This window comes from Cynocephalus volans, chromosome 5 (genome assembly GCF_027409185.1).
Source record: "Cynocephalus volans isolate mCynVol1 chromosome 5, mCynVol1.pri, whole genome shotgun sequence".
NCBI lineage: Eukaryota > Metazoa > Chordata > Mammalia > Dermoptera > Cynocephalidae > Cynocephalus > Cynocephalus volans.
In genome coordinates this window covers 141,204,410-141,348,588 of record NC_084464.1, presented here as the reverse complement: position 1 = coordinate 141,348,588, position 144,179 = coordinate 141,204,410, and positions in this window count along the sequence as shown.

Sequence of the window (144,179 nt, the reverse complement as noted above, 5' to 3'; positions counted from 1 at the left end):
GAATTTGTGTTCATGCATTTTTTTTCTTTAATCTAAAAATAAGAAAATCTTAGTGAAACCAAATATTTAGTGATAAATGTCATGTGTATAAATGTCTCTACAAAGAATAACATAAGATTTTTTTATATTTGTGTCTTTTGTGAATGTCAGTGTAGAGAATATCACATTTAACAAAAAATAGGTAAACAATAATTATTATTTTAGAAAACGCATTTAACATCGTTTGCTAGGAAACATTTATTTTTATTAATATGCTAGTATTAGTATGTTTAAAGAAGATGAAGAAAGAAGAGAAGAAGGAAAAGAAGAGAAAAAGGAAAATAAAATATTGTAGAAACCTTATCAGACAATGTGATAGAAATATTTTATCTTATCATCTATGTTTCAGACTGCATTGTGGATGCTCCAAGTGGCCGCCCTCCTCGGATAAACAAGGACAAGGGCCTCTACCACTGGGGGAGGTCCCCACGAGCCAGCCAACCAAACCTGGGAGGTCATACAATCCGCTACAGAACCGACGTGGATTGGATCTGCTATTTCTACAACAAGGAGGGCTATGTGCCACCCTCAAAGAAGAGTGTTGCTTCTACGCCAACCACTCTGGAGTGGTCAAAGATTCCCTAGCTAAGCTTAGAGAAGGGCTAGAAAAGAGTAAAAAAAGAGCGAGAAGTCAACAGTAATTGGTTCCAAGGCTGGCTTTCAAGTTCCCCATGGCTCACCACCCTCCTGTCCTCCCTGGTGGGCCCCCTAGCCATTTTCCTTGTCTTAGTCATCTTGAGGCCTTATGCCATTCAACAGGTTGTGTCCCTTATAAGGCACAACACCACTTCTCTCATAATGCTCACCCAGGTGGTAGAGGAGGTGGCCCATAATGAAAGCCCTGACAGCCCTTGGGTCAATATGGCCCTTCAAGTAATCAACACCAATCTCTAAGGCTCTGCCCCACCCCTGCTTGGCTGGATAGTCAATGACGGGTAAGACTTCCAGAGGGAAACAACCTAAGACAGGCACAGCCACCAGAGGGAATGGAAGCGAGTCTGGGAAGGTTAGCCGCCTCCAGCTGCCTTATTAAAACAAAAAGGGGGAGATGTCAGGCCTTAAAAACTAACACCACCTTAAGTGACATTACAAGCGGCGCCATTATGCGCCCACAAGGGTGTATTAACGTGGCAGCCTAAGACGGCACCGGGAGGAAGTAGGGTGGGAGTGTCTGCGGGAACCTTGCCTTAGCCCTTATTGGCCAAATACGTGCTTCCATGCTCGTGAACACTGCATGATTGCAATAGCAAGGCACTGAGACAGGATGCATGCCCTTGACCTTTAAGCTGATAGGATTATGTTAAAACCTCCCCTCCCCATCCGCCTGTAAAAGCAAGTGCTTGTGTGATAATAAACGGAACTGCTCGACAGAACCCCCGCCACATCTGAGTGTCTTTTAATGGACTGGTTGGGGCCAGCGGCTGTGCTCACCTCTCTTCATGGCTTTCTTTCCCCGTCTCCTCCCAATGGGGACCAGAGGGAAAGAGGAATCTGGGCCATTCGCTCTCCCACCAAAAGGAACGAGGCTAGGGCTGTTCATGTCAGCTGGTGGCAGACCCGACATGTTAAGAGTAAATACTAAAATCACGTCAGGGTATGTGTGGGCTAATGTCTTTAAAAAACAACACACCAGATAAAATGTGGCATCTCATAGTAAGGATTATACAATGTGACAATTTTTTTTCAAAGTAATAACTTTTCAACAAATTTTTTATCCTACAAAGATGGATTTAGAAGTATTTTTATATTTATTTATTTATTTATGTATGTATGTATGTATGTATGTATGACCGGTAAGGGGATCGCAACCCTTGGCTTGGTGTCGTCTGCACGGCGCTCAGCCAGTGAGTGCACCGGCTATCCCTATATAGGATCTGAACCCGCGGCCTCTGCGCTGGGTGCTGCGCTCCCAGCGCTGCACTCTCCCGAGTGAGCCATGCGGTCAGCCCTAGATGTATTTTTAAATACATGCAATGATGTAGTAGAGAAATCTTTACAAATAAAAAATATAGTAAATACATTTGATGGTTATTTCCACTTTCTTTAAATTTGTGAATAAAGCACATTTTTCCTTTACAGTAAAAGAGTTTATTTCAAGCAACATTTCCATGATTTAGAAAAGCATGAATTAATTTTCTATAATCTCTAGGTTTTTTTATTTTGAAAAATTACACTTATCAGAACTAGAACTTTTGAACCCAGAATCTATATGATTTATACTAGAAAATTATTGAAATAGGTTTTCTTCTTACTGTACAACTTTCTAGGCACTTTAGGAGAGCTTATCCTGAAAAGGACAAAATCATTTATGAATTATTTGCCTTTCATCTGAACTATTCTTATTAGGCCCAGATGAATTTCTAGTTTTGATGAATTATATGTTAAGCTTGAGAGAACAATTTTAGTGTACAGGGAAGTAGCATAGCTTACTACATTAATGCGATCTTGTTTAAATATTTTAGTGAAAATATGCATTGAGTATTTACTGTACGAGAAGCTATAAAATGGAAATGAACATTCATTTAGTACATAACACTTCAAAATTCCTCTTATATACGTATATTAATTGTTACATGCCTCCTGAGAAGTCTTTTTCCCTTGAATGACCTTAACTCTCTTAAGAATAAAATTTTGGTTTTATTGATATTAATGAGAGAAGAGGACGCTGTGAATGGTGCCAGATCTAATGTGATCTTGTAGGTGATTTTATGAGAATAAAATTGAACATACACATAATTACAATAAATTATAACAAAGATATACAGCCAAATGGAAAATAAAATATATAAATTTTAAGTTCTTCATTATTTTTCACACAAGGAACAGTTTAACAAGGAATCAATAAAATATAAGAATACACATATATTTTCCTTAAGGGAAAGAAAGTTATCTGTTCATGGGACAGAGTCAACACTGATTCTTGGTTCATAGATGACCACTCTTCATCGGCTCCTTTTTGACATCTTGCCTTCTGCGGATGCTGTACACAGCTGTGATGTAAGGAACCAGAGAGTAACAGTGATTCTTAGTCAATGTGAATAAAGATGTTTTCTTTAGTAACAAGTAGGAAAAAGAGTAAGATGTCAGTTCTCTCTGAAATGAGAAAAAAATGTCAGTTGAATAATTTCATGGACTTTTTTTGTGTCCAAAAGGTTTCATATCATGCTTTTCTTTATCACTTGAGGAAAACTAAGAGATGGATTAAACCTTGTGAAATTCTGTTTTTGAATAGCTATGTTCCTGTTCATTTGAAACTCCAAATTGGATCATGATCTACATAGATAACTCTAGACTTTTTAAGGCAAGAAAAATTCCTTCACTTATTTCAAAAGATCCCATTATAACCTTGATAAAAGCAGTTCAAGCCCTGAAGCATGAAATTTGATTGCCAACTCATCTACTTTCATTGCTCCCTACATAGTATCATGATAATGTATCCTTGAATTTTAGTGAGAGATTTATTTCCACTACAGATTAAAAAGCAGCCATTCCTTTCAGAAACACATTTGCCACTATCCTTTTAGATTAGTGAGAACTTTGTTAATAGCATTTAATGTTGCTGCATCTGGATACAAGTTTATTTATGCATTTGGAAACTAGGAAAATCACAGTGATACTTTCTGGCATTTGTAAAACTCCACAGAACACGGAGCTATTTGCAGAATTATGTGGCATCCAAAAGACACATGTGAACATCACACTCACGCAACAAAAATGGATCCATTGTATTATGTCCACATCAATAGGTCCATTCCCAATCTCAGAAGTGTAGTCCTGGAGATATAAATTCAAATGTACATGGTTTAAAGACTACCAGTTTGCCTATCACCTTCACTAAAACAAAAACAAAAACAAAAACAAAACATTATTTTTCAAGTATAAGAATAGAAGCCATTATTAATGGTGCACACACTGAGAATATTTACCCTGAATTTGTAACAAAAAAAAAAAAATTGTATTTATCTACAGGAATTAATGGGAAATTTCAAAAATTAGAGTATCTAGCTACTGGAATAAAACTAACAAGCAAACAAAAAGACAAATAAAATCAAGAATACTAAAAATGAAGATTTACAGGCAATGTGATGTTGTATGGAGAAAATTTTATGAACTCATAAAAAGATAATAGCTTTAAAACAATGGTTTTAGCAAGGTTACCATCTTCAAAATCAATGTATAAAAACCACTTGTGTCTCTAATCTCTAGAAATAAAAAGATAAGAAAATAATATTAAATAAAAATAGTTACATTTACAATAGCATCAAAAAGTAGGAAATACATAGGAATAAATCTGACAAAAGATGTGAAAAAACTTAACCCTGCAAACCGCAAAACTGCTGATGCAAATTAAAGAAAAAAAGAAACACAACTTCATGCCATGTACTTGTACATGGATTGGAAGGCTTAATATTACTAAAATATCAATTATTCTCATATTTATCCATAGATTTAGTACTATGTAGTTGCAAAATCACAGAGGATTATTTTGGCAGAAACTGACAAGTTAATTCTAAGTATACTTAGAAACACAAATACGTATATGTTAAAGTAAATTTAGCAAGACTATCTTACACTTCATAATTTTGAATTTACTATTAAGCAATGTTAATAAGTACAGTGTGGTATTTTCATAAATATAGATGAATAGATCAGTGGGACAGAATTAAGCTGACATGTATGGCCAATTGACTTTTGTCAAAGATGACAAGTAATTTAGTGGGGAAAAGATAGACTTTCAACAAGTAATGCTGGAATAGAATATGGTCACAGTGCCACACAGGTACCATTGGACAGATCTGAGAAAGAGAAAACATGAATTAAAAAATGTAAAGCCTATGATAAAGACAGAAGTAATTATTTATAAATTCTACTAATATAAATAGCAAATATAAATTGCTGGTAACCAAATGAAAGAACCTTCCTTGGATCAAAGACTTTTACAAAGTGTTATGTTGTGAAATGTGAAGCTCTTCTTCACACTTCTTTGGTATTTAGAAAGGAATATTGCAAAAAGCAGGTAAGTATAGAGTTAGAGAAATAGAAGTAAATTTTGGTCTTCAATTTAGGCAGAATAATAAAGCATGCTGCAATCAACTGCGAGCTCATTATATAGAAAGTCAACTTATAGCATACATTATGTTATAATCTTACAGCTTCCTCACTAGTTATTTTCAAACAGTAGGCTCAGTGCCTACCATTAAATTATTGAGTACCTAGGGGCATATTTTGTCTACCATGTGTTAGGTTTTTGTAGTTTTGATAGGGATTTTTAAAGTATGCTGATATGGATTGATTTGTGTCCCCCAAGTTTTATGCATTAGAAGCTTGAGCCCCACTGTGATTGTTGGGAAGGTGAGAAATCCTATAATGGTAATTGAAAGGTGGGGTCTTGAAGAGGTGATAAGATTCTGAGGATCATGCCCTAATAAAGGGATTAATAATGGTGGTCATGGGTGTAGTTCTGAGGGCTTTAAAAAGAGAGCTAGTGAGAGTTTCTCTCTCTCTGCTTCCACCACCTGGCAATGTGATACCCTGTGTTGCTGTAAAGCCACCACCAAGGAAGACCCTCACCAAATGTGTTCCCTGGACTTTGGACTCCCCAGCCTCAGAAACTGAAGCAATAAATTTCATTTTCTTATAAATTAGTCAGTTTCAGGTATTTTGTTATAAGCAACAGGAATGGACTAATACATATGTCTAGGGACCTCATTAGCTCCAATAGAAAAAGGCATCTCCTTTTTATTTCTGAGATGGTTTCATAGCATACTCAGAAACTTTATGTATTAATATTATATGCAATGTCTTAGGACAGAGAAAAGGAGGTGTAAAGTACAAGAGAGTGTAATTCTTAATAAAATAGTTTTCCTATCAATATTTTTAAATGACCACTGAGTAGTAGTTCAGCTTCTCCTAAAGTTGTGCTAAAATTCCTACAGAGACTAAGAAAAACATTTTTTAACCCACAAATATATACAAGTAAATATTATAATTTAAGAAAAATTTAAAAAACAAACAACAACAAAAACTTAAGAATGAACATCCACTTCTGGGAAGATTCCTCCTGCTATGCACAGCTAAAATACGTGAACATTATATATAAAACAAACATAAGAAAACTCTGAAAGACGGTGAGAAGAAAACAGACCAACTAGGACTTCAGGACCTGAGGAATGACATAGTGGTGGGCTCCCTGGATTTTCTTTATGCCTTATGCATTCCATAGCAGTTATTGTAGAAATCAGTGACCTAGAAATGTCAAAAGCTGCAGTCCCCCCCCCCCCAAAAAAATTGTTCCAGAAAAGCCTGCTGTCTTTAGTTGAAAGAAAAGGAAAAAAGCAGTCTGACAAACACAGATTGGGCACGAGGGGTGACAAGCAGCTTTGTATCTCATGAATTTTTATTAACCAATAAAAATATGTAAAATAATAATAACAATAATGTTTTGAGCAAGTCATTAAGTGTAGCATCTTTGCAAGAAGTTTTAACTTTTCTGTAAAAAATAATATAAAATAACTACTCTATTCCATATTAACACTGAAAATAACTCTGACAACAGGTCCACAAAATAAGGTCAAGTGGAGAACCTAGACTTCCACCCTCAACAGATTGTAATGAGGTGACTCACTCTGGTTCCAGAGTGGTGTCAAACAAGAGTAGAGATCAAGAACATTTATCGCCACTGGGCAGTAACTAGGAATCTCCCCTGAGAGTGTCAGGAGAGACTAGGTGGGGAGCCTGGACTTCTACCCTCACCTGGAGGTCACCTCACTCTCCTCCATGGGAGGTGTCAAAGGAAGCCCAATGGAGAGTCAGGATTTTCTTCATCCGTTAGCAGCAATGAGCCCACTGTCCACTCCTGCACTGTCAGTGGAGACCACATGGAGGACAATAATGAGGCACCCTTGCTCAAACAGCCAGGATGGTATCAGTGAAGGCCTAGTGAAAAATCACGAACCAATACCCCAAATCCAGCAGTAGCAAGGAGCCCCTTCTCCCTGGAGAAAACTGTCAACAGAAGCCACATGCAAAACCCAGTGGCAATGATGAGGTGGCACTCTTACACTTCCCCAGCTAGAGCAGGGAAAGAAAGGCTACTAAAACACAAGACTGAAGTAAGATCCAGGGTCTCACAACATATTACTCAAAATGTTTAGGTTTCAGTCAAAAATCACTCATTATTCTAAGAACCAAGAAGATTTCAAATTATTAACAGATGCTGATACATAGATAAAACAGATATTAGAATTATCTATAGCAGTCATCATTAAAATACCTTTTTGAACAATTATAAACATGCCTTACATAAGATTAAAAAACAAAAACCTCAACAACGAAATAGGAGATACAGAGAAGAATCAAATGGGAATTATAGGACTGAAAAAAATACAGTAACTTAAATTTGCAAAACAAAAACACTAAGCAGACTCAAAAGCAGAATCTAGAGGACAGAGAGAATCAGTGAATTTGATGGTAGAACAACAGAAATCACACAATCTGCATGACATCATAAGTAAATGTATGAGTAAACAGAGTGGGGTTTCTGAATTATGTTTGGTAGTTGAAGCAAAAACCATGAAAATGTCTGAGGTAGTTCTACATGTATGCAGAGAAAATTTACAAAACAATTCTGTTATAAATGAGGTAGGGTAAAGGCAAGTAAAGTGAGATAAGTTTTCCATACACCACATGGACTGGTAATATATGCAAACAGTAGACTGTGATAAGTCATGCATATATAATGTAACACCTACAGCAATCACCATAAAAGCTATATTAAAAAAAATTTAAACACTACAGGTAATTCAAAACAAATCTATATTATATTCAATTAACCTATAGAAAGTCTTTTTAAAAAATAAATAAATAAAAGAGAAAGCAATGGAATGAAAAACAGAGAAAACAAAGTGAAAACATATACCACTGTAGATTACATTCTGAGCCATAAAGAGATCTTCAACAAATTTAAAAGAACTGAAATCTTGCAGAATTGTTCTTTTACCACAATGAAATTAAACTATAAACCAATAATAGAAAGATTGTCAAAAAGTCACCTAACATTTGAAAAGACTTCTAAATAATACATGGGCAAGAGGAAGTCTCAAAGGAAATAAAAAATACGTTGAACAGAATGAAAATGAAAATATTGTATATCCCAATTTGTGGGGCACATCTATAGTAGTGCCGTGACAAAAAATGTATGGCATTAATGCTTACTTTAGAAAGGAGAAGTCTCAAGAACAATGTTCTAAGTTTCTATCTCAAGAAAGTACAAAAAAAAAAAAAAAAGCAACAATAAACGCAAAGCATGCAGAAAGAATGAAACAATAAAGATAAAAACTGACATCCATAAAAGTGAAACAGATAGAAATAGAGAAAATCAATAAGCAAACAAGCAAATGAAAAAAAGCCCTTGGTTCTTTGTTGTCAAATTCATAGAAAAGGAGATAAGAAAAAAGAAGACAGAAAATACTAATATTACAAATGGAATAGTGGATATCACTACAAATCATGTAGACATCAAAATATAAGCAATTATTAAGATGAATTCTAAAACTGCTTTACAACTGAGATACAATGGAAAACACAAACCATCAGTATGAAATAGTTAATTTGGATATTTTTATAACCGTTAAATAAATTAAATTAAAAATTCAAAACTTTACATAAAAGAAATTTGTACACCCAGGAAAAGAGGGAACTCATCAAACTCATTTATGGAGTTTATTTATATTACAGTGATATCAAAACCAGAGAAGACAGTTTAAGGAAACTAAATACCAATATTTTATAGATACCAGCACAAAAATTTTGATGAAATATAATCAAATAAAATTTATATATATATAAATTTATATATTTACTATATATATTTAATATATTAAATATTTTAATAATAAATAAATAAATTTACTTTTATATATTTACTTCAAAAATTTTATTGAAAAATAGAATTAAAATATATTCCTAATCTTTAAATGAACTTTTTAAAGATCCCTTACATATATATATTGACACCAGTGGAATTTATTCCAGGCATGCAACTCTGGATCACTATTTAAAAATCAAAAAATGTAATATACCATATTAATAGGCTAAAGAAGAATGATCATATAATCTATCATTTAATGCAAAAACCATATTTTGAAAAAAAATCAATACCCATGCATTTAAAAAAATTTAGAGATCTAAGAATGAAGGAGAGTTTGCTCAACTTGATAAAGAGAATTTACACAAAAGCTGAAGCTAACATAATACTTAAAGGCTGAAGAATTAATGCTATCCCCCTGACTGACAGGAAGTAAAGATGTCCTCTCTAACTTGTTATTCAAAATAGTTCTGAAAGTTCTAGTTGGTGCAATAAAAAGGAAAGTAAATAATATATATATTGATCGGAAAAGAAGAAATAAAGCTGTCCCTATTTCCAGATGAGTTAAAAATCTATGTAGAAAGCCTCAAGCAATCTACAAAAAAATTGTCTATAATAAATAAATGAGTTCAGGAAGATCTCAGGATACAAAATCAATATTTAGAAACAATTGTATTTCTATACACTATCAACAAGCATGCAGAAACTGAAATTTAAATTACAATACTATCAACAGTGCTAAAAAAAAGAAAAAATTATTTACACGTCTAGCAAAACACATATAGGGTTTCTATGCTACAAACTACACAATAGCGTCCAAATAAATCAAAGAAGAAGTAAACAAAGAGACATACCACGTTCATGGATTAGAAAATGACACAGTAAAGATGCCAATTCTCTCCAACTTGATATTCAAGTTTGGTGCATTAAAAATAACTAAGTATATCCATATGCACTAACCAGGAAATTGGTAAATAACAATAAAAATGTCATATATATAAGATAATAAAGATGTTTATTTATTTAAAATATATAATTATACATATGTATGATTACTCTATTAGTCAAAAAATATTCACTCCTTAAGGCTTTTGTTTTTTGGGGTTTTGTTTGTTTGTTTGTTTCGGGGTTTTTTGGTGAGTGTTCATGGAAATTTTAGCATAATTTTTGAGAAGCCTGTATTAAGGACTATAATGTGCATGGCCCACCTTGCATTACCTGTGGGAGCTGAACCCACAAGTGCCTGCACCACACAGCTAACCTGGTGGAAGCCCTGTCTTCCACCAGTTATAGATAAGATTACTCTAAAATATATGTGGAAAGGTAAGGGAACTAAAATAGCTTAAACAATAATGAAAAAGAAAAAGGTTCATGGAAAGATTCATATTATCTTATAATTCTATTTTCCACAAACTTTCTGAAGTGCTCACATATAACCAATGCACTTGGATGGGATAGATACAAAAGTAGAGGGGAAAAATAATCAGATTGAATGTTGAGAATTATCTAGTACTTCTCTAGTGAAAATGTTTGTTGTGAAGTTACTGCATTTACACAAATACATAATAGTACACTACATTGTTTGCACTGTTGCATGTCTGGTTTAGCATTTAGTCTGCTGTTTCAGAAGATGACCTTTCTAACACTTCCATGTACTGGCTGCAAAGAAGTTTAAATTTGTCACTAGTTCAGCACCGAAGATATGAAATAGAATCGTAAGATTTTCGTAAACTGTTCTCCAATTTGGAATTATTTCCCTCTTCGAATTTCAAGATTGCATAAAATAGTATATGTTAATAAAAATGTCATCATTAAAAAATATGTACATATACATTTATTTTCCTCTACCTCACTGCAGTGCTATGTAAAAAAATTTTCAGGGCTTAATGCCATATTTCAATTGAATGATTAAAGGGTCATGTTTGAGTACAGAAAACCAGTTAGGGTTACACTAATCAATGAAAATATCAGTGCATTTTGAAGATTATAATTTCAAAATGGAAAAGTTTCCTTGATGGAACATGCAAGATAACTCTAATTTCAGCACATCAGAACACTTAAAAATACTGAGATATTAATGCATCTGTTTGAACTGGAGTCCTAATTCATTGACTGAGTGTGAAGGCGAATGCAATCAATGCTTAGATCCTTACCATAGTCATGGGCGTTGCTGGGAATTCTACCTCCAACTTGGGAAATATATCTAATTAAGGAAAGTTTGCTGTAATGATTTTCCTTAAAATCACAATTAGTGGAGACCTCTAGGGACTATGGTTTCTACTTAGGATCCTCCAATTTGACTATACTGCTATCCAACGTTGAAAAGTAATGAAAGCTCTGTGAAAAAGATGTGTTGTCTGCCCTAATGAATCAGTTCCTACTAGGACTACATTTCCCTTTGTAAATATTTAAATGTTTCTCTACATTTTAAAAGAAGAAGTTTGCAAATATTTCTCTTTATGTATATACTGTGACTTTTTCAATTAAATTTATGACAGATGGCAGCTGTCTTTAATGGCCCATGTGAACATGAATGATTGCCTAGAGGTTCATTTTTATTCAAGAAATTTTGAAAGCCAAGTATACAAACTAATTTTTCATATCACTAGAACAACAGAATACTGGTTCTAACTCATGTTTCTGATAGTAATGTGTATTATATAGTAGTAATTTATAGATGTACAGCAGAACACAAACATTGTGATAATCAGTTTAAAATGACTCCGAATGATCCCTGCCTCCTGGTATTCAAACCCTTTGTAATCTACTCTCTATAAGTGTGAGCTGGACCTACTTCCTGGATAATAACAAATAGAATAAGGTAAAAGAGAGTGGATGTCACTTCTGAGGTTTTGCCATTAAAGACTGTGACTTCTGTCTTGCCAGCCCTCACACTCTGGATTTTCTCAGATTGTCCACAGGGAGGTAGCCCACATGGCAAAGGACTGAGGGCACCCTCCAGCTAATGATCAGTGAGGAAGTGAGGTCCTCTAACAGTCTATAAGGAACTGATACTTACTAACAACTACATAAGTGAGTGAGATTTGAAATCAGATCCTTCTTTGGTTGAGCCTTGAGATGACTGCAGCATTATGCAACACCTTGATTGTAGCCTTGGAGAACTAAGAAAGAGGAGCAAGAAAATTCAGCCTGGCTTTAGGACCCACAGAAACTGTGAGAATTAAATGTTGTTTTAAGCCATTAGGTTTTCGGTTAATTTGCCAGGCAGCAAAAGATAACAAATTCAAACATACATGCCAATAGTGTTTAAAATAGATGACATTGTCCCAGAGAATAATCAATCGTGAAGGTAAAATGGTATCATTGTTATTACCAAAAATTCCTCAGAATTATTAAAGTTCAAACAATGTCTTAGTTCACGCTGGCACTACCATAATAAAATACCACAAACTGGGTGGCTTAAACAACAGACATTATTCTTCTCATGTTTCTGGAAGTTGGAAGTCCAAGATAAAAAGTGCTAGCAGGGTTGCATCCTTGGTGAGAGTCATCTTTCTGGTTTACAGACAGCTGTCTTTCTGCTATGTCCCCCTGTGGAGTAAGGAAAGCTAGCTGGCTCTCTGGTCTCTCCTCATAAGGGCAACAATCCCATTCATGAGGGCCCCACACTCGTGATCTAATTACCTCCCAAAGATTCCACCTCCAAATACCATCACACTGAAATAAGGATTTCAACACATGAATTTTGGGAGAACACAAACATTCATTCTATTACAAGCAGCTTTTCAAATATTAGTGTATAGTTTTTATATAGTTTATATTAGTACCACACCATCTTGGTAACTGTTGCTTAACAGTAATTCTTAAGATAGGGTCATGTAAGTCCTCCAACTTTGTTTCTTTTTTTGGTACTGTGCTGGTTTTTGTCGTGTGTTCTAGGTTCTTTGATCTTACATATAAATTTTAGAATTAGTTGTAAATATCTATGAAATAGATTCCTGAGATTTTTATTGAGATTGTGTTAATTCTCTTGATCAAGTTAGTAAAAATTTATATGTTAACAACATTGAGTCTTCTGATCCATGAACACTGAATATCTCTGCATTCATTAGATTTACTTTGAGTTCCTTTATCTGAGTTTTGTAGTTTTCTGCTTGTCCACCTTATATATATTTTGTTAAATTTATATCTAAGTATTTTCTGGTGGTACTATAAATGGTATTGTGCTTTTAATTTAATTTCAAATTCCAATTCTTAATTGCTGGTATAAAGGAAAACAATTCACCTTGGTATATTAATCTATTTCTATTATTTGGTCAATAATCATGTCATCTGCCAATAAAGGCAGTTTTATTTCTTCCACTCCATCTGTATAACTTCCTTTCCTTTTCATGCCATATTTCACTACCTGGGACCTTCAGTATGATGTTGAGTGCAAGTGGTTAGAGAGGATATTCTTGCCTTTCTCTAAATCTTAGGGGAACAATATAGTTTCTCACCATTAATTATGATGATAGCTCTAGGATTTTGTAGCTGTTCTTTAACAAGTTGAAGAAGTTCCCCTGTATTCCTAGTTTACTGAGAGTTTGTATCACGAATGAGTGTTGAATTTGGTCAAATGCTTTTTCCTCATCTATTGATCTTATCATGTGATTTTTCTTCTCCAGCCTATTGATGTAATAAGTTACATTAATTGATTTTTTTGAATGCTGAACCAGTTTTATACATGGAATAAATCCCACTTGGTTGTATTGTATAATTCTCTTTATGTATGGTTGGATTAAATTTGCAAATATTTTGTTGGGTATTTTTGCACCTATGTTTGTGAGAAATATTGGTTTACAGTTGTCTTTTCTTATGTTTTTAACTCTAGTTTCCTTATAATTCTGGCCTAAAAAAATAAGTTGTGAAGTGTTTCCTCTTTCATATTCTGGAACATATTGTGAAGAATTAATTATTTTTCTTTAATGTTGGTTATGATTCACTAGTGAAACCATATAGACTGATGCTTTCTTTCTTTCTATTTATTATTTATCTATTTATTTATTACTGTGGTTAACGCTTTCTTTGGTAGGCAAGTATTGATTAAATTTCTTTATTACATACAGACCTATTCAGGTTACCTATTTCTCCTGGTATGAGTTTTGGGAGTTTGTATCTTTCAAAGAATTGTCCCATTTCATCTGCCTTATTAATTTTGTGGGCAACAAGCTGTTCAGTGTACTTCTATAGCATTCTTTTAGAATCAATAGGATTAATAGTAATAACCTCTCTTTCATTTCTTCTCAGGCTGTCATTGCAAAATGCCACAGACTGGGTGGTTTAAACAACAACAGACAAAAGTCCTGTAGGATTAGGGACTTACCTTTATGGTCTTATTCAACTTTAATTACTTCCCTGAAGGACTTATCTCCAGATAACAGTAACATTAGCTGTTTGCACTTCAACATATGATTTTGGAGGGAACACATAATTTTTCTTGGTTATCCTTGCTAGAAGTTTATCAATTTTATCAGTCTTTTCAAAGAACCAGCTTTTGGTTTTGTTGATGATGTCTACTAATTTCTAATTTTCAGTGTCACTGATTTCTTATTTTTATTGGTTTCTTCTACTTGCTTTAGACTTAATTTGCTCTTCTTTCTCTAGTTTACTGAGGGATAATTAGATTATTGATTTTAGATCTTTCCTCTTTTCTAATATTTACACTTAATTCTATAAATTTCCCTCCTAGTGCTGCCTTTAATGCATTTTACACGTTTTGATAGGATTATTTTCATTTTCATGTTGTTAAAAATATTTTATAATTTCTATTAAGACTTGTCTTTTGAAACATGTTTTTTTAAGAAGTGTTTTGTCTAATTTCCAAATATTTTAGGATTTTTTTTTTCAGCTATCTTTCCATTATTGATTTCTAGGTTAATTCTATAGTGATCTTAGAATATATGCATATTTTGTATGACTTCTCTCTTAACCCTTAAGGCTGCAGAAAAAAATAACAAAGACTGGATGACTTATAAACAACAAACATTTCTTACTGTTCTGCAGGCTGGGAAGTCTAAGATCAAGGTGCTGGCAGATTCAGTATCTGGTGAGGGCCATTCCTCACAGAGGACTCTTTCTCTCTGCATCCTCATGTGTTGGAAAGGAGAGTAATTCTCTTTTGGGTCCGTTTTATAAGGGCACTAATCTTATTCATGACGGCAGTGCCCTCATGATCTAATAATTTTCCAAATGACCCTCTTCCTGATATGATCACCTTGAGTTTAGGATTTCAACACATGAATTGTCGGGGGACACAAACATTTAGACCATAGTATAACGTCTCTTCTTTTAAGTTCATAGCCCAGAATATGATCTATCTTGGTTACTGCTCAATGTGATCTTAAAAATAATACATATTCTGCTTCTGTTGGATAAATTATGCTGTAAATGCTAGTTAGATTACATTGATTGATAGTGCTATCCAGGTCAGCTATATTCTTACTAATTTTTTCGCCTGCTTGATCTATCAATTGCTGAAATAGAGGTGCTGAAGTTTCAACTGTAAGAGTGGATTTGTCTACTTTTTGTAATTCTGTCAGTTTTTGTCTTATGTATTTGATGCTCTTATTAAGCACACGTACATTTAGTGTTATGTTCTTTTAGAGAATTGACTCCTTATTTATTATATAATTACCCTATTTATCCCTGGTAATCTTCCTTATCTGAAATTAATATACCTGCTGTTGGTGTTTTCTGTTTAGTGTTAGCATCATTCTATCCTCCATCTTCCAGAAGGATGACCATGCAAAGACACAGTGAAAAGAAGGCAATACACAAGTCAAAGAGAGAGGCTGCAGAAGAAACCAGCCCTGGACACACTTTGATCTTGGAAATGTAGGCACCATAAAGCATGAGAAAACAAATTTTTGTGGTTTAAGCCACCCAGTCCTTGATGTTAGTTACGTCAGCCCTAGCAAAGTAATACATATGATATTATTTTAAGTATTACAGACCTCTTTAGGATGTGCATTAAAATTAATGACCAAGTTTTATATTATTAATAATATTCATCTCTGTTTCATAACATTCCTGCTTTCAACCTGTTGTAGTATTATTTTAACCAAATTTTGAACTTTTACATTGTTTTAATTTTAATTTATCCTAGTACAAATCATTTATCACAGCCCAAATAATTTGTAAGTAAAATGTATAATCTATAATTTTTCTATATTGCTTTCTAAAGAGATCTTTCCATAACTTAAATAAAATCCATCTATTGTCTATAATCATTCGGAATTTAAACTGAAACTATCTCCATTTTATAATGTTTGCTGTTTGTTCTGTTTTTTCATATAAGAATAAATATAATCTTTTTTTCTCATGTTTTGTAATTTAAATATTATCTTAGAATTTATTCTATAAATGGATTTTTTTGTCAATCTACATATTAAGGTTTCACTTCAATACATAAAAAAATATTATATTACCATACAATGGTCTCTTTTCAAGAACAGTAATTAATTATCTCTGTGTTAATAGATTGTCTTTCTATCTATTTCTTCCCTGTACTTCACCTTTTTTTTTTTTTTTTTAATTGTCTTTCCTTTATCCTTACCATTTGAGATTTTCACATAACTGATTTAGGCCCCTAATGCCCTTTGAATCTGGTATTTGCTTAATCTTGTTTTTGTAATAATTTTTAAACTTTACCCATCTTATCACTTTCTGTTACCATTTATTCTGCAAATAATCTCATTTGCCTTTTTTTATCCCTTTTCATTGAAGTATGATCTGAATTCTACATATTTCTTATTTTTTGAAACTTATCATTGTATTATTTTTGAAGTGATAGATTTGTTTTGGTCCTCTAAGCCCTTTTCTCATTCTTCTGTCCTGTTATATTTTATAAGGGTCCCTATGAGAATTTTCTCTGTCCTTATATATATTTAATTACATTTGGTGAATTCTTTATTGGGTCCACTAGACAAGCAACATTTTAAATTAGGAGACTCCTTAAAAAGTGGAGCAGGGAGGATTGACAAACCAGAGGCTATTCAAAACAAGGTCATTACATTGTGAAGTGACTATTATTTATGTCACATGAGGAGTTATAAATCTGACAGTTGTGTAGTTGAGAGAAGAAAGAAGATGTTGAAAAGATGTAGCTGTCTAAATATTGGCAGGGCTGTAATTAGGAAAAATAAGATTTTTTTGGATGTAGCAAAGTACAGATTGAAGGTTTTATCTCAATATACATGAAAGTTGTGTTACAAAAAGATCCAGTGTTCGTTGATTTAAATTGCTGAGGAAGTTTTTTCCCTATCATAGGTATTTAAATATAGTCAAAGTGACCTACTGCCAAAGAGACTTTTCTAACAGATTTATAATTTTGGTGGATATTTGACTAGATGGTTTTTCTTTGTATGAGATTGTATGAAAAAGGCAAAAGGAAATATTAAACAAAACTTGATTTTGTAATTTATATGGAATTACTATTGAAAAGAGAGGCTTTTAAAATTTTATTTTCCTTTATTTAAAAACCCACATTTCCAAAATGCTGGAGTTTGATCCTAATGATAGAGTTGATGAATGCAAATTGGATTCTAAAGTAATTATGCTTTCCAGTCCAATAATCATAAACAGCTTTAACAACTTTCCTTGTGCTCTAGATCAAAGTGAACTATATTTAATCAGTTATTTAGAAAAGGCATGCATAAAGAATATATGTAAAGGAAAGTAATGTGTTAAAAACTGAAATTTTATTTATGAGGCTGAAGCAGATATTTTCACATAGGCAAAATGTGTAGCTGTCAGAATATTTATAAAAGTATTACTGTTGGTTTCCTTGCTTTTCAATCATCTCTTTCTAAAATATGATTTTTAAATTACTACCTAAATTTCTAACCAAACGTCATACGTTACCCCCCTCTTTAAATTATAATATTGCTATCAATTTTACAGAATAAGGAGTCTAATGCTTGTTTTAATGACTACTTTATAGTAAGTAAAAATTACACATGTTGATTAATTTTTAATAAAGTACAGTTAAGTTCTGTGTACTGCATTTCCTTCCAATTTAGAAGGTATTCAGATAAGGCCTCTCCCTTGAGGTTTATGAAATACTACTTCTAAATACCTAAGAAAGATTTTCCTTTCAAGCCGTACCATAAGAAGCGTTTTGGCTGTTCTAATGAGTAATAAGAAGCTTCTCTCTTTACTCTCATTTCTACATGTATATGATTTCAAAAATGACTTAGTCGATGCTTTCATGGTTATCCTAACCATGCCTGCTGTAATGAAAGCTGCCCACACAATTTCCACTGATAATTACAAAACTTTGATTAGATTGGATTTGAATTTACATCATTCATTTTTGTGGGTAATTAAAGCTACATTTAAACATATGTATGGTGCTTTCACTTAGCTTTAAACACATGTATATTTGTGTTCATTTTTATTTTGTATTCCTTAAAGAATGAATTTATAGTGATAGTCTAAATGCAAATACAAAATGTGATTCAATTTGATTAGATGTAGTTTTATATATTTTCAAGTAAAACTATTATATGTGTTTTATTTAGTATTAAAGTGAAATTGAAACAAATCATGCAGATAAAGAACATTATAGATTCATTATAGATTTATCTCCAGGCCGCTTATCCATGAGTCTTAATGCTGTATCAGAGAAAACGCTGGCATCTGGAGCATAGTAGACACTTAACAAATACTCTAAATGGATAAACCAGAATGAAGAAAATACACCCCCTGATTGGCAGATTGAATGTCATAAATTCCATATACTAATAATCTGCATTTTTTTAAATAGAAGAGTCTCTTAAGTCCTCAATTACAGCTTACATGTTACTAATGGAAAATTAATTTAGCATATTTAAATTACAAGTGTTAGGATTCTCAGGAGTTCAGGAGGAGCATAACTTAGTAAGGGGGTATGTGGTAAAGGTCTTAAAAGAGAAATCTGTTATATGCAGGCACATAACTATGAGAAATAGAATCTGATATGGTTGATCATAAAATCCTGGCACCATTGGTTGAGAGGAAGAGTGTATGTTAGTGTCCCATATATTTCTAGAGGTCCAGATTGTTTACTAGTTAAGTGCTTAAATTTAAAAAATAATGTTTATTAAGCTGTATGAAAGCTCAGCATACTACGTTTCTGAATATAGAAACGTCTAACATGTTATAAAAATATATCCATGAAAAATAGTTTAAAATATCCGCAAATGGCAAAATATGGTTCCTTTACCTTTGAAAATTTCATGTGAGAACTATCTAATTTTCAACAAGGATAGGCATAGCAGATGTATATATTTTACCAATGGTTAAATATTTTTTATTCTTTCTTCTTTTCCTGGTGTTCAAGAAAAGAGATATCTCTCATAACTGCGTGTTAGTAAGGCAAGTGTTTATAATATAAAGAAGGTGATTTACATTTAGTATTTACCCGTAGTACTTAGGCTACAAACTTATTTTGGCTTTGAGTACTTCCACGAATATTCAGGATTTAAAATGAATTAAATAAATCAGAGATGACCTTTCCAACAAATTTATTCTCTTTTGAAGTCTGGGCACTTGAGCTCTCATCACCTAAACAAATTAGGCTCCTCCCTCCCTCCCCCCCCATGTCACTGAACAACATATCTTTTGTACTCATATTTACAATATATGCCAATTTTCACATTATTTTATATTAATATTTTGACAAATGTATTCTTTCTGACACCTTTGAGTATATTGTACATGCTGTAAAATCCACCCATGTTATGCATAAACATCAATGGTTTTAACGAACGTAGACAGTCATGCACTCTTCACCAAAAACCAGTTTTAGAACATATTACTCCCAAATTTCTTCAGCCTATTTGCAATCACTGCTCCCAGCCCTATTCCCAAACAATTGTAATCTTGCGTGTATTTGCATACGTGTCTACATGCACACTACGTTTTCCCTTCTCTAGAAATTTTACATAAATTTAAACTTACCGCATGCAATCTTTTGTGTCTGGCTGCTTTTACTTAACTTTGTGTTTTTAATGACTCATCCATGTTTTTGTGTGCATTTATATTTAGTTCAGAATTACTTGTGAGTACACATATGCAACCTATTTTACTCATCACCAGCTGAAATACGTTTTATTTGTTCAGTTAGTTTGATTATACATATTTATGGAGTACAAAGTTGGCTGTCAGTATTTGTGTACAGTATGTGATGATCAAATCAATATCATGAGCATGTTCATCATTACAAATTGTAATTATTCTTTGTGTACCTTACGCAGTTACTCCTTAACCCCTCTCCCCCTCCTGTTTCCCTAGTAACTATAGCTCTGTTCTCTCCTTCTGAAAGTTCAATGTTTTATTGTGGGCTGTCTTTCTGGCTTGCCTTTTTTCCCTCTATCTCTCCCTCTTTCTCCTCTCTCTCTTTCTTTCTTTCTTAGCTCCCACTAATGAGTGAGGACATGCAATATTTTTCTTTCTGTGCCTGGCTTATTTCACTTAATATAATTTTCTCCAAGCTCATCCATGTTGCTGTGAATGGCAGAATTTCCATTATTTTATGGCTGAGTGGTATTCCATTGTGTATTTATACCACATTTTCCTTATCCAGTCTTATGTTGATAGACATTTAGGTTGGTTCCATATCTTTGCTACTGTAAATAGAGTTGCAATGAACATAGGAGGACAGGTTATCCCTTCGACATGGTGAATTCCATTGAAACATTTTATTTGTTATAATTTTGGTCTGTTATGAATAATATTGCTATGAACATTCACATATAGGTCTTTATGTGGACATATGTTTTTATAGCTCTTGGATATATGCCTCAGAGAGGAATTGCTATTTTGCTTTAAAGAAACACACACACATACACTTACTACCAAACTATTCTATAACTACCAAGCTATTTTCTGAAGTTTCTGGACCATCTTACGCTTTCGATAGCAATATGTAAGAGGTCCAGCTTTTCCATATGCTCCCTGACACCTTGCAAAATCAGTCCTCTTCGTTTTCGCTCTTTTAGTGGGCATGTAGTGGTGTTACACTGTGGTTTCAATTTCCATTCCCCCAATGACTAATGCTTTTGAGCATCTTTTTTTGTGCTTTTGTGTCCTTTAAACATCTTCTTTGGTTATGTGTGTATTTAAATTGTTTACTTATATATTTATTGGATCGTTCATCTTATTTATTTGTAAAAATGTTTTATATATTTTCAATACAAGTATTTCATGAAATTTATATTTTGAAATCATTTTCTCACAGTCTGTGGCTTTCGTTTTCTTAATGGTACCTTATAAAGATCAAACATTTTAAATTTTGACAAAGCAAAACGTATGAAAATTTACCTTTTATAGTTCCAGGTTTTCTTCTTAAGAAAGCTTTGCCTAACCCCCAAACTCAGAATTTTTCTTTAATTTTTGTTCCAGAAGTTTTATTACTACTTTTATGGCTGTGATTTATTATAAGGAAATTGTTGTTTATATAGTGTAGTAAGAGTTAAGAACCTTTTTTATTCTTTTCATATTTGAAAAACCACTCATTCCACTACTATTCATTGAAAATGTTATACTTTCCCTATTGCATTTCCTTTGCACCTTTGTGGAAAATCAACTGACCATGTCTTTTTGTCAATATCTGAACCTGTACTATGTTCTATTTATCTTGATGTCTCTCCTTACACTAATATCTTACTCTTGTTTGCTATAGAGTCCCAAAGCTTTACAGCATGTTTTGAAATAATGTAGTATAAGTCTTCCAACTTCGTTCTACATTTCAAAACTGTTTTAGCTACTGTAGAAACTTTCATATTTCTATATAAATAAGAAAAGAGGCTTTACAATTTCTGAATAAAATCCAAGAATTTAATAGAGAATATTTTGAATCTATATATCAATTTAGGAAGACTTACCTTCTTAAAAAGATTGAGTATTCCTATAGTTAAAAGGATAAGTTTGACCATTTATTATATCTTCACTTTCTCTTAGCAGTGTTTTATAGCTTTCAGTATATATGCAGGGCACATCTTTCATTACATTTTTTCTAATTAGTTTTATTTCTCTTGCTTTTGTGAGTACAATATTTGTAAAATTTCCTTTTTTGGTCGTTTGGCAATAGTATATACAAACATAACTTATTTTTGAATATTAATTTCTATTCTGTAACTTTGATAAATTCACTTATTAATTTCAGTGGCTCTTTTGTAGATTCCTTAGGGTTTTATTTTTTTAATTTATAAAGTTTTAAAAAATTGACAAAAGACATTGTATATATTTACCACATACAACGTGATGTTTTGAAGTATATACACATTGGCAAATGGTTAAATCTAGCTAATTATCAAATGCATTACCTCACGTAGTTATTATGATGAGAGCACATAAGGCCCACTCTTTTTTCATTTTTCAAGAATACAGTATATTGTCACTAACCATAGTCACCTTGCTGTAAAATAGGTCTCTTGAATCTGTTCTCCTATCTAACTGTAATTATGTGTCCTTTGACCAACAGCTCCACACTTCCCTATCTCCTCAAGCATCCATGCCTCTGGTAACCACTATTCTACTCCCTACTTTCATGAGATCAACTTTTTTAGGTTCCACATATGAGTGAGATCTGTAGTATTTTTCTATCTATGCCTGGATTATTTCACTTAATATAATGTCCTCCAAGTTCATTCACGTTGTCAAAAAAAGGATTTCCTTCTTTGTATGGCAGAATAGCATTCTGCTGTGTATATATACCACATTTGCTTTATCCATTCATTGATAATGAGCACTTACGTTGACTCCATCTCTTTGCTATTGTGAATAGTGCTGCAATAAACATGGGAGTGCAGATATCTCTTTAACATACTAATTTCATTTCATTTGGATATATACCCAGTAGAGGGATTGCTGGATAGTAAGATAATTCTATTTTTAATTTTTTAAGGAACCTCCATAATGTTTTCACGCCATACTAATTTACATTCCCACCAGCAACGTGTTATAAGTGTTCCCTTTTCTCCACATCCTCACCAATTGTTATCATGTATTTTTGGTAACAGCCGTCCTAAAAGGAGTGAGGTAATATCTTATTGTAGTTTTGATTTGCATTTCCCTAATGATGAGCATTTTTTCATATACCTGCTCACCATTAGTATGTCTTCGTTTGAGAAATGCCTACTCAGAGATTTTCCCCATTTTTAAATTGGGTTACTTGTTTTCTTGCCATTGAGTTGTTTGAGTTCCTTGTGTATTTTGAATTTTAACCCCTTATCAGATGTATTCTCTCCCATTCTGTAGGCTGTTTCTTCACTGTGTTTTTTCTTTTGCTGTTCAGAAGCTTTATAGTTTGATGTAATCTCACGTGTGTATTTTTGCTTTTGTTTCTTGTGCTTTTGAGGTCTTATACAAAAATCATGTCCCAGACCAGTGCCATGTAGTTTTTCCCCTGTGTTTTCTTTTAATAGTTTCATAATTTCAGATCTTATACTTAAGCCTTTTTTAAAATTTATTTTTGTATTTAATGAGAAATAAGGGTCTAATTTCACTTTTCTGCATGTGGATATCCAGTTTTCTCAATGCCATTTATTAAAGAGACTGTCCTTTCCCCATTGTGTTTTCTTGGCACCTTTGTTGAAAATCAGCTGGCTGTAAATGCATGGGTTTATTTCGGGCTGTGTATTCTGTTCCATTGTTCAATGTGTCTGTCTTTATGCCAATGCCATACTGTGTCACTTAGGCTTTGTGGTGTATTTTGAATTTAGATAGTGTGGTTTTCTACATAAACCAGCATGCCACCTTTGAATAAAAGCAGTTTTACTTTCTTTTTTGCACTTGCATGTCTTTTATTTCTTTTCCTTGCTTATTTTATTGGCTAGACCCTCCATTCCAATGTGTGTGAGAGAAGATTTTCTCACCTTGTTCTTAATCTTAGATTTTTAGTAGTTGCCCTACAATTCACAATATATGTTTTTAACTTATCATAAACTATTTCAGTTAGTATTAACTTAAGCTGGTTAAAATATAGCAAATATTCATCAGAATAGCTCCATTTCCTTGCCCTCTTCTGCTAGTTTGTGTGTATGCGTGTGTGCACACTTTTTGCTTTAGCCATATGGGCTTTGAGAAATCAGGAAAGAGAATATATGTCAATATCTTATGTATCCTCATATTTATCATTTCTAGCATACTTCATTTCTTCTTGTCCAGCTGAGTTACAATCTACTGCCATTTCACTTCACACTGAAGGGTTTTCTTGAGTATTTTTTGTAGAACAGGTCTAGACATAAATTCCTTGTTTTTTTTTTTTTTTTTTTTTAATTACTTTTTAAGGTCTAGAACTGTCTTTATATTACCTTTATTTTTTGAAAGATAATTTTCTGGATATAGAATTATTGGCTGACAGTTGGTGTTTTGTGTCTGCAAATGCGTGTTTCACTTTCAACTGGTCGTTCCTCTACCTTCTGTTCTTTACTGTTTCTGAAGAGAAATCAGCCATTAACAAATTGTCGTTCTCTGTATGTGTGGTAGCATTTTTCTCCAGCTGCTTGCTGTTTTTAAGATTTCCTCTTTGGTTTTGGCTTTCAGCAGCTTGAATATGGTGTTGCTACATCTAATCCTCTTTGTTTTGATCCTCTGTGGATTTTATTGAGCTTTTAAATTAAATTTTTACCCAAATTTTGGAGCTTTTTGACCATTATTTTTTCCAGTATGTTTTTGTCCTTCTTTCTTTCTTTCTTTCACCCTCTTCACTTTCTGGGACAATTATCCGTATGTGGGAAATCATGATATTGTTCTGCAGTTCTCTGTGGCTCCACTCATTTTGCTTCTAATTTTCATTTTTCTCTGATTTTAGATTAAGTAATTACTACTGATGTATCTTCAAATTCAATGATTCTTTCTTCTGCCATCTCCAAACTGATGTTTAATATATTTATTGAAATTTTCATTTTAATTATTATACACTTCACTTCTAGAATATTATTTCATCATTCTTAGTATTTTTCAATGAGTTTAAAAAATATTTTTCCTTTAATTGTTTAAAAAGATTTAAAATGGCAGGTTTGAAGTAATTGCTCCATCCAACGCATGTGCCCACATAATGAGTTTCTATTGACTGCTTTCTTTTCTTTTTAATCTAGTCTAATACAGGTAATGCTTTCATAACATTTTTTTTTTCCTTTTCTGGTAATTTTTGGTTGAAAACTGATATTTTAGATCATACTTTGTAGCAACTCTTCCTTTTGTTTTATTATTTTAAGGTTATTGGTTTCTTATTTGCCTGGACCTCAATATCAAAAGAAGACCACAGACTTGCTACCAGTCCTACCTGATGAAATAACAGCTCTTCTACAGTAAACACTTTTAAATTTGTGGCTTATTATTTTTTTTTTTAAATTTATTTTCAGTGGTCTGAGAAGTCTTTTTTGAAGAATTTAGTCCAATTTTATGTTTGTTTTCTGCAGAGGAGAATTGCCCAGGCATCATTATGCCACAATTACAAGAAGTAGATCCCTAAATAAAGGTTTTAATCAGCACACTGAAAATATTTTGAAGAGAATGACAATACATTAATAAATAGATCTTCTGGGCTAAAGAAGGTATGATACTCGCAGATATTAAATAATACTGAATTAACAAATCACTAATGATTTTTATGCCTTAGTTATTTTGTACATAATTTTATACCAAAAAGAGCATTTATGGCACTAATTATAGAAATTTGGGTTACCCTCTAAATGGAACTTCAAATTGCTTAATTCTGACTATGAAATCTTTGTTTCAGTAGTTCTCTCCTCAATTATCTAAACTTTTTTTTCCTTTGAACTTATTTTTATAATATGGTAGTATGAAAGAATTTTTTACTTTTCTATAATATTTTATTACAAAACCTCATTATTTTGACATAAGAATATGTCTTTTAATGTACAATTTATCTAGAGAGGTCTTGATTTGTTTTTCCTATCTTTCATGGTTTCTGGAGACAATTTTTCTCCATTTTGTGTTTATAGCCAGAAACATATACGTCATATTTAAATTAATCTAATTTCTTAAGTATTCTAAAGAAGTTTCCACAATTGACCTCAATATTTCATTGCTTGGCAACTCTACAGGGTCAGGAAATTTTATCTAAGATCTTCAATAAATCTCTCAAATGTTAGGTTTATTTCATTTTGCCATAATATCAGTATATATGGTTAGGTGATTTCTATCTTTAAATTAAACAATGTAAAAAATAATTTTGCTTTATTCTGGTAAGAAGTTATTTCTTTAAAATATTTTTTGAAGCTAAAATATTCAAAATATTAAATAGTTTTTCTATAAGTGCTTTTATAATGTTACGTAATGCAAGGGATATTTAAAGGTATATTTTCAAGAGGACACAGTACTTGTGTTAAAATTAAAACTATCTTCGCTTCTCCCAGAAAAGGATCTTTCTGGTGAAAGAATGTGTGTATTGAGCTAATATTGCTCTATGAGAAATAGTTTCTCAGATTCCATGTTTCAGCTGTGATTAGATCACATCCCCAAGGAATTTGACTACATTTTTCTTTCACCAGCTCGCAGAATAGAACAGTTATAATCTCAGCAGAAATCTATGAGACACTAAGAACTTAATCTTAGAGAACTAAAAGCAATCTGGGACCTCAGGGTTATCTAAAGATAAAATCTCAAAGAAAACATTTTGCTTTCACTGTTAAAAAAGCTAGTTATTCATATAACTTCATATTTTGTACATTAACTTTACTTGAAGATTTATTTAAACATTAACTAATAATTCACTTCAAGCTTAGAAATAAAATGAAAATAAGACCTCTCCCCCAAATCCATCTAAACAAGCGATCCATATCTTTTATTCTAACTTGCTATTCCCAAATTGCTAGTGACTGACTAATTTTAATCAATGGGGCCCACCTCTCAACTGATCTTCAAACCTATATATAAACCAGTTTATTAAATATATTGGTCTCAATGTCCTGCAGGAATCACAAGCTCATGATATGAAACACCTCCTTCCTGAATTATTAAAGCCTAAGCTTGCAAACCAATGACCCATTCTCAAATTCTCACTTCTAATTTATTATCTCTATTCAGATAAAGAATTCAGAATGATCTGGCTAAGGCAGAAATATGAGTATTTTTAATAAAATCATGTTGGTCACAATTTCTTAGACATTGTGTGCTCTTTTCTGTTCTCATTCTTTTATGTTGCTAGTTCTATGTTTATGTTCCTTGTGTACTAGAAAATATCTCCTGCTATTCAAGACCCAGTTAAATGTTGCCTTCTCTGAGATACTGAATTATTGCTTTTTGCATTTGCAGGGAAGAGATATTCTTACATTATTGTCAGCAGTGTCTGTTTACGGTAAGCTTATGTGAAGTGCTAAGGGCATCATTTATTTAGCCGTGTAGTCACTCTAAATCTTATTGCTTCCACAATGAAGGTGTATGATTAATGAATTAAATTTATAGTTTTTTATAATCTTAAAAGATTTTTATATATTCTCTTATGTATCAATTTCTGTACATCCCACTCTAGATAAACCCAGGGTAGTTCATATGCTCAAATAAAATTACAGACTAGTACTTTATTCTTAAGTAATATACACTTCAAGGTGCTTACGGGATGAGATATTCACATTTCATCCATTCTCCTACATATTATATTTATATACTCATCCAGTACCTATTTCTTAAATTTCTGCTGGATTTGCTTAAAGGTTGAAGAAAGATGTTTCAAGAGAGAAACACGGAAAATGCCATATGCAAAGAGTATCAAAACACAATAACTGAGCCATGAATCTACGTAGAATAAATATCCTATAACCTGATTTAACTGGCTTGACTGATGTGTTTGTTAGGTTGACCAAGGAAGTATACCAGTATGAGCAATATGAAACGGGGATTTACCATTAGGATGAAATTGCAAACATGGACCTGTTGAATTCTAGGGAAGACTTACACCGCTATGTCTGCTGGTATCAAAGAAATACTTGCACTCCCATATTTATGGCTGTTCTATTTACAGTAGTCAAGAGTTGAAACCAACCTAAATGTCCATCAGTGGATGATTGGATAAGGAAAATGTGGTATTTATTCTCAGTGGAATACTACGCAGTCATAAAAATAGAATGATATTCTGCCATTCACAGCAACATGGATGAACCTAGAGAAAATTATGTTAAGTGAAACAAACCAGGCACAGAAAGAGAAATACCTCCTGTCCTCACTTATCAGTGGGAGCTAAAAAGTAAATAAATAAATATATAAACAGAGAAGAAAAGAAGGAAAGAAACAACAATCACAATAATAAGTTGAACTTTCAAAAGAAAAAAAAGAGAACTGTGGTTATTAGAGGTGGGAAAGGAGCGGGAGGAGGAGGGTTAGCGATAAATTGGTTAAGGATCACAAAGATTGATAACGTTTTTTAGACATGAGTATACTAATTGTCCTGATTTGATCACCACATATTGTATACAGGTATTGATATTCAAATCTGTACCCAACAAATATGTACCCAACATCAATTGTGTTTCAAAAAAATTAAATTAAAAAATTTTTTTTAAAAATGCTGTAAGCCAGTAGAGCTGACAGGCAGGACAAAGTTTGACCTGAAGATGAAGGAAAGCAAAAAGAAAGTGGAATCAGGAGGGTCAAACTGAAGCTATGAACTTATGAAGAATAAGTGGCTCAGTTACATGTGCTGGAGGCAGTTAAGATATAAGTATATGTCCAACCTCAAAAATGCTGGTTTCTGGCAAAAACAAGATAAGTGTTAGCACCTCTTCCCATGGGGCTGTGCGTGTGCTGGATCCATGACTTGGAGAAGCTGAAGCAAGTGGGTTGATGGGAGCTAGAGTAGCTGCGGACTCAAGAAGGTGAGCCAGTGCATGAGAATACTGCAAACATTTGCAGGAAGATAGAATTAAAATATAATACTAATCTTTCCGTGAACTTTTTGGAGATGCCTCATATTGGCCACTTGTGTAAGTTGAAGTGGAGCTCAGAGTGTTCTGGATGAGGACCTTCAACTTGAAGTGACTCATGCTTCTTTCGCATCCTCATACTTGCAAAAATTTCTTCTGTGGCCAACCCCAATCCAGAAGAACAGAGGGAAGGGAATTCATGGAAATGTAGCTTGGGAATAGGCAAATTGACATAATAGAGCCACCTCAACCCGACCCCTTTCTCTAGAACTTAGTTAAAACATAATTAGCTTATATGTGGCATTTCTTAGGGTTGCTATTGTTTGAATTGCTCAGAAAATATTTCAAAACAAGTAGAGCTGTGAAAAGTAGTGTTTTCATACACAGATACATTTGTTTTTGAATTCTAATTCCTCTATTAATCATCTTATATAGTAAGCTAAAAATAAAGAGCCTTTTCCCATATCAAAATTTTAATATTTTTCTTATATATACATTTTTCTGCCTATTAGGAGTGTTATACAATGTTGACATATTGAGCCACTTAATTTTATAAAAATAAGTTCCTGTTCAAAATTGCATGATGGATTCAAATATACCCAGAGTTTAATTAGTGCTTAGTGCCATTTTAAATGTGGCATTAAATTCCATACGTATGTTTTCTAATACCAAACATGCAGAAACCCCAATTGTATTCATGTGGCCAAATCAGGGGAATTACATGTGTTTTTAATAAAGGTATTATATTATTTAAGAATAGAACAAACAGCATAATCTGATAATGACTTTCTTTTACAAATTTCTGGTATAAAATGCAATTTTGCATGAAAAAAAAGTCCAGCTGTGCCATCTTCTGTTCCCATTCTGAGAACCCTTTATTTTGTTATCATTTTAAGTGAATTACTAAGCTTAACTGATTAAGATTGACTTTGTTTTAAAATCAAGTCATGAAATGAAATTAAATATCTCTCAATATTATACATTACTAACAGCCTTTTGAAAACCAAAGAGATCAGTTAATTGGCATATTTATTTGCACTTGGGTATAATAATTAAGATAATTTTCATTTATTAGTACAAGACATTTCATGAGAGTGTGAAATCTACTGATTATCTCAAAAAATAAAATCAAAATCTTCATTCTTACTGTAGCATGAAGAAACAACCACAACGATGATAAAAACAAACTCCAAGTCTGTGTGCTTAATAATACGTCTTTCCCTAAGTTTATTTATTTTATACAGTGAGCTCAAACTGGCCACAAAACACACTCAAGCTCCCCTCTCATTATAAACATATAAAAAATTCAGATGACAATTATTGAAGGTAATAATCTCAATTTCATAATCAATGATTATTTATTTAGTTGAATGTCTGTATGTACATATGTATGTTTTTATATATCATATGTATAAAATATGTTCTTTTTCTTCTACATGGGTAGAAGAGTGATTTAGCAGATTACATCTTCACAGATGACTAAAACAATATCTCTCATTATTCATTCTCTTCTTTTAACTCATTTTAGGCACTTTTCTTCTTGTGAGGTAGAGTCTGTTTCTTCCTCTTGGATTTGGGTCAGTTTATGAATATGCCAAAAGTGATGCTATGTGACTTCCAAAGCTGGGTCATCAAAGACAGAATAGTTTTCCCTTGGTCTGAGAAATCTTTTCTTGAAACTGAGTTACTATTGTGTAAAAGTCTAAGTAAATTCTGGAAGAGTTCACATAGAGAACTCCCATTTTCACCCCTGTGCCTCCAACACACACACACACACACACACACACACACACACACACACACACACACACACACACACACACACACACACACACACACTGGCCTTGGCTGAATTCCCAAGCCATAGCCAGTACCAATCAATTGATTATATGAGTGAGCCAGTTTAAAAGTGGATAATTTGGTCCCCCGTCAAGCTGCCTCAGGTGAAACCATATAGAAAGAGAAAAAACAGTTTCACTAAATCCAATTTAAGATTTGTCAACAAAATAAGTGATTGTTTTGCTTTATGTAATACAAGTAGATCATAAAAGGCAACTGAGTTTCTACCTGGTTCACTTGGAACAATTGCCTTTGGAGTCTTGAGTGCCATATGAGAAATCTAAGGCTACCATCCTGTTGGGATGCTCAGACCACATAGAAAGGCCATGTATAGGTGATAGACAGATTATTAGCTGGTTGACTGTCCCAGTTAAGTGAGATCACCAATGACAATCACCATCAACTACCAGGCACGTGCATAAGAAAATCTCTTGATGAGTCTTGCCCCAGCTGGCCAGTAATTGTCAATCTGTGATTCCTTCCTACGTGAGTCCTTACATACATGGAGCAGAGAGACCACTCCTACTATGCTCATTCTAATTTGGTGCTTCATAGTCTATGAGCATGATAAAATGATTGTTTTAACTCATTAACTTTTGTGGTAATTTGTTACACACACACACACACACACACACACACACACACACACACACACACACAGTCAGAACCGATTGTGGTACCAGGAATGGGATGCTGCCTTTACAAAATCCAAAATATGTTGCAGGGGCATTGGTATTGGTTTGTGACAGAAGCTAGAACTGCATCAAGAAGACCATTAGTGAAAGCATAAAGAGAGTGTATTCAAAAGCTTAAAGAACCAGGAGAGGTTGTAAATGGGGGATTAAAAGAAACTGGAGAAACTCTTATTGAAAACTGGAGGAAAGGTGCCCTTTACATGCAGGGGCAGAAAGTATAAAGCTGACAACCTTAGTAATGTAGAAAATTGGGATACATTAATGAACTTGATGATCTGGCTAAGAAAATTTCTAAGCAAGGTTTTGAGGGTGCAGTCTTTCATTTTCTAGCTGCCAGATATAAAATGAGAGAGAGGAAATTTTAGTGCAAATATAAATGATCCTAAATTTGTTGAGTTTGCAAATAAAGCTCTTTCTCATTATCTTCCTTGGAAGAAGATTTAAAAAGTAAATAAAAAAAAAATAGACATAGGTTATAGATCCACTCCAGGTCACTATCAGAAAAATGTCTCATGGTAAAGACAAAACTAAGGGTGCAAATATAGAACCATTTGCTGTGACCTCAAAAAGTCCTCATAAACCCTTTAACAAACACAAAAGGCCTTCAAAGGACCTTAAAGGTGTGGTCTGTGGCCATCTCTGTTAAAAATAGGTTTCTAGGAATCTTGAAAGGCTTTGTTCCATAGTTAGATTTAAAAGGAGCCCCCAGAGAAGGGTTTTTGTCGATGTGGCTTTTGCTTAATGAATTAGATTATAAACTAATACCAAGAAAGCCTGTGAGCTTTTTAAAAGAGATTACATCATTTTGAATGAAAGCAGGAGAAACAGTATAAAATAAAGGGAACCGTTCACACTTCCTTAATGGATACAGGCAGGAAGTAGGAGAAGAAAACTACTCTGTTGCAAACACAGGCCATTTCTTCCAGAAAAATAACGATGCCTCAAAGTGTAAAACTAAGCCTCAGAGCATAGAGTCTGTGTTGCCTTGAACTCCCAGGCAGAAGGACTGTGTCCTAAATAATGAACTGGTAACACGTGCATGGCTGGATTCTGAAAATTCTATGGGCCAGTAACTATTGAGTATGCTCATTTTGAAAGGGATTGTCTATATCAGCTATTTTTTGCCTGTCCCATCATTGTGGGGTGCCTGTGTGTGTTTTGTGGGGAGGTGCGGATAACTTGATTCTTTAGTTCAGCTGTCGAACTGAGAGAAATTGTATTTAAGTATCTCTACAGAAAGTATGAGACCTGAAGAGCCTCATGTATAGCTGAAACTGACTTACCTGAGGAGATCTTGGACTTTGATGAACTAATGTCATAATAGGATAAGGCTTGGAGATTAGGAGGGAAGACTGCTATATTTTGCATATGGGAGGGAAGTGAATTGTTTTAGTTAGAAAGCAGACAGGCAGATTGTATTTTCCAAAGCTGGTCACAGTAATATCTTCAACAGCATAAGTTCTTTTTCTGTGTGATTTGACACCCCGTCCACTGAGAGTTGGGGTCTATATTCCCTTCTTTGGAATCCAGGCGGGCATGTTATTATGGTAATAATAAAATTGTGGTACGTGGAGAGGCTGTGTGTAGGTGTTCTGGCCAACAGCTGCAGATGAGGCTGTCACCTTTTGCATCGATAAACTTAATTGATTTATATCTATATTAAGATTTATTTATCATTTTATACCCAGTGGACTTATGTTTTTCTCATTTAAAAATGAGATTACATTTTCTTTGGCTGCTTTGAAAGTATTACATATCCATTTTTAATTCTGCAGTTATTCATAACTTATTAAAAAGTTGTGTTCAGATTTCTTTGCAATTTTTCAGTCATTGATTTCCATATTTTTCTCTTGAACCAAACTAGACAGTACTCTAAGATTCTCTTTAGTCCCTCTTACCCTTCTACTTCATAATATTGATATATACTGTGGTTTTAGTCTACAATAATATGGATGTAATTTCTATTTATTTCCATTTTTGTTCTTGCTGGTTTTGGATGACCATAATCTTTATTAAATTGTTCACTCAGCCTTATTTTATATATTTCCTTTAGAATTTTTCTCAATTCCTTTTTATTCCTTCAATAAGATATGCTCCAATAAATATTTTTTGAATGATAAAATTATTTTGTTTTATCAAAACATAATTGATTATAAATATTTATGGAGTACAGTTTATCAGTATTTGTGTGTAATATGTGATAATCAAATCAGGATAATTAGCATATTCATCATTGCAAAACATAATCATTCTTTGTGTCCATAAACCATTTTCTCCCTAGCCTACCTCCCCCTCCCCTTTTCCACCTCTAGTAACCACAGTTGTCTTCTCTCCTTCTGATTGTTCGATGTATTATTGTGATGATCTTTCTTTGTTTCTTGCTTTTTCTTTCCTTTCTTCCTTTCAATTTATTTTTTAGCTCCCACTTATAGGTGAGGACATGTGATATTTCTCTTTCTGTGCCTGGCTTATTTCATTTAACATAATTTTCTCCAAGCTCATCCATGTTGCTGCGAATGGCAGAACTTCATTCTTTTTTATGGCTGGGTATTATTCCATTGTGTATATATACCACATTCTTGAAGTATCTTTAATTACATCTTTATTTTAGTTTGCCATAAAGATAGTAACAACATATTCATAGAGTTTTCTGTGTTTTAAATTTTGAAAATATTGCTCCATTAAATTTTTGCCCTTAATGTTGCTTGTAACTTTAATACTGATTTGATTAGAATTGTTTTTATTGTTTTGGAATATATTAGTTTCACCATTATGTGTCTGGTTTAACTTTTTGAACGATCCTGTCTTTACTCCATGAGACATTCTACTATGAGATATGTCAATGCTATGTCAAATAAGATTGGTGACAGTTAGCATCCTTGTCTTTTTCCTGTTCTTAAAGGAAAAGCTTTCAGTTTTTCCCCGTTCAAGATGATGTTGTTGATTGGTTTGTCATACACAGTTTTTATCATGTTGTGATACTTTCCTTCTATACCTAATTTGTTGAGGGTCTTTATCACAAAGGGAAGCTGAATTTTGTCAAATGCTTTTTTCTGCATCTGTTAAGATAATCATATGGTTTTTGTTTTTACTTTGGTTGATACCGTGTATCACATTTATTGATTTGCATGTTAAACCATATGCAAATTCCTGGGACGAATCTTTCTCATCACCGTTTATAATCTTACTGATGTGCTGTTGTATTCTGTTTGCTAACATCTTGTTGAGGATTTTTGCACCTATGTTCATCAAGGATATTGGCCTGTAGCTTTCCTTTGGTATCAGGGTGATGCTGGCCTCAAGAATGAATTTAGGAGAACGGCCTCTGTTTAAATTTTATGGAATATGTTGAAAAAAATTGGTGTTAATTCTTCTTTAAAGGTCTGGTAGAATTCAACAATGAAGCCATCTGGTCCTGGGATTTTCTTTGTTGAGAGATACTGATTAATGTATTCATCTTGTTGCTTTTTATTGGTCTGTTCAGGTTTTGTATTTCTTCTTGATTCAGTCTTGGTAGTTTGTATGTGTCCAGAAATTTATCCATTTTATCCAGGTTTTCAAATTTGTTGTCATATAGTTGTTCATAGTAGTCTCTAATGGTTCTTTGTATTTCTGTGGTATAGATTGTAATATCGCCTTTTTTGTTTCTGATTTTTGTCATTTGAGTCTTCTCTCTTCTTGTTTGAGTTAGTTTGGCCAATGGCTTGTCTATTTTTTTTATTCTCTCAAAAAACCAACGTTTTGGTTTTTGTATCATTCTTTTGGTCTCTATTTTATTCAGTTCTGCTCTGATCTTAATTATTTCCTTCCATCTACTAGTTTTGGGATTAGATTGTTCTTGTTTTCCTAATTCCTTGAAATTTAATATTTGATTTTTTATTTGAAGTCTTTCTATTCTTTTGATGTAAGCACTTATTGCAATATACTTCATTCTTAGTAGTACTGCTTTTGCTGTATCCCATAGGTTTTGTAGGTTGTGCTTGCATTTTTATTCATCTCAAGTAATTTTTTGATTTTTTGCTTTATTTCTTTTTGTCCCACTTTAGTCATAATTCTCACAAATCATCTGTAATAAAAGTGATTAATATGGATGGTGGCTATTTATTCTTTCACAACAAGGAAATAAAATGGTACAAAATCACTAACATTGAACTTTGGTACTTTATGTCAGATATCCCACTATAATTCAAACTGTTTCTCAAAAGTCACATTCACATGTTATGTAAGTACAAAGTTAAAGGCTTGCCTCAAAGACTTACACATTCGTTTATCTTACAAAACCCCATCATTTGCAGCAAGGGCAAAAGGAAAATAAGATACAATCTTGTTTGGTATGAAATATATTAGATTAAGATTTAGAAATCTTAGATTCTGGCCTTGTTTTAACAATAACTAGCTTTATTTTTCCATACAAACTCTAAAGCCCTGCTGTTCTCATGGTTAAATTATAAAATTGAACCTAATATAATCCCTTAGTTATTTTCAATTTTAAATAATGATCAGTACTCTAGTATCAGATCAATCATGTAAAAGTTGAAAAGAGTTGAACTTGCAACAAGAAAGTAGAAGAACAAATTGCAAATTAATTACTTTTCCTGAAACTTTAAGAGGCTGAGATCATAGGAAAAACAACTAACCTGAATCCTGGAGACAGACAGATCTCTGCAAGAAGAAACAGACCCTACTTGGCACAGATACCATGTAATAACATCCAAACCAGAAAGAAGATCCAGCTGGAAACTTTTACTACATTGCTAAAGGCCAGATGGGAGACACAGACACAGGGGAGTATATACTCTATTGCTATCTTTTCCTCCGGGAATACCACAAGAAGCTCAAAGAATATTTGGGAAAACCATGAGAAGATTTGATTTGGGGTACTTGCCACAGAATGAAAACATCAGCCACTGTCAATTGGCCTGGAATCCATCTATCTTTCCTAGGGCATGAAATATTAAATCTTCAGGGTGAAGGACAACAAAATTGCGACTGAGGGCACTTGTGAAAATCCACTGCAGTGGTGGTTTGGTACAGGAGAAAAACAGAACTTTAACCCTGGGGGAGGGAATGAAATATGTACTAGAGCTACCATTATATCTGGAATAAAGGCAGGAATATTTCTGAAGGCCGTATCCCTAAGACCATGTTCAAAACATTAGAGAACTCTCATCTATTCTTCTCTCCCAAAAGGAGATGACCACCACAGTAAACATTGAGTGCACATGATACTGGAATTAGAATACAGGTGGGATAATGGTAAGAGATTCTCCTTCTGAGGAGCAGCACAAAAAGAAGATGAAAAGTCAAGCAAAAATACTCAAACCCTAGCAATAAAACAGGGATCAAACTTCAAACCAAGACCAATATCTGTCTAGACAAAAGCCTAAAATAAAAGAAATGCTCTCTCTCTCTCTCTCTCTCTCTCTCTCTCTCTCTCTCTCTCTCTCACCTATATGTAGGTTATATAATATACACAGTCTAAAGAGACGAAGCAATGATTAAAGCCATGCTTAGATATGATACAGATTTTGCAGCTATCATTTTAATGTGTTGCTGTATTTTGATTGCTAATATTTGTTGAAGATTTTTGCATCTATGTTCATCAAGGATATTGGCCTGTAATTTTCTTTTTTTGTTGTGTCTTTATCTGGTTTTGGTCTCACAGTTATGCTGACCTCATAGAATGAGTTTGGGAGAGTAGCTTCTGTTTCAGTTTTTTGGAATAGTTTGAGGAGAATTGGTATTAATACCTCTTTAAAAGTTTGATAGAATTCAGCTAAAGCCATCCAGATCTGGACTTTTCTTTGTGTGAAGATTGCTGATTACTGCTTCAGTTTTGTTGCTTGTTATTGGTCTGTTCAGGTTTTCTATATCTGCTTGGTTTGCTCTGGGTAGATTTTATGTGTCTAGAAACTTATCCACATCATCCAGGTTTTCATATTTGTTGTCATATACTTGTTTACAATAGTCTCTAATGATTCTTCATATTTCTGTGATATTGGTGCAATGTCTCCCTTTTCATTTCTGATTTTTGTTATTTGGGTCTTCTCTCTACTTTATTATTATTTTTTGTTGTTGTTAACCTAGCTAATGGTTTGTCTATTTTATTTATCTTCTTGAAGAACCAACTTTCTGTTTTGTTGATCTTTTCTATAGTTTTTTCGGTCTCTATTTAATTTAGTTCTGCTCTAATCTTAATTATTTCTTTCCATCTTCTACCTTTACAATTGGATTGTTGTTGTTTTTCAAGATCTTTGAGCCATAGTGTTAGGTCATTTATTTGAAGTCTTTTCATTCTTTTGATGTAAGCATTTATTGCAATAAATTTGCCGCTAGTACTGCTTTGTATGGCGTGTCTTTATTTTCATTAGTTTCTAGAAATTTTTTGATTTCCTGTTTAATTTCTTCTTGGACCCATCGGTCATTCAGGAACCTATTGTTTAGTTTCCTTGTATTTGTATGGATTCCAGAGTTTTGCTTATTATTAATTACCAGTTTTAGTCTGTTGTGGTCTGAAAAGATTCTTGGAATGATTTCAATTTTTAAAAATTTGCTTAGACTAGATTTGTGACCTAATACATAGTCTATCCTGGAGAATGTTCCATGAGCTGATGAGAAGAAAGTATATTCTTTAGTTATTGAGTGAAATGTTCTGTATATATCTGCTAGGTCCAGTTGGTCTAAGATGTAGATTAAATCCGGTGTCTCTTTGTTGATTTGTTGCCTGGAAGATCTGTCCCATACTGAGCGAGGGGTGTTCATATCACCTACTATTAACGTATTAAGGCCTATTTCTTTCTTTAGGTGTAAGAGTGATTGCTTTACATATCTGGGTACTCCAGCATTGAGTGCATATATATTTATGATTGTTATGTGCTCTAGCTGGATAGATCCTTTTATCATTATATAGTGGCCTTCTTTGTCTCTTTTTGTTTTTTGGTTTAAAGTCTATTTTGTCTGATGTAAGAATAGCTACTTCTGCTCATTTTTGGTTTCCATTTGCATGGTATATCTTTTTCCATCCCTTCACTTTTAGTCCGTGTGTGGGTCTCTATAGGTGAGGAGGGTCTCAGAGAAATGCAAATTAAAGCCACATTGAGATACCACCTCACCCCAGTTAGACTGGTTATAACCAAAAAGACAGTGAATAACAAATGCTGGCAAGGGCGTGGAGAGAAGGGAATGCTCCTGCACTGTTGGTGGGACTGTAAATTAGTAAAACCACTATGGAAAACAGTAGGGAGCTTTCTCAAACAACTAAAGATAGATGTTCCATACGATCCAGCCATCCCACTTCTGGGTATATACCCAGAGGAATGGAAATCATCATGTCAAAGGGATACCTGCACTCCCATGTTCATCACAGATCTGTTTGCAATAGCCAAGACATGGAACCAACCTAAATGTCCATTGATGGATGGTTGGATAAGGGAACTGTGGTATATATACACCATGGAATACTACTCTGTCATAAAAAAGAATGAAATTCTCCCATTTGCAGCATGATGGATGATCTTGGAGTAACTTATGTTGAATGAAATAAGCAAAACACAGAGGGATAAATACTGCATGTACTCACTCATAAGTGGAAGCTAAGAGAGAAAGAAGGAAGGAAAGAAAGACCACAGTGGTGCATTGGACTTGCAGAGAGAGAGAGAGCATACCTATGGATACAAAGTGGAGTGGGGGAAAGGGGCAGGGGAGAGAGGTTGGGGATAATTGGGTGGGGGACACGGGGTACAATTGCAATTTGTGGTAATGGGAATGCTGCCAGTATGGATCTGGCTTTCACATCTAGGGTACAAGGAGGGACGATCAGCTTTGTATCTCATGAATTTATAACCAATTAAAAAAATAATTTGTTACTATCAAAAAGATAACTGTGATTAGTGTGTTAAAGGTAATAATTGAAAGGGTAGGCAACATGAAAGTTCAGATAGATAATTTAGCAGAGAGATGGAAACTACAGGAAATAATTAGATTGAGTTAAATTGAATTAATAGAAATTAAAGATAAACAGATTAAGAAAGATTGAATGGGTTCTATGTGCTCATTGGAAGACTTAAAACAGCCTAGGAAAGAATCAGCCAGTTTGAAAAACATGTCAATAGAAATTTCCAAAGGGAGGGAAAAACTAAATGCAAAGGAAAAACAAATGAAAGGAAGGTAGGACAGAGCATTCAAGACTTGTGGAAAAACATTAATATCATATTATCTAACATAAATCTAGCTGGAACCTTACAAGCAGAAGAAAGAGAGAATAGGGATAAAAATATACTTGAAGACATAATCATCAAGACTGTCCTAAATTAGTGGCACACACCAAACAAAAGATCCAATATTTTCAGAGAGCAAGAAAGAGGATAAATATTAAAACAAAAACTAGGCATATCACATCCAAACTGTGAACATAAAAGAAAGAAAATTTTAAAGACCAACAGAAATTTTTAAAAAGGCACAGTGCTTAGACAGAAACAAGGGTAAAAGTATAGCAAACATATCACCTGAAACCATGTAAACAAAAATTAATGGAGTGATATTTTTAATGTGGTAAAAAAAATCTCATCCATTTTTGGTGGGAAAGAAAACTGGCACAGCCACCTTTTAAATCAAACTGGCAGTTTCCTTTTCTCTTTTTACTTTCTGCTTTTTTTAAAAAAACTTTTTACTTTGAAACAATTATATGTTAAGAAGAAGTTGTAAAGATAAAGAATAATACAGAGAGGTTATATCTACGACCCATTATAAAGTTAAACATAGACTACTACATACAACCAAAAGTCACACCCCTATATACTTCCCAGTGAACTGGAAAGTTATGTTCACACACATCCACAAATTCCCTATACACAAATGCTTATAGCAGCTTGATTTATCATCAGCCCAATAGGAAACAAACAAGATGTCCTTTAACAAGCGAATGGATAACAAAACTCGAGTACATACATATAACAAATGCTACTCAGCCTTAAAAAGGAACACACTATTGATGCAAGCAACTATATGGATGAAACTTAAGTGCATTTTTCCATGTGAAAGAATCTAAAACCAAAGCCTATATATCAGATGATTCTACTTATACGAAATTCTAAAAAAGACAAAACTATATGGATGGAAAACAAATTAGTGGCTGATAGGAACAGGTGGAGGCAAAAGTTTGACTCAAGTTACTACTCAAGAGAATTCTGGGGATATGGACTCTTCTGTATGGCAATTTAGTGGTAGATACATGACTATGATTTTCTAAAACCCAAAGAATTGTACACCAGAAAGAGTGTAGTTTAGGCAAATTATTTTTTAAAATTAATTATGACATTGTGAGAAACCAGGATCAAATGTAAAATATGATAAATGAATCTAACTATATCTCATAGGTATGGCATGATTTCACTGAATAGAGCAAGATCGAAAATACCCAACTTAAGTGATGTTTGCAAATAAGTGTTTTATTGAATACTATGAGGACAAATACGCAATTAATATTGCACAAACACTGTATACTACTTGGTAATTTTTTTCTCAACTCTGAAAATAGTTTATATGTACTATTTATTAAATAAATAAATAGATTATATATAATTGAAGCCAAATTTCTCACTGTCAGGGAAGGAAAAAAAACAATAAGTTATGAAAGAAGGCTAGAATAAATCCTATTGTGCTGGATAACAGTTGAAAATATGAATTCACATTTGTACATGGATATATTTTAATAAACACATATGTTGGACACATATTTTGTATTATACACACAGTAATATGTAAGTAAGATAGATTAATATAAATATGCACAGATAGATACAAAAATAAATTCAGTATAGGTATGTGTATAACTTTGTGTTAATAAACACACATATATTTTCTAAATCTGTCTGCTTAGAGGGCCTAGCATACAGCAAGAACCCCTATGGTCAGATCTTAGTCTCTAAACAATATTTTCAAATAAAAGAAAAAAGCTTTCTGGAGTAATTGCTGATTCTGGGCCTCAGGCAGGAACTCTCTGGCCAGCAAAATAAAAAACAACAATATTAAATTGTGTCACAAAGAGTAAAATAACTATCCATGAGTCCAAACCAACATAAAAAATTGATTAAAGAAAAGAATAAATGAGGTAGACTGGCTAAATCTTACTTACAGGGGAATTTCAAATAATAAACGTAGAACAAGAGAAGGGAAAAATAATCATTAGAAAAGCATACTTATCATTGCTACAAGCAGAATCCACTGATGAATGTTAAATTAGATGACAAAATCTTAAGGAGAAACAGGATAGTTACATAAGATATTTCCCTCATAATATTTATTAATTGCTGTTATATTTTTAACATACATCTATACACTTTTTGTGTATAGAAGATGGAACTTAATTCCCCTTCTTTTGAATGTGTGTTGGATTTAGGAACTAGCTTTTTTTGTATAAAATATAAAAAAGGAAATACGGTATCTTTATAGTGGAGAAATTTGTCAAATAGCATTTTAATTAAGAGATCAAAGTTACCATCATGAGTGATAAGATATTTTATCATGTACCCCTGGCATGATGAGATGAGAAGAAAACTGCACTTCTGTGGAATTTTCCTCCAGAATCCGTAACCTTAGATTAATCATGAAAAGTAGCAGTCAAAGCTGTTAAGATTGTCAAAAACAAAGAAAGTCGGAGAAATAGATTGGGGCAGACTAAGGAGACATGAAGACTAAAGGCAAGTGGTATCCTGGATAAGATCTCGGAAAAGTATAAATACATTAGTAGAAAAAATTTGAAATTTGAACCAATTTTAGTTAATATTATTGTACCAATGTTAATTTCTTTGTTTTGATAAATGTACCATGGTTATATAAGATGTTAACAGTAGGGAAAGCTGTTTTAAATTTGTATGGTAATTCTTCTACTATCATTGCTACTTTTCTGTAAATCTAAAATTATTTAAAAATAAGGCTAAAATGACCACTTTTAGATGGATTACAATATTTGTCATCTTTATATTTCTTTAGGACATAACCCTCTATAGAGGAGAAAATATAGAAAGTGGTTTTGTTCTATGACTTTGTTACTTAAAATCCTGTATGATCAGAGTTCTATGAAGTACAGTGTAAGCTAATGCATTTATTATCTTAGGTCAGCAAATCAAATAAATAAGTCAAAATATTTTGGGTCACAGATTTATCATAATTATAGGATAAAGACTTTATCTAATTCTGAGGGGTAAATTACCTAAATTTTATTTGATGCTTTCTAAAAGGCCTGAAATGTGTAATTGTAGATCAACTTTTAACAGATATGTGTACTTATCAAAAGTCTAAGAATACAGATTTTTTTCTTTGCTTTTATTTTGTTTGAAAACATCTAATCAGTCTTTTCCACATCTAATTAATCAACATGCACAAAATGCTTAAATTAAGAAAAAATGGAAAAGTCACTGGAAATTCAAAGTATGTAAACTAATAAATCAATAAGAAAAAAAAAACCCTCCAAAATGGAAAAAATATATATCTATGAATGTCAGAACACAAGAAAATACAAATGGCCATTAAACATATGCAAAGATGGTCAACTCACTAGTAATCAGGGAATACTAATTTACAATAACAAATTAACAATAGATGTAAAACTCTGACAGTAAATGACGGTAAAAAATCATGCCACTGGAAGTTTTCATGTTTCTTGCAGAACTGTCTTTGGTCAACATCACCTTGAGAAACAATTTGGCAATACTTTGTAAAATTGAAGATGCAGCCATAAAGACAACTCATTGAAACCATGAGTAGGCTTATGCTTTAGAGAAACTTTTACACATGTGCATTAGCATTGTGTAGATGCAGTTAATGTTCTGTGGCATGTCCTTTTAGCCTACCTGAGTTCATCTACTGATCCTTCAAATAGCTACTGACCTGCTTTCAGACTCTACCTTCCATGTTCCTGGGTCCACTTCTTTGGAAACAAATGAGAGAGAAATGATGGATCTAGGAGTAATCAGGAAGTGCCTGTGTTAACACTGCTAAGGGCAAGTCTCAAAAAGAACTCCCAGGCTGTGGCTAAATGCTCCAGCCTCCTTGTACTCAGGTAGATATAACCTAAGACATCTTCTACCTAATCCCCAGTGGGATTGCATTCAAGTTACTCAATGAGTTACTCAAGCTTCTTAAGACATAACATTATTGCCCATTCTTCCTTGCTTGTTTTCCTTTCCTTCTTTCCTCATTTGTGGTACCTATGATCACCTCCAAAATAAATTGTCTGTATCCAAATCCTTGACTCAGTTGGATTTAGCAAGACAAGTACTCAAACTGAATATATTAATGTTCATTGCAACATGGTTAGTAATAGCAAAAATTAGCAAATTGAGGCTATTTTGTTTTGTTATGTTTCATACTATCTTATCAGAATAAATGAATTAGTTTTACATCTACAAGAACTGAGAATTTGTGTCAGTTTAATACTCTGAATTTGGAGAAGCTATTTTTAAATCAAATTTATAATACCTCCTTATCTAGGACTGGGAGTGTCTATTTGGCATAAGTGTAGACCGTACATTCAAATGACTACCATGTAATAGGATTAAATGCATGCTTGGAACTAAAAACAGCTATCAAATTCAAAATGACCATGGTAATATTCATTCCCAGACAACTCCAGCAAACCAAGTAGAAATGAAATATTGTATTTGTTTTGATGAATCGACAATTTAATTTTATTATGCTTTTTATTAGTCTACTCAGACTGTCATAATTAAATATCTTAGCTTAAACACAGAAATTTATTTTCTCACAGTTCTGGAGACTGGATGGACAAGATCAAGGAGCCAGCAAGGTTCGCGTCTGGTGAGAGCTTACACTTTGGGCTGCAGACAACTGGATGACTCCTCATTACATACTCTTGGGATCTTTTCTCACTCTTGGAGAGACAGGGAGAAGAGAGAGATAGAGCTCCAATGTATCTTTTTATATGGACACTTATTCTGTTGGATTAGGGTCACAATTTCATGACCTCATCTAACCTTAATTACTTCTGTAAAGGCCCTTTCTCTAAATATAACCACACTGGAGCTTATGGCTTCAACATACAAATTTGGTGAAGGGAACACAAATGTTTAGTCCATAACATACTCACATTCTATACTCAAGACGTCTTATTAGAATATGTTATAAGGAACTTATCGTTCACTGATTACTTTGGGAACTATATACACAAATACATTTTTTAAATTGTAATTCTTCTAAGACTCCATTACAAAATGTAAACATATCTAGAATAAAAGAATTGGATAAAAACTTTGAGATTTTCCACCATACCCACCCCAAACAACAGCTATCTCTGTGTGTTTCCAGGCAAGTTGCCAAAGTCATACTCTACTCCCTGGCACAGGAAACTGCATTATATTCACTTATATTTAGAAAGTCTTACTAATATTGACACTTACTATTTATTCTTAAAATGTCCACACCTTGGACGTAGACCTGCCATCTGGAAAAGACCAATCATGTGTGTTCTCTGTTACAAGTATCATGTTATTCATCTTCTTGGTAACCTAGCCCCAGAACAACTCAAGTACTCAAACCAAACACTGGGATATGAATGTTGCCTGTCAGTTAGCAGACACTCTTTCTATGTGGTATATATAAACAATGGAATACTAGTTGGCCATAAAGCAGAATAAAATCCTGTCATTCATGGCAACATGGATGAGCCTGGAAGTCATTATGTTAAGTGAAATAAGTCAGGCATAGAAAGATAAATAGTGCATGTTCTCACTCATATGTGGGAGTTAAATAAAGTTGAGATCATAGCAGTAGAGAGTAGAATGGTAGTCACTAGAGTCTGCAAAGAGGTAGGGAGGAGAGGGGGTAATAGGAAGAGATTAGCTAATGGATACAAGCTTACAGTTAGCTAGAAAGGATGAGTCCTAGTGTTCTTTAGCAGTGCTACTTGTCTATATTTAACAATGATTTATTGTGTATTTTCAAATGGCTAGAAGAGAGTTCAAATGTTTGCAACACAAAGAAATGATAGATGTTCACAATGATAGATATGTTAATTATCCTGATTTGAACATCACACATTGTATACATGCTTTAAATATAGATATAACTCTGTACCCCACAAATATACATGATAAAAAATTACAGACTAAAAAAAAATGATACTCTATGATTTCTTCATAAAAATTGTCCGTACAATATAGAAACCCTTTCGCATTCCATGCCATGTGAAACATATTGCCATTTCAAAATTGAAGTAGTTTGTTTGTTGTTGTTTTGGTGAAAGGAAGAGGGGGAGGAAGAAAAAAATCAATCACATGATATTATTCTCCATTTCACTTCTTTATTGTTTATTGATTTATTGCTGCTGCTATATAAAGTAAGTTTGGAGACAAAAAAGTTATCTGGTGGGGAAAATTCAATGAATATCAAATTGAACAGTTGTCCATAAGATACCATTATTGGTATTACTTCACTACTTTTAGGGGTTGAATTCCTGTTGTAGTCAAGTGTCCTTATTCCAGATATTATTGCTATTTTGTCACCTCTAAATTTCCAAGTAATTTCCTATTCCACAGGGATGTAAAGACAGGAAACTACATATCCTGAGCTTTCTTGCCAATGTGGTTCAGTTGTATTCAGCTGGTGAGAGGCAATTTCATGAGTTGTACAAGAGCAGAAGCCATTGATCTCATGTGACAGCTGAAGGTAAATGTGTGGGCTTCAGCAGATGGTAGACATGGGTCTTTGCCCACTGGTTTTAGGAATCCTCCTGAGAATCATTTTCTTAGGTGTGGTAGGCAACTAAAATTGTTAATTGCTTCCTGAAATTCCTTCACTTAAGAATTTCTTGAAAGCAGCCTTTCTGACCTTCATCTACCCACCTCCCAATAGTTGTACTGGCCTCTAGTTCTGTACATTAGACTATTTTAGATGTGAATACTTACAGTGTCTTTGATTTTAGTGATCGAAACTTGACCTATTGAATATTTGGCATTCCTTGGTGCTTCTAATAAATGTTTTACTAATGTTTTATATGGTTATGTGAGAAAACTCCCAGAATTTTTTAATTGATCCTGTTAAATTAACTATGTACCTCTATAATATCCAAAGCTCTCATTGTTTTGTCTCTTTGTTTGAAAAATTCTCCTTTATATGTTTACAACTCTGTGCTAATGGTTTTCATCTTTTCTAATGAGATAAAAGTAATATAATTTCAATACATTTACTTTTATATTGTTTTATCTCTTATTATACATTAGTTTTATTATGTCACAAATGAAATTTGTCAAAACTCGGAAAAAAATTAAAATGAGATAAAAATATATGAAAAGAAAAACTTTAGACAAGTTAAATTTAATATAGTTTAATTGAGCAAAGAATTATTTGCAAATGGGACAGCCCTCAGAACCAACAGAAATTCAGAGAACTCCACCCTGCAAATGTGGTCAGGAAGTATTTATGGACAGAAAATGAAAGTGAGGTACAGAAACAGTTTGATTGGTTACAGCTCAGCATTTGCCTTATTTGGACATGGTCTGATCAATTGTTAGCTTTTGATTGGCTGAAGCTCAGCTGCTGTGATTGGCTGAGATCTAGCTATTTGTTACAAATATACTCCTAAATTATGCTTTCAGTTGGTTTAGTTAGGTTGTAGTTTATGATTATATAAAGACTTAAGGTACTGAGGCAGTCTTGGCCAAATTTAATTTAATTTAACAATTATCACTAATGTTAATCTTGGTAAAGGAAATATTAAGAAAGGATAGGATGGGAGGAATCTTTAGTCTTCCAAAGAAAATGATAAATTCAAAGCTGCATTGCATCGCTGGAGGAGTCACAATGGTTAGTGTTCCCGTCAAAAACTTAAAAAAATAGCTATCCAGTGAACAGGTATATGGTTAAAGTTATCTCTATGGAGGGCGAATATTTAATAAAGGACAACAAATAGTCCAGCTCTTGCTGAAAAAATCCAGGCTTAAAATATTAAATGTTTTTTTTTTAAACAATGTTATTGAATAAGAATTAACTTATATTGAGATTTTACCTTATTCATGTGGAATTAATATTGTCGATGTCACCTAAATTGTGGCAAAGATTAATCAGAGACCCTAAACTTTGAAGGAAGTAAGTTAACTATTTCTCTAGAATTCACTAGCCACAGATCCTAGAAAAACCCTAAACAGTTTTCTAGGCTCATTTTAAAACTGGATCACTCTGGCGGAAATTCTGAAGAGTTTAGGAGAAGCATCCAAAATTTCAATTACTTTTCTCAAACTTTGGAATCCTGCCTGTTAATAATCTCCACGGTCTTTGCTTAGAATTTACCCACAGAATCAACTGACAGGAAACTTCCCATCACCCTCCACCCTCCCAGAAAGACTGTGCCAAAACACTCATCATAAAACACAATGACAAAAATAGATCCAATTGACGACTACGCAGTGACTAAGAAACGGATGTACTGATTTAAGCTATCTTTATTATTTTTTTCTTGTTTTGATAGTGGTGGTAAAAAGAAAGAGAAAGCTACACAATAGCATCTGGGCAAACAGCTTGTACACCAAGTACAGCCCTATGTAATTTAGAATATTTGAGTTCTTATAACATCCCTGAAAAGCGTGACTTTTAATATAAACGCCACAGACATACAGTACAGAGCGTCTAACTATAGTCATGCTGCTAGGCAGAGCTTGCAGCAACAGCAACAATAATAACAGAAAATTCTCTTTGTACAGCTGAATGGTTGCACTAGAATTTTCAGTGTTCAAATGTAATTAGAAAACAGCTGTGAAGGAAAATCAATTGTTCCTGGTAGTCAATGGCTAATTTTCCACAATCAAAATAAAGAATGCAATATGACATGTTTATAATGAGCAAGTAATTGTTTCTCTTTTGTTTATTGTTTTAACATTTTCCCTTTATTTGTGGGAGCTGTCATTTGCTTGCTTCAGGACAGCTTCTCTTAGTCTTTTCTTCTCCCATCCATATTTAAATAACAGCAGTCACCAAGGAGGCTACCTAGTCTAGTTCAGTTCATTCGAGATTGACTTGCTTATGGTGGTGATTTGTGGACTGGCAAGGAAATGTTGTCCTTGCTTTTATTAATTCACAATAAAGCTTCCATAAACTGAATGATTATTAAACACTAGAATTTATTCATGGGATTTAACTTTGATTCATTTTGCAAAGGTCTCGTGTCAAAAAGATACAGTTCCCGGAATTCATTGACCTGCTGCTCAGAGTGTGTCTGTACTGCAAAACAAAACAAAACTGAAACAACCACAAGGCCATTTTTTTGTTTTGGGGGTTTTTTTTGTTTTGTTTTGTTTTGTTTTTTTGTATCCTTCTATCATTAATTAGCATAGACAGGAAGATATTGGTGCAGCAGATGGATAGAAAAGTGAACCTCTATGGTGCACATTTGGAATTTAGATGGATGGAAAATGAACTTAAATGCTGGAATAGGCCAATGAGAGGAAAATTGTTTTATCATGCAAAAGAGGCTGGTTGAGAAACACCAGGAGGAATAACATTCATATGCTGCTTTCAGCTGATAAAAAGAGAGAGAAACAAAAATGCTTATATTATTTAGTGAAATTAACCTCCATATTAAACCTTTTTTACACTTTTTTTCTGTAACATTCTTTGAAAACTAATATGACAGTTTAAAAGAGTGCCATGAATAGTAAATAAAGATTGAATCTCGGTTGCTGTGTGATTTTGGGACTGTCTTAGTCTTAGTTTACCTCTATTGCTTTATGAGAAAGATTGTTAACAAATATGTGAATATGAGCTCTTCTTTTTTCTAATACCTACTACATGAAGTACACTAGGACATTAATTTATATTTGCAAATGATTTAAGTAAAAAAGGAAGGGCATTCTTAAATCTCTGAAAAATGTATGATTAACCACCAGTAACCAATAAGTGATAACTAATTTCATCATGTCCATTATTATCTGCTATTGATAAGTATCTGATAGTATAGGTGAATTTTTTTTTGTTAACCTTTTGTTCCACAATCTGTGTGGTATTTGTTAAATATATCCATTTCTGAGCCATAGAAAATACATTATGGGTTGAAGTAGCAGGTTGTGAGAAGGAAATTCTATATTTTTGTGAAGCAGACTAAATTACTGACTGAACTAAATTTCAAACACTACTGGTCTAATTTAATTTTTTGGTGGCTAATGAATATTACAAATTTTAAACTGAAAAACATTTTTCAGATGGCCAAGGTTCCATGCAGCTTTTGTTATGAATTTTTAGGAAGCACAATCCTCTGTGATTACATATTTATTTATCCACCTTTCTTCTTCACCATGTTAGGTAGAATCCCAATAATTTAATGCTCACCGTTTCCCGTAATGTACCTTATACTTCCACACTCCTTTGCATCTGTATTTTATTGCTCTCAACACAGAATGTCCCCTTTTCCCACTTCTCATTTTTTTCTTAATTGTCTTCCTCAATCACTTCAATTGATTGTCAGGTACATTAGTATATTTTAGTTATATTACCTAAAAACTCTTAATTCCATTGCCTCTTCCTATGGTCACTTCTATTATTTCATCTTCCAATCCAATTTCCATTGGCTTTCTTGCACAATGTCTAAAACTGTACATATGTCATTCTAATCTTAAAAACAAACAAAACAAATGAAAAATCAAATGATCCAACTTTTCTTCTTGAAACACTTTCTTGGCTTCAGGACATCAGTCTTTCTTTGTTTACCATTCCTTCTAAACCTCCTTCGCTTGTTTTTCCTTGTCATATTGAACCTAGATGTGGGAATGTGCCAAGCAAGATCCTTGGCCATCTTTTCTCTCTACTTGTTCTTTAGCTGATTTTCTTCAGTCTCATGACTAATCTTGTGTGAAAAGTGAGGACTTCCAAATTTATGTCTTAATTACCAATCTTTATCCTGAAATTTAGCCTCTTCTATCCAAACACATACTTAATGTTTACTTGAGTATCAGTAAGCTCATTCATGTTACCGTGTCCAAAATTAAACTCTATTTCTTTTTCTAAATATTCTCTAAATCTTTTTTTTAAGAGTTAGTGTCCTTATTGCAATACAGTATTCCAATATATTAATATATCACATTTGTATGCCAATTTCACTATTGGTGTACATGTGGCTTTTTCTGTGTTGGGACTATTGCAAATAGTGCTAGTCTGAACAATTTTACACATCTTTGGTAGGTATATTGCTTTTATCCTAGGTATGTATCTTGAAGCAGAATTGCTGGTTGTGCATAAGATCAGATTTAGTAGATAAAACACACAAAAGATTTCTAAAGTGGTATACAGATCTACACACCCAGTAGCAGTGTATGAGGTCCTCTTGCTTGAGGCATGTCCTGACCGATACACTGTCTATTTTAATTTTGTTATTATGGGTGATTGGTACAGTAGTATGTAGTTGTAAGTTAATTTACACTTTTTTCTTATCAATATTGAAATTAGACATCTTACACATGCCATCGGCCATTTGATGCCTCCCCTTATTTTAAACGTTTGTTTAAGACTTTTGCCCAGTTTCTATAGGAATGCCAATTATTCTGTAGAGTTTTAAAAAAATATTCTGGATGTGAGTCCTCTGTCAGAATTGTGTATTGCAAACATTTTTTCTTATCTGTGACTTATTCTCTTAAAGGGGTAAATAGAATCAAAATTACATTTTTCCTGTATTGCTACTCATATTTGTGGTCTGTTTAACAAATTTTGCCAACTTAAAAGTCAAAATAAGATTCACCTATATTTTTTGGTAACAGCTTTACTGGTTTAACTTCTATATTTAGATCTACTAAACATTTCAAATTAATTTTTTGTGTATGGTTTTAGAGTAGGGCTATATATCAATTTCTTTTCATATGAGTGATTTTTGATTGGAATTTCACTGACTATATAGATCAATGTAAAGACAGTAGAAATATAAACAATGTTAAACTTCAAATCCATGGACATTTTTTCCCCTTTCTTTTATTTATGTTATATGGTTTTGCTCAATAATATTTTGTAATTTCAGTATAGATATCGATTCATCTTTCATTAAATTTAATTCTAAATATGTAATGATCGACAAGGCCATTATTAATTGATTCATTTTTAAATTTTATTTTCTTTTTGTCTATTGCTGGCATATCAATAATTTATGTAAATTTGCCTTTTATCAAACAACTTGTTAAATTCATTTTTTATTATAATAATTTCTAAATACTTAGAAATTTTCACATTTATAATCATATCTGCATGAAATTAGTTTTATTTCTTCATTTCTAACCCTTATGCATTTCACTTATTTTAGTTCCCTTATTGTACTAATAAGGACTTTCAGTACAGTGTTGCCTGGCAATGGTAATAGTAATAATCCTCTTGCCCTCCTGACCTCAAGGATAATGCTTAAAATTTTCATTATTGTTGCCCCTTACCAAAACCTCCCTCCCTCCAATCAACCACAATGTATATCGACAGAATAAAATTTAAATAAAAAAATTCATTATTAAGTTTAATGTTTAAAATGGATTTTCTAGCGTTACATTTGAAAAGAAGTTTTAAAAAAATCCTTCTATTGCCTGATTACTAAAAGATTTAAAATGAATTTGTGTTGCATTTTATAAAACCCTTTTTTGTGTAGTTATTGAGATGATAGCATGACTTTTAAAGTTTATTTTTTAAATGAGAAAACATATTGATTGAATTTCAGTTTTTTATGCAAATCTTGTATTTCTGGAATAAAGCAGCTTGATATTTGCTTTTTTTATAGGTGACCAAATTTGATCGGCTAACGTGTGTTTAGGATTTTTTCATTCATAGGATGATTGGTCTGTGATTTCCCCTTTTTAATAATTTTTGGGGGGATATTTGAGCAACAAATGTATCAATTTTCAAACAATGACTTGAGAAATCCTTTTTTCTTTTCTAATCGTCCGGAAAACTAAGTGGTTTTTGTGGATTACATTCTGTGAAGTTTGAAAGATTCAATTTTTTAATAGATAATATCTCTTCAGATTTTCTAAATCTTTTTTATCAACTGTAAAAAATTATATTTTTCTAGGAATATTCTCACCTCATCTAAATTTTACGATTTTATATAAATATGTTCAGACCTTATTATTTTTCCATGTCTGTTGGATCTACAATCATAAATTCTCTTTCATGTAAGTTATTTGTAATTTGCGCTTTTATTCTTTTTTCTCAATCAGTGTTGTTATGTCTATTGTTTAAAAAAATTATTTAAACTAAATTTAATGGCTTTTAATTTTGTTTGTGTATTTCATCACCCATTGAGAGGTGTGTAGTAAAGTTTGCCAATATGACTATAGGTTTGTCTATTTAACCATTTTGAAGCTATGTTCCTAGGTACATATAAATTTAGAATTGTTTCATTTTCCTGGTGGATTAACCATTATGAGTTGTTATTTTGTATCAATTCCTCACTTAAGGTTAATGTGTTTGAAATTAAAATGGTTTTCGATATATTAGTATTTGTATTATAATTTACCTTTAACTTTTCTGAGCTCAAGTAGAATACCTTTGAACTTAGAATCTCTGACTGATTCAGATTGCTATTAATTAAAAAGACAGAAAATATTCTTCAAACATTTCTGTAAACAATTGTTTTGGGTTTTTTTTTTTTTTTTCTCCAGAAGTAATTATTCAGAAACTAATGGCAAATCTGTCTGGCTAATAGGTTAGAAAACATAAACCAGTAATGTGGAAAGTAAATTAGAAAAGGAGAAAACATTTGAGTTTTACATTTAATATTTGTAATAAGAAGTAAGTAAAGATGTCCTGGCATTGTTGATAATACTAACCTTCAGTTTTGCCTACTTAGTCATGTAAGATGTTCAATAATTTTTTTGGCTCTGTGGATTTGGCATTGGCCCCCTGCAACAGATTTTCCCAAGAATCAGCAAATCTGCTTAGAGAAGAGACAGATGTAAAATGTCAGATCACTTCTTTGTAATTCCATTATCTCTGGAATTTTGATTCCTTAAGTCTGTAAGTCTCATCACTTCTTTTAGATTCTTTTTTTTTCATTTTTTCAGCTTTTTTTGTTGAGAACATCGATCTGGTGCAAGCTATTTCATCATAGTCGAAAGAAGAAGGCTAATCATTAAAAAATATGTCCTATCACATCATTGCCCAAAACACACACACCCAAATCAAACACTCACATCCAAATTAAAGCCAAAGTTATTACTAATCCATAAAGTCCCTATATGATCTTGTGTTCAGATCTAATATTCTAGAACTCACCCCCTACTTCATTCTTCACTGTGTTTCAACTATTTTGATGACTTTTTTTTTTTTTCCTATTCCTCGATATTCCAAGATTAGTACGTACTATTTGTTTGTACTTCCTGGAATGTTTTTACCCCAATATTTGCATGACCCATTCCTTCACTCTGCTTAGGTTTCTGCACTAAGGCCATTTTATGCAAGGCCTGCAACATTACTCCATAACCTTCTGAGGCTGTTTTATTTTTCTTAATAGCCCTTATCTCCACCTGTCATAACAGATATTTATTTGTACTTTTCCAGTGTTTGCCTCCCTCTTTTCAGTAGATTGCATACTCCATGTCCATGAAAACAGAAACCTTGTTAACTTTGGTCACTGCTCAATACACAGGACTTGCAAAATTTCCTGGTAGTATATGCAAGGTATTTAATAAATATTTGTGTATTATGTCAGCCCACACTTTCACCTTAGAGTGCTTTATTTTGCCCGGAAAACTATTCTTTCTTCCTAGCCATAGGTGAATAGATTTTTGAGAAAATCTAGAATCTTTATTTAAAATAAAAATGAAAGGAACAAATACAAAACACACAAGGACAAAAACAACACCCCAAAAACTAACAAGCAAACAAACACACTTTGCTGTAGGTTGTGACAGAAATTCTGGTGTACAGACTGCAATTAAATTGTAAGTTCCTGAACAAAATTGTGTCAGGACATGTGACAAATATCACCTATCACATAAGTAATAATTTAAGCTCTGGAAAAAAAAAAACATTTAAAACAAGACTTATAAGATGAGGCATAAAGCAAGGCTATATAGAAAACAAACACCATTGCATACAGTTATAGGGAAAACAACCAGCACAAGTATGTGATCTATAATAAAATAATGTTATGTAATGCTTAAGAAGATGTCTAAAAATTATATCATGAAGGCATATTTGAATAAATTTTCCCAGCATAGAAGGTAAAAGCCAGTGAGTTAAGAGCTAAGTAGAAGCTGCAGATCCTGGAAGAGTGAATGTAGAGTACTCTCTTAACAAGTCTCTTTAGGAAAGAGAGTATTGACATCATTTTGCTGAGGACTGGAGGGAAGTTCCATGGAGACTTTTTACTTGAGATAATATATAACATGCATTATGGGTTGAATTGTTTCCTTCCAAAATTAAAATGTTGAAGTCTTAATCCCCCAGTACTGTAGAATGTGACCGTATCTGAAAATAAAATAGGTCTTTAAAGAAGTAATTAAGGTTAAAAGAGGCCATCAGGTTGAGTCTTAATCCACTGTGACTAGTGTCCTTTTAAGAAGATGAGATGGAAAGAGAGGAGGGGAGAGAAAAGACCATGTAAAGACATCGAGAGAAGACATCCATCTCTAAGTCAAGGAGAGAGGCCCTCTGAATAAACTGCTGATATCTTGACCTTGGACTTCTACTTTCCAGAACTGACAGGAAATTTAGAAAAGGAAAAGTAGATAATTTAAATACAGCAAACACCATAAAAATGTTAAAAAAAATTATAGCTTTGGATTTTGTTAGAAGAAGGTCAAAGAAAAAAATCCAAGGATCCAAATAATTGGGATGGTATGGACCACTGCATTGGGTCACAATGGTGAAGAACAGAACCTTAATTCTCACAAAAGAGAGAGTCTCCAGCTGGATCAACTGATACGGAAGAAGTACATAGTTGCTCACACATATTCAGGTTAATCAAATCTTTACTTACTTCTTATTACAAATACTAAATGTAAAACTCAAATGTTTTCTCCTTTTCTAATTTACTTTCCACATTACTGGTTTATGTTTTCCAACCTATTAACTAGACAGATGTGCCATCGGTTTCTGAATAATTACTTCTGGAGAAAAAAAAAAAAACAAACCAAAACCAAAACTATTGTTTACAGAAATGTTTGAAGAATATTTTCTGTCTTTTTAATTAATAGCAATCTGTGTCAGTCAGAGATTCTAAGTTCAAAGTTCCCTAACTTCTTCTCTTCTGTTTTTCTTCTGTTTCTTGCAGAATTTTGACCTCTCTGTCTTTTGCAGGTGATAGTATTTAGATTTCAGAATGCACAAGAAGGTATTGTAATTCTGTGCAGGCGGTGAATCTCTAGCCATTGATCTGTGTGTCATTTCACCAGACTCTCAGGCATAGCAATGTTACAGTCTGACAGCAGATCATGAAGATGCAAAACACCCTACCATTCTGATTAATAAAAGAAAGTAAATATTTTAAAGCTATTCATTTTGTGTTAGAGTAGCCTGTAGTTATACATATACACTACACTTGGAAAGTTAACAAAAATATTTACTTGATTCCAGTAGCACTTGGAATCATGGTTTTGTACATAGAATATTGAATTAAAAAAAAAAACAGCATCTGAGAATAAACAGTGAAAAATGGTGCAAAATGAAGAAAGCAGGGGCGGGGGTGCATAAAACAGTCACTTGAGAAAATTTTCAAGCATGATTCTTTGTCTTCTTGAACTCTGATTTAAAGGTTGCTTAGCAACAGTGGCAGTAACAGCTGGGACACCCTTGATCTTGTTGTGTAAACTATTAAAAATAGGTGATGGAAAGTGGCACCATGGAAACAATGATTCTACTGGAGCAGGTGTCTGTTATGCTGCTTTTCTGCCTAATGTTAGAGGTGTCAATTACAAAAAGACAAGAATAAAATAACTATATCTTCTATTAGTCTTTGACATTGGTAAAGAATATTACTTTTTTCTTTTTATATTATTTAGGCAGTTTCCTAACATGTTGATTCAATACATTGTTGGCAATTTTAACTGACTACTTGATATTGAATTTTGATTTCTAAATTTCAAAAAATGATTCCTTTTTTTTATAACCAAGAACTCACAGAATCTAGATTCCACATACCCACTTAAACATGAATCAATATAAAGTGCTATATAATTGTCATTATGCATGCACCTCTTCAGGTTCCTTACTTACTAACATTAATTTTCAAAGGCTAACCATCTTGTACTTGTTTATTTTGGATTAATAGGAATCACCCTTGCAGTTCTCTATGGATCTTGCTTTATAATTAAATGTTTTTCATAATAACAATATAAAAATATACTCCTATTATGTATTTTTCAAGGGCTTACCCTCTTAATGTTATAAGACAAGAGTAAACAATGACAGTTCTCACTTTCTGATAGTTTTGTCGAATGCCAGCCCTTGATGACCTATAGGGCCAGTATAAACCTCAGTATTAGTTGAGATGGAGGGGATAACTTTTCTACAATGTCAACTAAATTAAGCTTTTCCTTCCCTTCGAGTGAATTTTCTTTCCCAGATACTCAGTTGAAGTATTAAAAAAAGAATGAATTTTAAGATATTTTGTATTTAGTGCATTTAAACAAAATATTTAACTGGAAGGGTCTGTAAGACCATTTCTACTTTTTATTTCGCACATGGGAAACTGGAGACCAAACAAGTGTTCGCCTTAACTGAGATCAGAGACTATAATTTGCAAATAACATGTCTAGTTAGTGATAAATCTGAGATTTGAGCCTTTGCTTCTGCCTCTTCTTCTAGAGCTCTTTCCACTGCATTATGATGCTAAATTGAGCCCATTTTACTAAAGATTTTGAAACCTTAAGACAATTTGATTTTTACTGAATAATATTTAACTGATAAGAAGTTTCATGGAAATTTCTGTTCATTTTAGTTTTGTAAGCTCATGCATTAAATCTTTGTCTTCATAAAACTCATGGAAACAAATATAAGATATATAAGTAAATATATTAAGAAAATCATGTCCTGTTCAAACACAAAATAATCCAATGACACTAAATCGAAGTGAAACATAAAGCAGTGAGTGGTCCTGAGAACCCTCATTTTCTGAACTTGAAGTCCAGAAGTAGGTAGGTGCAGCCGAAAGCATGGATTCCACAGACTGATAGCAAAAGTTATTTTTTCTATATTACATGGGCATTTGGAGCCAGCTCAATGTTTGAAATCAAAGAATACAGTGAGGGTCTTCTCACAAGAAAGAAGACAGAAATCACTGGCTCTGATTATGGCTTACATTATCCATGTATAAATTCCACCAAAAAAAAAAAACCACACAAAAAACAAATAGAAATAATAAGTTCAACAAAATTACTAGATGAAATATTAATATCTAAAATTTAATAATTTCTTTACAACACAATTTAAAATTTATTTTTGGTACTTTAAAATAGTAATTTATTCTTTTTAAATGATAATTTATTATACATATATGTGAGGTACAAAGTTGACTTTCAATAATGAGTACAATGTGTGGGTTAGATCAGGATAGTTAGCTTATTCATCATTACAATATTTAACCATTCTTTGTTTCTTTTAACCAATTTCTCATTAACACTCCTTCCTATCCCTTTCACCTCCTCTTTTCTAGCCTCTAGAAACCACAGTTCTTTTCTCTCCTAAAAGTTCAAGTTCAATGTATTATTTTGATTATTGTTTCTTTCTTCTCTCTCTCTCTCTTCTCTCCGCCCCCCCCCCCCCCCCCCCCCCCCAGTGATTACATGTGTTTATTTCCCTTTCTGTAGCTGGGTGATTTCATTTAGCATAAATTTTTCCAAGCTCATGCATGTTGCTGTGAATAGGAGAATTTCATTCTTTTTATGGCTGAGTAGTATTCCATTGTGTATATATACTATATTTTTTCTATCCAGTCATCCATCAATGGACATGTAAGTTTGTTCCATAGCCTAGCTATCATAAATAGAGCTGCACTATACATGGGAGTGCAGATATCCCTTCCACATGATGATTTCCAATCCTCTGGTTATATCCCCAGTAGTGGGATTGTTGGATAATATGGTATTTCTATCTGAAGTTGTTTGAGTAAACTCCATACTGTTCTTCTTAATGTCTGTACTATTTTATAGTCCCACTAACAGTGCAGAAGGATTCTCCTTTCTCCACATTCTCACCAGCATTTGTTATTCTAAGCCTTTTTGATAATAGCCGGTATAACTGAAGTGAGATGATATCTCAAAGTGGTTTTGATTTGCATTTCCCTGATAATTAGTGACGTTGAGCATTTTTTCATACACCTGTTAACCATTTGTGTGTCCTCCTTTAAGAAATATCTATTCAACTCCTTTGCCCATTTTTTAATTGTATTTTTTTTTTTTCCTGTAAAGTTACTTGAGGTCTTTGTATATTCTGGATATTAATCCTTTGTCATAATTTGCAAATATTTTCTCTTATTCTATAGGTTGTCTCTTCACTCTGTTAATTGTTTCCTTTGCTGTTCAGAAGTTTGTAGTTTGATATAATCCCATTTGTCTAATTTTTCTTTTGTTGTCTGTGCTTTTGGAGTCTTATTCATAAAGTCTTTGCCCAGCCCTACTTCCAGGAGTATAACCTCTATGTTTTCTCCTAGGAGTTTTAAAGTTTCAGGTACTATATTTAAGTCTTCAATCCATTTTGAGTTGATTTTGGTGTATGGTGAGAGTCACGTATCAAGTTTCATTCTTCTACTTATGGATATCCAGTTTTCCCATCACTATTAATTGGAGAAGCTCTCCTTTCCCCATTGTATGTTCTTGGTGCCTGTGTCAAAGATCAGTTGGCTGTATATACGTGAGCTGATTTCTGGGTTCTCTATTCTGTTCCATTGGCCGTGTGTCCGCTTTTATTCTTGAACCTTGCTGTTTTGGTTACTATAGATTTGTAATATAGTTTCAAGTCAGGAAGTATAATGCCTCTGGCTTTACTTTTTTTGCTTGGGGTTGCTTTGCCTATTCAGGGTCTTTTGTTCCAAATGAATCTTAGGATTGCTTTGTCTACTTCTATGAAGAATGTCATTGGTATTCTGATGGGGATCACATTGAATCTGTAGATGGCTTTAGGTAGTATGGACGTTTTCACTACGTTAATTCTTCTAATCCATGAACAAAAAAATGTCTTTCCATCTTTTCGTGTCCTCTTTAATTTTTTTCAGCAGTGATTTGTAGTTCTCATTGTAGAGATATTTCACCAACTTTGTTATATTTATTCTTATTTAATATGTAGAATTGAAATAGAAAAAAAATCATATGCTTTTCAGTATAAAGCACAATGAATATGGAAATGAATATAACAAAACCTGTATTGAGAAAATGATCAAACATTACTAAAGATCGTTAAAGAAGTCTTAAATAAATGAAGAAAAATATGATTTTTTTTTGTCCTTTTTGTGACAAGTAAGGGGATTGCAACCCTTGGCATGGTGTCGGCCGCACCACATTCAGCCAATGAGTACACCAGCCATCCCTATATAGGATCCGAACTCGTGGTGGGAGCGCCACGGTGCACTCACTCGAGTGAGCCACGGGGTCGGCCCGAAAAATATGATTTTTATATAAAGTAAGACTTAGTGTTACAAAGATAACAATTCTTTCCAAAAATTAGCTATAAATGAAATGATTCCAGTTAATCTCTGAATAGGATTTTTCATAGAACTTGACATTCTGCCTTAGTAAATCATATGGAAGAGCAAATGATCTCTAACTGCCAAGATAATATTGCAAAAGAATGTGTTGTGTGTAATGGCCCGAATCAACCGAGGTTCAAGAGAATTCTGGTTTGGCTTTTTTATTACAGGTACACTTACCAGAAAAGTTATTTGATTAGATTCATTTCTTAGGTTAATGGATTTGAAAATATTCACTTAACTCCTAATTTTACACACACACACACACACACACACACACACACACACACACGTAAAGTAGTTTATATCTTTTAAAAAATGTTTTTCCACTGTATGGGTTTATGAGGTAGTTTATTGTTTCAATACATGCATATATTGTATAATGATCTAATAGCATATCACGTAAATATTTTTTATTTCTTTGTGACTGTAATATTCGATATACTTTTTCTTCTGGCAATCTTGAAATATACAATACAATATTATTAGTTTAGACACCCTAGAACATGAGAACTTATTCTTCCTATCTAATTATAACTTTGTAACTTTGTTCCCATCTACCAACATTTCTCCAGTCCCCTTCCTCTCCACTTTCCCTGCCTCTGGTAACCACTATTCTATTCTCTATTTCTTTCTTTTTTTTTCCCTCTCTTTTTAAAATATTTTTTTCTTAATTTACCCATGATAATTGTATATATTTAAGGAGTATAATATGATATTTGGGTATGTGATATGGTGTGCAATGATCATATCAGAGTGCTCAATATATCCATTACCTCAAGCATTTATTATTTCTCTGTGTTAGGAACATTCAACATCATCTTGACTGCTATTCAAAGACACACAGTACTTTGTTATTAAACTGTAGTCTCCCTACATTACTATGGAACTCAAGATCCCATTCTTCCTATCTCTCTACTATTTTGTATCCACTGACTACTTTCCCTCCTTCCCCCTCCTTCCTCTACCCACTAATCTCTAGTAACCACAATTCTACTCTTTACTTCTATGAGATCAACTCATTTAGCTTCCACATATGAGTGAGATCATGTGTTATTTCTCCCTGGCTTATTTCACTTAACCTGATTTTCCCCAAGCTCATCCATGTTGCTGTTAATGGATGAATTTCATTGAGTTTTATGGCTGAATAGTATTCCATTAGGAATATGTGCCACATTTTCTTCATCCAATCATGTGTTGAAGGCCACTCAGGTTGGTTCCCAACTCTTGGCTATTGTGAATAGAGACATGATAAACATGGGAGTGGAGCATCCTTTCCACATGTTGATTTCCACTGCTTTGAATATATGTTTGGTAGTGGGATTGTTGGATTTTATAGCAATTCTATCTGTAGCTGTTTGAGAAATCTCCATACTGTTTTCTCTAATGGTTGTACTAACTTACATTCCCAACAGCAATGTATGAGTTCCCCTTTCTCTGCATCCTGGACAGCATTTGTTATTCTCTGTCTTTTTGATAACAGCCAGTTTAACTGACGTGAGATGATATCTCATTGTGCTTTTGATTTGTGTTTCTGATGGTTAGTGATGTTGAGAAGTTTTTCATATGTATGTTGGTCATTTCTGTGTCTTCTTTTGAAAAATGTCTATTCGGTTTATTTGCCCATTTTTTAGGGATTATTTGTTTTTTACTATTATTGTTTGAGTTCGTTATATATTCTGGATATTAATACTTTGTCAGATGTGTAATTTGTAAATATTTTCTCCTATTCTCCAGGTTGTCTTTTCACTCTGTTGATTGTTTCCTTTGCCATGCAGAAGCTTTTTAGTTTGATAAAATCCCATTTGTTGCTTTTGTTCCCTGTGCTTCTGTAGTATCATTCATAAAATGTTTGCCCAGACCTATACCCTGAAGCATTTCCCCTATGTTTTCTTCTAGAGGTTTTATTTTGGGGTCTTATATTTGTCTTTAATCCATTTTGAGTTGATTTTGGTACATGGTGAGAGATAGCAGTCTAGTTTCATCCTTCTGCATATGAATTTCCAATTTCCCCTTCACCATTTATTGAATTTATTGAAGAGACTGTCCTTTCTACAGTGTGTGTTATTGGCTCTTTGTCAAAAATCACCTGGCTGTAGGTACGTAGTTTTAATTTTGAATTCTCTATTCCATTCTATTGGTCTACGTGTCTGTTTTAGTGCTACTATCATGCTGTTTTAATTATTATAGCTTTGTAGTATATTTTGAAGTCAGGGAATGTGATGCACCACTTTGTTCTTTTTGCTCAGTATTACTTTGTTCAGGATCTCTTGTTCTATATGCATTTCAATTTTTTTTCTATTTCATTGAAGTATGTAATCGGTAGTTCGATGGGGATTGCATTGAGCCTGTAGATCACTTTGGGCAGTATGGTCAATTTGACAATAATGATTCTTGCAATCCATGAGCAAGGATGTCTTTCTAATTTTTGTGTTTTCTTCAATTTCTTAAATCAGTGTTTTATAGTTTTCATTATGAATACCCTTGACCTCCTTGGTTAAATTTATTCCTAGGTATTTTGTTGTTATTGCTGCTATTGTAAATGGGATAGATTTCTTGATTTATTTTTCTGCAAGTTTTTTGTTGCTGTATAGAAGTCCTACTGATTTTTGTATGTTGATTTTGTATCCTGTAAATTTACTGAATTTGTTCATTAGGTGAAGGATATTTTTGGTAGAGTCTTCAAGTTTCTTGTTACATATAATCATTTCATCTGCAAACATGGACAACCTGACTTCTTCCTTTCCAATTTGGATGCTTTTATTTATTTTTCTCTTGCCTAATTGTTCTGGCTAAGACTTCCAATAATATATTGAATAGAAATCGTGAGCATGGGCATTCTTGTTTTGTTCCAGTTCTTAGGAGGAAAGCTTTCATCTTTTCCCCATTCAATATGATGTTAGCTGTGTCAAATACAGCCTTCATTGTGTTAAGACACTTTCCTTCTATACCAAGTTTGTTGAGAGTCTTTATTATGAAGGGATGTTGAATTTTATCGAATGCTTTTCTGCTGCATCTATGGAGATGACTGTATAACTTTTTTCTTTCATTCTGTTAATGTGATGTGTAACATTTATTTATTTGCCTATGATGAACCATCTTTGCCTCTCTTGGATAAATACCAGTTGATCATGGTGTAAAATCTTTTCAATGTGCTGTTGGATTTGGTATGGTAGTATTTTGTTGAGGATTTTTGTATTTCTATTCATTAAGACTAGTGGCCTGTTGTTTTCTTTTATGTTGTGTTCTTGCCTGGTTTTGGTATAAGGGTAATGATGGCCTCATAATGTGATTTTGGAAGAATCTCATCCACTTCAATTTTTTGAAGTAGTTAAGAAGCATTGGTATTAGTTCTTCTTTAAACGTTGGGTAGAATTCAGTGATAAAGCCATCTGGTCCTGGGCTTTTCTTTGTTGGGAGAATTTTTATCATTGGTTCAATCTCAGTACTTTTTATTGGTCTGTTTAGGCTGTCTATTTATTCTTGGTTCATACTTGGTAGAGTGTATGTGTCCAGGAATTTATCCATTTCCTCTAGGTTTTTATATTTATTGGCATATGGTTGTTCATAATAGTCTCTGGTCATCCTTTCAATTTCAGTGCTATCTGTTGTCATATCTCCATTTGCATTTCTGATTTTATTTATTTGAGACACTTTTCTTTTTTTCTTGGTTCATCTGGCTAAAGGTTTGTCATTATTTTTTATCTTTTCAAAGAACTGTTTTTTTTTTTTTTGTTTCATTGATCTTTTGTGTTGATTTTTAGTCTCAATTTCATTTATTTATGTTATGATTTTTATTATTTCTTTTATTCTACTTATTTTGGGTTTAGTTTGTTTTTGCTTTTCCAATTCCTTGAGGTGTATTGTTTGGCTGTTTAAATGTTGTTTAAATTCTATTTACTTATGCAGTTTTGCAAGTTCTTATTGTTATTGATTTCTAGTTGTATTTCATTATGATCAGAAAAAATACTTGATATGATTTTGATTTTTTCAAACTTGCTGAGATTTATTTTGTGATGTAACATATGGTCAATTCTGGAGAATGCTGCATGTGCTTATGGGAAAAAAAATGTATTCTGCAGCTGTTGAATAATGTTCTGTATATGTCTGTTAGGTCCCTCTGGTCTGTGATACCATTTAAATCCAATGTTTCCCTGTTGATATTCTGTCTCAATTATTTGTTCATTGCTGAAAGTAGCATGTAAATTTCCCAAATATTATTGTGTTGGTGTCCCTTTATTTTTGCTTGTCTGAGAAAGACTTTATTTCTACTTCATTTCTGAAAGACAGCTTTGCTAGTATTCTTGGCTGGCTTTTTCTTTGAGTATTTTGAATCTATCATCCAGATCTCTCCTGGCCTGTAGGATTTCTGCTGCGAGATCTGCTGTTAGTCTAATGAGGATTCCTGTGTAAGTGACTTAATATTTTTCTCTTGCTGTTTTTAGAATTCTGTCTTTGTCTTTAACTTTGGATAGTTTGACTAAAATTTGTTTTGGAGATGACCTATTTGGGTTGAATATATTTGGGGATCTTTGAGCTTCCTGGATTTGGATATTCATATCTTTCCCAAGACTAGGGAAGTTTTCAGCTATTATTTTATTAAATAGGCTTGCCATATCTTTTTTGTTTTCTTCACCCTCTAGAATGCCCATAATTTAAAAATTTGTTCACTTAGTAGTATACCATAGATCTTCTAAGCTTTGTTCATTCTTTTTCCTTTTTTTCCTTCCTGTTTCATTAGAAAACTGCTATCTTCAAGATCGTAAATTCCCTCTTCTGCTTGATTGAGTCTGTGGTTTAGACTCCCAGATTTGTTTTTTTATTTCATTCGATGAACTCTTCAGTTCTAAAATTTTTACTTCATTTTTAAAATGATATCTATCTCTCTGTTAATTTTTTCATTCAGATCATGAATTGCTTTTCTGACATTTTGAACTGTTTGTCTGTATTCTCTTGTATCTCAGTGAATTTCCTTAAGTTCATTAATTTGAATTCCTTTTCCAGCAAGTCGGCAATTTCCAATTCTTTGGAATCAGTTACTGGAGCATTATTTTGCTTTTTGGTAGTGTCATGTTACCATATTTTTTTTTTAATGTTTCTTATTTCCCCACATTGATATCTGTGTATCTGGTGGAACAGTCACCTCTTTGAGTTTTGTGGAGTGGCTTACCTGGGGAAAGACACTCACCTGCAAATACATCCTAGGGTGTTGATTGGGTTGAAAGTAATAGTTTTGTTCAGAATGGATACAATAGTGTAGAAACTACAGCTGTAGTTTCTTCAGCTGCAATTTACTTTCACTATGCGAGTGTCTCAGCAACCTATGCTTTGGAGGTTTCCGGCGATGGTGGCACAGCTTTCATAGGGGAGGGATCATGTGGCTGGGTTAGTTTACAGGCTGGGGTTGTACACACGCAACCTGTGGGTCAGTCGTCTTGAGAGCTGGCTCACTGGGTTTGTCATTGCTGGATTGATTCTCAGGCTGGGGTGTATATGCACAGCCTGTCACGTTCTCCAGGACTTGTTTGCCAGTGGCAGGGTCACGGCGCTGCTTCTCTTATTGGGAATGGACTCACCAGGGAAGCTGTTCCTCACTCAGATGGGTGTGTGTACAATGGCTCAAAGACTTGGAAGTGTGTCTTCCAGGTGCATGACAGCTGAACTGTTTCTCTGAGCCAGGGGTGTGAGCACACTTTGGTTCAGCTAGGGGGGTGTCCACCTGCTCTTTAGGTGGTGGGCAGGGCTACTAGTAAGCTTACAGGCAGGGGTTCTATCCAGCCACTTCTGGGACTGTTGATAAGGTTGCTAGGCAGGACTTTTCAGAATGGAACTTCCTGGCTGCTTCTCTGGGAGGGCCCAGAAGCACTTTATTTCCACTGGTTTGAGAGTGTATTCGTTAGGGTAGAAGCCTGTGAGCTATTTTTCTGAACTGGGGGCTCAGGTGCACACAATTCAGTCAGCTTGCAGGGCTGAGGGTTAGGGGGATTATTGGGTGATTGTTTGCCTGTGGAAGTTCTGCCTGACTGATCTTTCACCAAGAACATGGGGATGCATCAGTTTAGCAGGACTAGGGTTGGCTTCTCAGACTGCAGAACTTGAATCACAGCTGCTTTGGGCCCAGGCTTCCAGCCTCCAGGATCAGGATTGTAGCCTCTACTGTGAGTTTGCTGGGATAAGAGCAGAATATTGAGGCTGCCTGGCTACTGGCCCCAGCACAGTAAAGTCTCTGGTTTCAGGATGGTGTATCCTGCTTTGGCTTGGGTCCCAAGGGTGAAGGGTGGGGAGTACAATTTGTGCTACTGTTCTAGAGCAATGCAGTATGTGTATTCTAGGACATTCCACACACTTGGCTTCAGCCTCGTCCTGCCAATGGATCTGCCAACCTCTGTGGCAAGGATGGGGCTTAGTGTGGGTCCTCTGCCTACCTTTTCTCTGTAAGGCAAAATTCCTCCTGCACTGATCCTGGTGTCAGTGACATGGTAGCTGAGACTGTGTGCCTCTCTCTCCTCTCTATGCTGCCATCCTGGGCTTTCTGAACGATGGGGATCTCACTAGTCTCCTGCTGCACTCCTATGCTCCCCCACAAATGCTTCAATATTTAGCTGTCTATTAGTTGTTCTGGTCTTTTTCTGTGAGATGAATGCACCCTGGGCACCTCTAGTCTGCACCTAGTTATACCTAAAACTGTTCATTGAAGTTGTCAAGGGAGGCAAATTTTACTACTAAGAAGACATAGTGACTTGGCAGAAGTTGAGATAGTTGCCTGATCTATTGCTGTTTATTCCTATGACATTATAAAGCAAATTTTTCAATAACCTTTTTTCTCTAGAACTACTTTTAAGCTTTTTATTATTTTGAAGAAAAAATGAGCATGATAATAATAACATCCATTCTGAATTGTTTTGTAAAATGTTTGGGGATTATCCTGCCCTAATTGTGTAGGTATTTCAGAAGAGAAGCTTTTATCCCATGTGACTATTTCCAAATGTAGTAATCCTGTTTGCTTGTTAGTTTTAAAGGTCATTCTCAACTGCTGGTTCTGTGCTTTCTTTGTAGACAGAATCCCTGTTGCGTAAGTCACGTAAGGACACTATACTCAAGTCCTTTCTAATTAATCCTCCATGAATTTATGACCAATTTGATATTTCTGACTGTATTAATGGGGGAGGGTTATTGTTTAACTAATTATTTTATTCATCCAAGCTAAATTTATTTCCTTTCTAAAAGAGTAATCTCCATGGGAACTTATTTCAGTATGCAAAACATGTAATAATACTTAAGTAGAAGGTAAAGTAGTTGTGTCTTTAAATACTGCAGTGCATTTAGAAAATATCAGTGGCTTTGATGATTTTTCACATGTCCAAGTTGAATTTTTTCTTAGTTTTAAAATGTTGTCAAATTCCCTAGTTTAATTCTTGAGCAAAAATTCAAAGTTTTTGAGGCATATTTGAACTGTTTAATAAATGATTCAGGCCAGACTGATCCACCCCGTATTAGCCATTTGACCTTGGACACATTTTTATTCTTCAATTTCCTCATCAGTAACAAAGATGATGATAATAATAACTACTTCATATGTTTCTTAGTAGGATTAAACAAATCAGCATTTGTGACCCTTGTAGGAGAGTGTCTGATATAAGCTAATGTTGTTTGGTTTAGCTGTGATGATCCCGGTTAATATTGTGCTGATGATCTTGCTCAAACTCCAGGTGTTCTCTTCAAATGAACTTGAAATTTTTAGGATAAACATATAAGACCTGAGGAAATGAAATAAGAACTTCCCTGTAGTCCAAATTCCAAATATTGATTTTATTGAAATGGGGGCTAATCTAGGTATAAAATATGTACATTGATCCTAATTATGGCAAAGAAGCAGTATTAAATTTAGGTTTTTACCCTTTTAATTTGTCTAAAAATTTGGTTGCTAATTAATATCAATTCTCTATTACTAGAAAGTTTCTAAACACATGTCAGAAGGAAATATATACACATACATATATGTGCCTAAATGTATAAATGTGCACACCACGCTTCTAATACTTCCATCATGATAACAATTGGTAAACACATATGCAAAGAATGTTTTCTGTAGGTATTTGTAAAGGTGACACTACAAGGAAAAAAATGTCATGTTTCTGTCTAATTTTTAAGTAAAAATTTACTTGGAATAATTTTAGATTTAGAGAAAACTTGCAAAGATAGAGTTTCCATATACCATTTGCCCCCCAATGTTAACTTTTTAAATAACAATGATATATTTGTTGAATATAACGTTGGTGCCTTACTATTTGCTAAGCTACAGGCTTTATTCAAATTTTACCTGTTGTTTCCATTAATGCCCTTTCTTTGGTCCAAGATCTAATCCAGGATATCGCACTGTATTCATGTCATTATTTCTCCTCTATCTCTTCTGGTCTGTGACAGTTTCCTAGTTATTTCTTGTTTTTTATAACTTTGAAGTTTTGAAGAATACTAGTCAGGTATTCTGTAGAAAGTCCCAGTTGTAGATGATTTCTGTCTGACTGATGGAATCATCAGTGCTTTTTTCCTGTTTCTCTTTACCATCTTTCTTGCAATTTAACAATTAACTATAATTAAAATATATCACCTTTGCAGTTATGATGTTGGCCTGACATCTTATACCACGTATGACAACTTCTTGGCCCTTCTTTGTCCTCCAGCTATTCCTGTGGTAACTAGCTCAACTATCTCTTGCTTTCTTAGGGCTTTTGTGTTTCCGTGCATTGGAATCCCAAAAAGCTTTGCTCAGCTGTGATGGTACCTGTGCATACTCTCACCTACCCTTAACCAATGAGGGTTATTAAATTCCCACCTTCCATGTTTCAAAAAGAAACTTCCCAGTTGTATTCTATGTGATTTCTTCTATGCTACTCTAGTCTATTCTATCCCATTCCATTCCATTCTATTCTGTTGTATTCTCTAGTGTATTCTATGCTATGTCTCCAGAGGGATCAAGCCATGTGGCTAAGAGTGGTCATCCATTAAAATACTCTTAGATTTGCTTTTCTCCCATCTATGCCTTACTCTTCCTAGTACCCTAACTTTGGTTCTCTTGGTATGGTCTTTTTCGGGGGTGAGGATGTTAATCTAATCTCAGACAGAGTAAAACAAAATCATTTTTATTTTTTTAATTTTATTTTATTGTAGTATAGTGGATTGTACATATCTGTGGAGTAACAAGTTGGAATGTCAATACATGTAGGCAATATGTGATGTACAAATCAGGATAATTAGTATATTCAACAATGTATAATGTAATTGTTCTTTGTGGCCCTTTAACAATGTGAGCTCACCAAATGGTATGAGTAACATCTTTGGCCAGTGCACATGTTTTTTTTTTTTTTTTTTTTTTGTCTTTTTCGTGACCGGCACTCAGCCAGTGAGTGCACCGGCCATTCCTATATAGGATCCGAACCCGCGGCGGGAGCGTCGCCGCGCTGCCAGCGCAGCACGCTACCGAGTGCGCCACGGGCTCGGCCCCAGTGCACATGTTATTCAGATACCATAGTATAACATTTATTGAATCTTCTTTGTAGACACAGGAGAAAATATTGGAACAAAGAAAAAAATATCAAATGCCTTTTGAATTTATTCCCTTAAAGACCTACTTACAGAAAGTGGAAATATTGGAGATTTGACCATGGAAATTAATTAAGAACAATGAAGTCTTTCAAACCCATAAAATTATATAAAGTAAAATGATCATTAAAAAAGAGATCTCAGAGGACATATTTATTTAAATTTGTGGTTCTAAAATTAATCCAGAAGGACAGGAAAACTGTAGATTAGGAAAATAAAAATTGGTCTTTATTCTCTATTGTATTTTATATTTGCACAATGAGACCATTGGAGCATACAGAATCATAATAAATTATTCTGTCAAACACAGGCATCCTTGTCCCTTACAACTGGAAGAACTCAGCAATGACATAAACAGGGATAAATATTGGAATGTAGCTAAGTGATAAACAATTGTGAAGTGTTGTTTCCTATGCAAGAGAAAGTAACAAGTCAGGTGTAGGACTTTCCTCATTATCATGGACTTTAACACCCAGTGATCATTTATTTGTAGAAAACATCTCTTGCACTCTATATGGGGCACTGTGCTGGACACTGGGTATAGAATGTTGAGCACAACACATATGGTCACTGAGATCATGAGCCTGCAATTGGTGGGGAAAGTGTATAGATGCTCTCTGACTTATGACATGTTATGTCCAGAAAAACCTGTCATAAGCTGAAAACATTGTAAGTCAAAAATGTATTTAGCACCCATTACCAACCAAACACCATAGCATTAGCTTAGCCTACCTCAAACGTGATTAGAACACTTACATTAGCCCCACAGCTAGGCAAAATCATCTGGCAAAACAGAACACTGTAGAGTATTGGTTGTTTGCCCTGGTGATCATGTGGCAGGCTGAGAGCTGTGGCTCACTGCTGCTGCCCAGCCTTATAAGAGGATACAGTACAGCATATTGCCCAGAAAAGATCAAAATTCAAAACAGCATCTCTACTGAATGTGTATTGCTTTCACACCACTACAAAGTCAAAAAATTGTGAGGTGGGGACTCTCTATACTAAAGAGGTGAAGATTCAAATAAGCAACGCTTACAAAATGTGATAGATAGATGATGGACAAATTAGGGTACCAGAAAAGCACAATCTGAGGGATTTATAACTTAGACTGGCTATAAACAAAAAGAAAGTGAATAACAAATGTTGGTGAGGGTGTGGAGAGAAGGGAACATTGCTGTACTGTTGGTGGGACTGTAAATTAGTACAACCACTTTGGAAAACAATTTGGACGTTTCTCAAACAACTACAGATAGATCTTCTATATGATCCAGCAATCCCTCTTCTGGGTATATATCCAGAGGACTGGAAATTACTATGTCGAAGAGATACCTGCACTCCCATGTTTATTGCAGCTCTTTTCACAATAGCCAAGATATGGAACCAACCTAATGGTCCATCAATAGATGACTGGATAAGAAAACTGTGGTATATATACACTATAGAATACTACTCTGCCATAAAAAAGAAAGAAATACTCCCATATGCAACAACATCGATGAACCTGGAGAAACTTATGTTGAGTGAAACTAGCAAAGCACAGAGGGATAAATACCACATGTGATCACTCATATGTGGGAGCTAAGAGTGAAAGAAGGAAGGAAAGAAAGACCACAGTAGTGCCGTGATCCAACAGAGGGAGGGAGCATTCCTAGGGCTACAAATAGGAGTGGAGGGGAGATGGGGAGGGGAAGGAAGGTTGGGGGATAATTGGGAGGGGACAAAGGGTACAAAATTAATTTATGGTAATGGGCATTCCCCCAGTATGAATCTGGCCCTCACATCGTTGGCAGGAGGGGGGACAATCAGCTTTGTATCTCATGAATATTTGTAATAAACAAACAAACAAATAAACAAATAAATAAAAATTACATAGTTAGGGGAGACCTCTCTTAAGCAAGGATTTAAGCTGACACATGAAGAATGGTTGGCTTTTTCAATGAAAAGAAAGACAAGGACTTTTGAAAACTAATAAAAGAATATTTGAGAATCAAAGAGAAATTACAAAACATGTTTTTGTAAAGAGTTATTACTAGAAATACTGTATGGTTACTGGAAATTGTTGAGTATGAGATTACTGAAAGCCTGGGTATTTGATTTATAATAAATTCGATCTATTAAGTAGAATGAAGTGATGAATTTACATTAAAGAAAGAAAATTGCAAATACTAGAAGTGTAACTAGGTCTCTTAAAAAAATCCAATGATTGTACAAAAATGAGCTTACACAAAAGATATTGGAGTTGTTTTGCTTAAGAAAAAGCCAAAACTTTATAATAGGATTTACAATCTTAATTAGTTTTCCTACCATAGAAGCTCCACTACAGTAGAATAGTTTATTAAATATTTGTATATTATAACAATAATTATTCAGTAAAAATTATGTTAAATGTGGGAACTAAGAAATACACAATCGTTCTTTAGTGTAATGAATTCAGAAAGTGAAGGATTTAAGCAAAGAGTACTTATACGCTACAATTTATATTTCTATTAGGAGTATTTATATATTCTTCCATTAAGATACACTCTCATTGATATACTGGAGAAAGAGGTGTTTGATTTCTATCCACACTAGAGGAATCCATTTGAAAATGGATTCTGTATGTCTCATAACCAATTATTAATTGAAATTATATTTATACTTATTTTGGCTTACTTGTAAAATTTTTGTCTTCTGCTATAGAGAGCAAGCTTTTGTACATTGCATCTGTCCAGTATCTTTAATAGAATTTTATACATATTTGTTCAATCAATGAATGAAAACATTACTTTTTAAGATTTAGTGTTGATTTGACAATAGATTTGCACAAAACAGAAACACAATATAAGTGTACATGTTAACTTCAAAGCAAACTCAATTTCAGAATAATGCACGGAAAGACTGTGTACCTTTGATTCCAGGAAAGATCGTTCAATTAGTGTTATACATTAAAAGAAACTGAAGTTTGAAGACAAATGACTTGCTAAAGGTCATTTAGTTTTAAGTAGCAAGATTGAGAGTAGACACCAAGTGTTCTGTCATAGATAAGGGTTGTTTCTGATACACAATTTAATGATTTGTCTTCATTCTGTGAATTGAGTTCATGTAAATTCCTATGCAAACTATTAGTCAAAACTACTTATCATTTCCATCAACTAGATTTAAGCGTAATTATACATTTGTTTTTTAATTTTCTTTTTACTCTACCTTTCCTAATTCATAAGTTTGCTGCATATTTGAGCTATAATTATAATAATTATTCTTCTCTCCTGAACTATATTTACTGTTCTCTTGATGGCTGTTGTAAATCAACATGATGGGGCTTGCCTAATAAACTCCTCCTCTTGCCATCACAGTTCGAATCTCAGTGGGGGGCGGTGTATTATAGTGGTTAAAATTGTGTGCTCTGGTACCGGACTGTGCATCCCACTGCTGGCTCTGTCACGTAACGGTTGTGCAACCTTTACCAAGCTATTTATACTCTCTGAACCTCAATTCTTCACAGGTGAAAAGAGGATAATGGAAGGATACAGTTTATATGTTGGATGTGAGGATTACATAAGGGAATTCATGCTAAGAACTAGAAGAATTTTTGATATATAATAAGCACTATATATAATGTTAGGAATTAATAATTTAATTCCTTGGGAATTCTTCCCTGATCTTCCTACTAGGCTAAATTGACTGTATGATAATCTCTCAAAGCATAATATATCCTGTGTTGTAGCATTTATAACATTTGTAATTTCACATTTATTTGAAGAATCTTTGTTAAATTATGGACATTCCTAATGCTACATAATATCTGAGAGCACTATTTCTTTTGTTGTTGTTGTTTTGTTATTGTTTGTTTTTTCCTCCTCATACCATATCTAATATTTGGCACAATACCCAACACATAGTAGATTCTCAGTATACAAGTATTGAATGAATGAATGATTTTATATATTTGGTAACATCCTGTACTTGTACTATCTTCCCTATTCCATCTTTTAAAGGACCAAGTTGTGGTATGCAAAGTGTCAACTACTCTTTTTCCCCTCTTGTCCTCATGCTATTTTCATTGTTCTGACATTATTGCATTTGAATTCAGAGTAAAAGAAAAATACTTTTAATATTTTGATATGACTTAAAATTACAAATGTGCATAATTCACATCCCCTTTAGAATCCAGGTGCAAGTGACATTTTATAAAGTTTTTCAATGAAGGTAGTAAAAACTAATCTTGCCCCTGTCATTATAACAGCAATGAATCTTGGTGTTACTAAATCTATTTTGCAGAAATAAGTTTGAATAATATAAAACAAGTTGCTATAAAGGGAAAATTAATTTAATTGTAGACCAAAGATAATTTTCAGACTTGAAAACAAGGAAATATACATTTTCTTTCTTTTGTTTACCTATGGCTGAATTAAATTCCTTAGGTCAAGTAAAACTTCAATCAATTCATAATAGACTTTTCAAAATCTATGTTCCTCAGTAGGTAGAAGTCCTTATTGGCATACTCTAATATGAAAATCTAAAAATAAAAAAACAGTGTAGTTTATCATTAGGCAGGTGCTAATTGCTTTTTCAAATTGAATGACAGTAAATGTGCATTTCCTCTTAAATTAAGAAATAAATACTCTAAATTTCACAGAACATATAATCTAAAATAGATTTGAAATAAAAGTAAAAAAAATTCACAATTTCCTTCAGATATTTTTTAGAATAAGCATTTAAAGTCCTCAAAAGAATGCACACACACACACACACACATATACACATTCAACTGACAATTTCTATATCTAAAATTTCAGTATATTTTAGAATGTGAAAGAAGAAACTATTTTTTACTCTAAAATTATATGCATATATTTATGACTTTTAATGCAAATAAAATATCTTCTGGATGTATTCAATGTAAAAAATAAAATAATAAATTATAGAAGTAGTACAGTAAAATAAATCATCTATGAAACAATTTTTGGTTGCCAATTTTTGCTGGAATCCAAAATACTGTAGAATAGAGGCTTAAGAACTCTATCCTGCCCAACTGACCGCAATGAGAATTTGACTTTAGAGAGACTTTACTTTGTAAAACACCAGGACAGTGTGTTTTACTCAAAGTTCTTCCAAACTGTCAGGGGACAAGTAATTCCCTTTTTATTTACTTATTTATTTTTGTTGAAACATATAATATATATATGTATATATGTATATTTATGGGGTACAGAGTTATATTTCAATGCATGTATACAATGTGTTTGGATTTATTTAGGGTTATTAGCCTATTTATTATTGCAATGCTTAACCATTACTCTGTGATGTGCACATTTGATCTCTTGTCTAGTTGTTTGGTTACATGCTGTAAAACATAATTGATTGTAGATTTCTGGGTAGACCACGCACCAGTAAGGCTTACTTTTCCTATCTTGTTGTACTTTTGTGTCCAATAATCAGCCTTTCACAATCCCTCCTCTTCCCTCTTCTTTTCCACATCTAGTAACCATAGTTCTTCTTTCTCCTTTAACAGTTCAACTTACTATTATTGATTTATTATTGTTTGTTTGTTTGCTTGTTTTGTTCTCTTTTTTTAGCTTCATATGAATGATAACATATGGTATTTCTTTTTCTGTGCCTGGCTTATTTCACTTAACGTAATTTTCTCCAAGCTCATCCATGTTGCTGCTAATGGCAGAATTTCATTCTTTTTTATGCCTGAGTAGTATTCCACTTTGAGTATGTACCATATTTTCTTCATCAAGTTACCTGTCGATAGACATTTTAGTTAATTCCATATCTTGGCTATTGAAAATAGACCTGTGATAAACATGGGGTGCAGGTATCCTTTTGACATGAGGCTTTCTATTCCATTGGGTATATACCCAGTAGTGGGATTACTGGGTCATATTATAGTTCTATTTGTAGTTGTTTGAGAAACATCCATACTGTTTTCCATAACTGCTGTATTAATTTACATTCCCATCAACCAAGTATGAGGGTTCTCCTTTCTCCATATCTTCACCAGCATCTGCCTTTTGGTAATAGCTAGTCTAACTAGGGTGAGATGGTATCTCAATGTGGTTTTGACTTCTATTTCCCTGACGATTAGTGTTGTTGAGCATTTTTTCATATACCTATTGGCCTTTGTATGCCTTCTTTTAAGAAATGTCTATTTGGCTCCCTTGCCCATTTTGTAATTGGATTATTTATTTTTTTACTATTGAGTTGTCTGAGTTCCTTGTATATTTTGGAAATTAGCTCCTTGTCAGATGCATGCTTTGGAAATATTTTCCCCCATTCTGTAGGTTGGGTTTTTTTTTTTTTTTTTTTTTTTTTTTTTGCTTTCTTGGTTGTTTCTTTTTCTGTACAGAAGCTGTTTAGTTTAATGCAATCTCATTTATTTTTACCTTTGTTGCCTGTGCTTTTGATATCTTATTCATAAAATCTTGTCCAGTCCTATATCCTGAAGTGTTCCCCCTTTGTTTTCTTCTAGAAGTTTTATAGTTTCTGGTCGTAAGTTTAAGTCTTTGGTCCATTTTGTGCTGATTTTTGTATGGTGAGAGATAAGGGTCTAGTCTCATTCTTCTACACATAGATATCCAGTTTTCCCAGCACCATTTATCAAAGTGGCTGTCTTTTGCCCACCGTATGTTTTTAGAGCTTTTATCAAAGATCAATTGGCTGTAAGTAGATGAGTTTATTACTGGGCTTTGTATTGTGTTCCATTGGTCTGAGTGTCTGTTTTTATGCCAATACCATGCTATTTGACTTACCATCGTTTTTTAGTATAATTTGAAATCAGGTAGTGTTATGCCTCTCACTTTAATCTTTCTGCTCAATAGCTTTGGCTATTCAGGGTCTTTTTTGGTTCCATATGAATATTGGAATTGCTTTTTCTATTTCTGTGAAGATTGTCATTGGTAATTTGATAAGGATTGTGTTTTGGGTAGTATGGACATTTTCTCAACATTAATTCTAACAATCCCTGAGCATAGAATGTTTTCCTTTTTTTTTTTTTTTTCCTCTTCAATTTTTTTCATCAGTGTTTTGTAGTTTCCATTGTAGAGATGTTTCACCTCCTTGGTTATATTTATTTCTAGGTATTTTATTTGTGTGGTAGCTATTGTAAATAGGATTTCTTTCTTGATTTCTTTTTCTACTAGGTAATTGTTCATATACAGATTTGCTACTGACTTTTGTATATTGATTTTATAGACTGTAAATTTATTGAATTTGCTCATCAGCTCTAAGACGTTTTTGGTGAAGTCTTTAGGTTTTTCTACATTTAATATCATGTAATCTGTAGACAGGGGCAATTTGACTTTCTCTTTTCCAGTTTGAATGCCTTTTATTCCTTTCTCTTGCTTACTTTCTCTGGCTAGAACTTCCAGACCTACATTAAATAGGAGAGGTGAGAATGGGACTTCTTGTCTTGTTCTTGTTCTTAGAGGAAAAGCTTTCAACTTTCCCTCTTCAGGATGATGTTAGCTGTGGGTTTGTCATATATGGCTTTTGTTGTGTTGAGATATTTTCCTTCTATACTTAATTTGTTGAGCGTTTTTATCATAAAGGGAAGTTGAATTTTATCAAAAGTTTTTTTCTGTACCTATTGAGATGATTATATGGTTTTTATCTTTCATTTAGATGATGTGGTGTATCACATTTATTATTTTGCATATGTTGAACCATCCTTGCATCCCTGGAATGAATCTCACTTGATCATGGTGTATAATCTTTTTGATGTGCAGTTGGATTGTGTTTGCTAGTACTTTGTTGAGATTTTTTGTGTCTAAGTTTATCAGGGATATTAGCTGGTAGTTTTCTTTTTTTGTTGTCTTTGTCTGCTTTTGATATCAGGGTGATACTGGCCTCCTAGACTGAGTTTGGAAGAATACCCTCTGCTTTGATTTTTTGGAATAGTTTGAGAAGAATTGATTTTAAATCTTCTTTAAAAGTTTGCTAGAATTCAGCAGTGAAGCTATCTAGTTTTGGACTTTTCTTTGTTGTGAGACTGCTGATTACTGATTCAATGTTCTTACTCATTATTGGTCAGTTCAGGTTTTTTTATTTCTTCTTGGTTAAGTCTTGGTAAGGTGTATGTGTCCAGAAATTTATCCATTTATTCTAGATCATCATATTTGTGGCAAACAGTTGTTCATAATAGTTTCTAATTATTCTTTGTATTTCTGAGGAATCATTTGTATTGTCTCCATTTTCATTTCTGATTTTTTATATTTGGGTCTTTTTTTCTTTTCTTTTTGGTTAGTCTATTTAATGGCTTGCCAATTTTGTTTATCTTCTCAAAAAACCAACATTTTTTCATGGATCTTTTACATATTTTTTTCTTTTTTTGGTGTCTATTTGATTTAGTTCTGCTCTGATCTTTGTTATTTTTTTCATCTACTAATTTTGGAATTGTATTTTTCTTGATTTTCTAGCTCCTTGAGATGTAACATTAGGTTGTTTATTTGGGATCTTTCAACTTTTTTTATGTAAGCACATACTACAATAATAATCCCTCTTAGTATTGCTTTTGCATTATCTGATAGGTTTTAGTAAGTTGTGCTTGTATTTTCACTTGTTTCCCAGAATTTTTTGATTTCCAGTTTTATTTCTTCTTTGACTCATTGGTCATTCAAGAGTGTGTTGTTTAATTTTCATGTATTTGGATAGTTTCTTGTTGGATATTTGGATATTTGTTGTTGATGTCTAGTTTTATTCCACTGTGGTCTGAAGTAATACTTGATATGATTTCAATCTTTTTCATTGTTTTGAGACTTGATTTGTGGCCTAAAATGTGGTCTGTCTTAGAGAATGATTTGTTTGCTGAAGAAAAGAGTGTATATTCCGTAGTTGTTGGATGAAATGTTCTGTAAATATCTATCAAGTCCATTTGTTCTAAAGTGCCATGTAAATCCAATATTTCTCTGTTAATGTTTTTGTTTAGATGGTGTCTAATGCTGACAGAGATATGTTAAGGTCCCCAACTATTATTATATTGGGATCTTCCTCTCTCTTTAGATCCATTAGCATTTGCTTTATATGTCTGGGTGTTCTAATGTTGGTTGTATATATATTTATTATTATTATATCTTATTGCATTGATCCTTTTATCATTGTAAAATGTCTTTGTCTCTTTTTGTAGTTCTATGTCTAAAGTCTATTTTATCTGACATAAGTATGCAACCCCTGCTTATTTTTGGTTTCTATTTGCATGGAATATCTTTTTCCATCCCTTCACCATTGTGTGTCCTTTACTATCTGTGTCTTTTTTGGTGAAATGAGTTTCTTTCAGGCAGTATATAGTTGGGTCTAGCTTTTTAATTCATTCAGCCAGTCTAAAATTTTTAAGTAGAAAATTTAATACATTTACATTAAGGTTTGGTATTGAAAGGTATTGCCTTATTACTGCCATTTTGTTATTTTTTTATGATTCTTTTATATTTATTTTGTTTCTTTCTTTCCCTTTTATTATTTGTTTTCTCTGATTTTTTTTTTTTTTTGGAGTGATAAGATACATTTTCTTTCTCACTCTTATTGCATATCTGCTGTACTAGTGGTTTTTATTTTTTCTCATTTACTCATGATGATAGTTATCACTCTTTTGATTCCCTTGAGAGAATCAAAAAAAGGTAGTACTGCCTTGAGAATTTCTTGTAGGGCTGGTAATGTTGTGGTGAATTCCCACTTTTTTTGTTTGTCTGGGAAATATACTATTTCTTCTTCATTTCTAAAGGATAGCTTTGCTTGGTATAGTATTCTTGGCTGGCAGTTTTGTTTTTCTGTTTTTTAGCACTTTGAATATATCGTCCCACACTCCTGGCCTGTAATATTTCTGTTGACAAGTCTGCTGTTTTTCTGATGGAGATTCCCTTATAGGTTACTTGATGCTTTTCTCTTGCTGTTGTAGAATTCTTTCCTTGGCTTTTGAAAATTTGACTATAATGTGTCTTGGGGACACATTTTTGGGTTGAATCTGTTTGGGGATCTTTGAGCTTCTTGAATGTGGGAGACCATATCTTTTCCAATACTTGGGAAATCTGCAGCTATTATTTCATTAAATAAGCTTTCAATACTTTTCCTTTACCTTCCCCTTCTGTTACACCCATATTATGTGTTTGTACACTTCAGCTTGTCTGCTAGATTTTGTAGGATTTCTTCATTTTTTAAAGTTATTTTTTCTTATTCTTTTTGGTCCAACTGGGTTTATTCAAAAAGCTTCTCTTCTAGTTCATAAATTCTTCTTCTGCTTGTTCTAGCCTGTCACTCGAGCTCTTAGTTGTAGTTTTTATTTCATTGAATAAATTCTTCAGTTCCAAGATTTCTGCTTGATTCTTTTTTATGGTTTCTATCTCTTTGTTGAATTTCTCATACTTTCTGGATTTTTTTCTTTTGTTTTTCTTTTCTTTTCTTTTTTTCTTTTTCTTTCTTTCTTTCTTTTTTTTTTTTTTTTTTTTTTTTTGCTTCATTATGATTTCTATGTATTTTTTCTTGTGCAATGTTGAGTTTGCTTAAGATTGCTGTTTGGGATTCCTCTTCAGGCATTTTTCCTAACCTATTTAACTATTCTTCTACTGAGTTACATCTGTGTTGTTTTAGAATTAGCAAATCTAAAAATATAGTTACTCAATCAAATCATAGGTTCAGTAAGACAAAAATGGCAATTTGGAAATGCTAAAATATTTAATAAAATTTAATACAAATTCCAGAATAAAAAAGCAATAACCCGTGAAAGCTATGAATAAGAAGATATTTCTTTTATACATTCATCAGCCACTTTGCTTTCATATGAAAGTAAGAGAAAACCCAGCACAAATTATGGAAATTTATTATCTCACATAGCTGGAAGCTCAGAAGTATGCCAACTGTTTGCATGATACAATTCATGCTCAGGCTTTATTTCTCTGGATATTTTGTTATGTGTTCTTTTCCTCCTTGTCAGGCTGGCTTTCATCGTGTGCTACAATTCCTGCCATCTGCTAGAACAAGATGCTTCATTACTTATGTCAAATAGGGCATCACCTCCAACAATTCCTAACTGTAGACTAAAAAATCTTTCCTTCAGTTTGGATGGGATCGGTTTCCCCTAATTCACATCACTTGCAGAAGAGAGGATTAAATAATGGCATACGTATGATTTTCTTAGAAAAGATGAGTTTGTGAATGAAGTCTGGAGAAGCAACCCAATAGGCCAAAACAGCAAAAGCAGCAGCGGCAACAGCAATGACAATGACAAAAGCATCCTCTTCCTCCTCAAACCATTTAGCTAAGTAGAAAGTATAATGCTCAATGCTGTAATAGCATGATTCCTTTAGAAATTATAGTGTACAATGTTAGAAGCAACATTTAATATTATTCTAGAAGTGTGGCAATAAAATAAAATATAAAATTACTAAGACTAGTGTCTTAGTCCGTTTCTGTTGCTTATAACAGAATACCTGAAACTGGGTAATTTATTTTAAAAATGAAATTTATTTCTTACAGTTTCAGAGGATGAGAAGTCCAAAGTCCAGATGAGGGCCTTCTTCTGTATGGTGACTCTCTACAGCAACTCAGGGTATCATATAGTGAGAATGGGCTGAGCAAGATTGAGTTAACCTGTTCACTTGCTCTCCTTATAAAGTCCTCAGAACCATACCCATTACTCCATGAATGGATCAATCCATTCAGGAGGGCACAGCCTTCACAATTTAATCACCTCTTAAAGGCATCACTGTACAAATACCTTAATGATATTTCTCACCCTCTTAGCCCTGTTACAAAGTGGGTCAATTTTCCAATACATGAACTATTGGTGGACACATTTGACCTATAGAAATTAGTGAAACTCTTTATATGAGAAACAAAAGTACAGTAATCCAATGGAAATTAAAATGACTCATGGAATTCTTAATTATCTGAGTATTGATATCCTCCCTCTAATCTTCACACCTTCATTGGAGAGAATACAAAGACCAGTCCACATATCTCTAGCTGCTCACAGTTCTTTCCTCTGGTCTGTAAGCTAATACTGTGGAACTGCAAGGGAGCATTCAGTGCAGTCAGGGCTCCTGTTGATATCACCCACCTTCATACTTCACACATCCTTTGGTTGAATTGGAGATAGTCCACTGAATTCAATGGGCTTGTATAGTTTTAAAGTCTGTATTCCTGGACTGAGAATTTTAAAAAAATTGCCTTTCACATGAGAAGCACTGCTTTTGAGCACACCACATCTACCAAACTCACACTAATATAAACATATAACTATTAAAGAATGATGGGCCACATATGGAACAAAGCACTGCTATAGCGCATGTTCTGACTCTAAGTATTTGCTGTCCTGAATCCCATGGATCAGGCTCCAGGGAAAGACTTCTTCATATTTCTTACCCTATGTCTTAGAAACAAATAGCAACATCATCTAAATGCTATGGAGTTTTGTGGATGGTGCCTCTGGGAATCTTGAATATGGATGCTGCCATGAAGTGCAGGGAGAATTTGAACAGCAGAAATGCTTAAATAGGAAAAAAGATTAATTAACTTTCAAATCATCCCCTCAAGAAGAATGGAATAGATTCTTGCTTAAGTATCATTTCCAAGTAGTGCTACATACACATCCATTTTCCTATTGCTCTTCTTGCTCCAACCACAGTTATAGAGGTAGTCACAGATTAGAAATCATTTGCAAAATGGTAAATAATTTCTAATTACTCATAGGTAAGATTTTTTCCACAATATTAAATATTTCATATCATACAGATGATTTATTCAGGTGAGTCTAGATAAAACTCTTATAAAGCATGATTCTGACACTTTTCACTGCTAAATAGATGATCATTGCTTGCTAGAAATGTTATTTATTACAAATAAATTCAATATAGTTGAATTAATTTTTCAAATTAAAAATATATGTACTCTAAATAATTTTGATTTCTTAGTTTTCTTCAATTTTAATAAATAACTGAATATTTTATAAAAAATTTTGAAGACATGACATGTATTTCTAAATCTAAAGTTTATAGTTTTAATGAAAGTGAATTATTTTAATCATTTTTGTTAATAGGCACAAAACTTGTGTGAAAATTTTATTACAACAGTGTAAGTAATGATTTTGATGAAATAAGAAAAATAATGAAATAAATGTATGAGAATAATGCAAGAATGATGTGTATCTTCATTTTATTAATTATGCAAATGTAATCATTTTTGTGTTTTGCTATCAGAACATATATACATAGAATGAAAATTAAGTTCAATAATCTTTCATATTTTATCAATTTTTGGTCATTTTAAAACACTTTACATATAAATCATAATGAAAATGTATTTGTCATGGTAAGAGGATAGAATGCAATTTGTTTAATGGTTTGTGAGCTTGATTTAAACTTTAAAAATATTTAGACTATGATCCTAAGCCTTCCAACTGCATTCTTTTCCCATTAATATAAAATTAAGGGTGAGCCTGATTTCACTTTAGCGGTTTGACTGAATCCTGTGAAAACACCCCTTTCTTTGCAGTACTTTCAGGCTATTTTCCTCCTACTTCTGAAACAGTACATTCTGAAACAGGATAACTGTGCTTTTTGCTGTTTTCATTGCTACTTTAAAGCAGTCCCTTTCTTCTCCTTCACACCCACTTCAAAAAAAAGAAGAAAACAAAGAAAATTCAACTATATTATTTATTACTCATTCTTTTGGAATTCTATATGATACCCAGGTCACTCATTCCCTCTTTTTTATTAATATTATTAGCATATACATTATTACAAATCTTAGTATTTCCCCATGCCCTCCACCAGGCCTATCACTCCCCAACCCCGCTCCCTGCCTCTCCACATCTCCAGTATCCTTAGCTTTGTTCTCTCCTTCTGAAGTTCAACATGTTATTGTGATCTTTTCTCTTTCTCTTTCTCTTTCTTTCTTTCTTTCTTTCTTTCTTTCTTTCTTTCTTTCTTTCTTTCTTTCTTTCTTTCTTTCTTTCTTTCTTTCTTTCTTTCTTTCTTTCTTTCTTTCTTTCTTTTCTTTCTTTCTCTTTCTTTCTTTCATCTTTCCTTCCTTCTATCTTAGCACTCAGTTACGAGTGAGAACATTCAGTATTTCTCTTTCTGTGTTTGGCTTATTTCACTTAAGATAATTTTCTCCAGGCTCATCCATGTTGCTGCAAATGGCAGAATTTCATTCTTTTTTATGGCTGAGTAGTATTCCATTGTGTATATATACCACATTTTCCCTATCCAGTCATCCATTGATGGACATTTAGGTTGGTTCCATATTTTGGCTATCGTAAAAAGAGCTGCAGTGAACATGGAAGTGCAGTCATCCCTTTGACATAAAGATTTCCATTCCTTTGGATATATACCCAGTAGTAGGACTGCTGGATTGTATGGTAGTTCTATCTGTAGTTGTCTGAGAAACCTCCATACTGTTTTCCATAATGGCTGCACTAATTTACAGTCCCACCAACAGTGTAGAAGAATTCCCCTTTCCCTGCATCCTCACCAGTACTTGTTATTCTCAGTCTTTTTAATAATGGTCAGTCTAACTGAGGTGAAATGATATCTCAACATTGTTTTGATTTGATTTCCCTGATGATTACTGATGCTCAGTATTTTTCCATGTACCTGTTGGCCATCTGTGTGTCTTCCTTTGAAAAATGTCTATTCATTTTCCTTTGCCCATTTTTTAATTGGATTATTTGAGTTTTTTTGACTGTATAGTTGTTTTAGTTCCTTATATATTCTGGGTATTAATCCCTTGTCAGAAGTATGCAAATATTTTCTCTCATTCCATAGATTGTCTTTCTGCTCTATTGATCATTTCCTTTGCTGTGCAGAAGCTTTTAGTGTGATGAAATCCCATTAATTTATTTTTTCTTTTGTAGTTCATGCTTTTGGGGTCTTATTCACAATGTCTTTACCCAGTCCTACATCCTGGAGTATTTCCCCTATATTTTCTTTTAGTAATTTTATGATTTGGGATCTTATATTTAAGCCTTGATCTCTACAATGAGAACTAGAAAACACTACTGAAAGAAATTAAATAGGCCACAAAAAGGTGGAAAGACATACCATTATCTTGGATTGGTAGAATTAACATCGTGAAAATGTTCGTTCTTCCCTAGGCAATCTTCAGATTCAATGCAGTCCCCATCAAAACACCAATGACATTTTTCACAGAACCAGAAAAAGCAATACTAACATTCATATGGAACAACAAAAGTCCCCAAATAGCTAAAGCAATCTTGAGAAAATGAACAGACAAACAAAATCCACAAAAAACAGAGCTGGAGGCATAACACTTCCCAACTTCAAATTATATTACAAGCTATTGTAACCAAAACAGCTTTGTACTGGCATAAAAAAAGACATTTGGATCAATGGAAAAAAAAAATAGAAAACCCAGGAATCAACTCACATCCTTACAGCCAACTGATCTTTGACTAAGGCAACAAGAACATACACTGGGGAAAAGACTGCCTCTTCAGTAAATAGTGCTGGGAAAACTGGACATCCATAGGCAGAAGAATGAAACTGTACCTGTACCTCTCACCGTATACCAAAATCAACTCAAAATGGATCAGGCCACTCTTTCTCACTTAAAGATTTTAGAAACTGGCTTATTTCTCTTCATCGCTATTTATCACAATTCTTAGAGATTTAATATTAACATAAAAGATCCTTCTTTTCTTTGACTTCTCTACCTCAAATGATCTTGTTTTCCACCTTGTCTCAGTCACTACATCAAGGGTCATATCCTAGACTTGTAATCCTTCCAGAATCTTAAATTTAGCACCTGATCACTCCATCTTACAATTTCAACCCATTTCTCCTAATTATCCAACTGCATTATTTTCCCAACCTTACTTATGATTGACGCGTTAACATTTTTTATACTCATCCACTCAGTCTTACTTCTCACTCACATTTAATTGTGTGAAATTACATTTTAGCAAGAAATCAGCACCTTATTTATACAATTAATTGCTTATATTCCCTTCCTTTTTTCATAAAGTTCAGTAAACTCAACCCTATTTAAATTGAACTATGCACATATCACACCAGCAGCCAGGCAGTTCAATGTAGCTAAAGATCACAGGTCCATACTGATTTGTTTCACGTTAAATCATAACCACATCCATTAAGCAAATCCTCAGGGCTGACAAATAATCACAAACTCATTTCCTTATTAACTCCCTAACCATTCCATTGGTGACTCTGTCATAGTCCTCTTTTCCTCTTATGAGCATCAACTGATAACCTTTCTTTTATTTCACTGATAGAACATGCAGGAGAGAATTTGTACATTCTTCTCTCTACAACCCACACACTTCACAATATCAAAAACATTCAACTGTACCCAAATGTACTTCTTTCCCTTCTACTTTATTTAAAGTGAATTAAGTTGAACATTCCCACTTGTACACATGACTATCTTTTCCTGCTTACTCACTTCTGAAATTATTACTTATCTCTTACAAACCAACATATTTTTCTCTTGACTTAATCATTTCTTTCAACATAGAAACCAAGAACAATGTCTCTCATCTTAAAATAAAACAATTCCTTGTGCTTACATATCCTTCCAATGACCACTCCATTTTTCTGTTCCATGGAGCAAAACTCTTTGAAAAGATTGTCCATATTTTCATTTCCACTACTGTTTTACAGTATCTCTTGAATCTAATTTATTAAGATTTTTATTGTACCACTACACTGATATCACTATTCCTAAATCTTAGTCCACATCTTAGTGGTCCTACCAGCAGCATTGGCCAAACCTGACCTCTCTCTCTTCTTTGAAGTATATCCTTCACTTCACCTTCACAACAAAACTCCATTGAAAATTATTTAGCGGCTCCATTTTCTTAGAAAAAAAATCCAATGTTCTTATAATTGTCTACTAATCCTTACACAACAATTGCCCTACCAATTTCCTGACCTCACTAAAATAAATTGCACAACACACAAAAAGAACTTACATGAAGTTTGTTTGGAAAGGTCACTGACTTTGAGGATATTAAAGAAAGAGACAAAATTATACATTTGTGGCCCAATAGTGCTAAACAAGGACAGGATGCATGGGTAAGAGCCATTATCCATAAATTGAACTAATTCAAACAGAAATAAGTGCTCAGAGACAGATCACTGGAAAACATCCTCCTTCCTGAATGTCATAGGAGAACCTGTTTTGCAGGAAGCTCACTGTACATTGGATAGATATAAATCAATTTTATTTTGGCTTAATTGAATTTGAAAAAAAAATCAATGACAGCAGTAATCTCTATGAGTAAATTAAAGAAGAAATCATGATCCCATCAGCTTCACTACATAAGAGAAGATCTTTTACCTATTTTTTAAAAAATATTCAGTTTTGGTAAGGGATGGTCACTTGGCACAACATTGTATCATTGGGATTATAGGTGACTTATATTATTAAATTTGTATTTATCTATTTATTCTACATACTCAGAAATACTCATGTATTTTATGAAGAAATTAACATTTTGCTATTTATTATTAAAAATGTTTTAAGAAAATAATATTTATCAACACTTTTGCTTAAAACACAAGGGATACAAGTATGCAATGCATTAAATCAATTCAATATAAAATGTATAAGTGGGATCTTTTCTAGGATTAACAAATGAGTAGACATGCAGTTTAACAAGTGGAAAAGATTCTGGACTAGATTCATATTTGATCAATTCCACGATCTACCACTCCAAATGAGAATACATTGATTGGATAAACATTTATCGGGTTCTTGCTATGTTCCAAGCCCTGTAGATGCAATGAACCTCTCTTAATCGATTTCTTTTTTATAAATGAAGGTAAATCTCTGATTTAATCATAGGACAAAATTACACAGTTTATATTCCTAAACAGGTGACACATCTATACTTGATTAATTGTTAAATACAATTTTGTAAGGTACAAGACAGTTTCCTTAAATAACTGCACCTCATTTATCTTCTTAGTTGCTCTAGTATTATTCAAATTAATAAAACATTTAAACTATTCTGTTTAAAAAGATTCAAATGCATATTTATAAAATGTCAAAATTTCACTTGTGGTTTTGCAAATATGAAAAAAAAAATCTGGTCTATGCTACTTAAAAAATTATTATGAAATTTTTACCCCAAAGTAAAAACTTAAGGCATTATATATCTTCGTTTCAGGTTGTTTTTTCAGTAACCTACTATTTCAATATTCATAGCATTTGAAATTGTATCTGATCTTCAATTACTATTTAAAAGTCTTTGTACCTGTGTTTAAGTACCATGCATATTCATAAGTATGCAAATTCACTTTCATCATATTATCTGGTTTACAGACTGTTCTTTTTTAACTCCTAGAACTGAGTTTTTTAACAAGCCAAAAAAAAAAAAAAAAAGTATTTTCTTATCATGCCTTCAAATTCTTGTATAACATACTGTGTTTGTTTTTTATTGCTGCCATAAAAAATTACCATAAACTAAGTGGTTTAGAACAAAACAATAAATATTTATTATCTGGTAGTTCTGGAGTCAGAAGTCTAAAATGTGTCTCCATAAGGTAAAGTCAGATATATGCAAGTTTGCCATATCTACAGGTTCCAGGGATTATAGAATGAGCATTTTTGGGAATCCATTATTATGTCTACCACACACACAATTAAATATCATTCTAAAAGACAAACCTTGTTGTGATAAAATATTTGAAAATGAATATTTGATAAATTGGTTTCCAAAATATACAAAGAACTTAATATTCAGTTCAACAATAGGAAAAGAAACAACCCCATTAAAAAATGAGCAAAAAGGATTCTGGTCAAGACGGCGGAGTAGATGGTTCCTAGTCTCCCACAAATCAACCAATCTGCAACTATTAAAAAGCAACAACAGGAGGTCTGAGAGCCAAGCTGGAACAGGCAGGAGCTGAGCATGTGGGCCCCCCAGCCAGAGAGGCCTGAAAGCTGCCAGGCCCACATGCAACAAGTCAGCCATACGAGAACAGATAAGTGTCACAGTACCCCTAGCCCTGGCCATTCCCTGCTGCCCAGAGAGGCCTAAGAGCCACCAGGCTCACACGCCCTGAGACAGCTGCACCAGAACAGGCAGGTGCTGCATGCCATGGGACCCACAACCCAGGCTAGTTCCTGCCACCCAGAGAGGCCCAAGAGCTGCTGGGCCCACACGCCCCAAGGCAGAACAGGCAGGTGCCATGGGACCCCCAGTTCAGGCTAGTCCCTGCTGCCCAGAATTAGTAGTCCCTTCAGGATCCAGGCCAGATATCAAGGTGGAACGAGTGGATCATGATACCCCCTGCCATGATGACTAAACACCAAAGGAAAGATACCAGAAATATGAAAAATCAAGAAAGTGCATCACCACCAAAGGAAAATAATAACTCTCACGCACTAGATCCTATAGAACAGGAAGTCCTTGAAATGACTGACAAGGAATTTTGAACAACAATTCTAAGGAAACTAAATGAGATACAAGAAAACTCAGACAACACAATGAAATGAGAAAAAATATACAGGAACTGAAAGAAGAAATGTACAAAGAAATCAATGACAAAGAATGCAGCAGAACTTGTGGAGCTGAATGATTCATTCAATGAAATAAAACAAACAAACAAACAAACAAAAACAACAACAACAATAAAAAAAACAGGGAGTCTAACCAGCAGGCTAGAACAAGCAGAAGAGAGAATTTCTGACCTTGAAGAAAGGCTGTTTGAATTAACACAGACAAACCAGAAAAAAGAATTTAAAAAATTGAAGAAAATCTAAGAGAGATAACAGATAACTTTAAGCACTCAAATATCTGAATCATGGGTATTCCAGAATGGGAGGAAAAAGGAAATGGCATTGAAAACATATTCAAAGAAATAATAGCAGCAAACTTCGCAGGTATAGGGAAAGTAACAGATCTTCAGATTCAAGAGGCCCAAAGATCCCCAAACATATTCAACCCAAAAAAGTCCTCTCCAAGACATGTTATAGTCAAACTGGCAAAACTCAAAGACAAAGAGAGACTCTTAAAAGCTACAAGAGAGAAGCAGCTAGTCACCTATAAGGGAGCCCCAATCAGACTAACATCAGACTTTTCATCAGAAGTCCTAAAAGCCAGAAAAGAATGGGATGATATATTCAAAATACTAAAGGACAAAAATTTCCAGCCAAGAATACTTTACCCAGCAAAGTTATCCTTCTGAAATGAAGGACTAATAGTATATTTCTCAAACAAACAAAATTCATGCGAGTTCACTACCACACAACCAGCCTTACAAGAAATTCTCAAGGGAGTACTGGGTTTGATAAATGGAAAACAACCATCACTGCCATGAATACTCAAGAACAAAACCTACAAGTGAAATAAAAATGCAAGTAATAAAGAGAAAAAAATAGTTTATTTACCACCCCAAGAAACCAACAAACACAGAATACAAACAAAATCAGAAAGAAAGGAGCAAAAGATACTTGAGACATCTCAACAAAAATCAATAAAATGCTAGGAGTAAATCAATACCTTTCAATAATAACTCTAAATGTAAGAGGATTAAATTCCCCACTCAAAAGACACAGAATGACTGACTGGATTGAAAAAATGGACCCAACAATATGCTGCCTTCAGGAGACTCACCTCACCTGTAAAGAAACTCATAGACTAAGAGTGAAGGGATGGAAAAAAATATACCATGAAAACAGAAATGAAAAACAAGCTGGAGTAGCTATTCTTATAACAGATAAAATAGACTTTAAACCAAAAACCATAAAAAGAGATAAAGAAGGCCACTATATAATGATAAAAGGATCTATCCATCAAGAAGACATAAAAATCATAAATATATACACACCCAACATTGGAGCAGTCAGATTTATTAAGCAAACACTATCAGATCTGAAGAATGAGATAGACACTAACACCACAATAGCGGGGCACATGAACACCCCACTCTTAACGTTGGACAGATCATCTAGGCAAAGAATCAATACAGAAACACAAGATATAAACAACACTTTAGACCAATTGGATTTGGCAGATATCTACAGAACATTTCATCCAACAACCTTAGAATAGCATTCTTCTAATCAGCACATGGAAAATTCTCCAGTATAGACCACATGTTAGGTCACAAATCAAGTCTCAACAACTTCAAAAAAACTGGAATTATTCCATATATTTTTTTTGGATCACAATGGATTAAAATTAGAAACCAATAACAAATGAAACTCTGGAAACTAAACAAACACATGGAAATTAAACAGCATTCTACTTAATGACATACAGGCCCAAGAAGAAATTAAACAGGAAATCAAAAAATTTCTTGAAACTAGTGAATATAATGACACATCATACCAAAACCTGTGGGATACTGCAAAAGCAGTACTGAGGGGGAAATTAATCACATTAAATGCTTACTTCAGAAGAATGGAAAGATGGTAAATAAACAACCTAACATTTCACCTTAAAGAACTAGAAAAGCAAGAACAATCCAAATTCAAAGTTAGTTGATGGAAAGAATTAAGATCAGAGCAGAACTAAATGGAATAGAAACCAGAAAAATGATACAAAAGATCAATGAAACAAAAAGTTGTTTTTTTGAAAAGATAAATAAAATTGACCAACCCTTAGCAAAGCTAACTAAGAAGAAAGAAGACCCAAATATGAAAAATAAGAAATGAAAAAGGTGTTATTACAACCGATACCTCAGAAATACAAGGACTCATTAGAGACTACTATAAACAACTATATGCCAACAAATTTGAAAATCTGGAGGAAATGGCTAAATTTCTGGACACATACAAACTACCAAAACTGAGCCAAGTAGATAAAGAAAATTTAAACAGATCAGTAACAATAAAAGAGATTGAAGCTGTTGTCAGAAGGCTTCTAACATAGAAAAGCCCAGGACTGAATGGGTTAATTGCAGAATTCTACCAAACCTTCAAGGAGGATTTGATACCAATTCTCTACAAATTATTCCAAAAGATTGAAACAGAGACCATTCTCCCAACTCATTCTATGAGGCAAATATCACCCTGATACCAAAACCAGACAAAGATACATCAAAAATAGAAAACTACAAGCCAATATCCTTGATGAACATAGATGAAAAATTCCTCAATAAAATTCAAGCTAACAGAATACAGCAACATATACACAAAATTATACACCATGATCAAGTGAGATTCATCCCATGGATGCAAGGTGGGTTCAACATTCGCAAATCAATAAATGTGATACACCACATCAATCAAAGCAGACAAAAACTATACGATCATCTATATTGATGCTTAAAAAGCATTTGACAAAATTCAACATGTTTTCATGATAAAGACTGTCTACAAGTTAGGTATAGATGAATAGTATCTCAACACAATTAAAGCCATATATGATCAGCCCACTGACAATATTCTGAACAGGAATGAAAATCTTTCTGCTTTTCCCCTAAGAACAGGAACTAGACAAGGATGCCCGCTCTCACCACTCCTAGTCAACATAGTGTTGGAAGTACTCGCCAGAGTAATCAGAGAAGAGAAGGAAATAAAGGGCATCCAGATTGGAAAAGATGAAGTCAAACTGTCCATGTTTGCAGATGACATGATCCTATATATTGAACAGCCTAAAGCCTGTAAAAAAAAACTCTTAGGGTTGATAGATGATTTCAGGATACAAAATCAACACACAAAAATCAGTAGCATTTCTATACTCCAACAGTGAACATGCAGAAAAAGAAATCAAGAAAGTTAGCCCATTTACAATAGCCACCCACCAAATAAAATACTTAGGAATAAAGTTAACCAAGGATGTGAAAAATCTCCATGAAGAGAACTACAAACCACTGTTGAGAGAAATTAAAGAGGACAAAAGAAGAAGGAAAGATATCACATGCTCTTGGATTGGAAGAATTAACATTGTGAAAATGTCCATACTACCCAAAGTGATCTAGAAATTCAGTGCAATCCCCATCAAAATTCCAATGACATTTTTCTAAGAAATAGTAAAAACTATCCAGACATTTACATAGAATAAGAAAAGACTATGCATAGCCAAAGCAATCCTGAGCAAAATAAATAAATAAATAAATAGAGCTGGAGGCATAACACTACCAGACTTTAAACTATACTACAAATCTATAATAACCCAAAGAGCATGGGACTGGCATAGAAACAGACACATGGATCAATGGAATAGAATAAAGTACCAAGAAATCAACCCATACACCTACAGCCATCTGATCTTTGACAAAGGCACCAAGTCTACACACTGGGGAAGGGACTGCCTCTTCAGCAAATGGTGCTGGGAAAACTGGATATTCATATGTAGGAGAATGAAACGAGACCCATACCTCTCACCATATACCGAAATCAATTCAAAATGGAATAAAGAATTAAATATACATCCTGAAACAATAAAACTCGTTAAAGAAAACATAGAGGAAAGACTCCAGGAAGTAGGAGTATGTACATACTTCCTGAATATGACCCCAGAAGCACAGGCAACCAAAGGAAAAATAAAAGGGATTATATCAAGCTAAAAAGTTTCTGCACAGCAAAAGAATCAATAGAGTGAAAAGACAACCAACAGAGTGGAAGAAAATATTTGCAAAATATACATCTGACAAAGGATTAATATCCAAAATATACAAGGATCTCAAACAGCTTTATAGTAAAAAAAACAAATAAACCAATTAAAAAATGGGCTAAAGAGCTGAATAGGCATTTCTCAAAGGAAGATATATGAATGGCCAACAGACACATGAAAAAACGCTCAACAGCATCAGGGAAATGCAAATCAAAACCACTTTGAGATTCTATCTCATTCCAGTTAGGAAGGCTAATATCCAAAAGATTGTGAGTGATAAATCCTGGCGAGGTTGCAGAGAAAAAGGAACTCTCATACACTGTTGGTGGGACTACAAAATGGTGCAGACTTTATGGAAAATGGTTTGGAGGTTCCTCAAACAATTACTGATAGATCTACCATGACTCAACTATTCCACTGCTGGGAATATACACAGAAGAATGGAAATCATCATGCTGAAGGGATACCTGTACTCCAATGTTTATTGCAGCACTATTTACAATAGCCAAGAGTTGGAGCCAGCCCAAATGTCCATCATCAGATGAGTGGATAAGAAAACTGTGGTACATCTACACAATGGAATACTACTCTATGATAAAAAAGAATGAAATACTGCCATTTGCAATAACATGGATAGACTTCAAGAAAATTATATTAAATGGAACAAGTCAGGGAAGAAAGAGAAATACCACATGTTCTCACTTATTTCTGGGAGCTAAAAATAAATAAATAAATAAATATACAAACAAACAAAGGAAGGAGAAGAAGACACAACAATCACAACAATTCCTTGAACTTGTTAAGACAAGTGAACAGATATGATGCAGTGGGGTGGGAGAGAGGGAGGAGGAAAAGAGGAACAGGTAAAGGGACATGAAAATCAAGTACAATGTATATTGAGATTTTAAAATAAAATAAATGAATAAATGAATAAATAAATAAATAAATAATTTTTTTAAATGAGCAAAAGACTCTAACAAATAACTCACCCATACAGGTAATAAATAAGCATATGAAAATATTCTCAACATCATATGTCATTACGGTTTACAAATTAAAGCAACAATGAGATTCTACCACATAACTATTAGAATAGTCTAAATAAAAACGGCTGACAACACCAAATGCTGACAAGAGCATGGAGCAACAGGCACTCTCATTAATTGGTAATGGGATTGAAAAACGGTGCAGCCTCTTTGGAAGACAGTCTGGCAGTCTCTTACAAAACTAAACACATTCTTAGCAAATGATCAGCCAATCACCTTCCTTGCTATTTACTCAAATGAGGTGAAATCTCATTTCTACACAAAACCTAGCAATGACTGTTTATAGCAGATTTATACAAAATCGCCAAAACTTGGTAGCAACCAGGCTGCCAAATTGGGGAATAGGTAAACAAGTGATGGTTCATCCATATGCTAGAATATTATTAATTGATAAAAGAAATGTACCACCTAGGCAAGAAAAGGCATAGGGAAACTTTAAATGAATATTGCCAAGTGAAAGAAGCCAGTCTGAAAATGCTACAGAGTATGTAATTCCAACTATGTTATTCTGGAAAAGGGAAAACTATGGAGACAATAAAGAGATCAGTGGTTGCCAGGGGTTTAAGTGGATGGAGAGAAAGAATAGCTGGAGCACAGGGGAAATTTAAGGCAATAAAACTATTCTGTATGATACTGTAATGGTAGATACATATTATTATGTATTTGTCAAAACCTATAGAAGGTACAACAGAAAGAATAAACCTCAATGTAATTTATGGGTTTCAGTTAATAAAAATGTGTTACCATTGGCTCATCAACTGTTAACTAATGCAAGATGTTAATAATAGAGCAAATTGATGGCAGGTGAAGGGTATATGGGAGCTCTCTGTACTTTCTGTTCAATTTTTCTGTAAAACAACTGCTTTTCAATCCCAAACAGTAAAAAATTAAAATTTAGAAATTTTTTGAATGCCAAAGACACTCTAAGACGTCTGTATGTGTTAAGCTGGTGCCAGTCATTTCTTTCCTTTGAATTAATGGCTGTGGGAAAAGAGGTTCAAGTTTGCTCTTCCCATCAAATACTGGTAAATCCACAAAACCACGATTAGATTGAAAAGATAGACAAAGCAAGGGCAACGAAGCAAGAAATGTAACAATTATGGGAATTATGTGTAGAAAGGAATTATAGGTATAGTTACTGTCCCATGGATCTGACTGGAATCCTATGAGTATAATCTCAGTTTTTAAGAAGGTTATCCTGTTAGAGAAACTACACTGAAGTAAAGAAGCCTTTAATTCTTTGAGACTTACAAAGACCCTTGGGATCCCAACCTTATAGACAGAAACAGGTATAAAATGTTGCTCAGTCTCCAAGAAATATTTATTCTCCAGTGCTCACCTTCAAAATGTTCAGTGTGAAAAAGAATGAAAGAATCTTGCAGAGAATAAAAAAATGCCCTCAGGAAATCTTCATATAGAGAATCCCTCCCAAGGAGATAATTCGGGTTATAACCAAGGCATGTTCCCCAGCTCATGGTAGAGGATCTCTCAAAATTTTCCCAGCAAATTTCAGAATTGTTACATATCATCGATTACTATGTGTCTATCTCCTTAAAGATGGAAGAGTTTTCTGAGCATTCAGAGGCAGTTAACTTATTTTTTTACTTGCTAATTAATTAATTAATTTTAGTTGATCAAGAGAACGCTAATAGTTTGTTTTAGTTCATTGAGAGATTGTTTATTTATTTTTTTGATTACACATATTTATGGGTACAGACTTGACTGTATTTGTGTACAGTATGTGATGATCAAATCTATATTATTAGCATGTTCATCATTACAAATGGTAATTACTTTTTGTGTCCCTTATCCAATTACTCCCTACCAATTCCGCTTCCCTCTCCCCCTTTCCCACATCTAGGAACTGTAGGTCTGTTCTCTCCTGAATGTTCCACATTTTATTGTGGTCTTTCTTTCATTCTTTCTTTGTTCCCACTTATGAGTGAGGAAGAAACAAAAAAATACCACCAAGAGCAGAAACAGCAGGCTAAAAGAGAATGTTTATTTATTTTGTTTATTTTAGCTAATTGAGAGAAGCTACTATCACAGATCACCCAGGATTAAGGGATTTTGACTTAATTTTGTAATTGGACAGAACCTGATGTTTGTTTAGCTTGGAAAGATAGGAGTGATTTTGTCTGAGGAACAGAGTACAGTGAATACTTGGTGCCCAGAAATGCAGATTCTGGTAATTATAATGATTATTTACCAAATATTTCTTGTTCTCCCACTTCCAAACATGTGGTAGGATTACACTTCTCTGGCCTGCTGAAGCTTTTGGTGATGGCGCATCTTATTTTGAGGAATGCAATGTTAAAAAAATGATGTATATCATTTCTGGATGAACAATTTAAAAGCTTGTGTGCAATTTACCATATTCCCCCTATCTTAACCAGAACACTGTAGATGTATGTTGTGGTGGAGGCTCCATCAGCATCTGCTCTTGAGTATATTGAAAAAGCAGCACTGAATAAGCTGCTTGAATAAGCCATCTTTTCAACACACATTGGACATAAAGAACAAACAAGAAATTTTGTTGTTAAGCCGCTGAGATTTTGGGTTGGTTTCTTACTGCAGTATAATTTAGGTCATCCTAAACAAAGATTACTAGATTAATTATTCAAGACAAAAGACTTACTGATGGGTCTTTTCAATATTTATTCCCTTAGTTCATTAAATTTTTTATATGCAAATTTTTTTTATCATAAAGTAAGTGTGAGGATTAGAGGGAGACATTATGTGACAAACAAATTAATAATTCAAGAAAACATATCGCTGACAGTTAAATATCAATCAGAAGCTAAGATTCAGCCTTATTTTTAATGCAATGAAATTTTAATGCAATGGTCTTAGAAAACACACCTGAGTTTAGGTAGTTGATTTTTAAATATTTTTTTATGAACTGCATATTTATTCCTTTTGTGTATCATAGGTATATACTATTCCTCTATCTTAAATTATCCAGGTGATGTGTGAGAAAATGCATTTCTCTAACAATTATCCTAATTTAGACTATTCAAAACAAAATATTCTGTGAAGAATTTAACTTAAAAAATTAAGCTTCAGGTACATTCTCATGATGCATGTATTTGCCTTCCTTCCCTAACTTACGTTGTAAAAACATTTTGCTCATAAATCTAAAAAGATCTGGCCATTAAAAAGCCACATTTAACATAATAATATAATGTCAAAATTCTTACCCATTAGTTCTTATGAAATTATCGAGTGCCCTGAATGGCCTGGTTATAGTGGTAATCAATACATAGTGCAGCATATTCCTGTGTAATATTGTCATATCCACAGGGTTTTGGCCTCTGTGTTCACCAGCCATTCAGCTAATCTGCTGCACTTCAGTATTTGGAAATATTTCCTTATATATAACTTCACAGCACTGATGGATGAAATAACTAAGCATAATTAACGTGGCACGTTAAGCAGATTTGTATGTATCAGTTCTATCATCTTTCATTTTATTGAAAGAAATTTAAAAGAATTTTGTTAGAACAAAGGAAAGACAGATAAATTTTGCTATAAGAAATTAAGCAGGGTTTAACTTTCAGATTCTTAGAAAATTATTGGCAGACGGTTTGTTAACTCTAAAAGGAAAATTATATTAATCATATTCTTAAGTCTTATAAGTTTTAATCTCAATTTATGGATGTTAAAAATTAAAAGAATAAAACTAAAATTATGATTGATAAAAAGAGGCTAACTAATGTGCTTACTCACTAGTCCAAGTAAGTATTAAAACATGTAGGTAGTTTAAAATGTGTTGTTGGAAAGAACATATGTTCCAAGTTGAATTTATTACATATATTTAAACTGTTTATCACCTTTTCTTGTGTTTAACTTCTTGCATTATTAAACATGATGGCAAGGGAGATAAATTGTAGTTCAAAGAGTATCAGTCTGTAGGAGGGAGGTAAAGAACAGGCCAATCTATTAAAATTAAAAGCCTTAAGTTCTTGCTAGTACTTTAGACAGGTAGTGCTCTCCTTAAAAAAATATTTTCCCTAATATCTTGTTAATCTTTTGGATTTCATTTCAGTATCTCTGCAAATGTCAACTCCATTCACTCTTTTTTAGTATCACTCTTTTTTTTATATTTTGCAAAATCAATTGCATGCTTAATTTCTTGCTTGAAGCAGGGCAGGTGCAGTTCAAAAATAAAATTTAGATATAATAAAGATTATTGTGATTTAGAGTATTGTAAAGATGACTTTTTAAATTAATGGTGAAAAGTTTTTTTTAATTCAACGAATGATTTTCCAACAACTGGATGGTCAACAAGGAAAACAATGGCTTTCTTATTTATTTTACTTTTTAAAAAAAGTTTCAGAAAAATAAAATAATGATTCCAATAAAAAAAATGTTTCAGGCAGAACAATGTGTTCAATGTTAAAACAATGAAATGACTACATTACCAGAATTTCAGTATGGAATAAACATATTTTTATATATAAAATATGGATAGGTTTTTAGGTAAGGCACAAACCCCAAAACCCTTAAGAAAAAAAATCTATCAGCACATATACACACACCTTCCTCCATGTATATACTGAGATAGGAGTATAAATTTTCAGTGCAGCATTAAGTTGAAAAGGAAATAATTAAAAATACCTCATGAAAAAGGTAAAAATAGATCCATGAATAAGGAAATGGTAAATAAAAGACAGACACTTATAAGGTATTACTATGCGTGTGTAATTGTAACATCATATATATATACACTATATATACACACGCATACCATCTATATATCAATATACAGAATTCTCCACTGTATGTGATTAAGTGAAAAAAGTATTATCCTGAGTAGTGTTTCTTTTCGTTTTAGATTCATGGAAAAGTTACAAAGATAACCGAGAATTTGCATATATCTCATACTAGATTTCCCCTACAATTAACATCTTCCATTACCATTGTACATTTCTCACAACTGATGAACCGACATTGATAAATTATTACTATCTAGATCTATATTTTCTTCAGATTTCTTCAGTTTCTGCTTAATGTCCTTTTCCTCATCCTATCCTGGTTACCATATTACGCTTAGTTAGCATGTCTCCTTATGCTTCTCTTTGTTGTGACAATTTTTTAGAATTTTCTTGTTTTTGATAATCTTGAAAGTTTTGAAAAATACTGTCCAGATATTAATAACTGTAATTTGGGTTTTTCTGATGGATTTCTCATTTCTAGATTGGGCTTATGGATTTGGAGAAGAAGGTGCCATTCTCAGTAGAAATCAATGGTATTTGATACTAACATGATTTGTCAATTATTATGTTAAGCTTACCTGGCTAAAGTAGTATCTGACAGGTGTCTCCAATGTAGAGCTAACTTCTTTCTGTTTTCCCATTCTATATTCTTTGGAAGAAAGTCACTATGGAAAACCAACCTTGAGGGAGAAGTATTAACATAAATTATTTGGAATTCTTCTACATGGGAAATTTGCCTATTCTTCTTGATGATTTGTTCCTTTAATTATATATGTATATATAAACTCAAGTTATACTTTGGGATATAATCAATAATATTTTATTAGTTTTATTGCTCAAATTGCTATAGCGTTGGCCATTGGGAGCTATTTAGTTGACTCCTGATTAACACACTTACTTTGAATCCCAATCATAGTTTGAGAAGAAACCTTTTATTATGGGTGTGTGTAGTGAACTTATTTCAAATGATAACTTCAAGTTTTCTCCACCTGCATACTTCCTCCTATCTCAAAAATATATATATCCAGCTACTGACTCAATTTTCTCTCACACAGGTAAAACAAATGTCGCAAACTTAACATATTCAAAAACAAATGTCTCGATGTTGTCCTTTTAATGTCCTTCTCTCTGGTATTTCCAAACTTAGTAAATAGTAGTCATTTTTTAAATTCTCTTTGTTGAGGCCAAATGTTCAGACACCATTCTCATCACTACCTGTAGAATGCATGGTGTCTGTCTTTGCCTATCAGGAAAATGATCAAACAAAGAAGCCCTCTTCTCTGAAGATATTAAATGACTTATTTGAGGAAATACATGGTGACTAGGGTTTGTGCCAGTTCCTAGAGAAAGACCTCCATAACTGAGAATTTGAGTTCCTCCCAGAAGTACCACTACCTGAGAATATATGCTGGTCAGAATATTGGGCACAAAAATTTGGAGCACATTATGAAATGATCATGTAAAGTTGAAAATATGCATACAGTACAACCCAGCAAATCAACAACTAGATATATATTCTAGAAAACTGAGAGTGAGAAAGTGTACAAGAAGATAGGAATATTCATTGTAGCAATTTGTTGTAGCAAAACACTGAAAACAACATAAATATCATTTGAGAGAAAGTTGGGTTAATAAATTGTGGAATATTCATACAAAGGAATATAACTGAAAAAATAAACAAAAATTACATACGACACAGAAAAATCGCAAAATATTGAGTAAAAAGAGTATGTCTGTACATTGGAAATATTAAACACCTAGTAGTGATGCATACTTACGAAAACTAGAAAACTTTTAAGTGAAGGAATGAAGCTGATGTCCTTGAAAGTGACAGCATCTGGAGTGCCAAGGATCTGCTCCTTTACTGAACCAGCCATTCTACTGGTGAAAACTGTCAAATCAACTTTTTTATAACTTGGGATTCTAACAAAAAACCCAACCAGAGGGTATCTAATGAAGAATGAGACTGCTAAATTTTGGCAATAGAGTGTTGTGGCATTTTACCCATCCACCATCCCCTACTCCCTTAGCTCAATGGTGGTTGTGGGGGTCATGACCCATATTTTTGGTCTGGCTTGCTGGTACCAGAGAGGGCAGCACAGACCTTTCTCTCAAAGAATTGTGGTTCTGCGTTTTGACAGCAGTTTTCTGAGGGGTTAGCTCAAAGGCTTGCTTTTGCTTTGCCTTCCTCAGAAAACTCTTAGGGCTGGAGCATCTTCCTGGGCAGCATTGATCACAAGTATTTAAAGGTATATACTATTCACAGCCACCAGCATGAAAGTATGGCAAATGGGACAAGCTGCAGACAGTCTGGAAAGCTTGGGAGGAGGCTGGGGAGAAAGACACATGGAGGAATAAGAACTTCAAAGGGTTCCACATATACTGGGGAATCTCGAGGTCCATGTGCATGCCCAGGCTATAAGCATACTTAGAAAAGATCTCAGAGAACCCTAGGCTTGCATATCTGGCAGATCTCTAGGGACTACATAAACAAAAAATGAGAAGTAATGCAGAGGTGTAGTCAGCCTGCCCCAGCTCAGGGCCAATCTGCAAAACCAGGAAAGACTTGGGCTTTTTTGTTTGTTTTTTTAAGTTTATTTTTCTTTTTCCCTTCAGACACTGTCAGGTCACTGGAGGACCACTGACATAATGGAATGGAAACTTCAGAAACCACACATGGTCACTGAAGTCTTTGCAAAAATACAGAAAAAGAAGAAATTTTTCTAATTTTTCTAATAGTAATTAGAAAAGTCACAAAACTAACAATTGCAGCTTACAAGCAATAGCAAACCCTAAGAAAGGGAGATTCTGGTTTCCAGACTCATTACTCTAAAATTTTCAAAATGTCCAGTTTTTAACCACAATGATACAAATATTAGGAATACAGAGAAACAAAAAGAACGGCCAATTCATGGGACAAAAATAAATTGACTAAAACCATCCCTCAGAGACCCCAGATGTTGGACTTACTAGATAAAGACTGTAAAGACTGTACCCAACAGTCTTATATATGCTCAGGGAACTGAAGAAAACCATAGACAAAGAACGAAACAAAACCAGGAGAATGATTCTCCAAGAGACAGACATTACAAAAAGGAACCAAATAAAAATCCTGGAGTTGAAAAGTGCAATAGGTGAAATTAAAAATTCACTAGAATGATTCAGCAGCAGATTTCAGCAGGAAGAAGAATCAGCAAATGTTAAGATAAGTCAATTGAAAGTATCCAATCTCAGGAATGTTAGGAAAAAAAAATTTTTTTAATTAACAGAACTTATGGGAGGTATGGGACACCCTCAAGAATACTTTATATATATTAAGGGATCAGAGGAGAGGAGAGAGACAGAATGGTAGAGAGAATGTCTGAAGAAATAGTGGCTGAAAACTTCCTACTTAATGAAATATCTTAATTTACTCATCCAAAAGACTTGATGAACTCTACATAGTTAGACTTGTATACTCAAAGAGGTCCACATCTTGATACATTATTAAAAAGTAAAAGCAAGGGATGATACAGAAAAAAATTCAAAATTTCTATTAAACCTAAGCAGAGTAAAAGGAAGGGCACTGGAGAAAAAATGAGTTGTTTCAATAGAATTGGTAACATTATGCTTTATAAGAGAGGTATTGGATTATAAAAATAAAGAAAACATGATTCATAACATCTGTATCTCATATATCATTTGATAATCAAAAATTCAATAACACATATTTTGAACAATGTGTAAATAAGTCCTATGATTTTTTAATAAGATAATCTTAAAATAAAAATAGTTAAGGGAAGTAAATAGAAAACTCACAATAGAGAAAATACAAATGGACGTGGATCATATGAAAAGTTGGGAAACCAAAGAAGACAGAGAGGAATGTAAATTAAAATAGCAATGAAATCTCATTTCCTTACATACTAGATTGAAAAAGAAATTAGCCCCAAACCTCCCACCCCCAACAACCAAAAAGAAACCCCCCAAAAACAGCTGCACAATACTAAGTTTTGAAGAGTGTAGAAAATCATGTATTATCATACACTTTTAGGAGTTGTGGTGTAAAAATTGGAACGTATTTTTAGAAGGCATTTTTATACAATAACCAAATGAAGTTAAATAGTTCTAAATTTCTTTAATTGCTCATATCATAAAAATATACTAATTTAAAGATAAACTTACTTATGTAAGGTAAAGATTTTTGTTAATTTTTATTATTTTATAATTTCTACATAACCAACAAAAGAAAGGTAGTAAAAGACATAGGTAAACATTCCATAGAGGAGGTAAAATTGAATACAGGCACTTTATTATACAAAAGGAAGAAAGAAATAAGGAAACAAAATAAATTTGGCAAATAGAACACAAGTACAGTATATTAAAATTAAACCTAACTATAGGAACTCACATTAGTTGTAAATGAACTTAGTACCCTAATTAAAGGCAAATATTGTCACAGATTGGATGAAAATGGAGATTCAGATAAATTGAAAATAAAATAATTGGAAAAGATATACAGGAGTTATCATGCAAGACAGACATTTCACAAAAATAGAAAGGAAAATTCAACAGGAAGTTATGCAATTCTGAATTTATATGATCCTTCTAACTTGGCTTCAAATATATAAAGAAAAATTTGACTGAAATAAAAGTAGAGAGACAAATCCATGATAATATTTGGAAATTTTAACACACCCAATCTTATAAGTGATAGGACCAGCTATAAAAAAAAAATCATTGAAGATATATAGGATTTGAATAAGAACAATTAACCAGTTTGATCTATTGAAACATATTGAACACTGCATTCAATAATTATAAAATCCATATACTACATCTATCAAAAAAACTACATATTGGGCCATAAAATATGTCTTCAAAATAACACATTTTTGAAATCAATATGGTTCAGGTTCTCTAACTGTGGATTAAATTATGGTTCTATTATTGAAAGATAAAAGATGTAAATGTTTGAATATTTCCATGACACACTAAAAGTAACTCAAGAGTCCAACAATATATGACAAGGAAAACTGGCAATAATTTAAAGTGACAGTTAATAGCAATATGACCTACGAATGGCTGTGAGATTCAACTACAATACTTAAAGGAATATTTTAGCTTAACAGCATTTATTAAAAATATAAAACCTTGAAAACCAGTTCTGTATACTTCCACAAGAAGAGCTAAAAAAGAGTAATAATTTAAGCTCAAAAAATGTAGAAAGTCATAAGCAATAAAAATAAATGCCAGAAAGGAGTGAAGTAAAAACTAGAGATAATCAACAAAGTCAAAGTTGTTTTTTTTGAAAAGATTATTTAATTGTTAAATATTTAGCAGCAGTGACCAAGAAATAGAAGTAAAGAGAAAGAGATAGACATAGACACACACACACACACACACACACACACACACACACACACACACACACACACACACACAGAGAGAGAGAGAGAGAGAAAGAGAGAGAGAGAGAGAGAACACAGAAGTATAATAGACCAATATTAGGAATAAAAAGAAAAATCTCACTGTGGATATTATGATTGATAAATCTGACAACTTATTTAAAATGGAAAAAAAAACCCCACAAAACTTGAAATATATACACTTTGCAAGACAAAATTTAAAAACTGAATATTTATATAGCAGTAATTAAATCCACAAGTAAAAACCATCACACAAAGAAATCTCGAAGCACAGATGGTATCACAGGGGCATTTTTATAAATATTAAATGAAGAAACAATGTATATTTTTTTCAGAAATTGAGTAGGAATCTTAACTCATTTTATCAGATAATTATTAGCTTCATACATAAGCCTAAAATGATATTGCAAGAAAGAAAAAATTGTAAGCCAATACTTCTCATGAACAAAGATAAAAATTCCTAAAACATATTATTACCAAGTAGAATATAGTGATATGTAGAAAGAATTACATGTCATGACTCAAGCTAAGGTATATTCCAGGAATGACAATTTGATTTAACATAGATTGAAACTCATTCCCTATAATCCAGCAGTTTGTCAGAAAAAGGACAATAATATTTGAAAAAAAATCACAATTTTTAATTTTACAAACTAAAACCAAATGAAGTTCTCTTATCTTATGAACAGTATCTGCAAAAAAAAAAAAAAACCTTATATTTAATGTAGTGAGCTGTGAAATATCCAATCTCTTCTCCACTATCTGATGTTGGTATCAAGACTGGGATGCTCATTATCAACATATATATTTATTATTATCTTGGAGATTAAAAGCAGTGCAATATGGCAAGAGAATGAAATAAAACACAAAACTGAGAAAAATAATCAAAACTTGCATCATTTATGAATGATAAAATATTTGTGGAATATTAAAAAAATATCAAGACAAAATTGGATTAATAAGTACATTTAGAAAAGTTGGAGGATACAAGGCCAACATACATTAATGAATTTTACATAGACATTACAAAGAAAAGAAAAAACACCAACAACATAGAGAAAATAAATTTAAACATACAAAATCAATTACAATAGCATCAAAAAGCATTATAAACTTAGGAATAAATCTGGTAAAAATCATGCAAGCAGACTGCTCTGAAAAGTATAAATATTAGTGAGAGGTTTTAAAAAACAAAAAAATTCGATGAATATGCCATGTTCGCTGATTATAAAATACATGTCCAAAGATGAAATCTTTCCCAAAGTGAGTGTATATACTTGACAGAATCCAAACAAAATCTGAGCAGTGTGTGTGTGTGTGTGTGTGTGTGTGTGTGTGTGTGTGTGTGTGTGTGTGTGTGTGTGTGTGTGAAAACTGACCAGGTGAATATAAAATTTACAAGGAATTATGAAGTCATGAATAACCAAGGCAATCATGAAGAAGAAAACTAAAAATATACTAGTTCCACATATGAACATCTATTGCAAAGCTATGCTAATTAGGACAGTGTAGACAAAATGAACTACAAAATGGAACAGAGAGTCCAGAAACAGACCCAAACATACACAACCCCGTATCTTACGATAACAATGACCACACAGTATAATCTTCTCACATCTTGTGTAAAAATCAATTGTACATAGAATGCAGATCAAAATTTAAAATATAAAACAATTACCCTTTGTAAAAGACACCAGGGGTCTTCAAAAATACTCATGGAAAGATTTGTGCTATATTTTAATGTCATTTTTCCATGAATTTTTTGAAGTACCCTAGTACATTATATTTGCAGAAATTCTGTCCCCCAAAATACACTATTAAAAGAGTGAAAAGCAGCCCATACTGTGGAAGATAATATTCACAGTACATATATCTGATAGAGAATTCAATTATAATATATAAAGATCTCCTTCAAATTAATAACAAAAAGTAACACAACTCATCATTAATCATCAAAGAAATGCAAACTAAAAGTGCCATGCTGCACTTACATACATCCACCAGAATGGTTAAAATGAAATAGACAATGCCAAGTTTGATAAGAAATTAAAACCGTCAGAGGCTTCAAGTGAAAAATTATGTAGATGTATTTGTACAATTTCAAAACCTTTAAAGCGATATTACTAACACTGAGCATATGCATAACTTGTGTCTCACTCCTGGGTACATCCTGAAAGAACTGTGGCCACATGTGCCTCAGAAGACATGTACTAAAATGATTGATGTAGTATTACTCATAATAGTTCAAAATGCCTATCAATAGTAGGCTGGATAATAAAAGTATGTTTACACAATACAATGCTGCACAGAAATAAAAATGAAAATTTTTAAAGTACACAAAGCAACATGAATGAATCTCACAAATAAAATACTGAGCAAAGTCACCAGACACAAAGGATTGTATTTTGTATGATTTTGTTTACATAAAGTATTCAAACTAGAAAGTCAAATTAATATCTTGAAAAGCCAGGGTAGTGTTTAGCTTAGTTGGGGGCAGAGGTGAGTGGAGAGTGGGAGGGCATAAACAAGTCTTCTGGAAATTTGCTCATGTTCTTTCTTGAGCTGGCTGATACCAACGTGTGTTAAATTATACATTTTTTGATATACTGTATGCAATTTCAATTTAATGGCTTAGTAAATTAAATTATTCCTGTTCTGGTATAGTATGCTCCTGTGATTGGTTTTGCTCAAACATTAAATATGTATATATTAAATAATTTCGATTAATATTTCTATTGTTGTAGGTACCAATGTGCACATAGCCTTCTAATATGTAATGTGTGGATGGTGGTTTCAGCCTTTGAGGTGGCAGAAATGACCCCAGAAGGGAAAATAATGTCAAAAGAGAAGTTCAAAAATTGATTCCTTGGAAATAGCAGGGAGCAGAGAATTTAGTCCAGGACTATAACTAATATTTTTAAAAGAGATAGCAATATCAAACATAGACATGCCGTACATTGGTAATATTAAGCCTCAGCAAACATATTCCAGCCAGGGAGTTGAAGGAAAAGGCACTTAATTCTGCAACTATTACTTCAGTATCTGTCTAACCTTCTCCATATCTGCTGTCTTAATTCAGAGCTAATCAGGTTTTCTATCTCTCATAACCTTCTCAGAGGATATTTTAAAATAAATACATGATGAATTGATTGCCAACTCTTCAAATATTCTACTGTTGCTATGGAACAAAGTTTAAATCCTTTAGATCAATCTTAGAAGTGTCTTCATATTTGGCCTTCCCTTAACCATATAGATTTACTGCTTGTCTTATATTTCCCTCATGTTCAGATTCCATGATTCTGGCATAAAAATTGCTTACATTTATAGGAATTATGTATTCACTGAACTTATGCCTTCTAACATGAGGCCTGTTTTGTCTGAAATGATCTCTTGTCTATCTGGGAAGAATTGTTTTGTGACAAGTGTCTATGCAAGGCTCATTTCCTAGTGAAGTTTTAATGGACCTTATTTTGTAGTACTCCACAATGCAGGTAATATTGCAACACATAACTATTTAGTGCACTAATTTTTATATTTACTACTCAAACTACAAACTACAAACTTCTTGAGTACAGGGGCCATTTGAAAAGTCACCTTTGTATGCTAAGCTTCCAGTTCTCTGTCTGGCACGTGAGAGGTGAAGTGGGTCTCTCATGTTAGGATACGTTTGGCTGTGAGAAAGGCAGGCCTGAAAATTGTGGCATAAACAGGATAGACATTTATTTCTTTCTAACATGAAAGGGGAGGTAATGGGGGTTGCTGTGACAATTGCATAGTGCTGTGTCTCTTGGTTCCTTCTATCTTACTTCGCTTCTGCATGTGGCTGCCATTCATAAAGTCACCCCAGGACTCAGAAAAAGGGAAGATGGCTCTGAACTTTCATTTAAAGAAAAATATCAAGAGTTTCATAGAGCATTTCCATTAATTTCTATTTGCCAGGATTTACTCCCATGCCCTTTCCCATTTGCCAGAGAAGCTGGGAATACAGTACTCATCCTGGGTCTCCTCCCTTCTTCCACATCCTCTGCTCCTCCTCCTTCTTACAATTTAACTCACTATTTTTCTCTTCCCCTAGTCCCTCCTTCTATCTTCCCCCCTCTTTTTCTAATTTATCTTCACCAAATCCCTGTGGTCTGCCCAGCCACCTGTCCTTTAAATCTCCCTTGAGAAGGGAGGCATGAGTGATGCTAACCAATAGGAAAACACATCTGAGCATATTGAATTTTAGAAGATGAATATTCATCGTAAATATGTTACATATTAATAAATTTTATACCAGTAGAAATATTACTATATAGAGTCAATTACCACCCAGAATCCAATTCTCTGATATTTGTCCTGTCAGAACTTTGTAAACACATATAAGTATATAAAAATCTCTATGCTGTTCCAATTATCTGTTTTACCATACAATAATTTAATAAACTTGTAAAATGTTTTATATTTAATATTTTGCTATCCACATATAATCCTTGATTTATTTCTGATTCACTATTGCTAGTGAAAGACTCCCGCAGTGGGTAGTCAGTCAGTTCAGGGAGACCCTCCCAAGGAACAGCGAGACCACGGCTTCGGATGCAAAAACAAGAGGTTTATTGAACACACAGGTACCCGGGCGACTCAGTCTTTCGAAAGACTGGCGCGCCGAGTAGAGCTCCTGGGTCCTTTTTATAGCAAAAAGCGCGGGTACAGAAGCGAGAAGCAAGGTAATTGGTTAGTTTAAATCAAGCCAGGGGTGAACTTCGGTCAAGTGGGAGTCCTTGAAACAGCTGAGGGGCACTCTTGAAACTTTAACTGACTTGTCTATTTCTGGGAACTATCCGCCCTTTGCCTCGGGCCGGGGCCCAGGTGCATAACCACAGATATCCTGTTTGACTCTGTTCCCCTTGTTTCTTAACTTGACTTTTTGGCTGTATTTTCCCTATACCCTTGTAAAAAGCACTTCCTTCATTCCCCCATTTCTCTTGTGGATCGCTCTAATCTTAGAGCGGAATTAAAAGTTATCTTCGCCATTTAAGGTTTGGTATTTTTGCCTAAGGACCAGAATCTTAACTGCACTTACCCTATCATTGATGAATTGGACTAGTCTATTGATGACGTAGGGCCCAAGGGTGAACAACAGAAGGAGGAGTAATAGGGGCCCGGCGATGGTTGACAGTAGGGTGGTCAACCAAGGGGAGTTATTTGATCTGGTTATAAGCATTTTCATAGTTTGAGTCAGGAGGCCTGACTCTTTTAGAGGCCGGTGCATCAATTTCTGGAATATCCCAAGCCTCGAGACCCGCCGCCAGGGCACATATATCAGGGGTAAGGGAGGGCCACCAAGTCCAAAGGGGGTGGACTTCTGTCTTGAACCAGACAACCTTTCCAGTTTGGGACAGTACCTGCCAGGTGAGGGTGTTGGGCTGGTTAGGGTTATTACTTGGTAGGCTTGCTCCGCCGCCGCCGAATGCGCAACTTAAGAGGATTATCAGTCCTCTCCAGCTCCCAGGATTCATCTGGTACGGAGGGTGGCGCAGGCTTGAGGTGAGAAGCATGTACCCAGGCTGCAATGCCATCAACTTTTACTGCGGTCGGGGTGGTCAGCAATACCAGATACGGGCCTTTCCACCGAGGCTCAAGGTTGCTGGGTCGATGGCGTCTGACCAGCACTTGGTCTCCGACCTGGAACGGATGAGGGATGGCCACGGCACCTGGCTCGTATACCTCCTTGATCTGGTCCCAGATCTGGGTTTTTACAACTTCTAAAGCCTTTAAGTGAGTAAATAAGACAGGAAGAAAGTTATCATCGGGACCCAGTGTTCCTCCCAACTCAAGTATGGGGGGGGGTCCCCCGTGGAGGATTTCATAAGGGGTCAGACCAAGCTGGCCAGGGGTATTCCTGGCTCTGAACAGCGCTAAGGGAAGGAGGGCCACCCAGTCTTTTCCACCGGTCTCTAAGGCCAATTTAGTTAAGGTCTCTTTGATGGTTCTATTCATTCTCTCTACTTGACCTGAGCTCTGGGGCCTATACGCACAATGTAATTTCCAATTTATTCCCAGTTGTGTGGCCAGTCCCTGGCTTACCTGAGCAACAAAGGCTGGGCCATTATCTGACCCGATCACCTTAGGGATCCCGAAACGGGGCAGGATTTCTTCTAGTATCTTTTTACATACAGTCAGGGCCGTTTCAGTTTTGGTAGGGAAAGCTTCTACCCATCCAGAGAAAGTATCTACAAATACTAGCAGATACCTGTTCCCATACCGGCCAGGCTTTACCTCTGTAAAGTCTACTTCCCAGTATACGCCGGGTCGATCTCCCCGTTGTCTTTTTCCGGTCTCTCGGTAGGTGGTAGTCGCATTAGTCATGGCACAAGCCGGACACCGATTGGCGACTTCTTGAACGGTGGACCGGAGATTCGGGATGGAGAGGCTGGTGCGGCTCGTTAGTTGAAGGAGCTTTTCTGGTCCTAAGTGTGTTAGCTGATGTAACCGCTAAATGAATTCTTTTCCCTGGTCAGGAGTGAGCTCTCTTGGCTTGGTCCTAGCTTGAGCAGGCTCGATTGGCTCTTGAAGCTTTATAGTTTCTGCTAGCACCCTGACCGACAGGGCGGCTTGTTTTGCAGCCTCGTCGGCCCTCCGGTTCCCGGCCGCCACAGGGTTATTTCCTCTCTGGTGGCCCGGGCAGTGGATAATGGCGACCTGCTGTCCGTGTAGATGTTGATGTTTTTTCCTTCGGCTAGGCGTAATGCCTGCGTCAAGGCGATTAGCTCGGCCTTCTGGGCTGATGTCCCTTCTGGCAGGCTGCTTGCCCATACCGTCCGTTTGCCATCTACGATGGCGGCCCCTGCTCTCCGCTTACCTTCCACAATGAAGCTGCTACCGTCTGTATACCAGGCAGGCACTCCGGGCAATGGCTGGTCCTTCAGGTCCCGTCGAGTCCCAGCTTCTTCAGCAAGGATTTCTGAGCATTGGTGTACTGGGGTGGATTCTGACTCGACTGGTAGTAGGGTAGCTGGGTTCAGGACAGCAGGGGGCGCGAAAGATATCCTTTCGTTTAGCAGCAAACTCTGGTAATGAGTCATTCTGGCATTGGTCATCCACCGATTGGGGGGCTGCCGCACAATACTTTCGAGGCTGTGGGAAGCAATCACAGTCACATTTTGCCCCAAGGTTAACTTATCAGCGTCTTTGAGGAGGAGTGCCACTGCAGCAACCGCTTTTAGGCAGGTTGGCCACCCACTGGCCACTGGATCCAGTTTTTTTGATAGATAAGCTACTGGCCGTCGCCATGGTCCTAGGGTCTGAGTAAGCACTCCTCGGGCTACACCGGCTCTTTCATCTACGTATAGAGTAAATGGTTTGGTGAGGTCTGGGAGAGCCAAGGCGGGGGCAGACAGCAAGGCTTTTTTTTATGTGGTCAAAAGCCTTTTGATGCTCCTCAGTCCAGGTAAAAGGAATGTTTTCCCTTGTCAGGGGGTACAAGGGTGCAGCCAGGGAAGCAAACCCAGGAATCCAGAGCCTGCAGAATCCGGCAGTACCCAGAAATTCGCGGACCTGCCTGGGGGTTGTGGGAGTAGGGATCTTCATAACTGTAGCTTTCCGGGCCGGGGTCAGCCATCTTTTTCCCTCCTTGAGCAGGTACCCCAAATAGGTGACCTCTTTCTGGCATAACTGGGCCTTTTTAGCTGATACCCGGTACCCCAACTTACTCAGTTCCTGCAAGAGCTTTTGTGTCCCTCTTTTGCAGCCTTCATATGTGGGAGCTGCCACTAGGAGGTCGTCCACATATTGGAGTAATATGACCTGGGGGTTGAGAGCCCTAAAAGGAGTTAAATCCCGGTGGAGGGCCTCGTCGAAGAGAGTGGGTGAGTTCTTGAACCCCTGTGGCAGCCGTGTCCAGGTCAGCTGACCAGCGTTACCTTTTTCTGGGTCTCTCCACTCGAACGCGAACAGTGGCTGGCTGTTGGGGTGTAGTTTGAGGCAAAAAAAGGCATCCTTGAGATCCAAGACTGAGTACCAAGTGTGACTAGGCGGAAGGGAACTCAGGAGGCTGTATGGGTTTGGGACTGAGGGATGAATGTCTTGCACCCTTTTGTTAATTTCTCTCAAGTCTTGGACTGGCCGATAGTCATTGGTCCCTGGCTTTTTTACTGGTAGCAGAGGGGTGTTCCAGGGCGACTGGCAGGGCACTAAGACCCCTAGGTCTAAGAACCTTTGGATGTGGGGTCTGATGCCTTCCCGGGCTTCTTTAGTCATTGGATACTGTCGGACGGCCACCGGTGAGGCACCCGATTTCAGCTCTACTACTACTGGTGGGACGTTATTGGCCAGTCCCATACCTGTCTTTTCTGCCCATACGGTGGGAAAAAGTTGGAGCCAGGATGGGTCGATGGAGGGAGAGGCCGGCTTTTCATACAGCCGGTATTCTTCTTCTAGGTTTAGGACCAGGCACATGGTAGAGTGATCTCCCCATGTTACTTGTGGGCCCTCTGTAGAAAACTGGATTTGAGCTTTTAGTTTGGTCAGGATGTCCCGGCCCAACAGAGGAGTAGGGCACTCAGGTATGACCAAAAAGGAATGGGTCACTTGTTTATGTCCAACCTTTAAAAGTCTTTGTGTGGTCCAGGGGTAGACTTTGCTGCCGGTTGCTCCTACTACGACTGTCCGCCTGGACCCTACCTTCCCCATGGGTTGGGTCAACACCGAATGTTCAGCCCCGGTATCGACCAGAAACTCGATGGGGGTCCCCTCCACTGTCAATGTTACCCTAGGTTCGGGGAGGGGGTCCGAACCTTGACTCCCCTAGTCGTCTAGGGATAGAACCTTGGCTTCTCTGATGTTCTTTTTCCGGGGACATTCTCTTGCCCAGTGACCCTTCTCTTTACAGTACGCGCATTGGTCTTTGTCTAGAGGGGGTCTTCCATCCCTAGGTGTTTTCTTTGCCCGGTTGCTCAGGTTCCCTGTCTGCCTATCTCTAGACCCTCTTTCACCTACCACTGCGGCCAAAATCCTAGTCAAGTTTTTTTTTTTTTTTCTTGGCGCCTATCGCGCCGTCTCTCTCTCTCTTCTGTCTCTCTTTTTTCTCTTTCTTGTTTTTCCTCTTCTGTCTCTCTCTTGTGGTACACCTTTTCTGCCTCTCTCACTAAATCTTGTAAGGAATAATCTTGGAGCCCCTCTAGCCTCTGCAACTTTTTCTTGATATCTGGGGCTGCCTGTCCGATGAAGGCCATTGCAACTGCCGCCTGCTGTCCCTCAGAAGAGGGGTCAAACGGAGTGTATCTCCTATATGCCTCCATCAGGCGTTCCAAGAAAACCGAGGGGGGTTCTACCGGTCCCTGCAAGACCTCTCTTACCTTAGCCAAATTGGTGGGGCGCCGGGCTGCCCCTTTGAGACCTGCCACTAGAGTCCGGCGGTAGACCAGAAGACGCTCCCTACCTTCGGCCGTGTTGTAATCCCATTGAGGTCGATTGAGGGGGAAGGCCTCATTAATGAGGTTCTCGAGTTGTGTAGGGGCCCCGTTGTCCCCGAGAACGTTCTTGCGGGCCTCCAGAAGAATCCTTTCTCGCTCTTCAGTGGTGAAGAGGATCTGGAGTAGCTGTTGGCAATCGTCCCAAGTGGGCTGGTGAGAGAACATAAGGGACTCAAGAAGTCCCGTGAGTCCTGCTGGTTTTTCAGAAAAAGACGGGTGGTTAGACTTCCAATTGTAAAGATCTGCTGAGGAAAAAGGCCAATACTGTAGAGGGACCAAGCCATTAGGCTCAGCTGGGGGCCCTATGGCTCGGAGGGGCAAAGCTACGGTGGAGTCAGGACCGGAGCCGTCTCTCGGACTGCGAGGTTGGCGGCTCCTAGTCCCCGCAGCCGGTCCCTCAGGGCTAGGATCACCGGGCGCTCGGCCTGGTGCCGATCTGTTTCCCTGAGGGGCCAGAGGGGGCAGCGGAGCCGCCGGGTAAGGTGGGGTTTCAGAGAGAGAAAATAGGTCATCTGGTGTCGGGAGGACGGGGGGTTGGGGAGGGGCGGAAGGCTTCCTTGTAGGTGGCCTTTGAGTATTTTCTGATCCCGAAACAACAGCGACTTTGCTGGAGGGTGGCACCCAGGGAGGGGGATTCTGGGCGAGGTCTTGCCATACCACGACACAGGCAACCTGGTCCGGGTGTCCTCCGGTCTCCTGAAAAACAATCTTTTTAACTGCAAAAATGACAGTAAGATCAAAGGTTCCCTCTGGCGGCCAACCTACGCCGAATGTGGGCCACTCAGACGAACAGAAAGTCTGCCATTTTCCTTTTTTGATCTCCATGGACAGATTGTGAGCCCTGGCTTTGACATCTTTCCAATGATCTAGAGTAAGGGAGAGGGGCGTAAGGGCACTTTGCCCCATCTCGAAAATTTCCAATAGGGGAACGACGACGCAAAGACCTATCACAACTAAGACAAAAAGAAACCAGAAACGGCGACGAGACCGAGTGCCGTAGAAATAGAAGAAAGAGTCCGATGGCAGAGCGCGCCTCCCGAGACGCGGTGAGACCAAAACACAATAATCCTCTGCCAAGGGGTCCACCAGGCGTCCCTGGTCCTCCCCTGATCCTGGGACGTCTCCCAGGATTGCCGGGTGGCGAGCCCCCGAACACGTCTGTTCGCTACCCGCACTTCGCTCCCAGAGCGACTAACCCGGAACAAACTGAAACCAAAATGCGCGCGCTCAGAAAAGACAGTCGAAATCACTGAGTCAGACACAGAGACGAGACACAGAAACGAGACACAGAACGACTGCTGGCCAGCTTACCTCCCGTTGGTGGGTCGGTGGTCCCTGGGTGGGGGTCTCCGATCCCGGACGAGCCCCCAAATGAAAGACTCCCGCAGTGGGTAGTCAGTCAGTTCAGGGAGACCCTCCCAAGGAACAGCGAGACCACGGCTTCGGATGCAAAAACAAGAGGTTTATTGAACACACAGGTACCCGGGCGACTCAGTCTTTCGAAAGACTGGCGCGCCGAGTAGAGCTCCTGGGTCCTTTTTATAGCAAAAAGCGCGGGTACAGAAGCGAGAAGCAAGGTAATTGGTTAGTTTAAATCAAGCCAGGGGTGAACTTCGGTCAAGTGGGAGTCCTTGAAACAGCTGAGGGGCACTCTTGAAACTTTAACTGACTTGTCTATTTCTGGGAACTATCCGCCCTTTGCCTCGGGCCGGGGCCCAGGTGCATAACCACAGATATCCTGTTTGACTCTGTTCCCCTTGTTTCTTAACTTGACTTTTTGGCTGTATTTTCCCTATACCCTTGTAAAAAGCACTTCCTTCACTAGTTATATATTTTAGCTAAATATATGACTAAGATTAAATATTATTCCTCTTGCAATATTAATATTTCTGCTGGCAGTTTTGAAATACTGAATTTGACAGCCTTGGGCAGATTTGCCCACGGTCAAAAAGATTCAGCCAAAGTATCTGTTGCCATGGTATTTCACTGTAGGGTATCCTGATATACTGTCTATTTTATTATTCTTGTGGAAGATAAGTTACTTTTCAAGAAATGAAAAAAATTTTGAAGGACCTTGCCTTTGAAAGAAAATGAAAAATAAATATAGGCAGTTGAAATGATCTTTTAAATATTGTACTGTAAGACCTCCTTGACATTGTGATACACACACACACACACACACACACACACACACACACACCTAGAAGGTAAAAGTGACATGTATTTGTAAGATTTTATGTTACTTTAAATAATACTCTGTCATTTTTAGAAATCAAAATTGTTCTATTAAATTTCAGACTATGTGTGTGTATATGTATGTGTATATATGTACACATTTATACATGAAATATTGATAATATCAAACATCCCATTACATATTAAAGGCTAGTGAATCAGTGAAAATTTTTAAGTAAGCTTTATACGGAAATATAAATACATATCATAATTGTACAGTTCAAGCAATTTTCAAAAAGCAAATATACCCATGGGATCAACACTCGGATCTAGAAGTAAAGCAATTATGTCCCTTACTACTTCCCTGTAAAAGGAACCAGCATCTTGCTTTTTATCAACATTGATTTGTTTTGCTGGTTTTTGAATTCATACAATTGGGATTATAAAATACATGCTCTTTGGGTCTGGCTTATTTTTCTCATTTTTATGTTTGTAGAGTTAAATGATGTCTCATGTACAGCATTAATTTGTTGATTATCAATACAACATTTTGTTGTATGGATCATGATTTCTTAACCTTGGTACTATTAAATTTTTTGCAAGATAATTATTTGTTGTGGGGGCTGTTTCACGAATTGCGGGATGTTTAACATCCCTTGTCTCTTCCCCTTAGAGCCTGTAACACTGTTTGTCTCTTTCCCCCTCATTGTTACAATGGTTGAAAATATCTCCCGCATCACCAAACGCTCCCCCGAGGTCCAGGTCTCCACCAACTGAGAACCACTGTATCGATACACTAATGTATCCAATCACCTTGTAATGGACTTCTAGATAGTTTCTATTTTAGAACTTTTATAAGTAGTGATGCTACAACATTCTTCTATTTCTTGCTACCCATACACACATTTTTGTTGAGTATATGTCATGGATGGACACTAGGTCATAAGAAATGAGTATGTTTATCTTTAGTAGATAATGCCAAGCAGTTTTTTGGAGTGAATATACCAGTTTACACCCTCGCTGGAGAGTTCTAACTGCTCTATAGCCTTGCTTGTTATTTTTAAATTTTTTTCTGAAATTATTTATAATTCATTTTCTGGAATAATTCATTTCTATTTGCCTAATTACTAATAAACCATCGCAGCTCTTTCAATGTTTATTGACTCTCTGGATATTTTCTCTGATTTTTTGTTTAAAAATGTCGAATTAAGTTCCTTGCCTGTTTTATCTGTTGGGTTATCTATCTTGATATTGATTTATGAGAGTGTGCCAATATACTGAATGTAAAAATCTTTGTTAGATACATATACAGAAAATCTCTTTTGTGATTTGCCTTTTCATTCTCTTAACAGTGTCTTTTGACTCAGCATTTTCTACCTGTGGTTTACACCCGCTTGTACAGTGTATCCTTCCAGGGTCTGAACTGGGAGCCTGTGGTGGTGTTTAATCAGGTGGGTTGTGACCTGTGTCGCTCTGGTAACTGTCTAATATTGCAGTCAGGTTTTCAGCTACTTTCTCACATTCACACTGCATAGCTTTGAAAGGCAAATGCCTCACGATGAACTCTAGGACAGAGTGTCCGACTCTCTGTCTCACTTCATTAGGCTTCGCTTATCTTTGGGGTCACAGCCCCAGAAGTTTGCGTTACCCTGGCATCTCCAAACTTCCCTTGTTCTCTCCCCAGCTAAGTTTTCTCCATCTCAGCTGCTTTCTGCTAAACTTGGCTTCTTGCCCTGCACAATTTCAATGCTACCAAATGGCTCCAGGGCAAAAATGTAGCTCAGAGCTTTAACTCACTTTAATGAGTTTCCCTTTTTATGGTTTCCTATATCCGCAAGTCCTGGATGTCTCATCTCTCCAAAGCTATTAAACACCTTAGCAAAATTAATCTAGATTTCTAGTTGTTCTTAGAAGGAATGTTGTTCTTCTACAAGGTACTCCATCATACTCTGAAATGGCACTCTACCAATGTGTAATTTTACAACAGAGAAAGCATGGATATGAGACAATAATTATTGAAGTTCATAAAAATCAGGTCACATCATTTCTATATTGACAACCATTTTAATGTCAGAGAACTCAATGATTATAATGGTCCTCTACTTAATGCTCTCAAAGAGATATTTTAGATTTAGAGTTTTACTTTTTTTATTGTTACTATGTAACATTATCTTTATTGATATTATTTATTTATTTTCTTGGTGGCACTGGCTAATTTAATGTTTCCAACGCTGGGATTTCTTGCAAGTTATCTAATGAAAACAAGTGATACTATAGAAAATTGACAAATGTTACTGTGTCAGCTCTAAAGAAAATATTCCACTTTTATGGTGGCCATTTTGGAATTCAATAAAGAACTATATTTTCTCTCTCAGATACCTGAAACTTTTTGGTAGGTGATGTCGACTTTCTCCCATGGATTTATGCTCAATCAAAATATAAAAATAAATAACAAGAGAAGAAAAGATGCATGAATCTCCAATCTTCCAAATTAGTAAAAGAGCATATCAAGTTGTGTAAAATAGATCATTGTATGACTAATTATTTTCATGCCTTAGGGAATAAAACGTCTAGTGCAGATTTGAAATAGTGAACATTTTCATTTTTCTTTATCTTTTACTTTGAACATCATTTTTTTTTTGTCATGGAAACAAACTTCAACAAGTCTAAGGAGTTCATATCCAATTGCATAGGTATATCTTTGAGAGTTCTTACAATTATTGTTAAATGAAAATTCAGATGAAATATGTTAACATGTTATACTAATAACCAGTGTGCATTTATGTCTATCGCCTAACATTAACTTCATGATAATATGTAATATACACAGGCATACATTATTATTGCTTCCTGTTTTACAGATGAGTGTGGCTCAGAGTTTTAATAAAGATAAAACAGTTAATACATGCACTTGAAACAAAAACCTCTTTGTTATTAAGAGGAAAAAAGTACATGAGAAAAATTATTACATGATCAGCATGTGGTCAGAATCTCTCTCCATATGTTTTTCTTATAGGGTGAAATAAATTATACATATTTTAAAACATTATTCTAAATTATGTTAGCATATTCAATGCCCTGTTTTACTGTGCATGTTGTGACATATAATTTTCTAGGCCAAGCAAATGCTTGCTGTCCTCCCCTTTACTTGCCGGGAGGTAAAATAGTTCTAATAGAATGGGTCTAAAAGAAAAGCTGAGTTTATAAAAACATATTATTTTTCACTACTGTATATTATTGCTGAAAATAAGATGGCTTGAAAATAAAAAGCACATATGACAAGCTGTACTATAAATTCTAATGCTTTTATATACTTTCACTTTCCTGCCACACCCAATTTCCTCATTTATTTTAATCTGCTCCCATCCTGAGAAAAGCATTATGTCATTTCTGTTTCCTCCTGTCTATGGTTAATTGGATCCAAAGGTGGCCCCAAATAGCCAGTCAGACTCCACTTTCAAGGAAAATTTTAACTAAGCTGCAAAAAGATTTTTTAAAAAGAGCTGTGATCACTTGAACTAAAGATTCTTCAGCACTGGTGTTGGAGTGGACATCTCCATCATCTGTATACCATGCAAAAAATCTGTGTGATGTGTGTATTAAGCAAATAGTAACAAAAATAAACCAGGACTCCTTGGACTACTGAAATCCATTAGAGGTCCATATTTACTTAAAACTCTCTGTAGCTTTCTTTTATTGCTGAGAATCACAGATAATTCCGTCAAATAAAGGGCTACTTGCTCAACAATTAATAATTTGTAGTGTGACATAGAAGTCTTGGGATAAGGGGGTTACCTGGTAGTGCCTGTTTTAGTTGTTACACAAGCCATATCAGTCTTTCTGGTAACAAACAATTAAGGCTTTATATAGCAAAAGTACAGAGCGAGTAGCCCCAAGCTTCTTTGAGAGCGAAGAATAACAGCGTGCATTGAATGCCCCACAAGTGACATCGTAGATACCTAAGAATGGTCTTTCATATAGCATATGAGTTACAGATGATCCAAGTGAAATAAAGTTTCTAGTTTTATAAAGAATTTATTTCACAAGAATCTATCTCATTTCATGAAATTATTTAATCAAATAATGAGAAATAATTGGTGGTAAATACAAAATCATGAGATTGCTGGAATAGGCAAAAAGACTTTTATGTTCTCTGGTACTCTTACCTCTAGTTATTACACCAACTTTAAAAAATATTAATTTACCTTTATTTTCTTAGTCTATAAAGTTTATTGGTTCACTGGATATAAAGTTATTCATATTTTCAATTTGAATTAAGAATCTGGTTTAATGAATGATCTCATTTCAAATATGTGCATATAGTACATAAATACAAAGATAAATGATAGATGGATGAATGGATGGGTAGATGGATGGAGTATAGTTGAATAGAAAAGCACGTAAAACTGTTTGTTATATCTGAATCAACAAAAAGAAAATTTTAAACATTAATACATCTTTTTTGACACTCAGTATCTACTTTTTGGAAGAGTTTTGTGGGATGTAAATTTCATTTTAAACTTGTTCTCACTTTAACAATGAGTAGATAACAAAAATCATGCTTTTATGGTTGGCATATTTGATGTAACATCTATAGTTTAAAATAGTATGACTATACTGACTAAGAAAAATATTGTGTATTATTTATTTATAGAGAATAAATGCACCTAATTTTTATAGAAAGCAAAATCAACATAGTAAAATGCATGGTCCTAAAAGTATACATCGTTCTTGTCCATTGGGTGATTGAGCTCTAATAACCTTTTATTTCTGAAACTGGAAATATCTTTTGAAAGATGCAAATACACTACTCTTAAGATGTTCTAAATGGTAACTCCATAGACTATTATACAACCCTCAAATCATAATCTGCATCGGTTGATTATGCAGATTATGTAAAAATATGAAGAATGTTAAGGAAATTGTGCTGAGAAATAAAAATGTATACATTGTGTTTGCATACACCATGCTAATTCTAGCCTCCATTTCTGTGCTTTTGATTTTATTATACTTGGAATCCTGCAAGTGACACTACTTTCAGCCTAGATAATTCTCACTCATACTTTAAGACTTATTTCAGGAATCAATCACTATTTCTGAAATATTTATCCATTTTGTGTAGCTATAATATCTGGTGACGAATTTATTATTATACTTGTAACACTGCATGGTAATTATCTATGTAAAGTCTCCCTTGCCTGTAGAATATTACTTTCCTGAATGCTGTAATTACCTTTTTGATATTTGTAACCCCAATACACAGTGCAATGCCTGACACTGTCCTGAGCATCTCAGAGATTAATTCACCGATTAAACCACAGTTTTGCCATGCTTCCCCCTGCAACAAGCACCTAGCTTTTGAAAAGCAAGGCTACTACTGCTACTGATATTAGAACACATAGAGAAGACACAGGTCACTCTTCTTCCCCCAGCCTCATTGTCAGGTCATTCCTGGGAAAATTATTTTGAAAACCTTAGGTAAACCCAGACTGCATCACACCACTGCAAATTTGTCATGGCCAAGAATACAAACAAGATAAAAATATAAACCACTGAAGGGAAAAGATTACTTGGAAAGACTAATGAATTGATAAACATGTATCCATACAATTTTTTTTAAAAGAATGTTTATAACAGACTTGTTTATAACAGAACCAAATTAGAAACAACCTAAGCACCCTAAAATGGCACCCTAGCCACTGACAAAAGTAATGAACCACAAATCCCAAAAACAACATCCTGTACGGATATAATTATATAAAAATCTAGGAAAAAAAAAATCTATGGTGGAATAAATCCATTCATTGATAGCCTCCTGGGTTTGAGACAGGGATTTCCCACCAAAGGGACTAGTGAACTTTCTGAGGTACTGAAAATATTCTGTATTTTGAGACGGTTGTGGGTTACATAAGTATATACATTTGTTATATCTCACCAATATTCTGTGACTTTAAAAATCTGTGCAATGCACTATGTGTAAATTATACCTATATTCAAAAAAGTAAAAATAAAATCTAAGTGTGCTTAATATGGAGAACCTGAGAAGCATATTCTATAATGTATATGAAAATGCAAAAGATGGGGAGGGAAGAAGATATCACAACCACAAGTACTTGAAGTTGATACGACAAGCAAACAGAAAGGACATTGTTGGGGGGGAGGGGGGGAGGGAGAAGGGAGGGAGGTTTTGGTGATGGGGAGCAATAATCAGCCACAATGTATATCAACAAAAGAAAATTTAAAAAAATAAATAAATAAAAAAGAAAAAGAAAAAGAAAATGCAAAAGATCTAGAATAACCAAAACAATATTAGAAAATTAATTTGCAGGACTTGCACATGTGATTTTAAATGTGTACGACAAAGATACAGCAATCAAGAAGTGTAATATTGGAGTAAGGACAGACGAATAGATCAAGAAACTAGAGTAGACAGTTAAGAAAAAAACCCATATAAATATGATGAACATACATTTGAACAAAGGCATCATGGAATTTAGAGGGGGAAAAGAGATGCTTTGTTTTTAATAAATGCCATGGAATCACCTGCATATCTGTATGAATAACTGTGAACCTCAAGCCCTGCTTCACTCAATATTCAAAGAATTATTTCATCCTGTACCTAAAAACAAGACTCAGAAACGTTTAGAAGAAAACTTACACACCTATTATTAGTAATTTGAAGTAGGCAAGTGTTTCTTATACAGTATAAAACAAACCATTAGTCATAAAAGAAAAAAAGTTAAACTGAGGTTCAGAACATTAAAATTTCTGCTCATCGATGGACATCATTAGGAAGATGAAAAGGGCTTCAGAGATTGGAAGAAAATATTCATATTATGTGTATTCCAAAGCGTGTTATACACAGAACGTATAGAGGCTTTCTACAACTGAATACTTAAAACAACTAATAAAATAAAGTAATAAAAGACTTAATAAAGATATTTTACAAAAAGAAGGTATTTCAGTGGCCAACGAGCCCATGATAAGGTTCTTAACACCATTCATCATCAGGGAAACATCAATGAGAAAGCATTTCACGTCTTCTAGAATGGCCAAGACTGAAAAGACTGACAATGTTTTGGGAAAAACGTAAAGCAATTGAAGTTTTTATGAATAGCTGTAAAACTTATGAGTATGGAAACTTGAAGGTTTTTATAAAGCTAAGCATACACTTACCACATGACCTAGAAATTCCGCAGCTACTTATTCAACTAAGAGAAATAGAAGTTAATGTCTACAAAAAGGCACACATAACACATCTACCAAAAGACATATGCAAGAATGTTTATAGATGCCCTATTTCTAATGCCAAAAAATACAAAAACGTCAAATGTCCATCAACAGGAGAATGGATAAATAAGTTTTGATAAATCATGAATACTTCCCTTCTATAAAGCGGGACATCATACTGATGCTTACATTGATATGGAAGGATTTCAAAAATATTATAATGAAAAAAATAAGCAGGCAAACAAAGTTTGATTGTCTATGTATTGTGATCAAGAATAGGAAAAACTAATTTGTGATGGTAGATATCAGAACTGCAGTTCCCCTCGATAATGTGGGAATTGCCAGGGAAGGGGCATTAAGGAATTTCTTGTGGCCAAGGAAAAGTTTTATATCTTGATTTATATCATGTTTGCCATATGTATATGCTCATGGAAACAATATATAGTGCACTAATATGTGTACATTGAATTAAGTGTAAATTTTACCTCAATGAAAATCTGCATACTGATTATACATTTTTTTTCCATTTTTTCCCTGCAGAGTATGTTTAGAGTCCCTGACTATATTTTTAATTACCTTTTTTAAAAAACAAGAATAAGTACAGTCATGCCGAGATTTTTTTTTTTTTTTTTCATTTAAAAGGATAAGTGGATTTTTCTTGTTTCCCATCAATTGCATAACTTGATTTTGTTGGAGGTCACTTTCATTTTCTTAAAGCTTGTGTTTTAGTTGTTATGAATTGATGTTACTTTTTCAAAAGTCTAGCTGGAACTACACTAGTCAATACTAGAATAGTTTTTCTCCGTGCTTTATTGTTTTATTTTATTTTTGTTTTTGTACCTATAACTTTAGTTAATTTCTGTTTTCACCATTTAAGTGCCACAATGTCTGCAATCTCCAAACAGAGTGAACTTTTGTTTACTCCTTTATTTGCTTGTACAATAGATTTGCTTTTGGCATATGTAATATTTCACTAAACTAATCAGAACTGAGATGGCATGAAATTCTTGGTGGGTTAGCTGTGTGAAGGCTCTACAAAGGGTTAAAGGCCAAAAAGAGATATAAAAAGAAGCAAATGATTCATAAACCAAGGACTGAACAGGCCTGAGGCAAGTTTTGGGAAGTGGGAGTTTTTGATTAAGAAGGTGTGAATGACTGACAAGTGGTATAAGGTAGTAGAGTGAATACACATTGTCTGTGGAGTCTAAAAGACTTAGATTAAGTCTTAATTTGGTCATTTACTATTTGTGTGACCTCTCTATGTTTCAGATATGTTGACTATACATTTAAGTTAGTAATATTCCTATTTTATAACTGTGAATATTAAACACACTGAATGTAAATGAGTTGGCACATAGTAAATTCTATATAAATATTAATTGTCTTTTTCTTTACCAGGGTGAGGCAGTCAAGAGTCAGTGGGAAGGTGAAAAGTGGTGGCAAGGGTGTGGGTCAGAAGTTCAGACAGGAGATGATGAATATAAATAGATCTACTTAATTTAGCAAGAGTTGAAATTGACAGGATTATAATCAGATGGGATGTACAGGAGATATGTATACCAAGTCTTTGACCCAAGGTTTTCCCTCCACCTCTGGTTTCTGACTTTTAAAATAACACTAAAGCTTTTATTTTTAGTATAAATTTAGACTAGGGAAAATACAAACTATGAAATATTCAATAGGTTATTTGAAGTGCCAAAGGTTTTTGAAGTAAATTATGGCTTTCAAAATAAGCTTGGGTTTAAAATTAAAGATATTTTGCACCAGAACTTCCAAGCAAGTCTCTAAGATCCACAAAACCTTTCACTGCAGAATTACTTTTGGCCACATTTGTCAACAGCACTTTCTACTCCTTCTGTCTATGCCAATCTCTCCCTTTTGATTTTCAGATAGCTTTCCACATTAGAAAAATATTCTTCATAAAAATGAATTCCCAGAAAAATAGAATTCATAGAACACAGAAAAAAGCAAGCTTAGTAAAGTTCACTGCAGTAATTTGAGTTGGCTCAGACATCAGCCATTCTTGGTCCTTAAACACTGAGAAGGGGAAGCAAACAAGCGTTTTGGTGAGCTCCAGTTTCCATGGCAGGGAAAAGTAGTTGAAAGTGATCTGGTTATAGAAATGCCAAGGAATGCGAGACTGCTTAAGCACAGTGTCTATAGCAGTGTATTAATGTGTATAGTTCAGTTTTTGGACAGAAGATCCCAAGGCACACGGAGTTTTGCTGGGGAATGTGTTTGTTTTTAGTAGATTCCATCACTAGGAAAGTTACTGTGTGCTATCCTGAGAGAGAGACAGAGAAATAAGACCATCAACTTCAGTTGGAGGGGGTACAATCAGGAAATTCATAAAACATTTTAAAATTAAAAGGGGTTTAAGATTATTCATTAGAAAAGGTTGGTCAGGACCACAGAGCATTTTATAGTACCAGATGTACTCTTCTCTCCTAACATAATCTAATTTACTCCTGCCTTCAATGATGAGATAGACATTGTTCTCATTTTGCAGAAGGGCAATCCAAAATTGAGAGGAACTGAATAACTTGCTCATGATCTTAAAGCCAGAAAATGACAGAGTTAGGATTTGAAAAGTGGTTTATTTGACTCCAAAGCCCATCATCATACTCAGAACAATATAGTTAGTTCTTAGAATGTAGCCTGTAAAAGGAGATAAGTTGAAAGGAGAATTTTTGATTTATAAGTGTCTTTAGTTCTCAACATTCAGTGAAGATTCTTCCAGGGCCACGTGGGAACCCAGCAAAAATGGCCTATTGCAACTCACCAAAACCCAGACTAAGTCAATTGCTTAGTAAGTGATTTGGTTGTTATTTAAACCTTTATGCCTTATTCTAACATCCCTAAATGGAGATGATAATTATAACTATATTAAAGGGTTGTTTTAATGGTTAAAAAGATAATAATTGTACACAGCACAAAAATGGTACAGTATTAAATGTATAATTATTATCATTTTAATTATTTGATCATGATGAATATTAACTCTGAAATTAAACTGTCTTAGCCTGCAGGGGAGGTCCAGTGTATTGAAGTATGTGTTGTGAAGAGACCAGAGGTAGGGAAATGAGCACTGATAAAGCCTTTTATTTCATAAAACATCCAGTGATGCACCTAGTCCATCTCATTGTGTTCAGGTAAATACCTCCAATGGTGGTAGAAAGAACGTAGCTTTATCAGTAACTCAGTCTTGCTCTTTATTGTATATTGTTGCTCATAAACATGTTTTTTTTAATTAAAAATGAGGTGACATGGAATTATACTCATTTATTTGAAGTTTGAATTATATCAATAAACGTATGTGATATAGCTAATGTATTCATATGCAATATTAGTGAACCAATTCGAAAAGTTAAAATGATTCATGAAGTGCAAAAGTCTTAGAGCCACAAAAATATAACTGTTCAAAAATATAACTATTTTTGTGTTATTTTAAGCTGCTGAGTTTCTGGTAATGTTAAGGAGCAACAGAAAACTAATACACTGTAGAAATTCTATAGCCTTGCTATCAGCTTCTTTACTAATATCCTCACTAAAATCAGACCTAAACCTTATATTAAAGCAGAAAAACATTGCTTAATTTTAAGCTTCTTCTTTTTGTTTCATTTTTTTTTCAACTCCTGTCTTTCAGGTGGCAGGTGCTCTTCTGATAAATGTATGCCATTGAGGACGTTTTCTATCAGAAAATGATTCTCTAAGAGCTTTTAGTTTCACATAATTAGCAAATACTGGGTTATGTTTCTCTTGGTATAATTAGATACATTAATTTTTTTCGTCCTTCTGTCAGTTCATGAGAGAGTCAAAATCTGCAGAGCCCTCCATAATCATCACTTGCTTTTTTGTGGCTTACTTCAAAAAGAAAAATCATCATCATAAAAACAGCAAACCAAAGACTCATCTTTAGAAGTATATATCAGGGTAAGAAACATGTTGTGGTAACTGCAGTCACCAAATTTTTCCTGCAAAGGATTCTTTGGGTTCAGAAAGAAAATCTTAATAGGCTGTTTTTCCCATAGAAGTTAGGGCTCAGAAAGAAAAGCTGAGGGAACAGATATGGCCACCTACAGGAACAGTTTTCTTACATAGAGGTACAAGATAAACATACAGTCACCCAGCAGAGTGAGAGTCAGTAGAACGGATACCCTCATCTTTCTCTCTTCCAGCCTTGGATTTCCAGTTGGTGTCTCCCATAGGTTAAAGCATCTGGATGTCACAGAACAAAGGAGCCCTTGCAGGTACTCCAAATACTTCAAACCCCTGGGGTACTGAGCAAGGTATCAAAGGAGGAAGAGGGTTCAAGAGGAACAAATAGAAACTACTGTGCAAACTGAGAGCTAAAATGTCTGAATAAGAAATTAGTAGTAATGGGCAGGTAGGGGCACATAGTCCAGAGAACAGTTTTTAAAAAGTACAAAATGCAAGGTGGTTCTAAGAAACTTACCCAAAGGCTTTTGGGGATTGCTGAGAAATCAGGCCAATAAGAAATATTTCAGAGTTAAGTGACCAAAAACCTTGTAATAATAGTGATGCTGGAGAAAGGGTCTAGGGAGGCCCAGTAGCAGGCCTCAACTCACCCCATCCTCTTACCAGGTTCTTGACTCAACCACAGGAAAGAACTCAAAAGCAGAGTCACAGTAGAAAGTGAGAACTGGTTTAGTGTAACAAATGAGAGATACAGACTTCACAGAGAAAGTGCCGCCTAGCTACAGAGACTGAGCAGGGCCTGCACCAAGTTTAATACAAAAGTAAGAAATGTACACAAAGTTCAGTACAGAGTGCAGGCTGGCTCAAGGTAGCAGCTGCTTGCTGAAAGTAAGTTTGATACAAACGAAAGCATACAAGCCTCAGCCGGTGAAGTGTGGGTTGGCCCCAGGAAAGTAAGCAACAACCCTGCCTTCTGCTGGGATTCAGTTTTCATAGTTTCTCTGTCTAATACATTTTCATGCTCTCTAATGAATGTTCAGTTAAGGGAGTGGTTCCCAGTTATGTAATACAGTCTTGCACATGCTCAGTTGGTCTCTTTTTGGAGCATGTTCATTGGTGAAATCCTATCACATGGGCCAGACATATTCAAGTATACTCTGTGATCTACAGCACCCCTAATGGAAAGTCATTCAGAGGGTAAACTCCACTTTTCTGAGCATGCCCAGCTACCAGGGTTATATAACCCCTCTCTACTGAGCATGCCCAACCACTGGATTTGCATATGCCACCCCCTGTGGTCTCAATTTCCCCATGTTGGTGCTAAAAAATAGGTCTAACTATCAACAGTAATGTTCCTCCAGGGAGGGCCTAGAGGAGAGGCCTGAGACCTTGGGGAGTGCTTGAAACCCAGAGCTGTGTCCTATAACCCAAGCCCATGGAAACTGAGCACCCCTTATCTCAATAGGTGTATATAATATTCATTTTTGTGTTGTCAACTGAGCCATTATGTAATCTTCCTTCATTACCACCACTGTATCACCGTACACACCTTCAGGTAAAGTCTGCCCCATGGACTTTCAGAAAAAAAAGCTCCCAATGTGGAACAACTTGAAAAGGGGAAAGGATGACATTGGGTGGTAAGAAAATTTGAAGTAAAAGAAAAAAAAAGTCAGTGAAGATAAGATTCCTGAGACATTCCACACTCAATCCCTTCAAACCAACAAATTTCTTTAAAAATTTCTAGAGACATTGAGAGAAATGATGTTGAGTCATCCATCCATATGGAATGGAAGTTGAGCTAAAATTTTATTTATCAAAGGACCAGGTGACATCTAAGATACACAGGGATCATGAAAATTCACTGCAGTATTTTCAGGTCTACTACATATTTCCATAGTAAAAATACTCTCAATTTTAATACAAAAGAAAGAACATAAGTAAGAGTTTCTGAAACAAAATGCAATCATATCATTTCTAATAATTTATGAAATTGCAGTTGAACTGTATTGATAAATAAAACATAATAAATATTTGGTCCAAAAAAAGAAAATTCACTTTTGGCATTGCTCCTTTTTTTTTTTTTTTCTTCAAAATGTAGTTTAATGAAAAGAAAATTTTACCGACACAAGCAACTTTTCCAGAGCTTATAACACTAGTAACTTTATTTATAAAAATTGTATTCATAAAGTTGGTAAATTATTTGTGACTTTTCAAGATTATCCAAATATGCATTAAATTTTCTTATGCATTTGATAATATATCATATAATCATAAGGTTATTACATTTTTATTAGCTATTAAATAGAGAATAAGAAAGTTTCTAACATAAGACATATATATATATAAACATCCACATTCTACTTCTTAACACTTGGCTTATGTACCACTTGGTAGATGGAATAGAAATTTATGTCCCATACTACTCATTGTGAAACTGATGTTTTAAATAGGTTTAGTACATAAATAAATGAAGGTAATATCAGTATAAGACCAGCAGACCCAGTAATTCACTCAGAATACATACTGCTTTAATGATCATTTCACACAAGTGCAGAGTAATCAAATATAGAGATACACTAAACAGATTGGCAAAATGTGGCTGTTTCTAAAATTGCAGAACTTATTTGATGAAATGGTATCTTTTCTCTCAAGAGTTTATTAGCATAAAGCAGTATTCAGAAAGTTTTATATTTAAATCATCACACCAATGACACGTAAGCCAAGTCAATTTCAGAGGAAAACTATGTTTTGGAAATCAATGATTATCAAGGGAGTTTACAGAAGTTTAGGTAAATAATAGCATGTTAATGTTTTATTTTATTTTATCGAGTAGTGAAAAACTTTTCAAGTGCCATCTTGTTCTTTCTTTTTTGGTTATTCTAAAAATAAAGATTTATTTTCTATCTGGTTAAAAAAAAATAAAGCCACTGTAATATCACTCACTGAATGCAAATGTTATAAAGATAAATAATGACAGCTTTATTTGGGAAGTATGATTTACATTCAAAGACACTAAATATGAAGCTTTGAAGATGGTGATAATCGTAATTTTTCTTTGGCTACCAGAGAATTCCATAATTACATAAATCTGTGGGGAAAACACTGGGAAGAAAATCACTGATAAGAAGGCAAATAACTACTCCTATAAATCTCTTCAAGAATCCCATGACAAAAAAGTCCTTCTTGTAAGAACAAATTGTGGTGACAGATAATCAGAGAAACTTGTGCATAGGTAGTGAATTTTCAAGAAGGCCACAGGAAAAAACCATTTCTACTCTTTGAATAACATCTAAAATTTTATTATGAAAAATGCTTCTTAGTGTCAACGTCAGACCATAGAAAGTGGTTATAAATAATTTTTTGTTTGATTGGCAAAATTATCTTTAAGAAAAGGTATTTGATGTTAATAAAATATTACCATTTATATAATTTAGGTAAAAATTATAGAAACAGAGAGAAAGACTATAAATTAAAGAACTTATCTAAAAAGAAAGATTATAAAGAATGTATCTGCTTTCTTTTGTTCTATAAAGAAATTGCTCTTTTAGAATAATCCGGATTTTCTCCCTCCACTGAATCATGGTTTTAAAATTCATGCAGTTTGCTGCTACCCTGCTTCAAATAAAAGGCAGCAGTGATGTCCTGTTTACAAAATCAATTACCTTAATAGAAATATAGTTTTATGTTTGGGGCTCTGACTGTGCAAAAATGCCTGATATGCATTATATTATTGTGAAGGTTTTGCATTATTTTCTTAAATATTTTATAGAATTCACCAGCAAAGCTATCTGTACCTAAGATTCTGTTTGTGGGAAGTTTTTAGGTTTTAGTTTATGATATTATTTAGATTTCCTATTTCTTCTTTAGTTAGTTTTGTTAATTCGTCTTCTAGAACTTTTTTCCATTTAATCAAAGTTGTCTAATTTGTTGGTGTAAATGTAGAAAAAAAACCCACTCTTGTATACACTGCAGAAATTTGTTTTCCCTTTATAGCACACCCTTATTAACTGAGATTGTACCAAAAGTCAACATCCTGTTTAGTTTAGTACATCTCTCAAACATCCTGTTTTGTGTGATACATTTACCTGCATAAATCTCAGCCCTCAATTGATCAGAGAGGCAGATGGGACTTTACCCTTTGTCTCCTGGTTGAAGTCTTCCAAAAAAAAGCCTTTAAGTTCTGTCTGGCGGTTGTGATTGCCCATCCTATAGCTCTGAGCACTTCGACCCATGTGGTTCGGGATTCCCCAGGAAGGAGGATCCTACAGGACTTGTTTATTACCAATAGCGTTGCTCACTTCTATTATCAACTTGCTCATTTTATATCCAGTTATTTTATCTTTTATTGAGAGGTGTATATTAAAATCTCCATTATTGTTAAATTGTCTATTACTTCCTTAAGTTTTGTTAAGGGGATCACAACCCTCCACTCAGTGTTGTCCACACCACGGTCAGCCAGTGAGCACACCGGCCATCCCTATATAGGATCCGAACCCATGGCCTCGGTGCTACCAGTGCCGCACTCTCTCAAGTGAGCCACGGGGGCCGGCCCCATGTTGCTTTGAGTAATCTTTTTTTTGTCTCCCTTACACAGTGAGAAGTGTAATACACAGTGATTTGCCACTGATGAGTCTGCTCAGGTTTTTGTTTTCATGGCTAAGTTTGGATTCCAAGTGTTGTCTTTGGGTCAGTGTAGATTTGTGATCAGCAAATGACTGGTCAAAAATTGTCTTTAAACACCTTGACCCAATAAATCTTTCACAATTTGCAGATGATCTATGGGTGAGACAGCAATTTATTCAATGTATTAGTCTGTTTCTGTGGCTTATAACAAAATACTTGAAACTGGGTAATTTATAAAGCACAAAGGTTTATTTGGCTTATGATTCTGGGACACCTGCATCTGTCATGGCCCTCAGGCTACTTCTATTCATGGCAGCAAGCTGTAGGTAACTGGTGGGTAGAAGCAGATCACATGACAAGATGAAAGGTGGGGGAGGTGCCAAGGTCTTTTAAACAACCAGCTCTCATGGGAACTAATAGAGCAAGAACTTACTCACTACCCACCCCACCCAGGTAGAGCACTAATCCACCCAAGAGGGATCCACCCCCATGAGTCAAACAGCTCCCAACACCACCATATTGTGGATCAGATTTCCACATGAGTTTTGAGGGAACAATAACATCCAAATTCTATCATTCAGTCCCTTTACTTCTCTGTATAATTGTTTGTTTGTCAAGAAAATGATGAGAAAAAATATGCTTAGTTTAATATCTTCAATGTCTCGATTCTAAATCATTAGTTTTTTGGCTGAAGTACATTTTCTTCTAGTCATTTTTCTTTCTCTTTACATACCTAAATTTGTAAAGAGTGGCATATCTTTATTTCAGCCAACTTCTTTTATATTTTGCATTTCCCCCTTTCTTGTTGTCCTCTGCATGTGTTTCTTTTGGAGTTGCCATAAGATTTTGAGGCTTTCTGAGCACATCAGTCAGTCGTATCCTAAAGCTTCGTCTGTTTCTTGCTTTTATATTCTTGTCCCATATTCCTTTTTACTTATATTACAGTTTTCGTGAACTAATAACATATAGATGTCATTGTTTTACTTAATTACATAATATAGGTATAAACTAAGTTATGAGAAAGTCTGCTTCTATTTCAGCCATTCCATTACCTAGCTAAAAAATAAGATGAAAATGACTATTCTTCCCTGCCAGTGATTTCTCACTTTTTTGTTTTGTCTGAATATTTATTACTTCTGCAACAATATTTCAAGTATATATTTCCATTTGTGAATAAATATACTTAAAAAGAACTTAAATGAATTTGTATTAGGCGTGTCTACCTACTACCATTTTACCTAGAGGTCTATTATTCCAAATTTAAATATTGGAAATGAAACTTGTAAACATGGCTTTCCATGATGTGCTGAACGAAGGGTAATCTTGGATGATGCTGGCTGTCCATGCTTGCTGCTTAGACCCCATGTAGCCAACATAAACGCTTGTTGAGCTGGATTACAAACTGTTTCAATTGTCTGCATTTGTTTTTTATCCTATTTTCACCTCACTTTCAGTGTTATTCTTGAGCTCTATCTCCACTTTTTGAATGCCCACAGAACAACGTGTCAGATCTCTTTTGTCAAAAGACTTGCTTTGAAAGTTGTGCCGTTGAAATATTTGAACATTTATTAGCCGAATTAGCTAAAGATAACCTCGTTTCTACCAAATTATATACATTCATGTGTAACATGTAGATAATATAGGACTGTTGTGCTGACTATTTGCTATGATGTGCATAGCATAATCGTTGCCACAGAATATATGTTTAAGAGATGCCAAATCCTGATGGAAATTACTCTCAAAAATATCTTTTATGATACCATTTGGATTCATGATTTGAAAATAACACATATTCTGAATTTCCAGATTTTAGGTCTCTTTTATAGTTTATCAAAATTATCTACAAGTTTGCATAAGTTATTTATAATTTTAGTTGTTATTCTTTACTGTCTTCCATTCTAATAGAGCACAAACCTCTTGGGATTAAGAGCTATCTTTCTTTATTCTCTCCTAAACCTATTATAGTACCTTTCTCACTGCTAATGATTAAAAATATTAGTTGAATAAAATATTTAATGTGAACCAAATTTATCAATTCCTTAATCTCTTCTTTTTTTCCTTTTCTTAATTCTCTCCTTTTATGTGACCATTCTTGGTCAAATTCTCTATGTTAAATAACACTTTAGATATGCCAAATATTTTTAGTTTAAGAAAAATAGGTACTACATTGCACTGATTTTCAGTTCAGTTTGGTTTAGTTTAGTAACTCACACTTAGTTTATATATGAATGGGGAAAAACACAGTAATTATCTAGTTATACTGATAAGGAAGGAGGAAATATGAGGGTGAAGAGGAGGAGTAAAAGTAAAAGCCAGGAAATAAGATCGCCTTAATGGAATAATAGAGGAAGAGAAAGATGGAAAAGATGAAATAGCTATGGCACAATATACTTTCTTCTTATAAAGGATGCTCTTAATGTCAAAAAATAAGTTAGATTTAAAGTTTTACAGAACCAACTGAATTAAAATGCATTAATTGTGTATGAATATCGTATAAACATGATATTTTGGAGATGTATAAAGGCCATAGTAAATGAGAATGTAGAATTTAACCCAATTAGAAAGAATTAATTAATGTCAGGACTTTTTTTGTAATGTATGTAACTTGAGAATAGTTTCACTTAATTATTATAGAATAAAAGGTTTAACCTCACGGATTCAAAAATGAGTAACAGTTTCATAATATTCCAAAGAATAGTATTTGGGGTGATTATTCTTAGGAAAAGATAACAGTTGATACATATGTCTGTATTCACTTTCCAATAGGATTAGATTTGTTTTCACTATCTCCAAGAAACATAAGAAACACAATGTTCTAAGGTCAGTTAATGTATTTCTTAGTAATAATATAATTTCTTGTCCAATTACAATGATTTAAACTGAACTACTACTTTAGAAAAGGAAGGATAAATATATAACTTATAACTGCCTAAAGAAATTCCAGAGAGATTTTTATATGACCTTCCTTAAAAGAAAATATATGTAGTTTATACTAGTGTAAGGATTTTTCTAATTTTGAAATCAATGTCATTAAAACTAAACATTCCCTCACCATAGAAAGTTTGAGTTAGGCAAACTACATCCCTGCATAGTCTGACCATCACCATGACTCCTTTTCCTTTTTGTGACTTACTGCCTTTATTCTGTTCCTTTTGAAGCTCGCGTAGCAAATCAATTACTGAGCAATTGTAATGGAATAGTGTTACCGACAGGCCAGGCTCAGCTTGCCCTCTAGCATTAAACAGATGACCTGAAAGTCCAAAAGTTGATGCAAGGATTGGAAGGTTTATTCAGTCTACCAGTACTCAACTAAATGTCTAACCAAACAAACAAACAAAGAGAAAAGAGGAGCAGTGGGGTCCAGTTTAGCCTAGTCTTAATCAGCAGGGCCAACCTATTCCATTAACAGTAATTGATAAAAGCACTTCTCCTCTCAGTTTTCAGCATAAAGAAGAAAAGTATCAACTAGGTTTAAATCAGAAAAACAAAGCATAGACAGGAGCCCTCCAGGGTGCACCTATACAGAAGTGGGTACAATCCAACCAAACAGAAGAGGGCTCAGAAAATCAGAGAAAGGTAAAGAGAATAAAGCATTGCTTTGTCAGAATTTAAGCCAGGGACTCCAGGAGTGATCTACCAGCAGCAGAGACATGGGAGCAAAATAGTCCCAGTAGCCACTTGCCTCTTGCAGCTAGAGTCCTCTCCAGTGCCCAAAGCTTTCCAGTTTTGCCAGTAATTAAATTAGGCTCTCGGATTCCAAAGTCATAGAAGTAAACAATGTACCCAGCAGTAAAGCAAGCAACGCTTTATTAAAAGAGGAGATAGAGTCATGCATAAGGGGGGTAGCAACAGTAAAGCTAGCCCCCTGAGGGGAGCTGTTCAGTGTCTTTTATAGGGAAAGGAGTTAAGGGGTGGCAGGCCAGTGTCACTGGAGGTGGTCCAGTTCTGTTTTTCCTGATTGCGTCATGGGTGCATGCTCAGTAGGCAGTGGCGTTCATCATTGTCACCCCGGGTCATTGTATCAGTCACCTTGATGCTTTGTGCGCAGGTGGAAATTCCTAAAGGGGTCTTAAGGTTCCTTGGGGAAGGGTTTTGCAGCTCAGTAAATATCTGTTTCCTCTCTTATCTCAGTCTATTTTGTCAGGGCAGCCCATGGGGTAATCATTTGCCCTGAGGAATCTCATGACTGAGGAGTGGAAAAGTAACAAAGTGTCCTCTGCAGGGAAAATGGAGTCAATTAGGTTCACAGGCCTAGCCTTACTCTGTTTCAATAGTAACAGCAAGTTTATCAAGATAGAACCAGAAGAACCATCAAAGTTTATTAACAACTGCTCTACTGTGTGCCTGACACTATGAGGTCTCCTCTGTAGGTGAGAAAATATTTCTGTCTTTAGTGGCCTTTGTCAACAATAGGACTAGTTAATGCCAATGATGAAGTCTTCCTGGGCTTGAGAGAACTGCTTACTTTGCCACTAGAGTATAGGCCACCATAGTTACTGTGGTAATTGTTTTTACTCAGCCAGTTTTAAAAGGGAAATATATATATTTTAAATATATAGAAATATTTTACCCTTCAATTTGGTGGGTAGAGTAGTAAATGAGACACACTAAATCAAAGCAAAGGCCCACAGCTGAAAAACAATTTTTAGTAAGATCAATATTTCCCATTAAATAAAATAATAGCTACAAAATAAAAATTATACTAAAATTTAAATTTATGTTAATGGATGTTTGAGAGGCCTCTACTCTCATGTTTGAGAGGCCTCTACTCTCCTTCCCAATTTGTGGGATTTTTTCAAATTTGTGATCTGTAAGAAACCTGAATCTTATAGGTTAATCTTGTTCTCATGTAAGTAATATCCTTAGCATATTTCCTCCCAACTTTTCCAATCAGAAAAACATAGCCTGATACCTGAGTGAGACAAATGATTAGTCCTTGTCAATAACAGTTGCCCTAAACATCCCTATAAAAGAAAAACATTATTGTTACTCATGTTGGCAAGACTCCTCAGACGTATTCATTAATAATTTATAGTTCTCTAATAATTTCATTTAAAAATTTCATTTAAAATGACACCCATTTTAAAATAGTTTCTTAGTGTAAAGGAAATAAATTGAATGCATACTCCTTGGAGCGTTTTCAATGTCTGTTGGAAAATTTTAGCTATGTTAATATAAACGTAATATAGAAAGGAAGCCATCAATAACTTCTATTACCCCATGTTTTCTATTTGAGGAATGTGATCACTTACTGCTCTATTCCACAGGAAACTGACTTAAAAAGTGTTTTTTAAGTACTTAAAAGAAGGAAAGTACTGAATAATTACAAGTTTAATTAGTTAAAATATGTAAAGATAAATCTCTTGCATTCCAAATCTGTCAGCTCTCAAGTAACTTAAATTTCTTGATTGGGCTTGGAAAGCAATTAGGCTAAACCATTCCTCACTAAACTACATTTGCATGTTAAATTGATCTGTCTTATGTTAAAAAATATTTGTGAAAGAATATTTCCATAGGGATAATATAAAATTAGGGATGTGCTCATATAACAAATAAACATGATTATGGAACCGTAACTTTAATCTTGTAAATATTATTTTCTGGGGCAGCCCAAACCTTGAGTGTAGAAATATGTGTTGAAATCCAAGACTCAATGAGAAAGCCAGTCTTTTAGAATAAGATTGCTCTCATTCAAATTTCCTTTAAAATATGTTCTGTTCTATGATGATGTAATAACCAGAACCGAATGATAAGGGATCAAAATATTCGATATTCTAATGCTCAAAAGCAGTTGTGATATGTGATGTTCTGCTAATTTTAAAATTAATTTTAAAATGTAATATTCACCAATAGGACTGCTAGATAGATAGATAGATATAGATAGATGACATATAGACAGAACAGATATGTATACATGTGGAATAAAAGTTTGTGGGAAAATAGAATTTAAGATTATACAAGTCTTTCCATGAACTTTTTGAAGTATCCTCGTATGTATATGTCTATACAGATGTATGGATTTATGTCTCTATATCATATTTAAGTACTTGGTGGCTATTAATCAAATCAATATCCAGTGTCAGTGTCCAACGAAAAAAATCAAATTAATAAACTGTTAAATAAAATATGTTTGGTGTCCATCTCTTAACAGAGTCACTCATAAAAACCTAAAGGATAAGCTTTGAACCTAGGCTTCTCATACTCCTTTGAATTCCATGTCAATAACGTAGTGTGTGTAGGGCTGACCTCCAGTCTTCATCCTGTTCCCTTTCTTTTCCACCTCAGACTCCATGACATACCACATGCCCTTCTGTGCATGTATTTAGAACCGCAGCCAACATGATAAGGATCAATCTGCATGCTGTGCAAACGGTTGCCCCTTGACAACTCTTTGACACAGGGATGTTCATAGGGGGATTCTGTGTGTCTTGTGGGTGCTAAGTACAAATAAAAGCCATGGATATTATATATTAAACAAATATAAGAAGGCTGAAAGATGAAGAGAAGGATGCAGATGTCCACCACTCTCCTAGGAATATCAGGACCCAAGGGAACAATATGGTAGTTAGTTCCCTGGGTTTTTATCTCATATATCCAAGACACGGAGCTGAAGAAGAAGGCAGCCTAAAATGTCAACTGGCACAGAAAAAAAAAAAAAAATGTCCCAACAAAGCCTGCTCTCTCCAGCCAAGGAACATGAAAAGGGACATCTTTGCCAACTAGCACAGTTTCAGACAGTAACAACTTTATTCTAGCCAAACACTACTGAGCAAACAAACATACAAACAGAAAAAGTGTATGTTTTTGTGGGGGAAAGCGGGGGACATGAGAAGGGACATAGTGAGGTCCTCCTAAATCATGGGATTCGAACAAGTAGTTTTTCCCACCTTAACTGAAAGCTACTTAAATTAATAAGAAGTTCCCAGTATTTGTTTGGCCTATTTCAATGTCATGGTCAACCTCAAACTATTTCTTTTGGACTTTCCCTCATGGCTACAAGATGGCTACCACAGCCCCAAATCTTACACTTCTACAGCAGGAAGCATACTGTGGTCTGTGAAAGAATTTATCCATACTTTATTATTATTAGGGATTATTTTAATATGATATAATAATTATTATTACTTTATTGTTATTAGGGAGCAAAAGCTTGTTCTGAAGAATCCAAGGAGACAGTCCTGAACATTATATTGGCCAGAACTGGTCATCCCTAGCCCAGGTACTGAAATTATTTCCCCAGAAATTAAAAAGTTTCTGATGAATAGAGAAAAAATTTTTTAGTGAGGTAGAACTTGATATTGTTTCCTATTTTAACCATTACCTATGCCTTCAGTCCACTGCTGTCCACTATTAATTCTGTAAATTGATAAACATGTTCTGAAATAGCAAATACCATCTCTAGCCAAAAGGGCAGGAATGTCTGTAGAAGCATATCAATCTTTAAACACTGTTTTCCTGTAGCTCCGCTAGCCTTCAGGAGACTTTGATAACACAGGGGAATTTAATCTCTTTTCCCTAGAGGATCCATGCTTTTATCCCTAATTTGGCAAAAGTCAAAGCCCCACTGGAATATATTAGAGCATACTTGTATCATAGCACTTGCTTATTCTGCAAGGTATTTCCCACTTCCACCATTCCCAGCTTTTCCCGCTGTGCCTTGTGGAGTTGTCAAACTGATGCAAACGCTTTTCCTATATCATCAATGTATTCATAAAATACTACTTTACCACTCTTGCCTTACGTTAAACCTTCCCTACCTTCCACTCAACAATACCACTGTTATTTCTCATAATACCCAAAGCATCAATCGGCCTGGATGTAGTGATGGTATTTTCCTAGATCCACATTGCAAAATCTAGATACTTTAATTTTCATCCTTCTAAAACATTTCTTCTTGTTTAGCTTATGTAAGTTGACTATACTATCCAGCCTACTTCATTATTCCTAACTACTGCATTTCCAGACACACCTTATTTATTGAGGCTTTAGCATCTGGATAATAAACATTTTAATTTCTATAATTCACATCCACATTGTCTTTTCCTTTTTAATGTATTTTTTAATTGTGTATTTTGAAACAGGCAATACATGCACATGGAAATAAATACAACAGCAGTACAGAAGAACTTCTAGAAGAACTTCCTGCTCAGTCTAATTCATTACAAGTAAGAACAGATTAATTCTTCTCTTTACGTTTCCCCCATGGATTACCTTTATAATGCTAGAAAGTAGCATTGCATGTTTTTTTTTGAATTATCAACTTTAAACTAAATTGGCATTTTAAAATCTAATGTAATTGCTCCTTTTACTTCTTCATAGAAAACTCACTTGTACTCCATTTAACCATTTTATTCCATTGACACCACTTCAAATTACATACAATTTGTTTCATAAAATTTAATTATATATTTATTTAAAACCCACCATGATATTAGGGATATTGCATAGAGATGCTCTTATATTTATTTTTTTCATTTTTTCCTGTTTCTCAAAATTTCTACCTTGGAAAATTTCTCTTCTGCCCATAAAATATTCTTTAATAATCTGCTGGTGATGTTATTCATACTTTTGTCTAAAAAAATTCTCTCTATCTATCTAATTTTATTTTGAAAGTTATCTTTACTGTACTAGGTCTTCAAAAAGTTCATAGAAAAATTTGAATTATCTTTTAATTCCATGTTTTCTTGAGCTTCTTGAAGTACGCTCATATATATAATTATAAACTTGCAGTTATTTTTTGTCAGCACTATGAAGATTAGTCATTGTCTTCTAACCTCTATTGCTTCTTTTCAGAAGTTATCTAAAAATACAATTGTAGTTTCTTTGAAGGTAAATTGTCATTTTCAGGGGTGAAAATATTGGAATGCCTTTAGGAATTTCATTATGTCTTTCATTTTTAGCAGTGTAATTATGATAAGGATTGGTGAACTTTGTATTCTTTACCTTATTTGAGATTTGTAGAGCTTCCAAAACCTGTGGATTGATTTCTTTTATTTTTGAAAAAGAAATACTATTTATTATCTCTACAAATATTGCATAGGCCCCATTCTGTTTTCTTCTTCAGAACTCCATTTAGAACTCAATTAGACTCTTTATCCCCAATCTCATTTATCTTCCTTATTTTCAATCATTTTATATTCTTTATTTTGAATAGTTTGTCTGACCTATGTTTCAGTACTCTATTTCTCAGTTCATCTCTGTCCAATATAATGTTAAATGCATGCATTTATTTCATAATTTAATGTAGTATGTTTTTAATGATAGAATCTATCATTGTTAATGTTGATTTTGTTTATTAAAAACAGTTTCAGTGTTTACTGAAAATCTCCTAATCTTTGAGAATATTAAGCATGGCTATTTTAAGCTATATGTCTGATTTTTCTCTTGATTTCTATTGTTTTCATACTCCCTTCTTTGCCTGATTATTTTAATTGTGTAATGGATATTAAAAGGAAATTGGGGAAATTACTTGAGGATTGAATAGTTTTGTCTTTGTTTAGAATGAATTTATATTTATCTCTCTATGTACCCACCCATCAATGTATCATCAATCTATCATCTATCTACTCTTATTTTTTGTCAGTTTTTTAAAAAAATTATTATTTATTATTAGCACATTCAATATTACAAATCAGTTTTTCTTTATGCCCTTTACCCAACCTGTCATTCCACAAGCCCCCTCCTTCCCTCCCCCCATCTCTAGTATCCTTAGGTTTGTTCTCTCCTGAAAGTTCAATGTGTTGTTGTGGTCTTGTCTTTCCTGCTTGCTTGCTTTGCTCTCAGTTATGTGTGAAAACAAGCAGTATTTCTCTTTCCTTGTCTGGCTAACATAATTTTCTCCAGACTCATACATGTTGCTGCACATGGCAAAATTTCATTCTTTTTTATGGCTGAGTAGTATCTCATTGTGTATATGTACCACATTTTCCATATCCAGTTATCCATTGATGGACATTTAGGTTGGTTTCAACTCTTGGCTATTGTAAATAGACCTGCGATGAACATGGGAGTGCAGGTATCCCTTCAACATGATGATTTCCATTCCTTTGGGTATATACCCAGCAGTGGGATTGCTCGGTCATATGGTAGTTCTATTTGTAGTTGCTTAAGGAAAGTCCATACTGTTTTCCATAATGATTGCACTAATTTACAATCCCACCAATAGTGTAGAAAAGTTCCCCTTTCTCTGCATCCTCACCAGCATTTGTTGTTCTTGGTCTTTTTAATAATAGCCAGTCTAACTGGGGTGAGATGATATCTCAACGTGGTTTTGATTTGCATTTCTCTGATGACTAGTGACGCTAAGCATTTTTTCATGTACCTCTTGGTCCTTTGTGTGTGTTCCTTTGAAAAATGTCTATTCAGCTCCTTTGCCCACCTGTTGTTTTTTAACTGTACAGTCATTTGAGTTTTTTGTATATTCTGGATATTAGTGCCTTGTCGGATGTAGAGTTTGCAAATATTTTCTCCCATTCCGTAAGTTGTCTTTCTGCTCTGTTGATTGTTTTCTTTGCTGTGCAGAGGCTTTTTAGTTTCACATAATTTCATTTGTTTACTTTTACATTTGTTGCTTGTGTTTTGTGGGTCTTATTCATAAAATCTTTGCCCAGTCCTATATCCTGGTGTATTTTCCCTAGGTTTTCCATTAGTAATGTTATGCTTTTAGGTCTTATATTTAAGTCTGTAATCCATTTTGAGTTGATTTTAGTATGATGACATCTACAGGTCCAGTTTCATTCTTCTACATATGGATGTCCCATATTCCCAGCACCATTTACCAAACAGACAGTCTTTTCTCCAGTATATGTTCTTGTTGCCTTTGTCAAAGATCAGTTGGCTGTAAGTGTGTTGGTTAATTCCTGGGTTTTCTATTCATTCCATTCACCCGAATGTCGGTTTTTATGACAGTATCATGTATTATAGTATTATCGCATCAGTATCCATATTATAACTTTGTTATATAATTTGAACTTGGGTAATATTATGCCTCCAGGAGTTGTTTTTGTTTTTGCTCAGGATTGCTTTGACTATTCGTGGTCTTTTATTGTTCCATATGAATGTTAGATTGCTTTTTCTATTTCTGTAAAGAACGTCGTTGGTATTTTGGTGAGGATTGCATTGAATCTGTTGATTGCTTTGGGTAGAATGGACATTTTCATGATGTTAATTCTTCCAGTCCAAAAGCATGCTTTGTCTTTCCACTTTATTGTGTCCTCTTTAATATATTTCAGTAGTGTTTTGTAGTTCTCATTGTAGAGATCTTTCACCTCCTTTGTTAATTTGATTCCTAGGTATTTTATTTTCTTGGTGACTATTGTAAAGGGACTTGCTCTCTTGATTTCTTTTTCTGCTCATTTTTTACTGTAGTATAAAGACACTACCGATTTTTGGGTGTTCATTTTGTATCCTACAACATTACTGAAATTGTTAATCAGCTCTAAAAGTTTTTTGATAGAGTCTATAGGTTTTTTTTAAATATAAGATCACGTTGTCTGCAAACAAGGACAATTTGATCTCATCCTTTCCAATTTAATCTTTGCAACGCCCTTTCTTTCTTTCACTTGCCTGATTGCTCTGGCTAGCTCTTCCAATACTGTGTTAAATAGGTATGGTGAGAGTGAGCATCCTTGTCTTTTTCCTGTTCCTAAGGGGGAATTTTCAGCTTTTCTACATTCATGATTATATTGGCGATGAGTTTGTTGTAAATGGCTTTTATTGTGCTAAGATAATTTCCTTCTATACCTAATTTGCTGAGAATATTTATCATGAAATGATGTTAAATTTTATCAAATGCTTTTTCTGCATCTATTGAGATAATCATATGGCTTTTGTCCTTGATTTTGTTGATGTGGTGTATCACATTTATTGACTTGCATATGTTAAACAAACTTGCATCCCTAGGATGAATCCACTTGATCATGGTGTATAATTTTTTTGATGTGTTACTGTATTCTGATTGCTAATATTTTGTTGAGGATTTTTGCATCTATGTTCATCAAAGATATTGGCCTGTAATTTTCTTTTTTTTGTTGTATTTTTTTTCTGATTTTGGTATCATGGTGATGCTAGCCTCTTAGAATGAGTTTGGGAGAATCACTTCTGTTTCAATTTTTTGGAATAGAAGAAAAGTGGTATTAATTCTTTAAATGTTTGATAGAATTCAGATGTAAAGCCATCTGATCCTGGGATTTTTTGTTGTTGTTGGAAGATTCCTGATTACTATTTCAATCTCATTACTTGTTATCAGTTTGTTCAGGATCTCTTTCTTCTTGGTTCAGTCTTGGTAGTTTGTATGTGTTCAGAAATTTATCCATGTTCTCCAGGTTTTCATATTTGTTGGTGTACACTTGTTTATAATGATCTCTAATGATTCTTTGTATTTCTGTAGTAATGTCTCCCTTTTCATTTCTGATTTTTGTTATTTCTGTCTTCTCCCTTCTTATTCTTTCTTTCTTTCTTTTTTTTTTTTTTTTTGTTAACCTAGCTAATGGTTTGTTTATTTTATTTAT